Raw genomic sequence first — 101,679 nt, 5'->3', positions numbered from 1 at the left:
CAAGCCATGCTGAGGTGGCGTCCCACACAGCACAATCAGAAGGACCTACAATTTGAATATAAAACTATGTACTTGGGGACTTTGAGGAGAAGAAGAAGAAGAAGAAGAAACACTCTGGGTATGGCCCACAAACTCTGCATGATTTCTATCCTTTTTTTTTTTTTTATGAGGAAGATTAGCCCTGAGCTAACTAATGCCAGTCCTCCTCTTTTTTGCTGAGGAAGCCTGGCCCTGAGCTAACATCCGTGCCCATCTTCCCCTACTTTATATGTGGGACGCCAACCACAGCATGGCGTGCCAAGTGGTGCCACGTCTGCACCTGGGATCCAAACTGGCAAACACCTGGCTGCTGAGAAGTGGAACATGCACACTTAACCGCTACGCCACGGGGCCGGCCCCTGACTTGTACCCTTGTTCCCCTCCTGCCTAGTAATGTGGACACCAGGTCAGGCTTAATAATTTGCCATGCTCCTCCTTACACACACACACACCCCTGCTAAGACAATATCCTTTAATGTTCATCAAATATTTATGTGACGGAAGCAGTGAGAACTTTCTTTTAGAAACAGATTCATTTACCAGTTCACTTACTTTAGCCAAAGCATAGTCACAGTTCTGAAATAATCTGGTAAAATATTTCTCACTTCTCTATGATTCTTATTCTATTCTCAGTAATGAGGGTGCATGAGAGAGAGATTTTCTTACAACAGAGAAACACTGAGAAGCATATGAAAAGGTTTTCAAATAACAAAATAAAGTACTTATTCCCGAAAACTATATTTACGCCATGTACTATCCCTTGAAATTTTTCAGAATTTCAACTGACTAGAACTGCATGCCTTGTAACCCAAATATTGTACTACCGAGGAGCGTTATTTCCTCTGGCAGCTTTAGTCCTTTTTGGCAGGAGTGGGAGTACATTTTAACCTGAGTTAACTGACATAATTTCTGATGTACTTTTGTGTCCCATAGAGATTTATGTTCTGGACAACTCCTTAATCTAGCTCTGCTCCAGCCTCATCCCCTGCTATTCTCTTTGTTCTCTGTTATCTGACAACCCTATTCTCATCCTCAGACTTACACAAAATATCAGGTTCCTACCTGCCTCCAGGCCTTTGCACACGCTGTACACTCAGCCCGGTCAGCTCATTCTCCTCTTCCCTTCAATCTCACCCAAGAAATACCTACACTCTTTGGTCCTCAGCTCAAAAGTCCCTTTCTCAGCAGAGCTCAGTTTCCATACCTTTCTTTCTTGACATTTCTTGGAGTGTGCACACACACACACACAAACATTTGTGTAAATATTTGATTAATATTTGTGTGACCCACTAGATTACACGCTCCGTTAAATTAGGGCCTATCATTTTTTAAATCACTGCCTACGGTAAATGTTCATAAAACGATTTCAAGCAACAGCTAACGTGTAAACACAAGAGTAATTTTAAACAGTGGGGTAGGGAACAAGAACTTTCTACTGTGCACTTTTTAAAATATCTATTGTGATTTTGAACTATTAGAATGTATGACCTAATCAAAATATTAAAGGTTTGCAAGACGTAAAATATACTAAACAATAATAGCGATTATCCCAGAAGAGCGGGACAAAGACTTTTTCTACTTTGCTACGTTCATTACATTTTCTACAGTGAATATGACTGACTTTCATGATCAGGAAAAGGATGTACTTTTTTTTTAGAAAAGATCTTTGGCGACCTCCAGGGACAGCTTTCGTGGAGTTGGAAGAGAGAGGAGCCGGGATGCGAAGGCTCCTGCTATAAAGGTGAGGGGATGGGTTTCTGCTTCCAGATGGGAGAGACCTGAGCACAGCACGCTTGTGCATGGCGGGGAAAGAACCACGAGAAGGGAGAAGTTAAAACTGCGAGCAGAGGATGGGGCGAAGGGGTGCCCGGCCCCAGCAACGTCACTCCCGTGGGACTGTCCGCGGGCCGGGGACCTCCCGCTCGGCCTGCATTGCCTCGGAAGTACGAGGGGAAAGAAGGAAAGGGGAGTGGCGGTCTACTGCGGCTGCCATGGAGCAAAAAAATCACGAACAGATGGACACGACATCCACAAAAGACCGGAACTCACCGCCACCGAAAGGAGCTGCCTCAGGCGGAGGGACGGCTTTTTCCCGGGCCCCTCCCCTCGTCCGGGCGGGGCCGCGGGAGGTGCACAGGAAGGGGCGGGGCTATGAGCACCGAGCTCGCGCGCCAACGTCGCGAAAGCCGTGTAGGGCGGAAGCAGAGTCGGGGCAGGATGAGGTTCCCGGTTGTGTTGCTGCTGCTGAGCCTCGCAGTGTTGGGTAAGACCCCCCCCCCCCACCCTCCCTTGCTGATCCCACTCTCGCCCCCAGGCCCGCCGTCGTCACCGTGCCCGGTCGCCATCTGAGCTTCCTTCTTCCCTGCCCTCTCCACCCCTCCGCTCGCCATCACCCTTCCTCCGCCGTTTGCCCGTTGCCGCGGCCTCTCCTCGCTCTGCAGGTTACCTCTCGCGGCCTGCCTCTCTTCAGGACCGCTGGGTTCTCTGTTTCAGGACCCGTGCCGTCCACTGTGTCACTCGACGAAAACCTGGCGCACTCTCAGGAGGAAGATCATGCTGTTGCAAGAGGAGACTCCAGTCAACCCGGCTCTGGCCCGGCGGGTCAGCCCGAGAACGCCGGCTCTGGCACGGCGGGTCAGCCCGAGAACGCCGGCTCTGGCACGGCGGGTCAGCCCGGGAACGCCGGCTCTGGCCCGGCGGGTCAGCCCGGGAACGCCGGCTCTGGCACGGCGGGTCAGCCCGGGAACGCCGGCTCTGGCCCGGCGGGTCAGCCCGGGAACGCCGGCTCTGGCACGGCGGGTCAGTCCGGGAACGCCGGCTCTGGCACGGCGGGTCAGCCTTCAAATGGCACGGCGGGTCCCCCTGCGAATGGCACGGCTGATGAGCCCGGGAACGCCGGCTCTGGCACGGCGGGTCAGCCTACGAATGGCACGGCGGGTCAGCCGCAGAACGCCAGCTCTGTCACGGCGGGTCAGCCCGGGAACACCGGCCCTGGCACGGCGGGTGAGGCGGGGCAGTCCACAAATGACCCCTCCAAAAAGCTGACCTCTGGCCCTTCCTCTGGTAACAAGGAGCCCCCCCAACCTGATTTAAACACGGTAGCTGAAGGAGAGACCTCACATGCTTCCAAAACTGAACCTGGGGATGGAGTGTTACTGGACCCTCACTCCACTTATCTCCAGCAGGAGGGAGTAGGTAAGCCTCCCGAGCCTGCTGAAGATATGGAGCCCAAGGAGGCTGAGGAAGGTGATACGGAGCCTGAAGAAGATTCGCCACTCAAAGAAGAGAAAGAAATGCCTGGCCTTGCCTCCAGTGAGAACGGTGAAGGGATGCTTTTGGATTCCATGAGTAGGGAGAAGGATGACCTTTCTAAGAACAGTCTTGGCAGTGCCACTGCAGAGAGCAGCCACTTCTTTGCGTATCTGGTGACTGCAGCCATTCTTGTTGCTGTGCTCTATGTTGCCTATCACAACAAGCGGAAGGTAAGTCACCTGCCTTACAAGGGGAATGGGACTTCCTCCACCCTGAAGGCTTGGTGTGTGGGTGCATCCATTACTCAGGTGCCTCTGAGCACTGGGGATTTTAAGACAAAGTTCAGTTTTCTCTCAGACCTAGCTAGGGCTCAGCACTCTTGTTTTATGATTCGTTTATTTTCAGGTCTGTTTCCTCTAAGTGCCCTCTGCTGCTGCTTTAGGTGTCAAGTTAGGACATTATTATGATGGGACCTGAATTGCGATCTCCTCCTAAAACCTTTAACTTAGATCCTTCACAGCCTCAGGACCTGAGTACCTGACAGTTTGGAAGTTGTTAGAGCACTTATCTTCCTGTTTCAACTCTTAAGGTGGTGCTTCGTTTTTAGCTTCCTTTCCCAAGCTTTTATCTTCCATTTGCAGCAACAGAAAGAACGGTTTCACTTACGTAGTCTTCGACATCAACAGCCAAGAGCCCAGGGACTCTCTTCTGCAGTCACTCGAGTTTCCGATTAGAAGAAAGGCCAGAAATTGCACAGATACACTCATCTTTTACTTCTTTAGCAGGGTTTGGTGTGAAGTAATACCTGTGTCTTTTAGCAACCACTCTAATGACAAAATGATAACATTTCCTGTTGAACCCTAAGAATTTAGTAGCTTCTGTAGCCTAGTTAAAATTGGAGAGTTCAATTCATGATGGCTGTCAGGCTTATGGCTGCAAGGAATGAAGGAAGACATTTAGTAAAAATGGTGCGTTCCTTATTCTACGTCCAGAGTTGATCACAGAGAGTAACTTTAGATGTGAACTGAGAGGGTGAGGTTAAGGTGAAGCAAAGTGTGGGGTGAAAGAGTACATTTGCAGCTAACGAATAATTATTGCTTCTGATTGAAAAAAAACCAAATTCTTAGCTTGGAGCTCTCTGGGAAGGGAGTGGCAGACCTTTGATTGAGTGCTCTGGAGGAAATCACACAGACTCCAAAAGCTAGAGCTCAGAACAGTCTTCCTCCATCTGTCATTGCCTCGTTGGCAGTATAAAGAATGCTGATATAACTAGGCCCTGCCCTCCTTAAAATTGTTGTGATTTAACTAGGTCTCTTGTGGGTGTACTGCTCTCTTTACTGTCAGAGTCATTAACAAATGCACTACCAGGTGACTACCTCTGATTTCAGACGCTGAAATATGTCATTATAGAGCCACTTGTTAATCATTTTCTTTTTCCTTTCCCCAGATTATTGCTTTTGTCCTAGAAGGAAAAAGATCCAAAGTCACTCGCCGGCCAAAGGCCAGTGACTACCAGCGTTTGGACCAGAAGGTAAGGAAGGAAAACCCGGGTCCATGGGAGGGAAATGCAATCTCAGATGGGCCCAGCAGTGGGCTTGGCATGGTGGTGGCAGTTAAGTCTGCTGCTGCTGCCGCCATTGCCCCTGCCCATTTCAGACACAAAGGAGAAGCATCTATATATACATGTCTATAGCATTAGAACTAGAAGAAACCTTCAGGGACTCTACAACAGCTCCCACCCTGAAAAGGAAACTCAGGCCCAGAAACAAGTGTGAACTAAGTTCCCGCTGCAAGTTTGTGGCAAAATCAAGACCTGAAGGCACCTCCCTAGGCTCCCGTCCTGTGCTTTTTCCACTACCCCAGTGCTTCACAAATTTTAATAGGCATATGAATCACCCTAGGGGAATTGTGATAAAAGCAAAATCTGATTCACTAGGTATGAGGTGGAGCCTGTGCTTTTACATTTCTAGGAAGTTCCCAGGTGATGCTAAATGCTGCTGGAACCACACTTTAGGTAGCAAAACACTAGACTACACTCCCTGAAAACAGACGAGTCTAGAAACATTTAGGTCTCCTGCTCCCCAGATGAGCCCTGCTAAGCACTGTGGACTAGATTTCCTAAGTGCAGCCAATCCATTCCTCTGCCAGAAAGCAGAGCCCTCCTTCCACCCACAGCAGCAGGAGCTGAGTAGAGTTCTCCCCAAAGGCAGCCTGTCTAAGTGGGACACTGCACTCCTCCTGCCTTGCTGCCAGCACGCACCGTTGCTTTCCCTTTCTGTGTAGCAACAGGGAGGGCATTGGTAAAAAGTAGTCGGTGGCCTGACTGCGAGTTCTCCCTAGACTTCTTATGGGGAACACCATTCACATGTACAGCTCCTACCAGGTCCAGAATAAGCCACTCAGCTCAGGATATCTTTGCTAACTAGCCCAGTAGGTCTGTTTTGTAATTTAGCTCTGGTGTAGTAGCTTCCCAGGGAGTTGACTTTAAGGATTTTCCCCCCCACTTCATTATAATATTTTTTGTGATTAAAAAAAATGCACATGTTTGGGGCTGGCCCCGTGGCCGAGTGGTTAAGTTCGTGCGCTCCACTGCAGGCGGCCCACTGTTTCGTTCGTTCGAATCCTGGGCGCGGACATGGCACCGCTCATCAAACCACGCCGAGGCAACATCCCACATGCCACAACTAGAAGGACCCACAACGAAGAATATACAACTATGTACTGGGGGGCTTTGGGGAGAAAAAGGAAAAAAATAAAATCTTTAAACGAAACAAAACAAAACAAAAAATGCACATGTAAACAATTCAAAACAATACAAAATGGTACAAAGCAGAAGTCAAGATTCCCATATTCCCTCCACCAAGTGTGTATCTTTCTAGTGTATGTTTTATTTCAAACTGACTTTTAAAATACTGTGTGCTGTTATCAATTGCTGTTTGTGTGGTGGAGGGTCAGTTTGTCTTATTTCTGAATTTTTTCTCTGAACTACAACTTTTATAAGATTTTTTCTTTTTACAAAAATCATAGCAATAAGGTATATTCCTCTGGAAAAAGGTGAATGTTACCAATGGATTGCGTTGCTCTCGTTTCAGATTTGATTTTTCTGTTCTTGAGAACCTGTCCTCCCTGCTGATTTGTGTCTAAATCAAGAGAAATGAAGAGGAAAGTACTGTGAGCTAAGGGACACCTCCTCCTCTAGGCTCTGGTGACGAGTCCGGGCTGGCAGAGGCAGGGGGTTTGCTTTGGGTTTTGCACCTGCACTTTGGTGAGCTTGTACTCCTGTGTTCCTTTTATTTATGCTGGTGTCTTCCATGCTTTCCCCCCTGAATGTGAGTAGAGGGAGCGTGTGGGAACCCAGCTATGACCAAAGGGAGACCCAGCCCTGGGCAGGCTATTGCTGCTCACCGCCCTCCCTTGGGCCTTGGCTCTGTAGTAAAGTTACCCCTTGAAAATAGCCTTGCACTCGCCACGATTTATGTTCACAGACCCACGAGAAAACTTTGCAGGTTGAGGTGCTTTTCTACCAAGCCCTCTTACTTTGGGGGGATGTGCCCTACAAAAGATGGAGAAGATGGTGACTGCTGAACGGCAGAGGGCTAGTTTGAACCCAGAATCCTCTTCAAAGGCTGCAGCAGCAAACCAAAACAGCAGCTTAAAAAAAGTGCTTTATTGCCTGCAAGTCCAACCTGTCTAGTATGAGTTCTTCATGTTTTTCTGATATTTTCATATTACTTAAGACAAAGTGAATCAACTTCCATTTGGTTGACCTGAGCATACAGCTGAACTTGGGAATTCGGGGAGTAAAGCTGTAAAGCCACTGATCCTGTTGCAGATTTTTAAAAATATAGTTACAATCAGTGAAACACTGTGTTCTTCCTTACTCACAATTGTAATAGGAACTCTTTGAAGTAGGGTAAGTTCATGCTTCGTGCAAGAAAACATCTAGGAGGATTTTGGTTTGGGTCTGCATTTTTTTCAAAGGGCTTTTATGAAACAAGTTTCCTATAAACTCTGTTTTGCCTTTGTTGCCTAAAATAGACTAAATAGACATATTTAGAAACTAACTGTACCCTGTTTTACCTTAATCTAGTTAATGGTCCTCTCATCTGATATAAAATGCCAAAAGTAATTAGTAAAAATTCGCCTTTCATCCCACGTCAGGGATTGTTAAAATTTAAGAAATTCAGAGAGTTGCCCTGGGGCAACAGAGGGTAGTGTCTTGGATCATGCTGTTTGAAATTTTATGTAAATCTGTTCTAGTCATGCTACCCTATTATAGAGGGCCTAAAGAGAGTTTCCTGCAACAAAAAAACTGAAATCAAATAGCTCATCTCAGGGAAATACAAAGAATGTGGGAAGTGAGGGGAATGTGATGACCTCTGTGCTGCTGAAGAAGTAAGTCTGAAGAAGGGACTGTCCTGTTTGTCATATTATTTTCCACTTTGCTTAAAACAGCCCATGGCTTTGAATTGAGATTTTCATTCTTTGTAGGTAAGCTATTTGTGGAGATAAGGAATGAATGAATACTCTTCTTGGCCTCATTCTTTCTACCTGTGTACCAGTCTTAGAATACTTTCTTCCAACCTGAGGAATGTTCTCTCAGGTTCTCATAGCATTCCCTAAGACGGGGGTGATTTCACTCCCTTTTCTGTCTCCCTTTCCCTACCTTCCCCCTCCTCTCTAATGTCTTCTATTTGTGCCTGTCTACACTAGCACCTTTCCTTCTTCCTTCCTGCATGCCCAGACTTCCCCTGCTCCTATCCATCCTATTTGGTATTCATTCTGTGTTCAACGTCTCCAGTAAGTGTCGCTTCCATTACCTTGCTATTCATTTTCTTTATAACCTTTACAAACTCACTTTGGTCCCTGTCTTTCTATTGATAGTGTTTTTCCAGAGGTTCAGATCACTAGATCCATTGGCTTGTTCTCAGAGCTTAGTCTTGTCCTTGATAGAATTGGACACTATTGACCATCCAAATTGCAATTCCTCTCTTTTGAGTTCTCTGACAAACTGTTCTGGCTTCTAAGAACTCCTTTGCCTTATCCTGTGCTGGTGGAGAGGGCCCTCAACTTAATCTCCTCAGAAATTCACCCATTCTTCATCCTCTGAGGGAGTGACGCCTAAGTCTTTAACCTTGGCCTAGTTCCCAGAGAACCCAGTCCTGCCGTGTGCTGAATATCTCAGCTGGGTTGTCCTGTTGTCCCTAAAACTGAATTTCTCTCTTCTACCCGTTAAGCTGCCCCTTTCAATTGCCCACTATAATCATCTCAACTCCACACTGCAAACTTTCACCATTTTTGTCTTGTCACAAACGTCCTATCCATTTTTTTAATATCTCCAGGTACAATCTTTCCATTTTCCTTGCTTCCCTGTACCCACCCACCCACCATTTCACCTCTCTCCCAGATTTTTTTTTCAGGAGCCACATTAATTGGTCCTCCTGTCCATCTTCTCTTATGTGCATAAAGAGACCGGATCGGTCTTTCCTAAATATGTGCCCTGATCTGAAACTTCTGTCTGTACCCCTCATGGCTTAGAGAACCAAGTCTCTAGGCTCTTAGTATTCAGGACTCTGCAGATTGGCCCTTTCCTGCCTGTTTGTTTCTACATCTTAGCCAAGCCAAACGCTCCTCATTGGGTGCCCATCTAGTCCTCTGCGCCTCTGTTCTCAGTGCCTCCTCCATTCCCTGGCTTCCTATGGTTGCTCTCTGGTTAGGGTGCTCTCCCTTCTTTCTCTTGTCTTCCCAAAAATCTGTTTCTTCAGGGCCCTGCTCAAGTTTTCCCATGTACCTCCCTAACTTCCCCACCATACATGATTGGCTCTTTCCATTCTACTCTAATAGCTCTTAATAATGCCAATCACAAGTTTTGGAACTTCAGCAAAACCAAGCAGTCAGGATCTGACATCTCTGGCCTCCCCAAGAAACCTACTTGTGGGAGTGCCCTTGGCACCATCTCCGTATCTGCATAGCAGAGTGACGTCCCTACGTACCTCAGGAGTCAATTTTTTCTTGCAAAGGAGACATTTTCTTCAGGACATCTGGATGTGACTTAACTGAGGTCTCACATGGCTCTTTGTGGCGTGTGTTTGCTGTCCCTTATTGATGGATTTTGGTTGTAAAGAGAGCAGAAAGGTTGGTTTCAGGAACCAAGAGGGTTGGCACCAAGTGGACACATAAGTATTGTGGAGACCACACAGCTCCACTCTCTGAGCCTCTGAGAAGTATCATTTCCTGTGGTGAAAGAATACAACAGAATTTGTTTCGCTTTAGAAATTGCACTGAAGGAAATCTCACACCAAAGGAAAACTTGTTTTCTGGGTAGTTGCCTTTTTGAAAATAGATTATTTGAAGCTGGCTGAGGCATCGCTTAAGCTGGGGGTGGGGCGCGGGCAAAGCAGCACAGGGAGCCAGGAGAGGCATCCCTATCCAGACGGCTGTGTGCTTCCTTTCCTGCCACTGGCTGTTGGTTGAAGGGTGATTTCTGTTAGGAGTCTGTGCTTCAGTCACGGCAGGTAGTAGAAGGGCTTGTTCTCCTGCTACAGGTTACTGAGTAGAATTATTTCAAAAGTCTGGTGGAGTGGGGGCCAGTCTATCTGGAAAGGCTAAGAACAACTCAGAAAGGCCTGACAACTAGCTATATATACTCTGGCATTTCTTTTCCCATGATGGCTTTTAATGAAATATTTGGTGATCGAATCCTAAACCTCTAAAATTCCCCTGATAGTGATTCTCATTTTCTTCTCCATTTCATGTCATTTAAATCAAAAAAGGAAGCCTGCCCCTTACTTTTACAGGGTAACTTGATACATAATGCTGCACGTGTGATGAAAGCTAGCACGCTTTGCACATGTTCTGAATCATTGGAACAGGGAGGAGAGTCTGCTCTACACCAGACCCTGCAGTTCTGCCACCTGTTTTCTGAAAACTGTTGCTGGGAACGTTGCGTTTGGTCTTGCCCTGCTTACGTAAGAATCCTGGGAAGAGATTTTCAGGTTTAATTTAACGGTAGATCCAGAGCCAAGCCTGAATCCCACCTCAGCTAGTTCCACAAGTCGCATGTGAATTTCCTAAATGTCCCAACTTAGAAACTCCTCTGTAAAGCTGCCGGGGCTGTGTAGTGTCCCACACTGTTAGCAAAGCCAGCCTCCTCACACTCTTGGAAGATATTCCCTTAATTCAGAAGTCTGTTGTGTTAAATAAATGATTGATTGTTGAAATTGTTTCCCTTCTTTTTTGTTTACCCAATTAGTAGATTGCTGCTGTTTTGCAATGTTTTATATTTTCAGCTTTTTGTAATTTAACTACTTAATTTTTCTTAAAGCTTCTTTGGTCTAATAAGTATTTTTCAGTACGTAATGTTTTACTGAGCTTCTGTGAATGCCATCTCAATGAAGTTTTGTATCACTGCACAGAAACCAAAATAAATTTCAAATATTAAAGCCACAAAATCATTAAATTTATTAACATTGCATTAAAATTAACTGAAATAAGCCCTAACATAAGTGAAAGGTCTTTTTTTTTTTTTTTTACCTTTTGGCCTTCATTCACCTTCCCATGCAGTCCCCATATAAGTACCAATAAACTGGAAATGCCATTCCCGGACTTTGCACATGTTCTTTCATTGTTCCAATCCCGCTCCTCCTCCCTACCGGGCACCATATTCTAGGTCTAGGAGGTAGCTGGGCCCTTTGTCATGATACATTGCTCTCAGTGCTTGTCCTCTGCTGTAGGCTTGACCTGGAATGCTTTCAGCCTGCGTCAACCCCAGTGAACTCATCTTTCCTGTCCTGTCCCCTAACTACTAACGTCACCCTTCACTGTATATTTTTGGACAATAAGCCTTCAGGCTCAGGCACTGAGCTCCATGAGAGTATCTTGATGCTGGCACGATGAGAACCCAATGTCACCCCAATCATAAGGAAGATGAACCTAGGGGCCTGGCTGCATACAAACTGGATACGATTTTCTAACATACACCTCACTAACTAATATGTCTTGTCGTTACCCCCAGCCCCCATGACCACACTGAACCTATCACAGGTGTTTCCCCACTCTCTGAAAGAGCCATTGGAATCAGCAAAAATGGGATCTGGAGGCCTCTAAACCTGTGGAACTGCAACCAACACCTTGCCCAGGTGTTGACTAAAAACCTCATTAGGCACCCTCTTCCCTCAACGGTGTAGAACGCCTGCAGCGCAGTATTAAGAGTGACTGAGAGGAGAAGCCTTGGGACAGCTGGACCAACCTGCTTCAGCTGACCAACACTTTCAGGGCTTCTAACCACCTGACCAAAAGAACCTTCAGTTTGATTGTTCAGAGTTAGGAGGTATGGGTGTGGGGTGCAGAGCACTGCTCAATGAAACATTATGGCTGTCTAAATCATAGCCCACATGGGCCTTTCAGTAAGAATAATATGTTATAAAGGGTATGAAAGATCATCACCTGCTTCAGCTGAAAGAGCTACAGTTTAAGAACTGATCTATGCTAGACTTGTGTGTCAGACCTGTATTCGCAAATCAAAAACAAATTAAGAGCGCTTCACGTGAGCAAGGAACTAATGCAGAAAGACATTATCACTGGGTAAGTCGGGCTATGCCACAGCCCTGGCAAAATTCCTCTGACTCATCCCTGACCAAGCTAATTCTTCTTCTTCTGTGCCTGGATCCTTGAGCCAAGCTTCTTAAGGTCTGAGTACAGGTTCCGCTTCAGGATGGCGCTGCTGCACAGCAGGGCCCCTTGCAGGGTCCCCATCAACCCACAGGTGAAGATATCCTGGCCTAGGAGACAAGAGCAGAGGCCCATGAGCATCCCCCAAGTTGGGGAGAGGGGAGAGCAAGGGTTCTTGTGTTCATTCCTCCAAGCTAGGGCCACCTGGAGATGGCTTCAGATCAGGACGAGGGTCCACAGCCTGCTGAGGCAACCCAGCTCAGGGTGTGGGAGGCTGCAAGGGAAAGCAGGACCTAAGGACAGGAACAGAGGACTTTGGGTGACAGGGAGGCCCAGGGTCTCAGGTCCTGGAAAAATGGGGCAGTCAGTGTACCTGTCAGGTAGAGGTTGGGGATGGGGCTTTGGGCCCTCAGGGAGGCCATCACGTGAGGTTGCAGGCGAGCCAGGTCATGGGCAGCCCCATAGCAGGCACCCTGGGGAGCAGCCAGATAGAACTGAGTGGTCAGTGGGGATCCTCCAGTCACCTTGTCCACCTGAGGAGGCAAAAAAGGCAGTGGGACCTAGTGAAAGCCTCGTCTCTTCCTTTTCTTTTTCTTTTTTTTTTTTTGGTGAGGAATACTGGCCCTCAGCTAATATCTGTTACCAATCTTCCTCTTGCTTGCTTGGGGAAGATTGTCGCTAAGCTGACATCTGTGGCAATCTTCCTCTATTTTTTTTTTCAAAAGATTTTTTTATTTTTTATTTTTTCTCCCCAAAGCCCCCCAGTACATAGTTGTATATTCTTCGTTGTGGGTCCTTCTAGTTGTGGCATGTGGGACGCTGCCTCAGCATGGTTTCACGAGCAGTGCCATGTCCGCGCCCAGGATTCGAACGAACGAAACACTGGGCCACCTGCAGCGGAGCACGCGAACTTAACCTCGGCCATGGGGCCAGCCCCTTCCTCTACTTTTTGTATGTGGGATGCTGCCACAGCATGGCTTGATGAGCGGTGTGCAGGTCTACCCTGAGGATCCAAACCAGCGAACCCTGGGCCACTGAAGTGGAACACATGAACTTAACGACTATGCCACTGGGCCAGCCCCTCGTCTCGTCCTTTTCTGTTCTCCTTGAATGAGCTAACGGCCTGGGACAAGGGTTCCCTGTCCTTCTCTGGAGCTCAGTTATCTCAGGCCTTTGTCCCTGTGCCCCAAAGAAAGGGTATAAATGGCACCAAGAGGTCTGTCACCACAACCACATAGGAGGTCTACCCTCCTACCTTTCCCTCCAGCTGTGGGAACAGCTTCATGACAACTGACAGAGAGGCTTCCACAAAGGAATTTTTGAGGGTCTCATAGTCACTGCTCCGCTTCCCCTTTGGCTCCTCCCGCCACTCCTCAAACCACGCATAGGAGCTGGGTATCAACACGATCATTGTGGACCGGTCTGGGGATGCAGAGCCGGCGTTACTACTGCCCGGCCGCTTCCCCACCCTAACCACACCCACCTCCCCCCCCTCCCCCAGAACTTAACCCCACCTGGGAATCGGTCCTCCCAAGTCGAGTCCTTGGCTGATGAGGAAGAAATGAAGAGAAAGGGCAAGTGTGCTGCGGCCTTTTCCCTGGGCAGAGAGTAATAGTGCTCCATCCTGGGGGTGAGAGGAGTATGGCTGTCAATCTCCAGGCCACCAGCACCACCCCAAGGACATTATATCCCCAGGGAGCCCTCACAGGGATGAAGCTGAAGCACAGCCTAGGTGTGAAAAAGCCCTTCCAGGAGAGAATTCCTGTCCACTTCCTCCCAGTCCACATCCTGCTGCTTATTCCCCAGCATCAAGGGAGGAGGAAAGGGCCCTGTGAGCTCATGCTGACACCCTCTCCCCCGACATGCACACACATCCCTTACGCCTTGTCCATGTCTGTGTCAAAATAAACATAGTAGTTGGTGGTCTGCAGACCCAAGTCCTTCTTGGTGCCTCGTAGGCAGATGAAAACAGAGATCATGCTCAAGCTGGGCCGCACCATCTCCAGCTGCTGCTTCACACCTGCCAAAGAGAGTTGGTGAGGGTTTGTGAACTGCGGCCAGAGATGGCCACTCCCTGCCCCATGCCTGCTCACTCTGGGCCCCAGCCTAGCGCCCTGGGCCATTTTACAACCCTTATTCAACGCTGACTTGGCAGAGGCCTGCTCTTCTGTCTCCTGCCTGTGAAGGACACAACGGATTCCTGGTCTTCCACCTCCACCCACTGCTGCTCTAGGCACCTTTAGAAGCAGGTGACGCCCAGCCTCCCTAAGCTGGCTCACGGCGCCTGCAGGACAGTCGCAGGCTAACTACTTCCAATCTTCTCCTTAATGTCTTTCTGTTACGAGCAGATGACTGGGCTCCACACTACAAAGACCACACATGTGAACAGTAGTTTGCTATAAGCCTTGATTTCAGTATTAACTTCAGTACAAGTCATCTATTGAATGAATATGCATAATTCCTAATGTGCTGTACAGTCAGTACAAGGCCTGGAAATGGTAAGCAGTGCGGATGAACAAATGTGAACAGCATTACTGGCGCCTGGCAGCTAGGGGAGGAGGCAAGAACAGCACCAGGGAGGAAGGCAACAGCCACCGTGAGGGCTCTAATGTCCCCCAGACCTATGCAGCTGGGTGTCCCCACCTCTCAACAGATGACCTCAGACCAGTTTTCCAGAAATTTTGCTCTTACAAATCCTTATCCTTTGTTCCCATTCCCAGGACCACCTCCAGCACCTGCTTGAGGGATAACTCAGCCACTGGCTGCTCTACTTCCTTCGTTTAACAAATCTTTGTTGAGGACTGAACAGGTACGGAGCCCTCTGCTGGACCCTGGGAATACTACAAGGAATCACGGATGACGCCTGCCTACTGGAGAAGAGGCTTTCCTGACAGAAGCCGGCTGTCCTCATGGAAGCTGCAAAGAATGGAGCGCTCTGGCAGGGTGACCATAGAATCTATCATCCAAAACAGGCCACTTTTGAGAGTGAAAGAGGGCGTTATCACAACCACAGGAGGACAACAGGCGTAAGATTTACAGACACCCAGCTACAGGAGCACACTGAGGAGGGAAGGGGAATGTGGAGTTCCCCAGTTGCAATAAGGAGCAGTGGACTACCCTGAGTTGCAGGAGCACCTTATCACCTGCTCCTGGAATCCAGGGGCAATCACACTGCTGGCACTCCCTCTCCGGTGGGGTAGGGATGGAGAGAACCAGGGGCCCGGGAGTAAATCCCCCTCGGTCTTCAGAGGCCCCTTAGAACAACTACCTTCACCCAGCCCCTCCTTTCCCTTTCCCCAGCTAGAAGGAAGGGGTCCAGGAACAGTATAATTGGCAGAAAAATATAACCTTGGGTCCCGAACAAGACACCCAACAATTATGTCAACTTTTCTTCTCCGTGCCAGCCTTAGCTTCCCTTACTGATATTGTCAGACCAGTCTTCCCCACTCATACAACTTCCTCTCCAAACCATCCCCAGTAACCTCTTTAAGGCTCAGCAGTGGAATTGAGAAAGGCGCTCCTATTCACAAAGGCTCCCTCTGCCTGACCACCGTACCTCCACCCTCAAGCCCAACTGGCACTGCCTGTCTCAGAGGCCACCAGATATCTGGTTCCCATCTCTGAGAGGTAGAGAGACCTATGAGAATCTCTACCCCAGACAGCTGGAAACAAAGGAGTCCCAGCACCTGGGGTCTCTGAGCTACGCAGCATCGCTGCCACTGCCTGGAATGTTCTCAAACTCGGATTCATCTGGGGCAACATCCAACTCCCCACCCCAGGGGGCAATCGTCCTTCAGCCAGGTGGGGGCTGCTGCCATTAGACTGTTTTCAGAGCTAAGATACATAAGAGCAGTGAAAGCTATAACTGGACAGTGAAGGGAGGACAATCTAAACAGGTAACTCTGTAGCATGGCTGCCTGGAGAGAAGGCAGGCCTGGGTGGGACACTGGGACCTGTCAGAGGACAGTGTCAAGGTTCAGAGGTCCTGAGAGACAGGGAGGCAGGAAGTATAAAAGGCAAAGTCTGTTGGCCCGCCCAGCCCTGCCCTACTGCCCTGTCATGCAGCTGTCTCTGCCTCACCCTACTCTGCTCACCCAGCCTGAGAGCGGAGGCCTCAGCCGGCAGCACACGCTGGCTGGGGCCCAGCTAAGTGAGGCAAAGGAATGAGAAGGCTGGTTTTTGGCAATACACATCTTATACCTTAGAGACAATCACAGCGGCCACCCTACCCTCTCCCCAACAAGGAAATCTAAGACCTCACTTTTCCACCAAACCCACTCTGCTGCCCACCTTCCCCTGCTCCTCAAAGAGCAGCCCCAGGGTCACCCTCTGAGGTGGAGAGCTCCTTCCCACTGCTCTCTGGGCTCCTCCACCGCACACCCCTGAAGTCCATGGTCTCCATCCCAACCACATCTTGAGCCGCTCCCTTCTCTCCACCTCCCACCCCAGCCAGAGGCCTCTATCTCGACCCCTCTCTCTCACCCTCCTGGATTATTGGTCCCCTCTCAGCCAGCCAGCCTCTTTTCCTCACATCACACCAGTAGCTTCTGGTTACATGATATTCTAAAGTCTATTTCAAAACGGTAACCTCTCACCTAACTTTGGCTCAGCCATTTTGTTCTTTGTGGGCTGACCTGCTCTCCTGCCCCTAAAACTTTTAGTGAGGCCTTTTCTCTGGAAGCCTCACACTTCTCAGCCCCAAGCACGCTGAGAGCCCAGGCTTCTGAGTCAGACGCACCAGTGTTCTCATCTCAGCTTTGCCACTTTCAGCTCGGTGGCCTTGGGAAGTTACTTGCCCTCTACGGGCTTCAGCTTCCCCAGCCATAAACATTAGGATGGCGGGCTCTCTCTCCCAGGCAGCTCTGAGGATCAAGTGCAATGACAGAAGTAAAGCCTCTCAAACAGACTCACCAAGGACACACCATAAACATGCCTACCTCCCCTCTTCACAAAACCAGGCTTTTATGGTTGGACACAGCCTATTAGGGGAGAGGACTGGATTGAGGTTTATTCCTGTGTAGGTCCCAGATTTTGAGCACAGGGCTCAAGGAACAGAAGAAAGTCAGAAAAGTACCCCTGTAGCCTCAGCCCCAGTAAGGAGTCGCTTTCTGAAAGAGGCAGAAAATAGGACCTTGGGTCCCAAATAGGGCACACGACAATTACATCAAGTTTTTCTTCTCCACACCAGCCTTTAGCTTCCCTTACCGAAAATGTCAGACCAGTCTGCCCCACTCAAAACAAGTGAGAAAGTAAGGCCAGAAGCAGGATTCATACCACAAACAGTGAAAATCCAAGAAATCTTCCTTTAGGACTCTACCCACCGTCATTAACTATGAAAAAAATGATCTAAGATCTAAGGAAACTGGAAATGGCAACTGGAATGGAGACTTAAAAGAGGCAAGGGAAGAGTGATTGAGGTTACAAGGGGAAAGGGATAAAGAGGCCAAGAACGAAACGAGAGAGAAGGACCAAAGGGCGGGGATGACGTGATACAAAGGAAGTTGTTTCTCAACCCCTAAACACAGAGGCTTTGCCGGGAATGGATGTTAGAGACTGGACGGTCAAAGGGCAGCCACGGCCCTGGGGAAAGCAGGCAGCCTGGCTCCAGAGGGGCGGTGCTGGGGAAGAGGGCGATGCAGCCCAGTCTCACCTGGCAGACAGCGGGCCTTCTCCGGCAACAAGTACTTATAGGTATTGAACAGTCCTGCGCTGGAGACGACGATGGGGCAGCAGATGTTCACCAGCTCCCGATTCGTCTTCACGCTGACACCTGCAGGCGCAAGAGTGCGGCTGAGGTTCTGTGCACTCCAGGAGGAAGAGAAAGGCCCATATCCTGCACAGATCTCTCCCAGCATACCCTTTGTTTTCTCAGACCTGGCCATCCAGCCCACATGGGGCCAGGCATGCAGCCTCCCAGAAAACTGCAAAGTCAGTGAAGCATCCTTAGGCCCTCTCAGCTTTTCCCCCAGTTGCTCGGCGCTCACCCTCCCTCGCTCTCTCCCCACCCTGTGTGGGCACTCTTTTCTTTAGCCAGACCCAACCACCTCCACACTAACCTGGACAAAGCTCATAAGCTGAAGCCCATTGGAATCAAAGGCTTCTTCACTGCCACTAGAGTTCTATTTCCAAAATACTCCCTTTAAAACCTTCCCGTGTCACCTCAACCTCTAGAAGAGAAACTCCAAAGTCTTGTGTCAGCCTTCCACGATTTGATCCCGTCTGTGCGTCCAGCCTCATCTCTGGCCACTCTCACTAAACTATTAGGTAGAACCATATGAAACAGCTGCTATTCAACCATTTTTGACTTATAAAAATGTCAGTTTCTTATGGTTCAACCTAGCATTTTCAGAGGCCTAAAAATACTCGGCTTTTTCAAACCTCAATGCATTTTTACATTCTGTTTCCCCCACCTAGCTTCTTCTCCCCCTTTATGACATGGCTCAAGCACCTCTGCCCTCCCTTGAGGCCTCCCCTGTTCCACCATCCCCTACATCACCTCCCATCCTTAGTATGTGCCTCTATGTGGCACTTACATTATATCCCAGTGATCTTCCCTATAAGACTAGAAACTTCTTAAGTTAAGAGATTGGGACTAACTTATCCTTTTATCTCCATCTTTCATTGCCTAGCACATGAAAAACACAAATCAATATATTCTGAATTGAATTTAATCGAACTGATAAATCCACCTGGCTTCATGTACCCCTTTGGGCTGGAAGGAGAACTTGCTCATGGACATCAGAGAAAACTCACACAACTGACAGCCACCTTTCTCTTACCACCCAGCAACTTCCTAGTCTCTTCTGCAAACGTGTACTCAGAGATGGCTGATGACCTATTTTCCATTGTTTTTTGGGGGGCAGTGGGCCACCCACTCAACACCTCCTCCTTGAAAGCTTCCTTTGGTGAACTCACCATCATACCAGCCCTGTTTTCCTCAGGCCTCTCTCTGTCCCTTCCTCTGATGCTTCTTTAAGCACCCCCTAGTCATGGATGGCCTGTTCTACATACCAGAATCCTTCCTTGCATAGACCTCTCCTCATAGAGTCCATCCATAATGGGATTCTGACTCTCTGTGCAGATAACAGCAAAGACCTGAGCTTGGATAAAGAGATTCTAGGCCCCACTCTGCCGTTTACAGATTGAGGGCAGGGCATCCTGCTGGCCTCCACACTGCCCTATGGAGTGCCCGGGTTACTCATTCATTCCATCAGTCACTGAACAAACATTCACTGAGCCTATTATGTGCAAAGATCTATAGACATAAACATCAAAAAGACACAGCCCCTTCACTCAAGGAGGGCACGGATTACTGGATAACTATTTTTATCTATTGAATAAGTGATTAAATACTGTTCTTTGGGTACCGCACAATCCTTTACCCTTCCTGCGTCTTTTGTACCTCCAGACTAATCTCTCTTCCTTGGGCCCCTTCTCTGGGGCAGAGTCCAGCCTTTAACCCCAAGAAGAGGGCAGTTCTTCTACACTTCTCCCTTGGTGCTTTCTTTTCTCTGTTCCCCAGGTCTCACCTTCACCCAAGCCTAGGGACCAGGGAGCATGATGCAGGGCTCTCACCACAGGCTTTCCCAGCTGAGTCCAGCAACACACTCTGCACAGGGGCCCTCGTCAGGACGGCGCCCCCGGCCCGCTGAATCACAGGGATGGTGTGGAAGGCGATTTCACTGGAACCCCCTCGGGGATAAAATGCCCCTTCTATGTAGTGCTCAACCAGCAGAGCATGCATGGAAAAGGTGCTGTGGCTGGGGGTCACACCTACAGAAGACAGGAAGCGCTGATGAGGCAAGAGCAGGCAGGAACACCATTCAGAAACGAACATGGATTCCTCTCAGATGATACGCAGCCTGAGTCCATCCATCCCAGGATCCAGATGATCCTCAGGGCTCAGGGGAGCCAGAGGGCCTGCTTCCATCTGAACATGGGGTACCTTGCAAATCTTGGGGCCAGTAGAATGTCTTCCCTGCAAACTGCCATGCTGCCAAGACCAGGAAGGGCAGTGTTGGTTGAAAAGAAAAATCATCCAGGGTGTGGATGAAGGGAATTTCTACCAGGGAGTCCAGCAGATAGGTGGACCAACTTCTCATCCACAAGCTCCAGAAGGCCTGGTGTTTATACTTCTCCATTTCAATCAGCCAAGCAGGTTCAAGAAGAAAGGCAGAGAGCCAGGAGGGCAGCACCTCCACCTCCAGGAGCCGCCCACGGCCCAAGGCCAGTACCCACCGTAAGTGGGGAAGATGTAGCTGAGCACTGCCTGGAGCTCCGGGGAGGCCGGCAGCTGCCGCAGGACCTCAGCCAGGCTCTGCGTGGATGCGCGAAGGAACGGAGAGAAACGGGTGAGCAGCCCACATTTGTTGAGGAACTGAGCCACAGGCAAAGGGATGATCTTCAACAAGACGGCATGAATGGCTCCTCTGGACACCATCTGGGGAAGAAAACAAGCAGGGAGGAACAGGTTTCATCTCTAGAACGCTGCGACAGAATCACCATTCCAATAGGCTGCACCAGCCTGAGAGCCCAGCAACACTTATCCCTGAACTTTGCTGAATTTGGATTTTTTAAAAATCTGTACTCTGTGAATTTTTCCCATTCTACATTCAGATGAGTCCCTTTTTTTGCTTTTCAGTTTCCTGCCCAAATTCCTTTTGAAAAATCCCCATCTGGTCTCAGATGAAGCAAAAAAAGGGTAGTGATCTGATTACAGGGAAGCCAGCCTAGTCAGGGAGAACAGCAGGGCGCCCCCAGAGGCCAGAGTGAGAGTGGCAGCTGCTGAGCCCAGGCTCCAGAGACACAGGGCCCAGCTGGGCAGAGGCCAACGCAGGTGGGGCCTGAGTTCAGGACAGACATGACCAGTCCTCCCTTCCTGCCTCCCCGACCAGCCACTCCACTAATGAAGGTCAGCCTTGTCGAAAACAAAAAGAGGGTCCTCAGCATGTCCATGTTACCTGAACCAGCTTCATATACTTGTTAATGGCAGCTTCTTCCTGGGGAAACTTCTCCTTGAGGCCCTGAATGTAGGCTTTCTTCCCCTTGTACATGGGGAACTCCTTTTGGCCACTGGGCCCTTCTAGTACCATGATGTCAAAGGGAGAGGACAAGGGAGCCCAGTCCAGCTGCCCCTCAGTGATCTGGTCAAGTATAAAACGGTCAGGGCTGCCCTCCTCCATGCACCCAACATAATGGATTCCTGTCGGGAGACAGAAAAACAAGGTGTCATAGGGACAAGGGGATTCAGACCTGGGAAGGTGGACCAGGAAGCAAGGTAGAAAATGTTGTCCTGCAAGGCGGAGTCCACGCCCAGAGGGGGCCGCCCACCCTTTCTGTAGGGAGGCGTTTCAGCAGAAACCACCAAATCCTTGCCCAGTGCAGCTTCCAGCGGGTATGGCTGTCAGACAAGGAAAACAGTGTCCAGAGAGAAGGTGGGGCCTCCAAAACAACAGAAGTGCCCAGGATCATCCCACAACGGCTGCTCTAAGCCTCCTGAAGATACAGCCATGCTCCCACCCCTTCTCCGGAAAAGCCTTACCTGTGTCAAATTCAAGGCCATCCTGTCCAAAGGTATGACAACAGCCCCCTGCCTTGGTATGTTGTTCCAGCACCAGAACTCGCTTGCCAGCTTTGGCCAGAATTGCAGCTGCAGCCAGGCCCCCAAAGCCACTGCCAATCACCACCACATCCAGTTTCTCTGGCACTCGGCTGGCTGAGAAAGCTGCAGCAGACAGAAGAGATGGAGGGTGGGCTTCTCAGGCAGGGGCAGCAAAAGAGCAAAGATATGGAAACCAAGGAAGACTTCTCTAGTCTTCCTACAATGTAAGAAAAGTCTAGAGCAGTTTGGAGCTCCTGACTAATCTATCTCAAACATTTTACCGGGAAATACTCAGGAATAGCCAGGCAGATCAAAGTGGTCTGGTTTGATCTGAATGGATTTAGCCAAAGCCACTATGTTCCTAGGGATTTTCCATATTTTCAAAGAAAGCAGGAATCAGTAAACTACTATAGGAACAAAAACAGAAAGCTGACAACAGTACAGGCTGAGAAACCTAAGCAGCGAGAGCGAGAGCCAGAGAGAGAGATAGGGAAGAAAGAAAACAAGGAGGTGGGGGATGGAGGAGAGTGTCATGGGTCAGGCTGCTGGCTCAGGGAACTGTCCATTAATAAGCCAGTTATCTTTGGAAAATGCAGGGTCTGTAGGCGCCAGTGGAGCAGCCTGGTCATATGACTGGTTCTTCAAGATCCTGATGCAGAGGCTTGGGTAGGACAGAGCTGAGAAATCACAGCACCATCCCCTCACATTGCAAAAGTCTGGAGGCAGGGCTAAGGGGGCAGCATCTACACAAGACAATCTAGACAGCACATGCTGCTATACAGGTACTTCCAACACAAAATCTGTTCTTTCAAGATCACTCCCGAAGAACTGAGATTTGGAATTTTTCAAGCTGCAAGAGAACTTGGTAAACTTAACTTTTCAATTGTTTTTAGAAAGCCCGACAGTGAAAAATACATTTTACATCAGAATATATGTAAATATATAACATAAATACTTGAAACAGAAGTTTCACAATACTTACCAAAACTATGTATGATGCACTCTGATATTTTCTATTCTACTGCATTCTATTCTAACTGCAACCCACGAAATTGATTTCATGACCCACTCACTAATAGATCGTAACCTGGTTTGAAATACAGTGGAACTAGTCATCTCATTTTTAGACCAACTCAGATAAGTGGAGTGACTTGCCAATGGCTATGCAATAAATTAATGTCAGAGTGCAAGCTAAAACTTTGATCTCAGAAGTTCAGACTAATGCTCCTTTCACTTAGAATAGTATCGTCTCGAACTGTGTAGCAAGAAATGTCACACAGAATTCTAAAATTTATAAGTGAGAGGGACCCTGGAGATCCAACAGGGGATGCAATTTTTTTTTTTCAAAGCAGGAGAACTCTTTCTTTAAAACCTTAGAAGAGGGGCCCGCCAAGTGGTGTAGCAGTTAAGTTCGCGGTTCCCCTTCAGTGGCCGGGGTTCACCAGTTCAGATCCCAGGTGCAGTTCAGATCCCAGGTGCAGACACGGCACCGCTTATCAAGCTATGCTGTGGTAGGTGTCCCACATACAAAGTAGAGGAAGATGGCACGGATGTTAGCTCAGGGCCAGCCCTCCTCAGCAAAAAGAGGAGGATTGGCAGCAGATGTTAGCTCAGGGCTGATCTTCCTCAAAAAAAAAAACACCTTAGAAGGAACCCCAAAATAAGTTTTAAAGATGACAGTGCAAGAGCGACTCTCAGCCTGAGGCACCCTGTTGAGCCCCTCCCAAAGTTTTAGAACCAAGGTTCAACCGTATGAGTTGGGACCAGGCATAAACAGTCAAATCACTTGATGGGCAAAATGCAATTTCCTCCACACGTTGGAAGACATTTCTGTGCAGCCTCTCTGAACCCTGAACGCAGTGGGGAGGGTAAGTGAAAAAGTTAAGGTCCTAGAGCCAACTGAGGGAAAGGTCTCTTCTTATCTATCCTGTGGGCCACACCCATAATAAGTGGCAGAGCCTGGACTCGGCTTTGCCAAGACCTTGGCATGAGGAGGACGGGGCCAGCACTTGTGAAGCCAGAATTTCCCAGGTCTGCCCAGGCGAAGGCTTTCTCCTGCCGCTGCCGGCCGCAGACACTAAGGCAGAGCGCCTCCATGTGCAAGGAGGTCCTCCCAGCACTCTGTTGTTAGTGCCCTGGAGTCAATCCTAACTCCTAGAGCCCTGAGCCCTGCTGGGTCCTTGTGTGCCATCCTCTCACCTTCCGACGCTGTATCAGACAGTGTTCTGCTCAATTCATAGGGTTTTCATGGCCATTTTTCGGAAGTGGGTGGCCAGGGCCTATCTTCCTTCCTAGTCCGTCTAGTCTGGAAGCTCTGCTGAATGAAACCTGTCCATCATAGGTGATCCTGCTGGTATTTGAAATACCAGAGGAACAGCTTTCAGCATCACGGCAACACTTAGCCACCACAGTATGACAACCGACAGACGGATGATGTGGTTCCCTGACTGGGAGCCGAACCCAAGCCACGGCGGGGAGAGCGCCGAATCGTAAACACTAGACCACCAGGGCTGGCACCAACCCTTTACATATGGGGAAACTGAGGCTCAAGTCGGCAGGGGCTCGCCCTGCCGGACTGGGAACGCAAACCCGCGAGGATGTCCCAGCGCAGCCTCGGACGCCAGGGTCCCTTCCCGCTTACTTTGCTTGAGAACCTTCTTCCTGGCCTCCCTGTCGGTCACCAGGGGCGCGGGTGGCCGCCTGACGTCCTCAGAGAAGGGGTTCGGGGAGCTGCGCGCGAAGAGCCCCAGGTAAACTTTGAAGAGGACCGCCAGCAGCAGCGCGGCCAGCAGCAGCAGCGAAAGCCCCATGGCGCCGGCCGGAGCGGCGGATAGAGAAGCGGATCCGCTCCGACTGCGCCCAGCCTCCGAGGCCGCTGTCAATTTGTACTGCCCAGCCCAGGGGCAGAGCCAGCTGCCGCTGCCCAGTAGCCACAGTCTTTTTGGCCAGAAGCCAAGACTCCGGCGCAGATTGACCCTCTCTGCTCGCCGTATTTCGGCGGCAGTGTGAAGTTTCCATTGCCTGCGGGGAGGGGTAGTTCTCTCGGCCGGTGGGAGGCTGCGCGGGCTGCGCTGTGCGCATGCGCGGAGGTGGTCCGGCAGGGAGCGGGACGTGGGTCCGGGAAGCGGTAGTAACCCTGGGAACGCGTCCGGCGTCGCCTGGGCGCTGAGGAAGAGGCATGTGGGGAGGAAATGGTCGCCCTGGGGCGAGACAAGGCTGAGCGTTGCAGGACAGAGAGAGAATCCCGACTGGGAGATAGGAGGGCCGGGTTCTGCTCCGCGCTCTGCGTGGACTCGCGGAATGACATGAGGCAAGTTGCTTTCCTCGGTTTCCCCCAGCAGGCAGTGAGAGAGCTTCTTTCCGAATCCCCACCCAGCCCCTGGCTGGCTGGGTGTCGGGATGGAGATCTCTACTGAGACCTGCGCGTCACAGCCGGCGAGCGCCCGGCCCCATGCCCCCGAAATTGCCAGTAGTTTTGTCCGCGGCGCCCCCCTGCGTATGCCGTTGCCTGGGGCGGGGGCCTGGTTGCCACTGGCTGGGTTCCCATGGCAACACCCCCCGCCCCCGCGCCTGAGGGCGCTGTGAGAGGACCGGGAGCCGCCCAGCCACGGGCTTGATCAAAGGATCAGAGAAGGACCGTTATACCTATGTGCACCTTTGTATTTATTGACCCGGTTTCTAAATTAAATACCTGTTCAGAGAGTTTAAGCTCCAGCAAACTGTTGGAAAATCATACCCCTTAATGTAGCTCCTTGCCTAAAGTGGTTGCACCCTAAAGGCTGGATTTGGAAAGGATCCGTCTTTATAGGAAGGCTGTTTTGTCAGGCCCAACTACAAGAAACTTGCCTAGTATTGGTAGGAGTTATGAAGTAACTTCGAGTACTTGCCTGCTTGACGGAGTTTTTGCTCTGTTCTTTCTCTGACTCAGGTAGTAACTGTGCCTGTTGAAGCCCCCAGCAGTGCTCCACCCAGAACGGAGGCACTAGCAGGTGTGTAAGGGAGTCATACTTCTACCCTGCTTGATTCATTTCATGCACAGTAACAGAAGAGCCCTCCTGAGATTGCTGTTCTTATCCCAGCCTGTCATCTTCCCAAGGTTGGGTCATGTGGGAGTGTTTTGTCACAGGCTGTCATGGAGGTCAAAGAGGAGGGAACGAAAGCAGAAGTAGATGCTGAGGCCCCAGATGACATGAGGAGGTATGGGCTTGTCTAGCCCTTTCCCTGAAGTGGACAACTTGAGATGAAAGACTTCGAGGTAGCCAAACTGTCTAGGTAACTGCCCCGTGTACAATATTGGTGATAACTGAGGAAGAGTAGGCATTGTGTTGCTTTTGAGTTTCTACCATCATAGGCCCAAGTCTAGTATTAGAAGCGCCCCCATACCCAACCTGTGTCAGAGACCTAAGCAAAGCCTAAGCACTTCAGCCAAGACCACCAGCCAAGGTGCCACCCCTTTCATGAGCTGCCCCAGATCCCAGTAACTTCATTATCAGAAATGGACCCCACCCCCTACAGTAGTACTCCTGCCTTCTGGACACTGAGAACCCAGCCCCCAGACTCCTGAAGCGTCCCTTCTTTCCATCCAATGGCATGAGTAGTAAGAGGTAGGCATTTGCTTAAGCTACTTATTTATTAAGAATAAATTTACAGCTGCTTAAAGATTTTTTTTTAAGATTTTATTTCTCCTTTTTCTCCCCAAAGCCCCCGGTACACAGTTGTATATTTTTAATTGTCGGCCCTTCTAGTTGTGGCATGTGGGATGCCACCTCAACATGGCCTGATGAGCAGTGCCATGTCTGTGCCCAGGATCCAAACGGGCGAAACCCTGGGCCACCAAAGCAGAGCGCACGAACTTAACCACTCGGCCACGGGGAAGGCCCCTGCTTAAAGATTTTTAAAGACAATTTTTCTCAACAGAGGCATAACTGAATGATGAAACCAGTTTTTGTTTTGTTTTGTTTTTTTTGCAGGGCTGAGGCTTCAGAGACCTCAGGGACTTCTTTCAGTACTCGCAGAAACCTCCTACATGCTGGTGATGGCACAAAGGGACTGTTTTCTTGCCCTTAGTCTGAATGACTACCAAGAAGGAAGGCAAAGGTAGAGCAGTCGGATCTCTGGCTCCCCCCGTAGCTTCTAACCTCAGACTTTATTTTTAAACGCCTTTCTGAGCCCAAGGTCAAAGCTCACTGGAACAAATGATTTTGAGTCATGAATGAAAAATCTTGCTCTTTCCATAATGAAAAAGAATTAAGAGACGGACAGGTAAGCAAGCACTTCTATTTGGGAAAGAAGATGTTGGTTTGGGATATATCATTAATAAAAAAAATAGTAATAACAATTCCTATTATTGGCAAGAGATAGTTGCCAGATATCGGCAATAGATAGTTGGCAAGAGAATGTGAGGCTTTAGAAATGTTTAGGAAAATGCTCATTATTGTTCTCTTGCTTCTAGTAGAAGAATCTTCTCTTCATCTCTGGGTCAATTGGCTTTCCAAGTGGGTCGTAGAACTTTGGTTTGGATTTGCTCGAGTGGGAGGGGGATGTCAATGAAGATTCTGGCAAGAGATTTGTGTTTCGTCAATTGAGTTGTTTAGCTTACTGACCTTTTCTCTGTCAAATACATGCTTTGCTTTGACCTGATTGTCCTCAGGGCTCTATGTTTAATGAGATGTGTCTTTGTGTGAGCCTGGGAACTGACTCTGCATTCCTTACCTGTCTCACTACCTTGCTCAGAAAGGGTCTTGAGTGGAGCCTGTGGGTTCCAGTGCCCAGAACTGGGACAAAGCCTTTGCTTTGGGAATCCAGGAAGGTTTTGTTCAGTATACTAAGACAGGCGAACTGTTCTTCCAGAGGGAGGTCTTTGGATGCTGGAAGGGTCTGAACTGGAGAGGGAAAGGCACGATGAAATGAGTCCTGAGTACACAGACTGCTGCAGGGAGTTGGTCAGCATGGCTAATCACCATAGGAACGTATGAGAACATCATGAGAAAAGATGAGGACAGATTTTGTGCCTAGTACTAATGGGTGTGGGAAATTGAAAAGAAGTGTAAGAGAAGATTCCTGGCTCAAAGCAGCAGAGTCTGAGTGGGGAGATAGGCGTTTTGCAGAGGAACTTGTACTGCATACAGAAGGGCTATAGGACTTACAGAGGCGAGAGACCATTGTAGCCCAGTTGGTAAGGTAGGCCACCTTAAGGAGATGGAACTGATCTCAAAGGGGCCAGAGGACACAGAGCAGGTGGAGGTGGTGTATTCTGAAGGAAAACCACACGGCCCAAGGGATGGAGGCGAGAGGAACTGAAGCCAGTGTGAGAAATAATAGTGCTTAGACATCGTGAGGCCAGTTATGGAGGAGTGAGCTCAGCTGTGGTGTGTTTAGGGATCCATTCTTGCATCCAGGGCATAAAGAAATCAAAGCTGTGTTTAAGAAGTGTTTGTCAGTTGGCAAAAATATGTAGGAGGGATTAGAGTAACGGAATAATCTAGCATTCCAGGGCCTTGACATAAGCGATGATTCCTTTATAGTTATTTTCTTTTAATTGTTATTTTTTCTTTTATTTATTTTAGAGAAAACAGCACATTCACATGGTTGAACCTCCAAAAAGTACAGAGGGTGTACATATGGTGGAAAAAACTGCCTCTCACCCTTGTCCCCCAGCCACCCAGTTTTCCTGCTGGAGGCAAAGTTACTATTTCTTTGGGTATAATTCTGGAAATAGTCTCTGCAGAGACAAGCAAATAGGTTTATGTATTTTTTAAAAATCAAATGTTAAAATAGTGTATACACTATTATATATATATGATATACATAAAATAGTGTATAGTTTGCCCTTTGCTTTTTCACTTAATGTATCATGAAGATTGTTCCATGTTGTCCATAAAGCACTTTCTTAATCTTCTTTATGGCTATATAGCAGCTCATTAAGTGGGTATGCTTTAATTTGTTTAATTAGTCCTTTAGTGGACATTTAGGGTCTTTCTAGCCTTTTGTTATTATAAACAGTGCTTCTGTGAATGACACTGTGTGTCATTTTGTGCATGAATGCAATTGCAGGCTGGTCCACCACATGCCCATCTGGGGGAGTAGTGTGGGATAGGTTGCCGAGAGACCAAAGAAAAGACCCAGAGACAGCGAACGAGACATATGGGTTTAATGGGAGTTACTTACAGGGAAGGTCCAGTGGTGGCCGACTGGACAGAAATGGACACCGCTACGGCTCCCTGAGAGAAGCTTGCTTGAGTAGGCAGAGGAACAAAAGCTGTGTGCTTGCCAAGGGGGGTCATCCCTGTATGACCTGCGTTCCAAGGACCAGAGCCCCCCCTAGAGGGCATCTGTGTTCTCTCAGACTGCGAGGGTCTTTGTGCTAACTCTTCCATGAGAAAACAGCTGGGTTGGCCAAGCCCAGGGCTGTTATCATTGTGAGTGCTGGCATGTAGCTCAGACAAGGAGCCTTAAGGACACATGGTTTAAAGGACACATAGGCTAGTGCTGCTACCCAGGCCCAAAATGTGCAAAGCACGTGTGAGTTTATCAGGTATTGTCAAGCTCTAGAAGCGGTTACCATTTATTCTCCAGGGTGTTCTAACACTTGGCACTTGAGCCAACACAGAGTGTTATCATACTTTTTGATCTTTGATAATATGATAAGTGAAAACATTCTCAGACATTTATTTGGCATTTCTCTTATTATGAGTAAGGTTGAACACTTTTTCATATGTTTAAGAATGATTTATATTTCCTTTTGTGTAAGGTGTCCATATCCATGCCAATTTTTCTACTAGGTTGGGGTTTTTTTCCCTTACTGATGCATAGGATTTTTTTTTAACATATTAGGAAAATTAGTCCTGTGTTGATGATATGAGTTGCAAAAAGTTGGTCAAGTGGTTTTGTGAAGCTCTAATAAGGGGAAAATTTGGCTGAGCAGAAAGTCCCGAAGTGAGGAAACCGCCGGCGCTGAACTCTGCTTCCTCAGAGCCCTGAGACCTTTAGCAGAGCCAAGACATCTGTATAAGGTTTTTGAGATAACATTAACTAAACTTTTTGAGGTTTTTCTTAAGACTAGATGAAACAGAAGTTTTCCCTTATAGTATTCCTTGTAGGTGACTTGTGAGGAGTTCATTTTTTGTGTGTGGTATTGGGAGAAGGTGCAACATTTAAGCTGTCATCTTTGAGTGACTGATTTGTGCCTGGGAGGTTGACCCTGGTTTGTCTTACAGGTTGAAAGCGTGTGTGCTGGGTGCTCTCCACCATATGACGCAGACAACAGTGCTCCTCTGGCTTTCAGAGGACTTCCTGTACGTATCACCCACACCCCAGTACCTCCTGCCTTACAAACATTTCTTGAATGCTCCTATGTGGTTCCAGGCCCCCGGGATACATGATGGCATAGACCCTGCCCTCCAGGAGCTCATACTCGGGGGAAGGAGGCGTGGGGCGCAGACATGGAAAACAACCTCTATCTAATGAGATAATTCCTATAATGAAGCAGAATGTAAAGTCTAGTGGGAATGCCAAAGGCACACCACAGTCTCAACTGAGCTGTGTGAATTTTTGTTTATTTTTCAAGGAGGGCATATACTTGTCCCCATATCATCCAGCTTCTACATCATAGTTGGAGTTTTCCATCTGCCTCTCTTTATGATTGACTTTAATCGACCTACTGAGAAAGACTAGATCCTTCTGGCCTCCCTTTCAAGGACATTCAGTACAGCGGGTGGGACGTGCTGGTGTGGATGGGGGGATGTGCATTCTGCCATTACGCTAAAGGTCAGCTGCCCCTACAGATCTCAGAGTTGAAGAACCACAGCATCCTCCGGGCCCTGACAGCGGAAGCTGATGGATGGGAGCCAGGCGGTAAGGTCCCCATCAGGGCCCTTGGAGCCTGGGTGGGACCCAACTCAGAGCTCCCCATGAATCTACTTTTCACCAGTTGACTTTCTCTCACTACTTGTCCTACAGTTTTATAGATTTAGCATTCTTCAAGGAAAATTAGAAACTACCCTGAGTCAGGAGTTGAAAGACCTGAGTTCTGATCTATCCCTGCTAGCCCTCCTAGTGGCTTACCGTGTGCCTTTGGGCAAATCATGAAATCTCTGTGTCTGCAGCGGAAATATTAATACCTCCTTTATCCTCAGAGAGATATAATGATAATGAAACAAGACAGTGTATATGAAAAGACTGAAAACATATCTTATTTTATCTACTTTACCTGGTTCTTTCCTATACTATGTTTAAAGCTCATTCCACTTCCTTATTTGTTACACAGAAAGGCACATTCACTAATTAGGAAACACCAGTTCTGGAGTCAGGTATCTCTGGTTTAAACCTTGGCTCTCTTACCCACCACTACATGACCTTGAGCACATTCCTTAACCTTTCCAGCTCTCACTTTCCTCATCTATAAAAGAGGGATTGGGGGCCGGCCCCGTGGCCGAGTGGTTAAGTTCGCGCACTCTGCTTCGGCAGCCCAGGGTTTTTCCAGTTTGGATCCTGGGCACAGACATGGCACCGCTCATCAAGCCATGCTGAGGCAGCGTCACACATAGCACAACGAAGAAGGACTTACAAGTATAATGTACAACTATGTACTGGGGGGCTTTGGAGAGAAGAAGGAAAAAAAAAGAAGATTGGCAACAGATGTTAGCTCAGGTGCCAATCTTAAAAAAAATTAAAAAATGAAACAGGAATTGTATCAGAACCTGTATCATGGGGATTTTATAAGGATTAAATGAGATAGTGTGAAGTGCTTAGCTCACAGAATGTAAGTCATAGTGAGTTCTCGTTGGTATATATTGTTAACTTTAAATTTTGCAAACTGAAAATGTAATTTCCAGAAATTTGGGGCTTGTTAAAAATATTCTAACAGAAAAATTCTTTGGAGGTTTATGAAGTTTCCTTTCATGGACTTTTGTCTTTACCGTGTCATGACAAACTTAACATTTATTCGTGCCAAAATATTTTATATTTCAGTACAACTGGCATTTATGTGCCAGATGTTTTTAATCATATTAAATAATTACAATTTTTTTCAGATTGCTCTCAGCTAATTTAAATTAATAGGCTGACTAAGGCAGCAATGCTGTTTACTCTCTGAATAAGTGGAAGAGAACCTAAATAAGGGAGGCAGTTGAAAAAAGAAAAAAAAAGAACTGTACTGATGTGAGCTGTGTTTATTATCCTGAAGATCTGTGTTATGCCTCCATTTTCTTCTCTTGGTCAAGGGGAAAATAGTATTTATGTCAGGATCATCTTCAGATGCAGGAGGAGTCTGCCTGGTTCCAAGAGGAAAGGAAAGAGATGCTCTTACGTGGATTGCACGTTTGTCTCCAGTTTTTAGGCACCAGACTGCAATTGCTAGTTGAGACCTTGTGCTTTCTGTTGACTTTCCCTCCGGTCATAGCAAATTCCCAGGCCCTTGCTGGTGAGGTTTCTGCCCCCACTCACAACATTTCATCAATTTGTATGAGGCTGAGGGTGTGTGGGTGAGATTGACAAGTTGCATGTAATGAGGATCTGAAGGGTGAAGAGTCAAGAAAGCTGGGCATAGGTGAGGCGAGGAGCTCCTCTTCAGTGTCATGATGAGCAGTCACTGTGCTGTCCACTCCACTCCTTTTGTTCAGCCGCTTTGTCCCTCCTTTTAATCTCCCAAGGGTCCAGCATGCTGGAAGTAAGTTTTGTTTTCTTCGCCATTCAAGGTCGAATATTCTGTATTCTGTTGAAGTTATCCAGCTTGGAAGTCCTGAGGCTCAGTGTCTGCTACCCCAGACTGGGCTGGCAAGATTGAGTTTCCTAGAGGTCCAGACATTCAGGACCCTGGATGCATCTCACCTGCTACCACTATCCACTGCCCCACTAGACCCAAACCCACCACTGTGTCAGTAATACCAGCTAACATGTATTGAGCACTTACCTTTGGGCCATGTACTCCCCTAAGCAGTTAAGGAGATAGATCATTCTCACAACAGTCCCATGAGTGATTACAGATGGTTAAGGAACTTGGCCAAAAAAATACAGCTGGTAAGCGGTGGAGAGGAAATATTCCAGCAACGTGGCTCTAGAGGTGGCCTTTCAGCAGCTATCGTCTACTGCTTCCCAGCAACTTGCTCATTCTCTTTATCTGTTAGTGTTTTGAGGTTTTGGTAGCACTTTATTTAATTTGCAAGTGTACTTTCACGACAGTTAATTGTCATGTGATATCCTCAGCTAAGACTGCAAGGCGGAGAGGAGCAGTCCTAAGCTACTTTTACTACCGGGGCTGCGGGGGATCATGGCTTGGGTATTGAACTGCAGTCTCTCCATCCTTCTCATTATTTGTGAATGTTCTCTGGCAAAGAGGAAAGCCAACGACAGGACATGCCACTCGCAATTCAGACTAGAGAGTGAACAGCTGTGGTTTGGAGAAAAGGGCTGTGTGGTGGCAATAGAGAACCTATCTTGCTGCTTTTCTTCTGCTTTTTTCCCCTTTTATTGTGCTTTCATTCATTCATCAGATGTTTGTTGAGCACCTTTCATGTGTCAGGCACTGAGCTAGGTTCTGGATTACTTGCCCTCACGTAGCTATCAGTGCAGTGGGAGAGACCGTGACAACATTGTGGGAAGTACTGGGTGTCCGGGTCTCCCAGAGAAGTGGCTCCAAATCCAAACTAGTGAGGTCAAAGAAGGCATCCAGGTGAGACCGATATCAGAGTCAACTGAAGGATGAGAAGGAGCTACCCCAGCAGGGGTTGGAGGTGAAGGGGAGAGGACCAGGGTGCTGACTGTCGGCAGAGGGAGAGCAGTCTGTGCAAAGGCACCAAAGACTCGGGGCGCTGAGAAACTGCAGGTAGTTCTCTGTGCCCTGGGGCAGAGCTGGAGAGGTAGGAAGGATCCAGATTGTGAAGGTACTAGACACTGGGCTGAAGTGTTTGGGTTTTCTCTTGAGAGTTACGGAGAATCTCTGGAGGGTTTTGAGCAGGGGAGTGATATCAGATCTGCCTTTTTGAAAGCTCCCTCTGGCAGCCGTGTGAAGAGGGGATCTGAGGTGACAAGACCCAAGGCAGTCAGGTAGGGTGAGGGCCGTGACAGTGATCCAGACATGCCTAGATCTCAGAGGGTCTCCTTTTCTCACTATTGCAGTTGTGAGTGCAGAGGTGCTCAGAGCCCAAGAAGAATGGGAAGCTGTGGACAACATCCAGCCAGAGACAGGTAACAGCAGGAACGGTGCTGACTCCACAGCCCAGCCACCAGTACAGCACCGTCCACACGTGTGGCTAATGTTTCTGTGACCCTGGGATTAGGAGGCAGAATCCCTGGTTGTTCTTATTTTAGCTACGTGATATAGAGTGAAATATCTTTTCCAAATCCAAAGATGATGACATTCTGCCTCTGGAGGAAGTGGGAATGAACGCCATGGGAAAGGGCTGCCATCTACCAAGCCCTCAGAGAAGACAGGGAGACCTTGGTCAGGGTCAGCTTCTGCAGGGTGATGAGGCTGAGCAGATGGGTGGAGGAGGCAGCCAGGGCACCTGCGTAAGGTTGAATAGGTTGTTCACTGCACAAGGAAGTCCCTGGAGATGGGGCTGAAACCATCTGCTGGAAGGCTCTGAGGGCTGTGTAAAAATTGGCTCACGTCCATTTCTGAGAGGTTTGGAAGGAGCTATAGGAGGATAGAACTAGGACCCAAATCTACTGAGCCCCACTTAAGCTCCTAGAGAGATGTTATGGTGGACTGTGTCAGTCATCACCTATATTGCTACCTGCTAAGTTAATTCTCAGTGAACCATAACAAAGGATGGAGAGGGGGTCATTCCTATACAGGGTGTGAGAAAGGGGCAAAGTAGAAATTAGGAAAGGCCCCTGTACTAACCTTGGCACCCTCCTACATGGGAACCTACTCTAGTCAGTGGCCTGCCCCCTCACAGAGGAGTGAAATTTAGGGAGCCCCGTGCCGGGCAGATCTGTCCCTGCTCACTGCAGAGGTTAGCAGAGCAAGCCTCTGAACAGCCCAGTCTAAAAAGGGTGTTGGCCCAGCAGATAATGTGAGCTCCTTGAAGGAGGACTGGTTGGAGCCATAGGTGTCTGATGTTTGCAGCTGGAAGTCAGTGCTTGGCTTAGAGGTGACAACCAGCAGGCCCTTGAAACATTTGCTGACAGAATGACTACCTGGAGTGTCTTTCCTTTTTCCACAGGGAGCCAGGCCAGCTCAGACCAGCCCGGGCAGCTAATCTCCTTCAGTGAGGCCCTGCAGCATTTCCAGACCGTGGACCTCTCCTCCTTCAAGGTATGCCAGGAGGGAGGTTTGGGGTTGCAAGCAGAGCACCTTCTTTCCAGGAGCCAGGTTTCTCTCCCACCAGGTTAGGGCACTGGGCAAGCAAGATGGAAGCTTCCAGTTGAGGGCCCTGTCTCACCTAAGAAATCTTGGGACACGGGATCCTGGGTATCCAAATACTGTTGTTTTGTGCAGGGCCCCGGTGGCCTTTCTGGGACTGTGCCCCCAGAGCTCTTATGGCCCTGTCATCCAGGGGTCCGTGTAGCTGCTCCGTGCTCTCCCCCTTAGGGAGGGGGAGGTCTGGAATCAAATGCCAGGTAGTTCCTTGGGGAAGCAAGGCAACCCGACCAGAGAGCTGAGTAATTCACGACCAGTGTAGGAAGATCTCCCGCTCCCTCAAGGAACTGGAAGTTATTTGGGAATTTTAAAAAATATGGGATTGGAAAAAGAAGGAACGCTGAGGAAAATAAAAGCTGGCGGGCTTTCTGGGGCATCTTGAGTGGCCATGAGTAAGTTTAGAGGAATGCGATTTCAGATCTTCAACCTAAAACCTGGTTCAAAAGAGAGAGGCTGCAAAGACGGGAATTGAGTTGGTTTATAGGAGCCAGAAAGCCAGAAGCTACCACAGTCAGACTGTCTAAGACCTGAGCAGTGAGAAGTCGGCGTGACGTGCTTTAGGAGGGGCTGGATGTGGAAGGGACGGAAGGCTTCAGCTACCCCTCGGAAGTATCTAGTTCCTAAAGGTGGCCCCTGAACTCCGCTCCCCGCTGGCTCTCTCATCCTGGAAGCTGAGAGGACGGCATAATTTATGTCCTTTATGGAGCGAGACAGAGACAGACATAGAAAGGGTAGAAGCGGCCCTGCTGGGAAACCGTGGGTTTCTGTCAGACCACATGGGGCAGTCCCCACCGCGAGCCGCCTCCAGCCTTCTTGGCAGTCAGTGGAATAGGTACTTCTGGAAAAGCTTAAAGGACCAAATGCAGACAACTGGCTGATAACGGCTATGTTTAGGAACGTCTCTTTCTGCTTACAAAGAACCTGGGAGCTGGAGGAGCCTGTCTCCAGAGAGTCAGCAGGTGCTTCTCAGCTTCCGCCCGTTCCGCTGGCCCAGCCAGTGAGTGGGAGGGAGCTACTTTCTGCAAGAACGGCCCCTGTACTGAGCCTGACGGTAAGTTCGTTAAAGCAGGTGAACCCAGCACTCTGCCTATTGCCTGCAACTTCTTCCCCAGAAAAGAATCCAGCCAACTATTCGAAGGACTGGGCTTGCTGCCCTCCGGCACTGCCTCTTCGGGCCTCCAAAGCTCCACCAGGGCCTCCGTGAAGAGAGGGACTTGGTCCTGACCATTGCTCAGTGTGAGTACACAGGTGCGGCCGCAAGGCACGCCCTGCGCATATGGTCACGCAGAGAGCACTGTTTGCCCACCCTGTTGCTGAGGCTAAGCCAGGGGTCTTGCATATACCACACTGTGGGGGAGCGTGAGAGCTGAAGGGTAAAAATGTGGGAGAACAGGGTGTCTTGAGCACAGTCCAGATCTATCTTGGCTGAACTATTCTCTGAGAAGCACTCAGTCCTCCCCTGAGGGGCAATCTGACAGAGAATGGGGGTGTGTTTGGGGGCAGGTGGCCTGGATAGCCAAGACCCAGTGCATGGCAGAGTCCTCCAGACCATCTACAAGAAGCTGACCGGCTCCAGGTTTGACTGTGCCCTCCACGGAGACCACTGGGAAGATCTGGGCTTTCAGGGTAAGAGAGAGGAATGGTTCATCTTCCTTTCCTTGATCCTTGATTCCAGGACTAGAGTGAGAGCCCAGAGTCCTCTTCCTGTCAAGCCAGCGCCATGAGACAGGATATCTGGGGGAAAGCATTCCAGGAAGAGGGTACAGCAAATACAAAGGCCCTGAGGTGGAGCTTGCTTACTCTGTTTGAGAAATAGCAAGGAGTATGGCTGAAGTGGAAAGACAGTGACAGGCCAAAAGTTCACTTGTGGCCTTGCAGGTCCTCGTAAGACATTTGCTCTAAGTGAGATGGAAACCATTGGAGTGATATGATTTGGAGTCTAGTTTTTTCTTTTTCCTCTTTTCTTTTAATATTGATGAAAATTTTGTTTTGTGTTATTTTATTTTTTGAAACAAAATGATTTCACCTGTTTTTGGATTGTGCTACTGTTTTTTCCAAAATCGTATCAAATTACATTTGTATAGAATAGGAAAAGGGGCCGGCTCTGTGGCCAAGTGGTTAAGTTCGCGCGCTCCACTGCGGCGGCCCAGGGTTCGGATCCTGGGCGCGGACATGGCACTGCTCGTCAGGTCACGTTGAGGTGGCATCCCACATCCTACAACTAGAAGGATCTGCAACTAAAATATACAACTGTGTACGGCGGGGGGGGTTGGGAAATAAAGCAGAAAAAAAAAAAGAATAGGAAAATATCTTAATTTAAAAAGGAAACTTCAGAGCCAGTTTAGGGATTAAAGTTCAGCACTCTTCCCACTTGGGGGTGGTTCTGGCTTGGGTTCAGTTCCTGGTCGTGGAACCACACCACTCATCTGTCAGTAGCCATGCTGTGGTGGCAGCTCACATGGAAGAACTAGAGGGACTTACAGCTGTGATATACAACTGTGCACTGGGGCTTTGGGGACAAAAAGATTGGTAACAGATCTTAGCTCAAAGAGCAAATCTTTCCCTGCAAAAAGAAAAAAAATTGTTTCAAAGTCTTAAATTAGTTCCATTAAAAAAAACCCAGAAACTTTATGAACCCATGATTAATTGGTAGTCTCTTGGTATAGACAAGTTTAAGTCCCTTTACTATCTATAATGTATATTGTTTATCTCATGTATAATATTATTGTCTTAAATCTCTCCTCATTGTACACTGAGAGTCACATCAGTGTTACGGTTTTTTTTTCAGCCATCAAACAATTTAAAAAGCTCAAGAGGAGACACAAAGTCTGTTGTGTTTACCCATATATTTGCTCTTTCCATTGTTCTTTGTTCCTTTCTGATATTCCAGGGTTAGATTCCTTGTCTTAGCATTTCCTTTCTGTTTCAAGAACTTCCTTTAGCCGCTTTCTAAGGCAGGCCTGCTGGTGATAGAAGGTCTTGATTTCCTCTTCACTCCTGGAGGATAATCTCTCTGGATATAGAATTCCAGGTTGACGGTTCTTCTCTTTCAGCACTTGGAAAATGTGCTCCTTCCTTCTGGGCTGCACAGTTTCTCACGAGAAATTTGCTGTCATTTGAATAATTTCTCCCTGATAAGCAAGGAGTTGTTTTTCTGTCTCTGCTTTTAAGATCTTTTTGTTGTTGTTGTCGTTAGTTTGCAGGAGTTTGACTATGATGTGTCTTAGAGTGGATTTCTCTGGGCTTAGCCTATGTGGGGTTTGCACAGCTTCTTGAATCTGTAGGTTTATGTCTTTTGCCAAATTTGGTGAATTTTCAGCCATTATTACTTCAAGTGCTTTTTTCAGCCTCACACTTTCTCCTCTCTTGTGGATTCTGATGACGCAAATGCTGGATCTTTTGTTACTGTTCCACAGGTCCCAGAGGCTCTTTTCCCTTTTTTGGATCTCTGATATAGCTCAGGGATCTCCAAGGTTCTGTTTATTTTGTCTTGTTTTGTTTTTTCCTGTCATTCAACAGATTGGATAATTTCTATTTTTCCATGTTTAAGTTTACTGATTCTTTCCTCTCTTGTCTCTATTCTGCTGTTGAGCCCACCCAGCAAGTTTTTAATTTTAGTTATTTTGTTTTCGGTTCTGAATTTTCTATTTGGCGCTGCCTTATTATGTCTGATATTTCTTTATGGACACATTCTATTTTTTCAAAGTGTATTTGTAATTGCTTATCAAAGGCATTTTTATGATAGCTGCTATAGTAATTTTCTATTGTTGCTGCAATGAATTACCACAGATTTAGTGGCTTAAAACAGCACAAATTTTTTTTACTTTTTGCTGAGAGAGTCGGCACTGAGCTAACATCTGTGCCAGTCTTCTTCTATGTTGTATGTGGGATGCCACCACCACATGGCTTGATGAGTGGCGTATAGGTCCACACCCAGGATCCAAACCCACCAACCATGGGCTGCCAAAGTGGAGCGCACAAACTTAACCCCTAGGCCACCGGCCCAGCCCCACAACATGAATTTATTATCTTCTAGTTCTGTGGTTCAGAAGTCTGTCAGGTCTCACTGGGGTGGGATTAGGGTGGCAGCAGCGCCATGTTCCTGTTTGGAGACTCTGGGGAGAATCCATTTCCTTGCCTTTTCCCCCTTCTAGAGGCCACTTGCATTCCTCCTTCTTCAAAGCCAGAAACATAGCATCTCTCTGAGCCTGATTCTGTCCTCACATCTCTTTCTCTGACTCTGTGCTTCCATTTCCCTCTTTCACATTTAAGGACCGTTCTGATACCTTGGGCCACACAGCTAACCCAGGATAATCTCCCTATCTGCTGATTAGCAACCTTAACTCTGCTTACACTCTTAATTCCCCCTGCCATGCAGTGTAACATATTCATAGGTTCTGGGGATTAGGACGAGGACCTTTGGGGGGCCATGATTCTGCCTACAACGGCTGCTTTAAAATCCTTGTCCGAGAATTCCAACATCTAAGTTGTCTCACTGTTACTGTCTATTGATTGTCTTCTCAGTCAAACAAGATTTTCCTGGTTCTTGGTGTAACAAATGATTTTTTATTGAATCCTGGACATTTGGGATATTACATAATGACACTCTGGATCTTCTTTAAATCTTCAATTTTATTTTATTTAATTAATTTATTTTTTTAAAGATTGGCACCTGAGCTAACAACTGTTGCCAATCTTCTTTTTTTTTTCCTGCGTTTTCTCCCCAAATCTCCCCAGTCGTAGTTGTATATTTTAGTTGTGGGTCCTTCTAGTTGTGGCATGTGGAACGCCACCTCAGCATGGCCTGATGAGCGGTACCATGTCCACGTCCAGGATTCGAACCAGTGAAACCCTGGGCCGCCGAAACAGAGCGCACAAACTTAACCACTCGACCACAGGGCCGGCCCCATAAATCTTCTACTTTAGCAGGTATCCTCTGACACCAAACCAGTGGTGGAAGGGGGATGTCACCTGATTACTGCTGGCTGGGGGTGGAAATCCAGGTACCCCATTTGGCCTCCACTGATACCACTGGCTGGAAGAGGTGGAGGTGCCTTATTACTCTTTCCATGTAGCCTCCACTGACATCTCAGAGGGGGTGGGGGCCTCCGTAGCACTAGAGAGAAATAAAAGTTCCAGCTCCCCACTTCTCTGACCCACCCTGGTGGAGCTAAGGACACCTCGTTACAGTCAGGCAGAGGTGGAAGTCCAGTCTCCCCACTCGGCCTGTAATGAAGGGAACCATGTCTTTGAAGCTCACAGGAGCAGGGACTCCGTGAAGCATTGCTCACCGTCACCCTCAATTTCCCCATGGTTTCTATTATAGGAGCAAATCCAGCCACAGATCTGAGGGGAGCAGGCTTCCTTGCCCTCCTCCATCTGCTGTACCTGGTGATGGACTCAAAGACCTTGCTGATGGCCCAGGAGATTTTCCGCCTGTCTCGTCACCATATCCAGGTGGGGCTTTGGTGGAAAGCCAGAGGAGAGGGCAGTCGAGCTAGGACCTGGGCGCAGGGCTCTCCTGGGCAGCCAGAAGGGCCTCACGGGTAGATATCTCCAGTTGCTGAGGCCTCCCAGGACAACTGAGGTAAACCAAGAATGGGCTTCCCCTCTCAGCCTGACTTGCACTGGAGTCTGAGATCCACCACTCGGTAGAGTGTGTCTCAAACAAGTGCCTCAACTCCTCAGAGTCTTGTTTCCTTCATCTGTAGAAGAGCAATCATGGAAACTTCAGCTAGATAGTTGGGAAAATTAAATGAGATAATGTACAAAAGCACCAGGCACAACCGTGGTGTCAGCGTTTCAGCACACTGCCCTCCCTGAGGAAGTCCTTGCACACTATCGGTGGGCTCTCCTGATCCTAAAGGATGGGGTTAGCCTGTATGTGCCCCAGAGGAGGAGGTTTGCCTCCGAGGGTCAGATGACACGTGGACTGACTGACAGGCCAGGAGTGGCTTCCGCAGCCCTTGGTCCCTGTCCAGGCCTGCTGTCCGGGTTTGGGTTTAAGGGTTTTTCCCAGGTAGTAAAAGGTGGTAGTCCTGCCAGTTTAAAAACAAGTGTGACCTGTGTCCTGCCATTCATCTATCCCAGATTCACAGGACCTGGAATTTATTCACTAAACAAATATTTACTCAGCATTCCTTGTGCTGGTTATTGTTCTTGGTGCTTGGGATACTCAGTGAGCAAAATAGACAGAGATCCTTGTAGCAGAGAAGGCAAGACAGTAAACCTAATGCATCCGTAAATGGGAGAACATGTGAGTGGTGGTGAGTGCTAAGGACAAAGAACAATAGGGTGAGGTTAGGAGAATGAGGGCAGGGGTTACAGTACTTATGGGATGGTCAGAGGAGCTCTCACAAGAAGGTGAGACTTCATGGGGGCTGGCCCCGTGGCCCAGCGGTTAAGTGCACACTTTCCTCTTTGATGGCCCGGGGTTTGCTGGTTCGGATCCCAGGTATGGACATGGCACTGCTTGGCAAGCCATGCTGTGGTAGGCGTCCCACATATAAAGTAGAGGAAGATGGGCACAGATGTTAGCTCAGGGCCAATCTTCCTCAGCACAAAGAGGCGGCAGATGTTAGCTCAGGGCTAATCTTCCTCAAAAAAAAAAAAAAGGGGGGGAAGGTGAGACGTCAGCCAAGCCTTGAAGGAGGTGAGGATGTCAGCCAAGCTGGAATCTGGGGAATGAACAGCCCATGCAAGGGAGCATCTAGAGCAAAGATCCTGAGGAAGGAGTATGTGGCAAGTAAGAGAATAGCAGGGATACCAACTGGCGGAAGGAGCATGGGAGAGCTGTAGGAAAGGAGATCATGGGGTAATGGGGACCAGATGGCGTTGGGCTGGTGGACTCTGATATGGACTTTTGCTTTTACTCCGAGTAAAATGAGGGTGTCAGCAGCCTGGAGTGACGTGATCCAACTAAGCATTTTTAAATGGAGCCTACCAGCTGCTAGGTTGAGAACAGTCTGTAGTGATGGCTTTTCTAATCAAGTTAGAGATGATGGTGGTTGGACCAGGGTATTTTCAGAGGAGGTGGTATGAAGTGGTCCGATTCTGAATGTAGAATCTCGAGCATATGGGCTTAAGAGAGTAGAGCCAGCATGTTTTTCTGATGGATTGGATATGGGTATAAGAACAGCAGAGGAATCAATGATGGTTTTTAGTCTGAGCAACTGGAAAGACAGAGTGGCCATCAATTGAAATGGAAAAGAAAGAGGAAGTTTGGGGGGTTCAGACTGGCTTAAAAATTTTAAGAACTTTGTCAGACTTCCAAGTGGAAATGTTGGGTAAGCAAGTGGATGTATGAGTATGGTATTAGGGAGAAAGGTCTGGCTAGAGATTAGAATCTGGGAATTGTCAGCATTGACCAGTGGCTCTAAACATGCTGTTCCCAGGCCAGCAGCATCAGCATCACCTGAGAACTTGTTAGAAATGTGAATTCTGGGACCCCACTGCAGACCTCATGAATCAGAAACCACAGATGGCACCGGGAAATCTGTTTTAACAAGCCCTCCAGGGGGTTCTGGTATAGGTCATATTTTAAAGTCATGAAACGGGAAGGAGATTTTTCAATTGGATGAGTGTAGACAGAAGAGAAGACCAAAGACTGAGCCCTGAGCCACTCTAACATTCATTAAGGGGATAGGAGTAAGGGGGGGCGGAAAGTCGAGGAACCGGGAGAGCACAGAGTTCTGGAAGCTGTGTGAAGAGCAGGGCATGACCAACTGAGTTAGACTGCGCTGCCAGAGGACTAAGAATTACGATTCTGTCTGGAGGACCTTGATGAGAACATTGTCAGTGGGATGTTAGAAACAAAAGCCCCTGGTTTAGACTGGGTTTTTAGAGGGAACAGGAGGGTGGAATTAGACGCCGTAACAGCCTTTTCCAGAAATTTTGTTACAAAGGGGAACAAAAGAAGGGGGTGGTAGATGATGGGGGAAGGATATTTTTTGATACTTTTTATTTTTGTATAATTTCGAATGTACAGAAAATTTGCAAGTGAGTGATGTAACCTGAACGTGAAACTCGAAGCTGGGGGCTTGTAGGGAAGAGGGGGCCGAATGGTCTGAAAGTAGCAAAGAATCTCTTCTCCACCTCCAAGGCCGGTGAAGGGAGGAAGAACCACCAGCACTTGACAGAGCTGCAGGCAACATGTCATCCTCTGCAGAGAGCCAGGTTTTAGCATAGGTTGAATATTTATGGGGAAATTTGCTGGTAATGGCGTCAGTATCAGCGTGGCAGGGGCCCTGCGCCCTGATCATTATCATCGTGCTGGGACACAGTGGCCGCGTTTTGGGAATTGGGAGGGATGAAAGATGGCACAGACTAGGAGCCTTGTGGGCCCTGGAGTTAGGGAGCCAGCATGACTTGGGAGTCTGGGGGCGGGGTTTGTAGTAACCGCCATAAAAAGATGTAAAGGGCAAAATGAGATTAGCCCCGATACATTCAAGATGAATGGTGGGGGCGATGAAGCCGAGCATTGGGATAAAGGAAGGGGTGGGTGCTTCAGACCCCCACCTTCACCCCTAGCTATTCAGGCAGAGCGTCTTGGACAGGCATAGTCTTTGCCCAGTGTGCTGGGCGACTTTTTTAACTTTTTTTTTTTTTTCCTTTTTCTCCCCAAACCCCCTGGTACATAGCTGTGTATTCTTTGTTGTGGGTCCTTCTAGTTGTGGCATGTGGGACGCTGCCTCAGCGTGGTCTGATGAGCAATGCCATGTCCGCGCCCAGGATTCGAACCAACGAAACACTGGGCTGCCTGCAGCAGAGCGTGCAAACTTAACCACTCAGCCACAGGGCCAGCCCCTTAACTTTTTATTTTGAAATAATTTGAGATATACAGCAAAGTTGCAAAAGTAGTACAGAGTCCCATATACCCTTTACTCAGTTTCTCCTAATGTTAACTTCTTGCATAACCATGACGCAATGATCAAAACTAAGAAACAGATGTTGGTACCATACTATTAAGTAAACTACAGCCTTTATTCAGATTTCATCACTTTTTCCACTAATGTTCTGTTCCTGTCCCTGGTTACCATGTTGCGTTTAGTTGTCATGTCTCTTTAGTCTCTTCCAACATGTAAACAGGTCCTCAGTGTTTTCTTGTCTTTCATGACCTTGACATGTTTGAAGAAGACTCATTAGTTGTTTCATAGATCATCCCTTAATAAGGGTTTGTCTGGTATTTTCTCATGATTAGATTGAGGTTTGGCACTTTTGGCAAGAACACGACAGGAGCATGTCAACATCTCTTGCTACTGGTGAGGTTAACCTTGATCACGTGGTTAAGGTGATCTCTGCTGGGTTTCTCCACTGTAAAGTTGCTACTTTTTCCTTTGTAATTAAAACCTGTCTTGGGGAAGGTATTTTGAGACTATGTAGATATCCTGTATCTCTCAAACTTCGTTCTTGTTTTTGTTTTTGAGGAGGATTAGCCCTGAGCTAACATCCGTCACCAATCCTCCTCTTTTTTGCTGAGGAAGACTGGCCCTGAGCTAACATCCATGCCTATCTTCCTCTACTTTATATGTGGGATGCCTGCAGCAGCATGGCCTGACCAGTGGTACGTAGTCCGCACCCTGAATCTGAACTGGTGAACCCGGGGCCACCAAAGTGGAACGTGCGAAATTAACTGCTGCACCATTGGGCCGGCCCTTCAAACTTTGTTCTAATGGTGGTTTTCTGTTTCCCTTGTTCCTCCTACATTTATTAATTGGAATTCTTCTGTAAGAAAGAATTGTTTCTGCTCTTCCATTTATTTATTTGGTTACCTTTTATATCAGTGTGGACTCATGGATATTTATTTTATGGGTTATAACCCAACACTATTGTTATTTATTTTGTTGCTCAAGTTTTCTCAGCTTTGGCCATTTTAGGAACTCTTTCAGGTTGGCACCTGTGCTCTTTCAACAGGCCCTATCTTTTTTTCAGCACTTTTTTACTTTCTGGACACCAAAAGGTACTCTGGGCTCATCTTGTATTTTCCCTTTATGATTCCCAGCCCTGGAATCAACCACTTCTCTACAGAGTTCTTGTTCCTTTCACTGGAAAATGAGGTTTAGAAACCAAGCTCTGAGCACCAGGTGTTCTCACTGCTATTAAGATCTCACTGCTGGGGCCGGCCCAGTGGCTCAGTGATTAAGTGCACACATTCCGGTTCGGCGGTCTGGGGTTCGCCAGTTCAGATTCCGGGTGCGGACATGGCACCGCTTGTCAAGCCATGCTGTGGTAGGCATGCCACATATAAAGTAGAGGAAGATGGACATGGATGTTAGCTCAGGGCCAGTCTTCCTCAGCAAAAAGAGGAGAATTGGCAGCAGATGTTAGCTCAGGGCTAATCTTCCTCAAAAAACAAAAAAGATCTCACTGCTTCTCAGCCCTCTCCATGGACAGAACTCTGAACATATGTTTGTGTCACTGGGTCTCTCCTGACTCTGATAGGAGGGGTCTTCCATGGTGACAGGCCCACCCCAGTCCCCAGTAGCACTTCACAGAAATGGGGCTGTGCTTTGATGCTGCCTGGGGGAAAGGAGCCCAAGAATGCGTGGCTAGAGGTCAGACCTGCAGCATTTTAATCTGATCATCTTACCTTAGAGGGCTGGAGTCGGGCCAGCCTGAGATGCAAACACAAACTGTTGTAATCACAGTGTTCTTGGCCATGTTACTTAATTCTCAGAGCCTTAGCTCTTCCTTTATAACATGAGAAAATAATTCCAACCATAGAGTTATTCTAAGTTGGAGATAAACTATGTAAAGTGCCAAGCACGTTAGTCATTTGGTGACTGTTAGTATCAAAGGAACTTAGGATTTCCATGAGTACAAATACATTTTATACATCTTACATATATTACATGCATACATAAATACATCTTATGGTTTTTATTTATTTATTTAAAAAATTTTTTAATTAATTTTGTGTGTGTGTGAGGAAGATTGGCCCTGTGCTAACATCTGTTTCCAATCCTCCTGTTTGTGCTTGAGGAAGATTGTTGCTGAGCCAGCATCTGTGCCAACCTTCCTCTATTTTATACGGGATGTCGCCACAGAGTGACTTGATGAGCCGTGCTAGGTCCACACCTGGCATCCAAACCTGTGAACCCTGGGCCACCAAAGCAGAGCGCACAAACTTAACCACCATACCACTGGGCCAGCCCCACATCTTATGTTTTTTAAATCAGTTGAGTACATACCTGCGCTTGCGTGCACACAGAGACACACACAAAACCATGAGTAAGGTAGATCCGTTTTTGAATCCAAAACTTCTTGAATACAGAACAAATGATCATACAGTTCCTGCCACCTGGGCAGTTTTTCATTTCTAACCTTTACTGGATATTTGTATCTTTTTGGAAAAAACACCCATTAAACCTTAAGGGTTCACATATGCCTATCTATTCCAGGAAACACTGGAGGAGGCAAGAGTGGGACTTGGTGAGTAACTGGTCTTGAGATATATCAGGACCCCTCAAGTTGAGAACATGGGCATATTCTGTGGTCTCTTTTTTTTTTTTTTTTTGAGGAGGCTCAGCCCTGAGCTAACATCTGCCAATCCTCTTTTTTTTTTTTTTTCTGCTGAGGAAGACTGGCCCTGAGCTAACGTCCGTGCCCATCTTCCTCTACTTTATATGTGGGACGCCTGCCACAGCATGGCTTGATGAGCTGTGCCATGTCCGCTCCCAGGATCCGAACCAGCGAAACCCTGGGCCGCCAAAGCAGAATGTGTGCACTTAACCATTACGCCACCAGGCCAGCCCCTATTCTGTGGTCTTCATGATGCAGGGAGCTAATGTCCAGGTCAAGTCTGAAAACTGTACCAGTTAGCTTATGAAACAGTGCAATCTCTTGCAGAGATGCCACTTCATTCTAACAGACTCCCAGAGGTCGAGGAGTATCTTAGCAATCACTGGTCCAGCCCCTCATTTTAGAGTTAGGGAAATGGAGACCCAGAGGCGGGAAATGGTCCTACAGCTAATGATTTCCTATAAGTCATCTCTGACCTGAGTGTCTCCTGTCTTGTAATTTATGAAGGCTCTCTTGTAAGACCTTCCTGCAGAAATATGGAAGCCAGGGTAGAGGCTTATTGCCAACTCAGAATCTTCATTTATTTTCAAGGACAGGCTTGAATGAGGTGAGGGAGCAAACCATGCAGATGTCTGGGGGCGGAGCATCCCAGGCAGAGGGAACAGCTAGATGAGAGAGGGAGTCCTGGGGGCTTGATCGTCACACACCCAGACTGACCGCTGTGACCAGTCTGTTTCAGTCCTCTCACCTACAGGCCTTTGTGTAGTTTACTGGGGATATATATTTACTCCACAATATGCTTGTCAGACAATAAGGAATAGCAGCTTAATATAATAAAATAAGAGGGCTGGTGCTGTGAGTGTCAGGAAGCTAGATTCTAGTTCCATCTACAGTGTTATTTAGTTATCATTCGAGGAAATTCACTGAACCTCTCTGGGCTTAAGTTTGCTCTTCTATGAAATAAAGGGTTTGGACTAAATGATTCTAAAGTCTCTGCCAGCTTTATTTTATAATTCCTTGAACTCTAAATAATTCTAGGGCTTTAAAGTAAAACTTGACCGTGAGCCCTTAGGAATCTTGAAAACACAGAGTTTTCCAGGAGGCGTGTATAAAATCAGAAAAACAATTGGGGATACAGCCCTACCAGCAGCCAATTGTGTTCTCTCCAGGAGAGAGCTAAAGTTCCAGGTACCTGTGGTACATCCTGCTGAAGAGGAATTGGCCAAAATCCACAAATGCTGGGGGAACGCCAGGACTCCACGAATCCCGGCGGTGTGGAAGCGCGTAGCCAACACTGTCCTGAGAAGGACCCACACTGAGAGAGAGAGGGCGTGTTGAGCTAATTGCTGGCAAGCAAGGAAGCACCTTATAAATGCTTACTCGTGTACAATTCGTATAGCCATCCATGCAGTTTCCATCTGTTATTTCATTCCATCAAAGATGGATCCTTATAAATCTTCATTTTCCAGCAAAGGAATTTGAGGATCAGAGAGGTAAGGTGTTTCTGTGCAAAGCTAGGTAGCTAGTAAGTGGTGAAGCTGGGCCTACAAAACCACATCTCCTGGCAACTGGACTGCCGCTGGGCAGCTTACGGCAGCGCTTCTCAGCCAGCAACACGCTCGAGAGTCACCAGGGGGATGCCGATGCCCAGGCCCCTCCCCAGAACTCCTGAATTGGAATCTCCAGGGCTGGGGCCACATCAGCAGCAGCCCAAAAGATAATTTGGTCTTCCTGCTTCAGTGTCCAAAGGTGTCTAAGTCCAAATGTGAGGCACATAGGTCTGACTTGCTCTGCTGTCTTTTAGTCAGTTCCCTAAACACAGCCTCAGTGTAGCAGTTTAGCTGAAAGCAGCACTTTTCAGGTGCAAGGGCACTGCTGAAGGAAAGAAGACACTTAGATCTGAATTCTAACTTGTCACTGCTTTTTAATAAGTGGGCCTTATGAGAATGTCCCCAAGAGTGAATGAACCCTAGGTTTAGAGCCTCTGTTAATTATGTTCCTACCATATTCTTGTTCCCATATTTATTTATCTTTTTTTTTAATTGAGGTAACATGGGTTTATAACGATGTAAGTTTCAGGTGCACATCATTATATTTTGATTTCTGTGTAGATTACATTATGTCCAACACCTAAAGACTAATTACCATCCATCACCACACACATGTGCCCAGTCACCCCTTTCGCCCTCTGCCCTCCCCCTCCCCTCTGGTAACCACCAGTTCAATCTCTGTCTCTATGTGGGGTTTTTTGTTGTTTTTATCTTCTATTTATGACTGAGATCATATGGTATTTGACTTTCTCCCTCTGACTTCTTTCATATTTTTAGACTGAAAAAAATTAAGGGAAGGGGAACTGTCACACACGTAGATTTGGTAATTAAATAGGCAATCCACAAAGGTGTAACTGCCTTGCTGCCGCCCAGCTACACACATTGAGGCAAGATGACAACTGTGGACGTTCATTAGCACCTCCTTAGGCCAGCACTGTGCTTAGTACTTTGCACATGGGATCCAGATTACTCCTCAGAGCAACTCTGAGCTAGGTGGTGGGATAACAGAAAATGTAAACTGTAGATAATGAAACCCATCTCGTAGAGATTTGTAATGATTAGTGACCTACCCAGCGCAGCACTTGTGCCGGGGTCCCCAGGCCCACCCCCAGGTTCGCTGATTCACTGGGAGGACTCATAGCTCTGATTTAGTGCAGCAAAAGCAAAATCAGCAACAGGAAGAAGTGCATGGGACGGAGTCCAGAGGAAACCAGGAGAGAGCTTCCAAGAGTCCTCTCCCGGCAGAATCACACGGGGCACACTTAATTCCTCCAGCATCGAATAGTGCAACATGTGAAATATGGCCAACCAGAGGAGTTCAGTAGAGATTCAGTACCCATGGCTTTTACTGGGGGCTGGTCCTGCACGCACCATCTGTCTAGCACAAACCAAAATTCCCGAATCACAGAAGGAAAGCAGGTGTTCAGCATAAACCATATTGTTTGCACAGTTTAGCCACAGTGAGTCATCCTGAGGGAATGGCGGGAACCCTCCTGAAATCCAAGTTTCCAGATGCCAGGCAAGGGCCAGCCCTGTAAGCAGGACTTTCTAAGGACAGCAGGTCTGCTGTGTTAACTCTTTTCTGCACAGCACCCAAAGTTTATTTCCTTTTATATTTGGAGAGATGGGAAAGCTGAGTCTCAATAGAGTTTGGATGGCCTTCCTAAGGACACACAGCTAGCCGGTGGCCAAGCCAAGATCTGGAGTCCAGGTGTCATGGAAGACCCTGAGAAAAATCTCTGTGGAGCCAGAAGACCCTCTAGAGTTCTGTGCTGTCGAATAGAACTTTCTGCAGTGATGGAAATGTTCTGTGTCTGCACTGTCCAGTACAGTAGCTTCCAAGCACATGTGGCTACTGAGCACTTGGAATGTGTCTAGGATGACTAAGGAGTTAAATTTTTAATTTTATTTAATTTTTAATTAATTAAATAGCCACATGTGGTTAGTTGCTACCATACGGGGCAGCACAATTCTACATCACAATGGAATGGATTTTTCTTTTCCGGGGAAGCAGATGGGATCGATAGACTTTGGCTCTTGATGCAAACTACGGAATGTGCTGATCTGTGTGTCCCTCTCCATGGATGTCCTCGTCTGTGCGCAAGAGCAGAAACTAACGTGTAATATTTGCAATTCCCTGGGAGAAAAGCCCTTTCCATTTGCTCGGTTTTTTGTTATTAAAGAATAGGAAGGAATGTGCCCCTCCAAAAATAAAGCATTAAATCGGACCCCACTAGGGATTGAGGCCCATCCTGGTGAAGCACCCTGCTGGACCCCATGCTGCCGCCCCCTCTCGAGAGTTCAACCTGCGCAGCTGGTTGTCAGGCCTCTGTGTTATTAAGAGATGTGGGTGCCAGCAAGTGAAGGCTGACTTTCTGCCCACTTGCACTTTGCACTTTTTCTGTCTGCTTTTGGACGAAGTGCTTACGAGCAGTCAAAAAACCAGAAGCCTAGAGAAGGGGAGAAGAGATTTTAAGAACCTATAGAGTTAGTTAGATAACCGAGCCTCACTACTTTTGTGTTCATCCTGAGCCCAGGAGGTGGTATGGTCCGTGAGCAGCACACAGCGGGGTTGGGTTGGGATGTTGAAGAGGACGGAGAAGCACAGCTTTGGAGCGGATTAACCTCAATGGGAATCCTGGGTCCAATGCCTTAGGAAAGTTATTTAAGGTCACTGAACCTCAGTTTCCTCAACTGTAAAATGGGAAGATTACTGTGAAAATTAAGTGTAAGCATCAGTAAATCAGCTGCTCCCTCTGGGCCATGATTCCTCTTACTGCCTGCGGGCCATCCTAGGTTGTGGGTGATCAGAAACACAGAGGGCAGGAGCCTGGGTTGCCATTGACCTGGTCCCCCCTCCATTCCAGCAATTCCCCTTCTGCTTGATGTCCATCAACATCACCCGCATCGCAATCCAGGCCTTAAGGGAGGAGTGTCTCTCCAGGTGAGTCCCCAGACTGCTCACCCCGGCCACCCGTTTCCTTCCCACCCCTGCCTCATTCTCCCCAGCACTCTTCCTCTCCTGCTCCTGGGGGTTCCGGAAAGTCCCCATGCACCAGTCTTCCAGCTCCTCTCTCCTCCCCAACCCTGACCTCAGACGGAAGGCTGCCTGGGGAACGGCTCCCCTGGGGAGGAGGGCTGGAGGGCACCCGGGTGTCAGCCTTTGTCCACTGCTGAGCGGATCACCTCCCTCATCGTGCAGGGAGTGTAATCGGCAGCAGAAGGTGATCCCAGTGGTGAACAGCTTCTACGCCGCCACTTTCCTTCGCCTCGCGCACATCTGGAGGACGCAGCAGAAGACCATCTCGGACTCAGGCTTTGTCCTCAAAGGTATGCTCCTCCTTCCGGGAGGCCGAGCTCCTGAACTCCTAGTGTCCCCAGGTTCAGGGACCCAGAGTGGTTTTGGCTGCAGCTCCCTTCCCCTAACCCCCATTCACACATTCTCAAGTTCCAGCTTCCCAAAGTCTCCATCAGCCCTCCCTCTGGATCTGCCAGCTCTCCTTTCTCTGCCACCTTGCTCCTGCCTTTCTGGCCTTATACCTCTGGTGATCATGTCTTCTGAATCAAAAGCTGGGTCCAACAGTTGGACTAACCATTCAGAGTTGAGATTGTCCTGGACAAGGCAGAGTGTGTGGTCCCTGTGGCTCTATCTGGTTCCTTGATGACCTCTCCATCTTAGAAGACTCCTTCACCCCTGTCTCCATAGGATCTGGGCTGGGGGTGCTCCGTAGAGCTGCTGGGCCCTGACTGTTGTGCAGTCCAAAACCCCCTCAAGCTTTATGTTCCCCAATGCTCTCTGTTCCAGACTTGGAAGTGTTGGCCAAGAAAAGCCCGAGGCGGCTGCTCAAGACCCTGGAGATCTACTTGGCCAGAGTGTCAAAGGGACAGGCCTCCTTCTTGGGAGCACAGAAGTGCTCTGGGCCACAAGCCCCTCACTCCAAGGATCTCACTTTCACAGGCGTGTGTGACCTGCTCCCACACTCATCTGAAGGCACATGGCTGATCTGACCAAGCCCAGAGGCTGCTGGATAGAGGGACTTAAAGGCTGGGCCCCAGGGTCTTCTGGAGGGCGCATGGCAAACCACGGCAGGCGCACCCTGGCTGGGCCAAGCCCCTTCCCATCTTAGCAGAAGGGAGGTAGGAAGCTCCTGGGCCTGGCTGGGGAGCCAAGGACCCTCACCCATGTGAAACATTGGGGCAGTTAGACTTGACCCGCGCTCCACAGAGCTGCCTTCAGAGCAAGGAGAACTTTGCCGTAACCTTAGCTGGGCTACAGTTTGCAGAGCTGGGTTCCATGGAATCTCACTGAGAGTGAATGGGGCCTGAGGTGGGAGAGCCCCATCTGGATGGTCCACATTTCCCTACATTGAAGGATATTCCCCGTAGAGGCGTCAGGATTCAGACTCCCTGGGCAGCAAGGCTTTCGGGCCCTGAGGGTCCCTAGGACAGGAACTGTGTAGTTAGAATTTGAAGGGAGAGGGAAGCAGTGGCAGCAGCCAACAGGGGGCAGCATGACCCAGAGCAAGCTGCCCAAGACCTCAGCTGGGCTACCCTTCCTCTCCTCCACCAGGCCAGTATCAGGGGTTTCTGGCCTTGCACTGTCCCACTCTCTTCTCTCCCCATCCCTCCTCCTCGCTGTTAATGATACAGAACCGGGCACTCGGCTAGGTGTCTCCATTGCTGCCCATCCTAACCGCCCAGCAGCTGGGCTTCCACCATGGAGGCTGTTCAGGTCCCATCAGGGATGGTTTTCTAGCCTGGTTGAGGGAAGGAGGAAAGTCACACACCAGCAGTTTTTGAATAAAAGAATTGTTCCGGGTTAAGTGTCCCAAGTATTTTCCTCCAAGACAAGCCTTGCGCCTTCCTGTGGTCCTCTTGTTCAAAGGCCCAGTTAGTGCCAGGGAAAAGCATGGTGGGCTTCGGCACTGGTCATGGGCGCCAGGAGAGAGGGTCGCGCTGCCCTGACCCAGCTCCCACTGAGTTCCTATGCTGTCCAGCCTACACTTACAGGCTCCACCCAGTGGGTGAGGTGGCCCTGGCTCTTAAGATTGACTGGTTTGAGACATCCACACAGGGTTTTTCCTATATTTGCCTCTGTTGCTCCATTTGCAAAAGGGCCTCCAGGCCAAGGTATCCTGAGCTGGGGGGTTGGGGGAGCAGGCGAGAGCCCCACTATGCTGCTCCTCTGTGCCCTGTACTCCCTCAAGTAGAGTCAGGGAGGCCATCGTTCAGCCCTTGCAGGCCTCTCCAAGTCTGACCGGCTGGAGGTCAGGCCCATTACAGAGGTGGGGGCAACAGGTGGCCACCCAAGTATGGAAGGGAACTCCCCACTGCTGTCAGCAGGATGCCTCAAGTGGGGACTGGTAACAGACCCTGCCATTTGTCTTGTGTCATCTTTGCCCGACCTGAACTAATCCTTTGTCCGCCTCACTTCCTCCAGTCTGGGTGCTTAGCTGACAGCAGAAATGGCAGGGAGATCCCTGGGCCTGGTGGCGTTGGAATACAGAGAGAGAGGCTGCGGCTCAGCCTCCACTTGGGAGTGTCAGGTTCAGTGGTTCCTTTCCTGCAGATTCCTTTCGCTTGCTCTGAGACCAGAAGGCTAACTCGGCAGACCTGACCATGAACGCTCCCCCAACAGCACAGCCCGGGCCCAGTCCACATGGGCCTCCAGCTGGAAGGGAGGCCAGTGGCCCCCGCAGGAGCCCTTTCTTCCCCCATCACTCCCTGTGTAAACCTCTCAGCATGCTCACCACTTCAGACCTGGAGCCCATTAGCAATCTGGGGGTTAAGTTGTGGTTCTGTTGATGGACTGGTTGTGGGGGTGTCCAAACCCTCTGAAGGTAGTGGATGGAAAAATCTTAATCTGTGCGTTTTTCTTGGGAAAGGCCTAGGCCTTTCATAAGAGACTTAAAATGCTTCAGAACACTAAAAATGTCAGCACCACGGACGTGGTGCCACCCTGCTCTCTCCCCCTTTTTTTTTTTTTTTAAGATTTTATTTTTCCTTTTTCTCCCCAAAGCGCCCCTGGTACATAGTTGTATATTTTAGTCGGGAGTCCTAGTTGTGGCATGTGGGACGCCACCTCAGCATGGCCTGATGAGTGGTGCCATGTCGGCGCCCAGGATTTGAACTGGTGAAACTCTGGGCCACTGAAGCAGAGCGCATGAACCCAACCACTCGGCCACGGGGCCAGCCCCCTCTCTCCCCTTTTGAAACTCCTCCCTGGCACGTGCTCTTTGTGTGGCTGTCAGGTGGACGACTGGACAGCTCTGTGCAGAGAGAAGGGCTGGGGGGTACACAGGGGAGCTTATAGAATGAATTGGATTAGAATTTCTGTTTGGGATGGAAGAATCCAGCATGTCAGAGCTCAGAAGCCACCTAGCCCTTAGGGCCCACGGGTGAGGGGGGTCAGGACAGCTGCAGTCCTGCCAGGCCTTGTGGAATCTGGTCCAGGCTTACACAGCCCCGCCTTGCTCTTGCCCCCGTGGGTCACGCCCTCCAGCACGGGACCACTTTGGGGCTATTCCATTCTCCCCCCAAGTTAACTATCTAACCTCTTTGATATTCCAGCCACCACCCCATTATACAAGAGAATGAACTAAGGCCTGGACAGGGAAAGCAACTTGCCCAGGATGAAACAGAGGCAGGGTGAGAACCAGAACACATGACTCGACACTAGTCCCGTGCTTCTCCCACGGCCCCACAGTGGCTCTGTGCGCATCAGCCTAACACACATGCAGTGTCCCTATGAAGTGACAAGCCAGACCTCTGCACTCTAGTGAAAGCTGTCCTCTCACTTGGCGAGCATACATCATTGGGAGGCTGCCTAGTGATGGTTTATTAGGGCATGTGAGGAAGTCCTGGTTTGAACGGAGATGCATCCCAAGCCGGTTGCCACAACGTTCTCCCCGTGGGAATGTGAGACTGAACTGAAACCCTGGTGAAAGTGATCCTGAGGCCTGGCACTGTGCCACCTCCCTGTTGGATTCACAGCAGCACTGCCAGGCCTGCTGGGGCTCCTGGCCCCTCTGCCTCTACATGCGAAGCCAGCTCTGGCCCCTTGGAGAAGGGAATTGTCACCGGGTCCTCCTCCACCCCAGCCTGGGGATGAGCCGGGGGGAATAGCGGGGCAGTGAGGATTAGCTCAGCGCAGGCAGTGCAGGCAGAGAGCGGGGAAGCACTTGTCTCCTTTATTGAACATCCGCGGGTGCTCCTTGGCACTGACCAGGCAGCCGGAGGAGGAGCAAGCAGGTTAGGCAGACGACACCCACCCTCATTTCCAGTTCTTGAAGAATTGCTTGAAGATGGGACTCTCGCGGCCCTGGGGCAGAATCTCCACCTGTGGGGACAGCAGGGGAGAAGTCTGGTTCACAAGGATGCCACCTCTGCCTCCGCCAGGGAAGGCCAGGGCTATGGAGGAGGGTGCTGGGCACCAGGCCTGAGTCCGCACTCCATCCAGGCCGGGGCTGCTCCTCCAGATAAGCCAAGAGACAAGAAGGAAGATAACAGGGACACGGGCTGAGAAGACAGACTGCTTCAAGGACCTGGGTGCACAGTTTGACAGACGCCCCAATTCTAGATGAGCCTTATCAGCTGCTTTGGAATAACTTGTGGAGTCACCATGCGGGGTGAGGAGGGGTGGTACAAGCTAGGGACAGTGGGCCAGAGGAGGAGCACATGCTGTCAAAAGGGAGTCCTGGCTCCCGGGGGAGTGCTGCCCAACATCCTCTTAGAAACTAACATGTACTTTTCAGTGGTGAAGGATTGTGAAGGGCCTTCCCACTGGATGGGTCTGGTAGGGAAGCCTGACTATTCCTGACTGTGCCCGGGGCCTTCCTGCTCTTCTTGTCCCATATGAGGAGCAGGAGGCCCCAGGAGGAGAGTCTGGGCCCAGGGCATCTCCTCACCTGAGTGTTTGGGGCGTACTGCATGCGGGAGATGAAGTCCTCAGCCACGTGGAGGGCCGCCTGCCGCTCCTTCTCATTAGCTTTTCGCCCTGGATCACAGGAAGGAGATTTTTTAAAAGAACAGGGACCCTCTCTGGCTCGCATCCCATTTTTCTCAAAGAAATTTAAGGGGCTCCACAGACTAGCTGGCAGCTTCGGAGATAAATGGCCCAGGAGGTGCTAAGAATGCTGAGGAGCTCTCTGGAGGTGTGGAGTCAGCCCCTGGAGACTTCTCCCCACCTGGCAGCTCCAGGGCAGATGGAGACTGCTTTTCTGCTGCTCTCATTACCAAAACCTCTGCTCGGACGAGGACCCCAGGGATCCTCAGGGAAAGCGAGTGTTGCGGCATCAGACACTAAAGCCATGACCCCAGCCCAGGACCCCTGGCCTCTGGAGTCTGTCAGCTGCACTGTCATCAAGCCTTTTGTGTAAAACTAAATAGGACAAAAGGGTGTGATTTACCAGGGTATTACTCGTCTAAGGCCACATAGCCAACATTGGCCTGATGGGTATGCCGACGAAGAGTTTATGAAAAGGAAGACCACCAGTCATCCATTCCCCTCTGCAGGCCGTCCCTCTAATGCAAAGTGTGCTCCAGCTTAAGGCATTTTTCCAAGGAAACAATGTTGTGAATTGTGGCTGGCTCTCCAGCCAGGCTATGACAGTCCAGTTGCTACAATGTATCCGGAATGAATGTGCTGTATCCTTCCTCTCTGATCTGACCAGCTTCGGACCAGCTCCCAGGTTTCCTGTTTTTGCTCCCCTGGTTTCTCTTTCCAAAATGGTTCCATTCTTTGCTTCAGGCTAAATACACTTTCATGGGCGTCTGGGGACTTCCCTATGCTTGGAATTGGTTCCATGGAAAAGGCTCCCTGTGGCAGGAGGGGAAGGGGAGCTCCAGCAGCACAGTCCTCCGCCCCCCCCCCCACACACACCACACACACACCACACACACACACACACACACCACATACATACACCATGCAAACACACACCACACTCTCTCACTCTTAGAAACCTGCCATGCTGCTTGCTGCTCCAGGCCCTTCCCCAGGGCAAGAGTATTTATTGTCCAGGAGCAGCTATGGTTAGAACACCTACTACTTCTCTCTCTTCCTGACTAGCCTGGGGCTGGGGCCTTGGTTGACCCCACAGATAGTCATTGAGCAAATACTATTTCGTCAAGACACTACAGACGATATGGTTGCTGCTTTCAAGAGGTTTATGAGCTGGTCAGGGAGATGAGCCAGGCTCAAGAAAAGGCAAGCATGGTGGCGTCAATGGCTCCCAGTATCACTCAGAGGCTCTGAGCTCTGTTTCACCATTTTCAGAGTCAAACCAAGCAAACAGGCTTCTGCACAACAGTGTTTCTATTCCCAGCCAATGAAACCTCTTGGAAAAACTAGTTCTACCAGTTGACTACCCACTGCATAAAGTGAGATTTAATTTAGCTAAAATCTCTCTCTCTCACACCTCGAGGCAGAATGGCAGGATCAGGGGGCCAGCAGCCCTGGAGGCTCAGGAGCGCTCTAGGACAGATCCTCAAAAGGCCTGGGAACCAGTTAGATATGCAAATTCTTGGGCTCCACCCCAGACCTAGTGAATCAGAATCTCGGTCCAGCTATCTGTTTGAACAGGCCCTCTGGTGATTCTGTGGCATGCTGAAGTTTCAGAACCTTTGCCTAGAATTAGGGGGTGGGAACAGCAAAGAGAAAACCCTCAGCCTCAAGGTCCGGAGCATGCAGGCTCCCTGAGGCTGTCTTTTGAAAGCAGCCAGGCAGGCTGGCCCTCCAATGGGAAGCCTGCCTGGGTCGGAGCAGCCAGAGGGGTCTCAGGCCGGAGTGGAGAAGCCAAACATACCCTTCCAGATGTAGATCTTGCCACAGAGCCCGTTGTCCAGCACAAAGCAGTCGTCAGACAGCAGCAGCTCCACGGCAAAGGGGCTGGAGTCGGCCACCTTGGTCAGGTGCATCTGTCCAGTGGCATCAGAGACCTGGGGAGGACAGGCAGTGCCAGATCCCACCCTCCTCCCCCAACACCAGCCCTAACTTCTGCCCAAGGAGCAGGCCGCCTCCCTGCGCCACGGCCCCCACCCAGCACCCCAGGCCCAAGGAGCAGACGGGACAAGGAGGAAGAATTGACCGGCAAATCCCAGGCAGCCCCCACTCACCGCCCCACCCTCAATCATGGCAGCTTGCAGAGGCCGTGAATCCATTTGGAAATTAAGTGGATTGCGAATTACAAACAAATGCAAAGAATTCAAAAGGTAAAGCTCAGCATTGGCTTCAAATCTCCTTTTCCAAGAATGGGCCGGAAGTAAAGTGGCATTTATTTCCTCAGAAGGGCCTAACATCAGTCCACTTCCCATCCTCCTCTCACTCCAAGCCAGGGATAAACCACCCTGGTGCCCAGCCCAACCTTCCCACTGCTTTCTCCTCTCCCTTCAGGCCCCACCCCATGCACCAGGCTCCCACCCCTGCCTGGTCCCAGAGCGGGCCCTGAGTGCCCACCTTATACAGGGCCGCGGCCTGGGCATTTGTCTTGTCAGCTGTGAGGTCTTCCTCGGGGTTGCCCTCCTTCAGAGCAGGCTTGGGGCCCAGGACCTGCAGGGGCCAGGGCAGGCCAGGTTTCCATGGATTCCTGGGCACCTACCCTGGACCTTCCCAACCCATCATAACCAGGGCCACCGCCTCTGGTGAGGCAAATTGTGTCCTGCACAAGGGCACCGCACAGAGGGGAGTGAGGCTGGGTCCAGCCCACCCCACCTGCCAGGCCACTGGTCCACCCACCCAGAGGGGTACACAATGCTGAATCACACCATGGCACCCTGCGAGCTAGTCACAGCCCTGAGCAGCGCCCCAGATGCCCCCACCCCCACCATCCTCCACTGACCACCCTCATGACCCCAGCTTCTCCAGCTTCTCTCAGGACTTTCAAGCAGAGGCTCCTGGCCACCCACCCCAATGTCCCATCAACCTGGATCATCTCGGCAGGCTCCTCTCCATCAGTGACGATCTCCACCTGGGCCTTGCCCTGCCGCTCACTGTCCCGGATGGCCAGGGCCAGGTCCCGCGCCTTGTTGCGCTCCAGGATGTTGGACTTTCCACCACACCAGGCGAAGATGTTCTGCATGGAAGTAGGGAGGCTCAGGTTAGGGCCAGCTGCCTCATCCTGCCCCTTGGCTGTATGTGTGTATCTGTGTGTGTGTGTGTGTCTGTGTTGGGTGGGGGGGGGGGTCTGAAGAACTGTCCCCTGAAGCAAGACAGGAGGAGGTGCAGAGGCCTCTCTGAGAATGACAACTCTTTGCAAGAGTGTTTCTCTGCCCAGCCCCCCATCTCCCTCCTGCTTTATTTTTCTCCGCATCATTTATCAGCACATATTTAAAGATCTTCATCTTGATTATAATCTATCTTCCTGGCCTAGAAAGTAAGCTCCATTAGGGCATGAATGCTGTGTTTTGTTTTACTTCGCTTCATTCACTGCTGTATGCCCAGTGCTGAAACAGAGACTGGCACATATTTAGGCACAAAATCAACATTTATTCAATGAATGAAATGGGTGAACGGCATCCTTGAGCCGGTACCTCGCACTCCCTGCTGCATCCCTGTCAGGCACGGCCCTCACCACCTCTCCCCCCGGCTGGCCCCCACCTCCATCCCACTGCTTCTAGTCCTCCTTCCCAGGAGCTCCTTGGTGGATGTTCCTGCCTGAAATCTCTGGCACCACAAATGCGGTCCAGACTCCTCAGGCGATCAGTCAATCTCCTCATGACCTCGGCCTCACCTTCCTTAACAATTTTCACTCTCACTGCTCCTGTCCCCACCCTGGGTGCCAGTCAACCGTCTCCAGACCCTTCCCTGCTATCACCATGCTTCCACCGCCGAGGACCTCAGCTCACCTGTTCCTTTGCCTGGAATGGTGTTTCCCCTCCATGAAGGTCTAGTCAAATGGCACCTACCTGGGACAATGGCTTCGGCTCAGCCTAGGGGGCCCCTCCCTGCCCCAAGCTCCCCCAGCACATGCTGCTGCCTCTCTTAGAGCCCTCATCACATCCTGCTGTGGATGACGGCAAGTGACAGGCCCTTCTTGGCTGCCTCCCCGCGGCAAGCAATTCGTAGTCTCCGTGCTGGCCCAGAGCAGGCATCATAGATTCACTGAGTGAATGGATGAGTTAATTAACCAATGGGCTGGCAGGCAGCTAGCTCAGAGCACAAAGGCTCCAAGAGGACAGAGTAGGCTCCAGTGTTAGAGACCAAAGCTAGACGGCAAAGGGAGGTTTCGAAGATAAGCATGTTTTCTAATGGCTGGAGCATCCCACTTGGAACGGGCCTCTCAGCTTCTCTCCCTTTCCCCTGGCCTCCTGGTCCCTGCCCTTTTATAACACGGTGCCAACACAGCGTGCTCAGACCAGTCCTGTCCGCCCACCTGGCCAAGGTCCAAGATGAAGCAGTCTCCGGTGTTGAAGCTGTCCCAGCTCAGCGCCTGCTCGGTGGCACGGATGTTCTTCTTCCCCTTCACTTGGTAGAGTTTCTTGATGGCAGCTGGGGTGGCCCCTGGGGAGGTCTTATGAAAGGCTGACTCCACTCCACCTTCCTGCAGCCCAGACAACCAGCCTGAGTGGGCTGATGGCAGGCCGGGACCCCTCCATACCCCAGCCCACTGGGAGATGGGAAGAAAGGTGGGGAGGACCCAGTCCCGAGGGCGTCTGGGCCTTTTGCAGGGTAAGAAGCAGCTGGAAGGGCAGCTGGCTCTGCAAGAATTCACAGCGTCGGGGTGCCAAGAGGTGGGTTCTGACCTGGTACTTGAGGCCACGTGGGAAGTAGCTCATGAAGAGGTCGGACTCATTGCCCTGCACCTCGCGGTGCTGCACAGGCCTCTCCCCAAGCAGGGTGTTTAGGTGCACAGCCAGCACAGCGCAGGCCCCCTGCTCATCCCGGGATGACTGCTGGCCTGGGGCAGGTGGGAGGTGGCAGGGCAAGGCCTGTGAGACCCATCCCAGCCCTGGCCCCTGCCTGAGCCAGGACCCCAACAGTTCCCCCAGCTCCCTTACCGATCCACAGGTGCAGGTGGGAGAGCTCCTCCGGGCCATTGTGCAGCACCAGGTAGGAGTCACCAGAGAAGAAGATGCCCTGGTTCTCTCGTGCTACTGGTACTGGCTTCAGCTTCTCCACCCGCCATACGTGCAGGCCGGGATCCTGCACTGAGGCTGGGAATGGAGAGCCGCTGTGGGAGGGGAGAGGGTTGGCAGTGGCCAGGGCCCTTGAGGAGTGGACCCAAGCACAGAGACCTGGGCAGGCCTGGGGCGGGGGGAAGGGGATGGGGTGCATAGCCTACCTCTTGGGGATGGGTGTGTACATGCTGTTTCCAGATCTGGAAAGACAGAAGAAGCCATTGTTATTACAAATGTCATGACAATCACCCTTCACACTGGTCTGGGGAGGCCATTCCAGGTGGCCAAGTACTTGCGTATTCATCAACTACTTCATCTTCAAGAGCCCAAGAGGAGATTATCCTTGGCTCCATCACACAAGCAACGAAAGTGAGGCTCAGAGAGTCTAAGTCCAAAGTCACACAGCTAGTGAGAGGCCAGTGAAAACCAGGTCTCTGGCTCCTGGGCCAGTGTCTTCCCCTTGCTGTGACCTCTCAGCCACACTTGTCTCCTGCTTCCAGACCTCTAACTCTGGGTATTGCAGGAGGCTAGGATACAGTTCTTTAAGCAATAACGACTTATATTAGAAAAGTCTAAAATCAGCAACATCAGTTTCCACCATAAAAACAAAATCAGAAAAGGAAAAGTAAATTAAACCCAAAATAATCAGAAGAAAATAAACACAAATAAGAGTAGAAATAGAAAACAAAAAAATAATGGGCCAGCCCAGTGGCACAGCAGTTAAGTTCACCCATTCCACTTCGGCAGCCTGGGGTTCGCCAGTTTGGATCCCGGGTGCAGACATGGCACTGCTTGGCAAGCCATGCTGTGGTAGGCATCCCACATATAAAGTAGAGGAAGATGGGCATGGATGTTAGCTCAGGGCCAGTCTTCCTCAGCAAATAGAGGAGGATTGGCAGTAGATGTTAGCTCAGGGCTAATCTTCCTTGGAAAAAAAAATTAAAAAAAAGAAATAGAAAACAAAAAAATAAAATCAATAAAGCTGGTTTTCAAAAAAAAATCAATAAAATTGATGAATGAACCTTTCGTCAAACTGATTAGGAAAAAGAAAAGGCACAGATTTCCAATACAGAAACAATTGAGAGATGACATCACCACAGATCCTACAGATATTCAAAGGGTAAAGTGAATATTACAAAAGCTTTATGCCAATATATTCAACAAATTATATGAAATGGGCAAGTTCCTTGAAGGATACAAATTATGAAAGTTCACTCAAGAAGAACTAGATTACCTGAATCCTTCTAATAGCTATTAAAGAAATTGAGTTTGTACTTAAAAACTTCTCCCCCAAAAAAGATTCCAAGTCCAGATAAATTCTACCAAAAATTTAAGGAAGACATAATACCAATTCTACACAAACTCTTCCAGAAAATAGGAGAGAACATCTCAACTCACCCTATGCTGCCAGCATTATCTTGACAGAACAAAACCAGACAAATATATTATAGAAAAGAAAATTAAAAAATTAGATCAATATCCCTCATGAACATAGACACAGAAAACATTAATAAAATTTTAGCATTTGGAATTCAGTGATATATAAAAAGGATAGAATATTATGACTAAACGGGGTTTATCTAAGGAATGCAAAGTTGGTTTTAACATATGAAAATTAATCAATGTGACCCACCCTATTAACAAACTAAATAATGACAAATAAAAATGGCAAGCAATAGGATATATTGGAGTACATGAGGAAGCCATTTGGTATAAACCTAATTCGGCCTGACCTTGTTTTTCCAAAAGGGCGTGACTGTGGCTGTTGAGCATTGCATATCTGCTTTAAAACATTTCCTATGGCAAAAACAAAGGCCCCTGAGATAAAGGTGCAACTTTCCCCCACATTGGCATTTCCTTAAGGATAAGCTTCTTTCCTTAGGCTAGGAACTGATTGCCTGTGACCACCCAGCTTGGGACAACAGACCTGCCACCCTGCTGTGTTCACCGAGATGGCAGACCTACCTACTGTTTCCATCAATCCACTGTGCCGACTCTCGTAAAAGGGACATTTCAATCATATGTGAAACACCCTGTTTGGGGGTATATAACCACTCTGTGCACCCCACTTCTTCAGTGCCCTTTCTTCCTTCGGGGAAGAAAGGCCCCAGGCCATGGTCCTCAGATTTTAACTCAGAATAAACTCTCCCAAATTTTCACTTATAGATTGGTTATGGATTATTTTTGTTGACAATAAATATATATATTTATATACACTTGTCTCAATAGATGCAGAGAAAGCATTTAGCAGAATTCTACATCCATTCCTGATTTTAAAAAAAAAAAAACACTTTCAGCAAACTAGAAATAGAAGGGAATTTGCTTAACCTGATAAAAGGCATCTACCAAAAACAAACAAACAAAAGGAAAAAAAAGCCTACAGCTAACATTAGACTTAGCGCTTTCTTTAATTCTAAACTCCCTCCCTGGGGAATCTCACCCATTCCCAGGCATCAGCTATCACGCTTGTATGCCCAGCTCCCCTCAAATGCTAGGATGATGAACATCACCTTTATTCTGTAGGTCAGTGGGAGCAACCTTTTTTGGACAAAAGTTAATTCAGGGGGAAAAAAAAGCTAAAGGCAAGCATTTAAAAAAAAAATTACCTTTTTCAGCAAATGCAGAAGTTACAGCTTCACTCACTGTCTCTTTCACATGTTCCCATTACTAGAGGGTTTCTTCTTTTGGCTTAAAACGCTGAGACCACACCAACTTTAGTAATGTGAGTCCCAGGGACACAGGCTAAAAGGGCCTGGGGAATTTCAGGGTGAAGAGGCAAAGTGGCACCACTAGGAGATTCTTGGGGGCTGGGGAAGCAGGGAAATCTTTGGGGGATGGGTGGGTGGATGTTGACTGAGCAAGAAACAGAGGGAGACACGAGCAGCGGTAATGGATGTAAATTACCACATGAATTATGACTTTCATTTTCCATGCCTAAATTACAACACAGCTGAAGGCACTTTTTGGAACCACACTTCCCGCAAAGCAGGGAGGCAGGGAGGGGGAGGTTTGGGGGAGGGAAACTTTCAAGTTTCTCCATCCTACAGAGAGTCAGTCACATGCTGTGCCCACATCCCCTGCACCAGGCAGCTGAGCCTGTGACTCAGGTCTGAAGTGGGGAGGCGGCCGCCCAAAGCCCAAGTCAGTGGGGAGAGCTCGGAAACGGAGATGGTGTGACTAAGAGGGTCAATTGTCAGCTTTCCTATTTTTCTGTGTTACTGATGTAAGAGCTCTGGCCGTAACTCAAACGCAAGCAGCCCACATGCCGGGGCCCCTCTGAGAGCCACTGCAGGGTTTGATGAACGGGGTTTGGCTGCCTGCTCCCTCATCACTCCGGCTCTCCACTCTGGCTGCCTGTTAGAAGTACCTCAGGATCTTATAAAAACAGAGGTGCCAAGCCCCAGGCCTGGAGAGTCTGAGCCCACAGGTGTGGGGTGTGCCCTGTGCATCCTCATTTTGAACATATGTTCCAGGTGATTCTGACGCTGCCAGTTAACTCTGTCCAGAACAGCAACTCACACTTGCCTGCACATTAGAATCACTGGGGGGCTTTAAAAAAGGCCCAATGCAGGGCCGGCCTGGTGGTGCAGCGGTTAAGTGTACATGTTCCGCTTCTCGGCGACCTAGGGTTCGCCGGTTCGGATCCCGGATGCAGACATGGCACCGCTTGGCAAAAGCCATGTTGTGGTAGGCATCCCACATATAAAGTAGAAGAAGATGGGCACGGATGTTAGCTCAGGGTCAGTCTTCCTCAGCAAAAAAAGAGGAGGATTGGCAGTAGTTAGCACAGGGCTAATCTTCCTAAAAAAAAAAAAAAAAAAAAAAAAAAAGCCAATGCCCAGGGCACATACCAGATTAGTGAAAATCAGACTCTGGGGTGGAGCTGGTATCAGTGTTGGAGACGTTCCAGGTGACTCTAAGGCAGGGTCAGGCTGCTGCCTGCTCAGAGTCCTGCCTCCAGCCTTCTGCTCCAGGCTCTCACCAGTGACTGTCCCCTCCTGACCCCGGGCCTCTCCTTCTCTCCTCTCCCCCCAGCCCAAGCCCACAGCCCACAGCTCCCTGAGCGTCCTCTGTGCACACCTCCACCGTCATGTCCATCCTAGCCCCACCGCCCCTCCAGGCCTTTCAAGCCCCAGCTGTCTGAGGAGCCTGCCAGGACATTTGGTGGCCTTGGCCTCCTCTGGGAGCTCTACTAGCCCTCTCACCTGGGAGCACTTACTTCAGTCCCTGCCTGCAGGCTGTCTTACAGCAGGACCTGACAGCTTCATGTCTCAACCAGAGCGGGGGACACGCCTGACACCCTGCGTTCCTCAAGCAGCCCTGGGCAGGGTCTACTCAATTCCATTTGAGGTCTATGCTGGGAGCTTGGTACTGGGCAGGATGCGGGGGTGGGGGAGGGATGACACAGAAATGAAGAACAACCCGTGTCTCGCTCAAGTGGGTAGTGAAGTTGAGAGCCATCACACCCACTGGGACAGCAGACAAACTTCCCCTATGTGGGGAATGTCACGCAGTCACAGATATCAGCATTAGAAGGAGCCTTAATGTTTATCTCATCCTGCTCTGCATCCACCTCCCAACACATACCCACTGCACAGAAACCCCTTCTATAGCACCCCTCACCATCCTCTTCTTGAACACTTCTGGTGATGGGGAACTCACCACCTCACGAGGCAGCCACTTCTATACCTTTACATTAAAGCCTTTGTTTTTCCCCACTCTGTGATTAATGCAGTGAGCTACGGGTCTGCCCATCTCCCCTACTGGACCGAAGGGGCCTTTGGGGCAGGCACTGTATTTTGCCTCTCTCCATCTAGCTGGAACCTCACACTGAGCCTGGCACCCTGCAGGTGCTCAGAGAATGCATTTAATTAACTGGACTTGCTGGGTTCCAATTATTAGACCAGAGGGAGCCTGACAGCTAGTGCAGGATGTCAACAGACGGACGGGGCAGGCTGGAGCAGACTCGGAGGCAGAAAGCAGAGGCTCCCGTTGGACTGCCACGGGGCTAGGGGTGGGGCGAGGATGTGTGCCCTGCTGGCTGTCCCATGGCACTGACTTAGGAAGGAGCCTGGCGGTTGAGGACACACTGGGGGACCCTGCGGTGGGGTGGGGGTGTCGCTGTTACGCATACCTTGAAGGCAGCGCTTGACAGCTGCCAGAATGACAAAAAGTCCTCCGGGCTACCTTTGCCCTCCTCAGACCGATTCCGTTGGTCCCCAACAGGTCCCTTCACCTCTCTGTCCCATTTGCCCTTAGTTGTGAAATGAAACAGCCCCTGCCCCTCTCCTCAAGAAAGGGTGGAGGGAAGCGTGTCAGCACTGGAAACGACACGGGGTCCTCCTAGCCTGGATGTGGGCATGCTCAGGAGCTAGGTCCAGAGGCCTTGTCCAGGCACTCTTGGGCCAGTGCTCCTTCACTGACAACAAGTAGGAGTCCCACCCTTTGCCCTCCTCCACCTTCACATCCCTCCTCCTCCCGCCCCCCACCCCCACCCCAGGCAGCTGGCCAGACCCTTGGCTGGAGTCTTGCTAAATTTGCAAAATAATTCAGATACTGTGCCCCTTGTATTTGAATTCAAATGCCAGGCCTGCTGGGGGCAGGGGGGGGAGCCCTCTTCAACAGCCCCCCCACCCCCAGCCCACCTAACTACAGTCACAGCACAGTCCTGCCCCAGGGACAAGTATCGCCAAATCGGAATGCAGCTCCCGGCTGGCTGAGGGCCTTCAGGAGTCCGGTCACTTGGTGCGGTGGCCTCTGTCAGGAGGTCAGGCACCAACTCTCATACAAGCCAGGACAAGCCCTGACCCCGGAGCTCCTCATCAATGTCCTGAGCACAGCACAGCCGTCCCCCAGGGCAGCTTCGAGGCTTCAGTCAGATAAAATACCTGGGTCCTGGCGTAAAGCTGCCAGGACCGCAGGCTCGGGGACACCAGTCCTGGACAAAGCAGTTTCCAGAAATGTGAGTCTCTGTTTCCAGACCCCGACAGCCAGGCCTCACTTGCCCACTTGAGAGGGTCCGGATCAGCCCAGGCCCGGGGGCCACTCTCCCTCAGCCACCCTCCCACTTCACCTTTCTGCAGCTCTTCCTCCTCCTCCTTCAGCTTTTCAAGCTCTGCTTCCTCCCAGCCTGCCCCACCCCAGCTTCTCACATCTCTCTGACTCCTCCTGGGCTGGCCCTCTCCTGCCCCACCCCTGGCTCCTTCCCCAGCCCATCCTCCGACAGGAGGGGGCGGACAGAGCTGGGAGGCTGGCAGCCTTGGCGGGAAGAGCAGCACTGAGGGCGAGCGGTGGGTGCTGCCAGGCTGGCTCCTCAGAGGCACCCGCGGGCAGGCTGGAGGTCCACCCCAGCTTGGGGCCTCCCCGCAGTGGTCTCCGCAGGCTGCAGGCCAGGGTCAGCATCTCTAAGGCTGGACCTGCAAGGAGAGCCACAGGAGAGCCACAACTGGCCACGTCCCCTACTCACCAGCCTTGGGCAGGCACATCTGCCCAGCCCCTGCCTCCACCGGGTTAGTCACACTTCCTGGGTGGGGTCACTGCCTCTGCAATGACTTTTCCTTCCTCCCCTGACTTGTCTTTCTCCTTCCCCTGAATGCACACATTTGATTTTTTTGAAGCTCCATTCTGAGGGAGTGGCTGAGGCCTGTGAACCATTCTTGGCTGTGCCTGCATGCCAAATGCCTCTCAAGTCTACCCTTGATCAGCATCTCATTCACCTGATGTCCACTGTCACGCAGTCTCAGCACTGCGCCCTCTAAGGGACAGCAATACGAGTAACAGCGGTTCTGGCTTGACCCATGGCAGCCTGCCTACATCACATCATAGGACCCCAGAGCTAGTCTGGTCCAAGTCACTTGCTCCCTTTCTAGAGGAGGATACTGACGCCTGAGTGACTCACCCACAGTCACCCAGGGAGTGGGAGGCAGAGCAAGGGAGCCTTCCATTCTTTTCTGAATCCATGAGGAAGGATGAAGCACAGTCTGGGCGTGCTCCAGAGGAAGTGAGCACCCAGTTATGCAGTCATGCACAGCTCCCGGGCCCGGGACTCTGGCCCAGGGCTGGTCAACAGGGTAGTCAGAGATAAGGCTCAGCCTCAGGGTCAAGGTCCCACCCATGGGGCAGCAGTGCAGGCAGCGGCACTAAATCAATCCATGTGTTAAAATTTCTGGACCAGAGCAAGATGGGAAGTTAAATGTTCTTTTCAAGGATACAAACTGTAGGCGGCATCTGAGTGTCTCCATGGCCAAACTGCTGGCCTTAAAAATAGGCTAATTGGGGGACCGGCCCCGTGGCCAAGTGGTGAAGTTCGCAAGCTCTGCTTCGGCGGCCCAGGGTTCACCAGTTGGGATCCTGGGCGCGGACATGGCACCGCTCGTCAGGCCATGCTGAGGCAGCATCCCACATGCCACAACTAGAAGGACCCACAACAAAAAATACACAACTATGTACTGGGGTGGGGGGGGGGGGCTTTAAGGGAGAAAAAGGAAAAATAAAATGTAGGAAAAAAAATAGGCTAATCTGAGTTGAAGTCCCAGCGGGCCCTGTCCCCGTGAGGACCAGAGGCTGGCCAGATAACCTGGCAGAGTGGAAAGAATTGAACAGTTTAGCTACTTACTGGCTGCGCTCCCTCCAGCAAGTGACTGAACCTCCTTGAGCTTCCCCGTGCCCAATCTGTAAAATGGGCATAAACATCAATGCGAAGATTAAATGAGATCGTAAAATTAACCAGCAAATGATAGATGCTCAATGAACCTAGACTTCTTTCTCTTCCCAACGATGAGAATTTACTAGGGGACCTCAGTATATGTGCCCAGCACCTCGGTAAGTAATGTCCCTGCCGCACCACCCCCGCCCCCGGCCCTGTGTAGCCACAGGGGGATGGAAAGTTAAACAACAGATTACTCCTCCCTGCCCCAGCCTCCACCCTAGGAAGGTTCATCGACTCTGGTGACTCCGTTCTACACAGGTGCAGAACCAGGGTAGCTCTGAAGTTCCGGACTCTGTGCACCGACCAAGGGGCACAAGGACAATGGGAGTCACTGTTCTCCAAATCTGAAGCTCACCTGGCTAAAGGTGGCCCCAATCGCCACAGAAATAAAAAGAGATGTGCAAATTAACAGCGAAACAAAAGAGCAGGTCACTCAACCCAGGAATCTTAAGCGCCTTGGAACTCAAAGAACGCACACGCTAAGGACATTATCTGGTAACCAGATTCTCACACTTGTTTTTTTACCAGATTCACGTTTTCCCTCCCGCTCCGGTCTCCCGGTCTCCCTCGGCAGGAACGCTCAGAGTTTGGCCCAAATGGAGTAAAATACAGCATTTCTGTAGCACGGACCCGCCCTCTCGCGCCCCTCCCTGCAGGAAGCGAGGCGATGCGATTAGATACGCGGGTGCACCCCTTAGAGGAGAGGGGCGGAGGGGCCCCCGAGGAGGAGGCCGCCGGTCCGAGGGAGGGGCCTGGCCGGCCTGAGGCCGCCCTCGCTGTCCTCCCTCCCGGGGAGACTGGGGCGGGTACCCGGGAAGCTACGGACAACCTCGCTATGAGGAAACTTCGCGAGAGGATGGCAGGGGTCACAGCCCCTCCAACTGATAGATCCTTGGCCTCAGTCGAGCTGCAACAGCCACTGTTCCTTCAGTGCCTACTATGTTCTGGGGACTTTAAACGTGATCTCGTTCAGTCTTCATACCTACCATCATTATTCTGGCTAATAGATGAAGAAGTCTCAGGGAGGCTCAGAGAGGGTAAGTGACTTGTCCAAGGTCACATTGCCGGTTCAGTAGCAGAACCAGGATTCTAATCCAGGATGGTCTGGCTTCAAGCCGTGCTAGACCGGCAACATCTCACCCTTCTCCTCTTTATTCGGAAGCAAGCAGGCCAGCCAGCGTCTGCACCAGGAGGCCAGGCGCTCTGGAAGTGAGTTGGCCAGAAAATGGGCTGCACTTCTCCTTGGCTTCTGAGTGGAGAGAGCCATGAGCAGCAGGCAAACCCCGAAAGACGTTTGCTGACAGAAGGCATCAGGACCAGGACATGGCCCTGACGCCCTAAGACAGTGGTTAGAGGACTTTTTCCTTTCTTGGGAAGCAGCTTCCAAAATCCCAACCAGCATGAGTTTCTGTGAGGCCCACTGATGGGGCCTGGGGTAAGGCAGGCAATTCCAAGTCAGGTTCTTTCCCTTTCCATCTGGGCAACACTGGCAACCACACTTCACTGAGGAATGCTCAGAAACCAACCTTCCTCCACTTGTCCACCCTCCTCTGACCAACTGCTCACCTGCAGACCCAGCTTAAATATCCGTCCTCCAATGGGTAGTGATTCCTGACTCCCTCCTCCTTGCTCCCCAGGTGCCCCGCGCATCAAGGCCGCTGGGAAGAACCTATCAGACACACCCCACTAGCAAAGTTGGAATTGTGTGCATGGGCAACCTGGTGGGCCCCCAGCCTGCTTCAGGACAGCTGGGCCCTGCCCAGGCCCTGCTAGGCATCGTCCTCCCAGAGCATGCCCATTTTCTGCATTTTTTAGGTAAAATTTACAGTGAAATGCACAAATCATAAGTGTAGAGTTCGATGAGTTTTGACATATGCAAACACCCATGTAAGCTGCATCCCTACCAAGACATAAAACCCTTCCACACCCCCAGAAAGTTCCCTCACCACCACTTTTTTCAATCATCTGCTCCCTGTGTGCCTTCCCCACCACACTGTTAACTCCTCCAGCCCAGGGACCATGTCAGGTCATCCTTGTGACCCCAGCACCCAGCAGAGCACCCAGCAGGTAAGAGACACTCAAAAGTTTATTTACTGAATGTATTAACAGATTAGAGGGCAAAATCCCCACATTCTAGTACTGCCCCAGCCTCTGTCGCCTTGGGAAAGTCACTTAAACCTGAGCCACGGGTTCCTCGCCTGTGAAGCAAGGACAGTAACCCAGCCCTCCTGCCTTGCGGGGTTGTGGGGATCCCATGCGACAACCTATGGGAGGCTCATTGAAAAGAATAAAGGCCTGGATGCATGCGAGGTGCCATTACCATTATTATTAATAAACTCCTGCTTTTAGGACAAACATCTGGCTGAAAGAAACCAGGAAAAGGAGGCATCAGACACTGACTTCCGGGCTTGGCTGCCTGGGCTCTGGCCAAGGGTCTGGGGCTTCCCAGGACAGCCAGCTTTCTGCTTCTGTGTCGGTGGACCCAGGTATGGACTGATTTCCAGGGCTAAGAATTTTCTGAAATTGCAAAGGATCCTTCCTGAGTGAGTTCCCAACCTGGCTTCTACCTCCCCTGCCCTATGGCCCTCTCTTCACCTGTTTCCCGTCTGTAAAATGCAGCCACTCGCCGAGGAGAGTCCTTTCTGGCTCCTCTGACTCCAGTCCAGAGGGGCAGCTCAGACGAGGAAATCCAACAGCTGTTGCATTTCCTAAGCCTCGGGGGCTGATGGGGATCTGATGCAATACCTAAAAATTCCAACATCAAATTCCCCAAAATATTCCTCTGAAGGCATTGACTCGGATGCTTCTAGCCTTTAATCTGCAGTGAATTTTTCTAGACCATTTCAACTAGCTCTGAGGAACGGCCAGGAGTCTGGAAGGCCATATTTTCTGAATAAAGCTCAAGATTCGAAAGTCTTTTGTTTGCTGTTTTTTTTTTTTAGTCACTGCTGGGTGCTCGCAGGCATCCTGGACAGTGGCACCCTGGAATTCCTCAGGGACCTCTTGGGAAAGTGGGACTGTCCAGTACAGCATGAATGAGCGGGCCAGCAGGAGATCAGGTGGAGCACTGTGGTGGTGGGGAGGGCACTGAGTGACCGGGGCAGGAGGGGCTGGTCCCCAGGAAGGACACAAGAGGACAGGTTTACCCACTCAAGGCCAGGGTCACACTGGGTCCTCATCATCTCATCACTGTAAGGTCATGATAAGAGCTAACACTACTGAGTGCTGGTCTTTATATGACTTTCTCACTTAATCCCCCATTTACCCTCTAAAGTAGATCCTCTTATTATCCTCATTTTACAGATGAAGAAATGGAGGCAAAGTGAGGTCAAAATAACTTGCTCCAGGACCTCCTTAGTAAGTGGCAGAGGATGGGCTGGAAGCCAGGTGGTGGGACTTGATGCCTGCCCTCCCAACCCTCACTGCACACAGCCTCCCCAGGTGGTGCTGGGCTGAGATGGGCCCCTGCCTCCCTTCCAGGCTCTGCTCTGCCTCCTCCTCTCCCAAGGCCCACCCTGTTCTCTGCATTGAATTCTCTTGCCAGCTCTGAGTCCTTTCACATGTAAGGAGCTAATTCTGCTCATCCTCTAGACATCTTGCTTTAAAAAAATAAAAAGTTCTGGGGCTGGCCGCATGGCCTAGTGGTTAAGTTCGGTGCACTCTACTTCAGTGGCACAGGTTCATGGGTTTGGATCCCAGGCATGGACCTACACCACTTGAAGCCATGCTGCAGTGGCATCCCACGTATAAAGCAGAGGAGGATTGGCACAGATGTTAACTCAAGGCTAATCTTCCTCAGCAAAAAAGGAAAAAAAAGGTTTTATTTCAAAAAATATAGACTCACAAAAAGTGGCAAAAATATTACAGAGTGCTGATACTACACATGCTACAAACTGGATGAATTTTTTAAATATCATGCTAAGTGAAAGAAGCCAATCACAAAAGACCACACATTACATGATCTCATGAAAAGTCCAGAATAGGCAAATCTACAGAAATAAAAAGTAGGTTAGCAGTTGCTAGGGCTGGAGGGGATGGGGAGTATGAGGGGATGACTGCTAAGGGGTACAGGTTTCTTTTTGGGGTGATGAAAATGTTATAAAATTAGGTTGTGGTGATGGTTGTGTAACTCTGCAGATAAAACAGTGAATTGTACAATAAAGCTGTCAACGAACTAAACAAATGGGCTTTGTAACCTTTGAGTGGTGACTCCATCCTTGACCCGTTTCACCACACTTTAAAAAAAAAAATAGATTCCATGTTTCTACACTCAGGTAACACTCAGCTACACTCAGGTAACACACATAAGGGTACCTTCCTCTTTAGAACGGGGCTCCTGAAGGCCCAGAGCCTTTTCTCCAGTGCTCCCAGTTCAGATCCTGACGATGATAATACCTCACCTACGCCCTTGGCTTTACGGTTTCAAAACACTGCCACTCCCCACCCACACACCACGCACAAACCCGGTTTATTTGACCCTCGAAGTAAACCTGTGGGCTCGAGTCGCCCCATTTCTTGGTTTTCTTGGTCATGAGAGCCTTCCTCCCTCCTTGGGCTCCCTCTGTAGGGTTGCCAAATTTGGCAAATAAAAATTTTATCTGTCAACCCTGTAAGGTAATCAGCTGTAATGCACCCAGGCAATCCTGAGTGAGTCTGTGATCATTTTGAGACACCACTGATCGCAGTCTCGAAAGAGCTGAGAGGCGCCACCAGGCCTGGGCTGGGCCTCCCAGGCCACGTCCTCACTCCGGCCTTTTTCTCCGGCCTTTCCACTCGGGCCTGGCTCCGCCGACACCAGGACGGACCCGGCCAGAGCGCGGGCCTCTTCATGCCTCAGTTTGCCCCTCGAGCGGCTGGGTCCTGCAGGCGCCGCTGATGCACTGCGGGGGCGGGGGGCCGGCGGGAAGGGCCAGAGGGCCCGGCGCCAGGCCTACTGTGCAGATCCAGGGACCGCAGGAAGAACGAGGAACCAGGACGGCACACAGGCGAGCTCGGGTGGGACCCCATCTCCCCCCGCCCCCAGGCCCGAGCCCCAGCCGAACTACAAATCCCAGCAGGAATGGACAGCGGGGCGGGGCCTCGGGAGCAGTGGTCTGCGTTCCCCGTGCCAAGCCCAGGTTCAGGGTACCCTCAGGGGCGAGGTCAGGAGGATGAGGAGGCCACAGAAGACCTCGGAACACACTGACTGACACACACACCCACACACCCACACACACACGCCGCGCCTGCCATACTGGCCCCGTCCCCCGTGGACTACAAATCCCAGCAGGCAGTGGGCTGCGGGGCGGGGCTCCGGGGAGGGGGGCGCTCCGACCGGAAGAGCGATTCCGGCGTGGTGGGATCCCCATCGACCGGTGGGGGTTACCGTGTTAGGGGGAAGGAGGTCTCCTCCCCGCAAGCCCGGCCCCCAGCCCCAGCACACTCTGCTCCATCGTGGGGTCGTTGGCTTGAGCCCTTCTCCGCAGACCTGAGCCCCGGCCCGCCCTCCCACCGAGGCGGGCGATGCAGGGGAAAGGGCTGGTGCGTGGGGGCTTGGGCCAGCCGCCTTGGAGGGACGCAGAGTGCGCCTCCCCGACCTCTCCTCCATCGTCTGGAACGAACTCTCTTTTCCTGGAGGGAGGAGCAGCCCGGACCCTGAGGCAGGACTAAGCCGGTTAGGGTCCCTGTATGGCCTGCAGGTCTCCTGGCGAAGCCCAGGGAGGGCCTGGGTCCTCCGTGTCCTGGGATGTAGGTCCCGATGTTCGGGCCACGGTATCTGACCGCTCTCAACGCCCTGCGCCCTCGTGTCAGCTTTACATGGCAGAGCCAGGTAAGGCTGAGGGGCTGCCAGGAAGTAATAACCAGGGCACAATCATTCGGTATGCTCCTTTAAAGTGCTCTGTTCACACTTCAGGGTCAAGCGGCAGAACTCTTGTCGTAACTTCCCAGGTTGCACAAGGATCCTTTGAGGCGCTACAGAAGGGACTTACCCAAACCCTTCAGTGCAAGTCAGGAATTCAGGGGTCCCGCCTGCTCGGTGGATGAACTGTGCTGAGGCCCCACTGCCTCCACCCTCCGGGACCAGGGCAGTCTTTCTCCCGAAGCCTCTTCTCAGCTGATTTCTGGCTTCCAAGTGGGGATTCAGGTTACACCTGTATCGGGAGCAGTGACACCACAGTGGCCAGCAACACATTGAACTTTCTGCCTCCAACCCCATTTTCAGCTTTTACACTTTCTGATCTGGTCATGTACTCCTGTGTCCCTGATCATCAAGGTAGGTAGGAAAACAGCCACTCTGGGAGGGTATAGCCGTGACCCTGTAATGTCAGTGAGATCTCTTTCTTCTATAGTTAGACGGAGACCAGCTACTTCCTAGAAATATTCCATTTAATCTTGGAGCAATTAAAAACAACTCCAGAAAGGATATTCAAAGTAGATCACCCAGAATCCCTTGGTAGCAGGAGTGGGGTTCACACCGACTGGTCAGGTGGTCTTTAAGCATGCTCATTTCTACCTGGCAAGTTGTCAAAGGCTGTTTTTCCAAGTATTTCTGTTAAGACAAGCAGCCTTTTGTTGAGTAGCTCCTCTGCCCCTAGAGACGAGAGATAGGTACCATAGAAACTTGGAGAGGGCTGTTGCCCCAGTTCCTGGACTCTTTAATAAGCTCCTATTCTCTCCTGCAACAGCCAGCTTCTGCGTTCCAGGCTTCGCACCAGATTTTTGAATCAGTAAGAGCCTGTGTGACTTGCCTGCAATGTGCCTAAACCGTTCCATGCCTAACCCTGTTTCCTGAAGGTCCAGCTGGCAGGGTGCAGTTAAAGTCACAGGGCAGTATTATTAGGCCATTATAGGGGAAGTGGCTAAGGGTAAGGTGCACCAAAAGTTGAGTTCTTTCCTCTTCAGGGCCTTGGGAGCAACGCAGGAGCATACATATTCTATACAGGGACATGTCTGACTCTATACCGGTTACGCATCCTGATGCAATGGCGAGATTCCCATTTTAGCAGAGAGATCCTTAGCATGTGAATGTTTTCAATAAAAGTTTGTTAAGACTGGCGTTTAAAATTTATAAACAGAAATTCCTTGTTTTCAAAATATCTTCCACCTTTGATGGAATTACGGTTGACTTTTTATCTTTGCCTTTTAATATTGTTTGTACATATTTTTAAAATCTTGCATTTATATTGGACTTCACAGATTTCTGCCGATTTTCAAACCAAGGTCCTTGCAACAATAACAGGTGATAATAAAAGCCGGTGTCGTTGGCCCTGCAGGCCACGCCCCTTCCTCTGTCAGTCCTGGGAATGAGGGACAGGCCGCCAGGCTTTACCTCACCACCAGGCGTCGCCCTTTCCCGTGAAAAAACTGCTCCGGTCCCGACAGCGGCCGGGGCGGGGGTGAGGGGACTGAGGGTTTTCGTCCTGTGTACGTAATTAGATGGCCTTGGCTCAAGGCCCAGCATCCATCTCCGCTTTAGTCTCAGCTTTTCTGTGGGTAAAGGTGGGGACAGTGATCTCAGGGCCCTCCACATCCGTAGGAAAGGATGTGGGGATGGAGCCGCAGTGCCCCGTCTTTCCGAAGGGGGAGGTAGAAGGCCAGGCCGGTTTTCCATAGCGTCTCGGCTCACCAGTCCTAGGAGAAAAGAACAAGGAAGCGGCAGGAACACGAGATGCCTGGCTCCCGGGCTCAGAGCTGAAGAAGGAAGCCTAAAAGAGGAGTTGGGGGGTTGAGTAATGGGGGGATGGAGCTCCGGGCGGGGGGTGGGGGGAAGAGGAATAGATGCCCCCTCCCCCACTCAAGAAGGTAAATAAAGGAAAGGACCCGGTAGAGTGAGGGCAAGGTCGGTCAAAGGTACTCAGAGAAGAATCCATGGTACTCCATCTGCATCTAGACAAGGGGGTTGTTGCAGATAAACAGGAAAGGGCCTCAGGACAATGTGCTCAGCCTGGGTCTGGTGGTTGATGTCCACTGGGCAGGAAAGGAGCAAGCCATGGGCCTTTTCAGAGGAGAGAGACCAAGGATGTTTGCAGAGAGCTGGGGGGCTTTGAGCCGGCGGTGAAGAATGAGTAAGAGTTGCATATGCAGCTACAACAAATATTTTTTGAGAGGCTGCAATGTGCCAAGTGTGGGCCGGGCACTTGGAATTTGGCCGTGAACTGAACAGACACCCTCGCTGCCCATTTAGAGCGCCTACAGTCGAGTGGGAGTCTACAATCTAGATCTGAAATAAACCTGTAGATTGAATTATGGTGCGAGTCCTGAGAGTGGCCCGGGATAGGGGGGACAGACTGCCCTGGTTTGGGGCCCCTGCTGAGGTTCACTTAAGCTGTGACCTGAAGGAAGAGAGAGGAAAGAGACCAGGGTGTTCCAGAAGAAGAATGGCCAGTCCACAGCCCCAGATAAGAAGGAGCCTGTGTGTGACTAGAAAGGGATGAAAGAAGCCACGTAACATTGTAAGTGTCGGCAACCCCCTCCCTGGCCAACCTTACTCAGGTTCCCACATCCCAGGAAACCTCCTGGGCTCTTTCTGGGTGGAATCTGGACGGTGGGCTAATGGATCAAGTTTAAAGACAGCTAAAGAACTATGGAGATCTGCACAATAAGGAGCTGAGGTGGACGGGAGGGGTGTGGTCAGGGGCAGGACAGTGTGCTCACACCGTCTGGGAAGAGGGCATTGCCAGTTGCAGAGATGAGGAAAGTGGATTTTGGGAGAGTTGGTAAAACAAATTTATTTTTTTTAAATATACTTATAGGAGAGTCCTTTTTTCCTTTTTTTTTTTTGTTTTACTATACATTAAAAGTGCCGTCCCTCTTTGTTGTATTGTCTGAGGACTAAATTTCTTCCAACTGAAATTTCCCTGAGTCAGCAGGGTGCCGAATGGGCCACCTGGGGCCCCAGTCATGTTGGAACCACAGAGAGAAGCTGAGTGTGGGTGAGTCTGTGGGAAAATGGAGGGGCCGGGCTGGGGAAGTAGGTAAGGGACTGATCCTACACGGCAGCAAGAAGTGTTTGGTCTCCATGCAAGGAGCCACGGGGCGTCGCTCAAGGGTTTTAGGCAGAGCTGTGACATGACCAAATCTGTGGTGAGCAGTTTGCAAAAAAGGGCAGGGTGTGGGGGACAGAGGCCCATCGCCCTGGCGGGGGCAGAGGGAAGCAGGCTGGTGCCGGCTTGTGCACTTTACCCTGGAGGCCAGAGAAGGCCAACCTCAGCTTTCAGGCCCTGACCCTGAGCCTTGGAGAATCTGATGAAAGCAGAAAAAGGAAAACACAGAGACAAACTCCACAGCAAGCTCAGTATCCACTTTCAGGGGACGTAGAGGGAGGGTCTGTCACAAACCTCTCAAGCTACAGCAATAAATGATCATGCACCAGGGAGGCACAGGGGCTGGAGACTCTCTTTGGAAGCGTGTCTGTCCCTTCGCCCCTCTGTCTGTCAGCCCATCACAGCTGCCACCAGAGTCAGCTGAATCAGCAGGCCTGGGAGGCGCAGGGGCCTCTGCCAGCTTGTGCCAAACCAGCCCCAACATCCCCTTCATTCATCAGCCTAGGAGGGTCCCTTCCCTCCCTCCTGCCAACCACCTGCCTTCAAGATTGTCCCTGACATTCACTTTAACCCAACCAGAGACAGTGTTCAGTTGGCCCCAGCCCCCTTCTCTAGGAACTTCTTGGGCCTGTAATTTGACCACCTGCTCGGGTACAAATATCCTGAGGACTCGTTCTTCCTTACCCTCACGGGACCTTATTCTCCAGTCCCAGCTCTCCCCTCCCCGTCCCCTCGGGTTCAGGCCTGGCCCCATGCCACCACTTGGCCCTAACCTCAAGTTCAGAAAGTTCTCCTGGGGCTGGCCCGGTGGTGTAGTGGTTAAGTTCGTGTGCTCCACTTTGATGGCTGGGGTACACGGGTTCAGATCCCAGGGGCAGACTTGCACACCACTCATCAAGCCATGCTGCAGTGACATCCCGCATACAAAATAGAGGAAGATTGGTACAGATGTTAGCTCAGTGACAATCTTCCTCAAGCAAAAAGAGGAAGATTGGCAACAGATGTTAGCACAGTGACAATCTTCCTCACCAAAAAAAACCAAGTTCTCCTTTCCCTCTTTCTACCCCACCCTAGGCCCCTATAGATTCCCATTCCCCTGGAAGAGGAATCCTTGTATTATCAGCACCCTTTTGTCTTTCCCCACCTTTCCCCCTGCTTCCCTGGTGGAGGGAAACCTGGCTGTCCTGCGGTGGCCCCACACCACCCCCTCCCCTGGCCCCGCCTCCCACTCCCAGGGCCCCGCCCTCCCCTAGGACATCCTTCTCCCAGTGCTTCCTCATATTTGAGATCCAGGTCACCCCCCCCTTCCCTCTTCTTTTTTCTTTCTATCTATATTGACTAACTTTTTAAATTATAAAAATAGCTAATGCTTGTCATAAAAATGTCCCAAGAGTATAGACGTATAAAGCTATGGCACTTATTTCTACCTGGTCTCCCCTTCCCAGGAGACACCTATGGATGACCTCACGGTTTGGGCTTCTTGGCATCTGTGTGGTGATCCAAATGATGCTGCGATTTCATCTCTGAATTAGAGTTCTTGACTGGAACTCAGAGAAACTGACCCAGCTAGTTTAGGCTGAAAAACAATTTATAAAAATATTCTGTAGCTCCTTGCATCTCCAGGAGGGCCAGAGAACCAGGCGGGAACAAAATCCCAAAAGTCACGCCAAGCTGGCCTAATGGAGGCACGTCTGGGTACAGACACCACCGTTTGCCAACACGGCTGATCCGGGCCCTGGGTGGTGCCATAAGGGTCTCAGCCCCCTTGGCCTCTGGAAACAGGATATAACTGTCACCACCTCCCCAGGGTGGATGGCTCTTGGTGCCTGCTTCAGACTCAGTCTAGCGTGCGGGCATCTGACTGGCAGAATGCCTGTACCCCAGCTGCAAGGGAAGCTGGGAAGGCCTCATCTGGCTTCTGTGAATGGAAGCCAGGATTCATAAGGTAGAGAATGCCCCAAATGCAGAAAGTGCTCCACAGCCAGAAAGAATGGCAAATGTCCCCTCCTGTTCCCTAAGGAGTCGGGCCACCCACATCTCAGCATATGCCACACTCTCCCACCTCTGAGACCTCTGGCCACAGCCTGCTTATCTGTCCTCCTTCAGGTCCTCAGACCTTCCTCCTCACAATGCTTCCCACTTCCTTCTCACCAGGGATCCCAGCTAGACTTGCCCACCTTCTCTGTCTGCTGGCAACAACCACATCAACCACGGCACCACCACTTCAGGAAGAGCTGATGATTATCGTGCACACACACGCTATGTTTCATGTGTCGTCTTCTCAATCAACCCTCAGGAGCCCCCCACCAGGAGGAATGCCTTATTCATATCCCCGTTTACACGAGAGGAAACTGAAACCCAGAGAAACTGAACATCTCCTTGGGTTTGTCCTCTCCATCTCTCGTACTGGCCCCTTGAGGGCAGGGTCTGTGTCACCTTCCTTCTCTGCTGGGTCCCCTGTGTTCCCAACAAGCTAAAGGCTGTATGTGATTCTAAAAATGTCCTAGGAGTCATATCTTCTCAGCATGTTTCCTATAGAGCAGAGTTTCTCAAACTTGACTGATCATAAGATCCATCTAGGATGCTTGTTAATAATATAGATTCCCAGTTCCTTTCTGGAACATTCAATTCTTTTTTATTTTTATTTTTTGCTGAGGAAGATTAGCCCTAAGCTAACATCCATACCAATCTTCCTCCACTTTATATGTGGGGTGCCACCACGACATGGCTAATGAGTGGTGTAGGTCCACTCCTGAGATCCGAACCCACAAACCCGGGCTACTGAAGTGGAGCATGCAGAACTTAACCACTATGCCAGGGGGCGGGCCCCTGGAACATCCAATTCTTTAAAATCTCAGCAAAGGTCTGGGAATCTAAGACTTCTAACAAGTTCTCCAGTGAGTCTTATGATCACCAAATGGGGGAATGCCCCCCATTTGTTTGTTTTCTTAGGGCGGGTTTAGACAACCTTGGGCCTGTGACTTATGAGCTATTCTCATTGGAGATCAGTGGCTGAGATCTGGAAAATGTGGGGAGCCACTGTGTGCTGTGGCAGGACCTTGAAATAGGCACTCAGGTTCTGCCAGACAATGGGGCATTGAAACCTTCAAAATGGGAGTTTCCAGCAATTCTACTTCTAGGAATTCATCCCGAGGGAATTGCTATGGTTGTGCACAAAGCAATCCTGTGCCAAAGATGGAGAAAGAGGTTGTCCAAATCTGCCTGTGCAATTAGCAAGAAGCACAGTCCTGCAGGGCCAGCAGGGGTGAGACAAAGCCAGGAGGTGGCCTCCTTCCTTCCCCTTCTCCCTGACCTGTCCAGGCCACTGCCCGCACCCAGATGGCACAGATTCCATCCTCTGCCTGGGGCCCTTTCGCTCAGCCAGGCCCTGGCATTTGCCTATGCAAAACCCTGAACAGAGGAAGGAGTGGCTGAGATGAGTGTGGTATGGACTGGGAAACCCGCTCGGTTTGGGGTTTGCAGAGGAGTGGTGCCTGGAGCCTCCTGCTGACTTTGACCTGCTGACTCGGGTGCATAGGAGGTCCCCTTGGGTGAGGGAGGTTTCCCCCTGCCTTATGGTCCAAACGTGGAACAAAGGTCAGCTGGGGAGTGGAGGTCAAGGAGGAGACCCAGGTCCCTGACTTCAGGCCCAGACCGTATCTTTGTTTTTATTTGCCAGTTTGCCCCACTGCCCCAAATGCACTCCCTTTAAGCCACTCAATGACTTTTTGTAGCTTCTTCAGTGCCCTTGTGCCTCCAGGTCCCAGGATTCATCTCGTCTCCCTCTCTGAAGACTGTGGCCGACTCTAGCCATGGGGCTCTCTCCCCAGTGCCCCCAGCCCCATGGCCTCCAAAGCTGCAAGCCACAGCCTTCATTTCTTCAGTGAACGTCTTCAACAACCAGGACATCACCAAAGTAATAAACACAGGAAGTTATGGTGCCCTGGGAAGGTCTTACTTTCATGATTCTCGTCTGTGTCTCCTCCTTCCCTGGTTTAGAGTCAGACACCAGACACTGGCCCCTCTTTTTACCCCAGTGCTTCTCAGAAGTCAAAGTTCCAGAATTCACTTGGGGAACAGAGCATCTGGCAGTCGTGGGCTTCTTAAGGAAGCCCACGATTACTGATGTGCCTAACTCCATCACAGGAAAGGAGGGTCAGGACCCAATTCTAGATGAGGTACAGGATTACCCAGTGGTTAGTGCACAGGCTCGGGTTGGGCAAACCTTCAGTTGAATCCCACCTCCAACACTCACTAATTGCATGACCTTGGGAAAGCCACTCAATTTCTCAGAGCCTCAGTGCTATGGACTGAATTGTGTCCCCCCAAATGTTGAAGCCCTAACCCCTAATGTGACTGTATGTGGAGACAGGACCTTTAGGGGTGTAATTGAGGTTAAATGAGGTCATAAGGGTGGGGCCCTGATTCAGTATGACTGCTGTCCTTATAAGGGATCAGAGAGCTCTCTCTCCAGAAACCTCTCTCCCCATGCATGCACAGAGGGAAGGGCATGCGAGGACACAGCAAGAAGCAGACTGTCTGCACGCCAGGAACAGAGCTCTCCCCAGAAACCAACCCTGATGGCACCTTGATCTTGGACTTCTAGCCTCCAGAACTGTGAGGAAGTAAATTTCTGCTGTATAAGCCACGAGTCTGTGGTATTCTGTGATGGCAGCCCAAGCTGAAGGATGCACTCAGTTCCCTCATCTGAAAAGCAGAGCTAAAACTAGTACTTGCATTATGAGGCCATTATGAGCATCCATTGAGGAAATGTATGCATAAAGCCTGCCTGGTTAGTTTTCCCACAGCATCTTCAGCCCCTGGAACAGTGCCTGGCGTATAGTGGATGTTCAGTAAATACCTACTGAATGAATAAATACATCCATCAAGAAACGAAATACAGGGGCCGGTCCCGTGGCCGAGAGGTTAAGTTCGTGCACTCTGCTTTGGCGGCTCAGGGTTTTGCCGGTTCGGTTCGGATCCTGGGCGTGGACATGGCACCGCTCATCAGGCCACAGTGAGGCGGTGTCCCACATGCCACAACTAGAAGGACCCACAACTGGAATGTACAGCTATGTACTGGGGGGATCTGGGGAGTAAAAAAGCAGAAAAAAAAAAAAAGAAACGAAATACGAACGCATGTTTCTGAGCTTTTGTCTAACTTCCATCTCCTTGGTTATTGATCTCCACTCACCAGCAGACAGCAGGCATAAAGGGTTCAAGAAAAGTGTCTGCAAGGACAGCCTCCTGTTTTTAATTGGATCTGCCCAATAATGTCATGTCTTTGGTGAATCGGGAAAGAGCTTGGTCTGGCTGATTCAGAGGCGAGTTTGAGCCTCTGGGAGGAGGGGACATTGATAGGAGAGCTGAAGGAAGCCTTGAGCCTTGGTCCAGCTTTGCAGGCCTGGATGTGGAGGGAGAGCTCTTCCTCCTGTGGGGCAGAGGGGCTGGAGACTGCAGCTGTGGGAGGCAATGTGGGGGAAGCTGGGGGGAGTTGGGGCTGGGCCCTGGGAGTGGCATGGGTGAAGTCTGTCTGGGGCTGGAGGCCACAGCAGGCCCACCTTCCTGGTGCGAGATGCAAATGATGGGAACAATAGGGCCCCTGTCCCCAGGCCATTTGTGGCAGAGCCTTTGCTCCAGGGAGCCATAGTTCCTTCACCTCAGCCATGGTGAGACTTAGTTCTGGGGCACCCCAGGTGCACAGACCCAGGACTCTGGGCAAGGAGAGGCCTCTCAGCTGCACTGACACCCCTTTACTCTCCTCCCTGACTCTTTCCAGGACAAGCTCAGTGGGAGCAAGCCCCGGTGAGTACGCAGGCTCCTCTCTTTCCTTCTGCCCTCCTCTCTAGTCTCTACCTCACTGCCCCTTTCCTGGGCACAGCCATCCTTGGAGCTGTGCTGGCTGTCCCTGGGCCCTCCCCACCCACCCAGTGAGACAATTCATGTACCTCCACCCTGCTGTGTGCACTAGGGCTCCCCCACTACTGCCTTCCTGGGATACCCACTCATCCAGCTGTGCACCCACGGGCCCCAGCTCTGACCCCAGACTCTTCCACCTGCTGCCCTGGTCCCAGGCTGCTGTAACACAACTCCAGGGGGCACCACTCACATTGTCATGGATGCGAATGTCCTGGAGTTGTACAGTGTCTGGCTGACACAAACTCAAGGACCCCTTGGGCAGAGTTAACTAGAGTCTAATTGCAGGTTGGGGCCACCCCTTCCACCCCCTAGAGGTGTAGGTAAGTGACACAGTGGGCAAGAGGGGCCCAGCAGAATGGGGTCTCTCGCAACTTGAGTCTCCCCTGAGTGGCTCTGGACACTTCCTGCCCGTCACAGTCCAGCACTGCTAAGTCACTGGGGCCTAGCTGTTCTACCTGTGTTGGTCAGAATTGGGGGTGCCTGGCGTGGGGAGTGCATGGGGTGGGTGACTGGCAGAGGTAGAACAGGCAGCTAGTTGGGAGGCCCCCTTGTTTCCAAAATGCCTACCTCACTGGCCCTGCTGCAGGGTTGGAAAGGCCTGTCATGAATAGTTCCTTTGAGTCGAATGAAGCTTTGAGGCCCACAGTAAAAGTGCAGATGGTTTATTACACTGGGGAGAAAGAGTAAGTCATTGTGTTAGAGAAGGGGTGGGATGGGAGGAAATGAGGCCAGTCTCATCAGTCTTCTGTCCAGACTCCCCAGCTTGGAGAAAGGATGCCCCCCACTCATGTCCTCTGCCTGGCCCAGGGACCTGGAGATGCAACGTAAGTCCAACTGCTGAGCCTGGGGTCGGGGGAGGGGGGAAGCAGTGGCTACCACTGGTCCTGTATCTCTTCCATCCTCCGTATGCTCAGCATCCCTTCTGGAAAGCCCAAGAAGAGGAGGAAGAGGAGGAGGATAAATATGAGTTGCCCCCCTGTGAGGCTCTGCCCCTCAGTCTGGCCCCTGCCCACCTTCCTGGTGTGGAAGAGGACTCTTTGTACTTGGGTGAGGGCTGGGAAGTTGAGGCTGGGAGGTTGGCTGGTCGGGCAGGACAGGAGGGTACCCACAAGGGAAGAGGGCGCAGGCCTTGCCTCTTCTCCCTTGGTCTGCACTGGGGCCGTGAGGGGAGGCCTCAGCTGGCAGTCGCTGAGGCCTCTTGGCTGGGCAGAGAGAGAGGGATGGAGGAAAGGAGGGAGGGAGGAGGGAGAAAGGAAGAAGAGTGGGAAGGGGAGAGGAGCCTGGAGGGGCAGTGTAACCACGGCAACAGCAGTGAAAGCAGGAGGCCCAACACGGTCCCTGGGGCCTGGTGTTCTCCCTCTGAGATCCCAGCACAGCTCCAAGCAAGGGTGGGGGTGCTGGGAGAGCCCCGGCTGCCGCTGGCATCCCACCCCCACGGCTCCCAACTCGGCCAGGTGGGGGCAGGGAAGCTGGCCGCCTCCAGTTGCCATGGAGACAGGGCAGTCGGGAAGCCTGTGAGTGGGGAGGAGAGGGAGGGAGGGAAGGAGGGAGAGGAAGCAGAGGCTAGGTGGGGGGGGCGGGAGGAAAATGGAAACCTAGGTTGGAGGAACCCACGGACCCACAATGTTTGGGGTCTTTTCCAGATCACCCCCTGAGCCCATCCAAGTCACCACCACCGCAGCCTGAGCCCGAGATGGTGAACAGCCTCCCCATAAGTCCCCCCTCCCCCACCCGCCCCATGCCAGGCTCCCATTCCCCAATGAGTAAATCTGAGAGGCATCTCATTTGCAAGATTCCCCCACATCTGCATTCAAGAGGCCCCTGAAAAATTAGATGCGTCAGAAGCTGGAGCCCTGTTAACAGTCGCTCCTCCCACCTGCCTGGCCTGGTCCTTTCACCCTCTCCCCATCAGCATCACCCAGGACTTGCCATTCTCGCCTGAGCTGGGGGGCCGGGGAGGGGACAGGCTCGGCTGCCCCTCCCTGGACCCTGGGGCCTGAGGACCCCTCCCTGCCTAGACAGTGAAGAAAACCCTCATTCAGTTGCCAATCGCTGCCAGCTCTCATTGACGCCATGACCCGGTTTATGGGCTTTGAAATGTACCACTTTCATCATATATTTTATTGGAATAAAAAGAAACACAGGAGAGATTCACCACAAGGAGAGAGCCACAGAATGGAGGCAAAGAGACGAGTCGCCTCCTTTGTACATTAACTCTGCATTGTAGTGTTTTTTAAGCTGCCCACATGTACATACCCCATCACGTCCCACTCCACCATCCTTGCCATCCAATGCCTCCACTCCCCCTCCACACCCCGGCCCCACGCCGGTCTCCCTCACTGCCGATTGTGCCCACAGCTGAAGGCAGCACTGAGCCTGCAGGAGGCCGTGAAGCAGGGCTGGCCCGTGGGGAGGAGAGGTAACACCGGGATGTCCTATCTCTTTCCCAGGGCCCCCCACTCCCCACCCTGAGAAAGGGAGTCCTGGCCCCCACGGGGTAGACCAAGCTGCCTTACATTGGGCTCTCTGCCTGGTCACTGCACTCGCCCAGCTCTTCCTCACTTTTGCCTGCCGGTCCCCCCAAGGCAGGGACTGAGGCCTAGAGACATGAAATGCTTTGCCTGAGGTAACAGAGAAGCAGAGTCCCCAACCCCAGGGCCCGTCCTGCTCCTGCTGGGCTCTCTGGGTCAGGGGAGGGACACCCCAGGATGAAGAGGTCTGAAAGGCAGCCTACTCTGCCTGGAAGACCCTCCCTACTGAGACACATTTGAGTGTCATCCCTCATCCATGGGGCCCTTTGGCCACCAGTCTCTGATTCCATCCATGTCCTTATTGCCACCACTGTCCAGAGACTTTCCCCTATGGTAAGTGCCAGGGGGCCTGCGACCTTGGAACCCTGGAATGTTGGGACAGGGAGGGACCTCAGCCAGCACGTTTTCTGTCTGAAAGTGGCCCCAGGAGGGGCAGCCTCCTCTTGCCCAAGGTCAAACAGCTGACCTGAGGCACATTCATTTTTACTGTGCTCAGTGGCTGGTAAAACTTCGTGACCTTGAGGGCAGTTTTGATTTTGGGAACAGCCCAAGGTCATTTGGAGCCAAGCCTGGCAAATCAGTTGGGAGGTCAAGCCAGGCAACATCACGGGGGTTGTGAAGAAAGGTGATCGGGGGTGAGGTGGCTTCCTCCTGGGGCTTCAAAGGTGGCTCTGAGGGTCTCCTCAGGTAAGCCCGAGGATACTCCACTCTTCCCGCCTAAGTTTCACTGAATTCCTTTCTCCCTGCACTCATGGCTGGTGCTTCTCTCCTTTGCCTTCCAGAGCTGGGCGCACCGGCCAGAGTGGTGAGTGGCCCCTCAATTCCCACCTCAGACTCTAGGGTTCTGGCTAGGAGGCTGGCAGGGTTGGGGTGGGGCCGCCAAGGAGGGCCAGAAAATATTTCTGAAACCAAGGAAAAAGGCACAGAGCAGAGTCCCTCCCGTGTGCCACAGGCTCCTGGCAGGGGGTGAGACAGCTGTCCTGAGGATGTTGCCCAGGGCTACAGGGGAGGGCCCTGCTGGGATCTCCTCTTGGATGCCCACATTCTCTGAGAGCTGGGGCCTATGGGCACCTCTAAAGGGGAAGGTACTGATGCGGTGCTCCCTTCCAGGCAAAGGGGCAATTTTAATCATTCCAGAAAGGGGCTCCCAGAAAGAGGTCCACCTTGTGAGGGGGGAGTGAGGTGCCAATAGCCCCCTAGGTGATGGCTTCGCTCTCCCTCCCACTCACTGGTCAAACCCTTGGTCCCTTACACCCCTCCTTACCTTAGGTGCCAGGCCCTCCAAAGAAACCTGATGAGGACGTCTACCTGGAGTGTGAGCCCAATGCAGGTGAACGCCTCCCTCTGCCCCAGATCCATGCTGCCCTGAGGCCCATAGCTGCCCCAACGCCACATATTCTCCTGGCTCCATCTTCCTCCTTTGTCTTCTCTCGCCACCCCCACCAACACACATGTGCCTTCAGACCCCGCATGGACACCCATGCTTCCGCCTTTGGTCCAGGTTGACCCCCACTGAGCCTACAAGGAACAAGGGCTGTGTGGGTCTTCCCAGCTGTGTGGCCAGAAAGCACTGCCCCTGGTCTGAAGGACTCCCAGACAGCCTAGGCTGCAGAGAAGCGCGGGCCCTACAGCTGTCCTCAGCCCCTCCCTGGCCGGCATGGATTTCCTTGCCTGGTTCCCAGCCCAGCCCAGACTGCCCTCTCTGTTTTAGTCTCAGCCTTGACTCAGACTCTGAGCTCCCAAGTCCTGACGCCCCCAGTCCCTCTACCTAGGACATCAGTGGTGCCCAGGTGAGTACCCCACCAGTTGTGTACGTGTTTGTGTGTGTGTGAGAGAGAAATGGCTAACTCAGGCTTCCCCAGCCCTGGCTCAGCATCACCGGGTTCCCTGGGTTCTTTCTCTTGAAGGAGGTAAAGACCCTGAGCTCTGTTCCCCAATTTGCTCCCCACAGGCCCACTCCAGCCCCCCAGGAAGCTCGGAATGTAAGAGACTGGTGGTCAAGGGAGAAGGGAGCTGGGAGGGGAGGGTGGGGTTCAGGGGGGCAGGCCTGTAGGGCCAAGTTTCTCCTGACCAGACCTCCTTTGTCCCAGGGAGCAGCGAATGCCGCCTCTAAAGGTGAGTACAGGCAACTTCAGCATGAACCTCGGCAGTCTTGCCAGTGCCCCCCCACCCCACCCCCCAGCCACCGCCGCAGCCCTGCAAGTCCCCCTCCTAGCCTCTCTTGCCCCACTTTTCTGAGGGGTCCCTGCAGCTCTGACTCCAGCAGGCCTGAGGGGACCCCGGTGGGCATTTTCCAGGCTCTGCAGCAAAGCAGGAAACTCCCAGCCTGTACCTGGAGATCATCCCTCATTCAGAGGTCACGTGTGGCCTAGCTGGTGGGTCCTCTTGGAGCCCAAGACCTGGAGAGGAGGGGTGAAGCACTGGGTGCCCTGCTTTGGGCTTCAGGCCTAGGCACACCCCCGTGCAACCTCCCCCACCCCTGCAGCTGGGCCCCAAGCCTCCTTTGCTTAATCCCCTCCTGGCCCCAGCTCTGTAATCCACTTCTTCCAGCAGGAAGGAGAGCCTCTCTTTCCTCTGTAGCCCCCACCTGGAGCACCTCAGCTGCTGAGGTGAGGAGGGCTGGGAGAGGACTGGGGGACGAGGCCTTCTGGGAACTCTCTTAGGCTGGTGTCCACCCCTGCAAGGGACACGTGGTGAACGTGTGTGTGCCACCCCGTGCTGGGCACAGGCATGGACACATCTTCGCTCTGCTTGCACAGACTCAGTCTGGGGAAGGCGGACATGAACACAGATCACTGCAACCGGGGTTGTGTGCTCCCAGCCCCCCGCCATGCCCTGGCACATCTCCGAGCAGCTGTGGGGTATTCCAGGACGGCAGCCTGCTGGGTCAGCCTTGGTACTCGGGGAACTGTGACCGTCATGCTGTTGAGAGTGCCCTGCTCCGATTCCAAAAGGTGGGCAACCACAGACCCCCTGGGCCTTCTCAGAAACCCTTTCTGCTCCTGGGCTGTGGCTGGCAGAGCAGGCGGGGGCAGGAGAGCAAGGAGGGGGTCTGGCATCATGGGTCAGGGCTGCAGGTGGACAGCTGGAAGATGAAGCTGATGGATGGGGTCTCCTCCACAGGACGGGGCCTACACCGTGCGCCCCAGCTCAGGGCCTCATGGCTCCCAGCCCTTCACCCTGGCAGTGCTTCTCCACGGTCGGGTCTTCAACATTCCCATCCGGCAGCTGGATGGTGGGCGCCACTATGCCCTGGGCCGGGAGGGCAAGAACCACGAGGAGGTGCGTGCTGGAGGAGATACCTGGCCCCAGTCAGGAGCATGTGCCTGGGGAAAACCCACATTTATATTTTTCTGGAGTGGGTGGAAATGACAGTGGCCAGTGACCTGAATTCTTTCCCAGAGGTCCGCCTTCCTCTGGGGGAGGCACCTCCTCCTGCACAGCTCAGTCTGCACAGGGCCCAGGTCGGGGCATTCGTACCTATAGTGAACCCAGCTAGGAGGAGGGCAGGGCCCAGGTAGTCCAGACTCCTGTCTGTGCCAAGGACTCAACTTTGTACCCAGCATTTGCTGGGCTGCCAACTAGAGACAGTGACCCAGCACTTGGTTCCCCATGTTGGAGGACTGCGGCAGACACGTCCCCACAGTTCTTTCCATCCAGCCTTGGAAATATGAGTCTGGCCAATAACATGCCCACAGGTGCAGTCACAGGAAGGCTGCCTGAGGCCTGGAACTGGGCAGCAGAATGGCAGTGGAGCTTCGTGGGGCAAACAGGAAGGGAAATATTTAGGAAAATGTCAACGAGCCCCCTCGCCGAGCCCACAGTTCCCTCAGGAAGCTTCTCCGGGCACGAGGCTCAAGGGACTCACTGACGCCCTGCCTCCCTGTCCAGCTCTTCTCCTCTGTGGCCGCCATTATCCAGCACTACATGCAGCAGCCCCTGCCCCTCGTGGACAGACACAGCGGCAGCCGGCAGCTCACCTGCCTGCTCTTCCCCACCAAGCCCTGACACCACAGCGGAAGTACACACCCACCTCTGGCCCCATAGTTTGCTCCTTGTCCCGTTTACCTTGGGCTGTCTCCCAGGTCTCCACCCCTCCAGGCCCTCCCTGTCCCTTGCCCCAGTCCCTGCAGGCCCTGATGAGAGGCATCGGGAAAGGTTGCCCAGAAACAGAAAGGGCCTCGGAGATCCCACCCCATGTTCACCCCGAGCCTGGCAGTGCCACTCGCTGCTGCATCTCCAAGGCTGGGGAGCAGGGGTCAGGCAGGGCCCCCATTCCCAGCCCCCAGGAATGGCTGTGTCTGCCCATTTACTAGGGCCTCCCAAGCTGCTCTGGATGAAGTCCTCTTCCGGGAAGCTGAGCCTCAGGGGAACAGCACAGGCACTGCTTGGACACAAAGAGAATCCTCTCGCATCCTCTTGGTAGCATAACACACAGCTAGCATCTGGGAAGGACTTGGTCGCCCTGCACAAAGTTCGCTTTCAATAAATATTTGTTGACTGAATTCTTGAATCTGCTGAGCAAAGCAGAAATGGCCTCCATGAGGCTCCAAGGCGCTCAAGTGTCTCAGGGCACAGACTGGGCCTGGGAGTGATGGAGCCGTGGTGGCCAGGCCAGGCCAGGCAGGGCCAGCCCCATTTCTGCCCAGTGACTGGGTTTTTTGCCCTTAGATGGTGGAGGTCAGCCCCGGGGGGGCCGGTTTTTGTTTTGTTTTGTTTTGTTTTGTTTGGGAGGGTGGGGGGGTCGGAGAGGCTCAGGCTGTCTCTGCCATCCCATTAAATGATGACAATGGAACGAAGGATTTGTCACCCCCCGTTTACCGTCCAGTGCTCCCCCAGTGAGGCAGAGCCTGAGTTTGCTCACTTGGTGTCGTCTAGCGTACACGAGACAGGCAGACCCCGGGAAACAACTAGGTATTGGCCGCGCCAGTGCGAGGATCAGAAGCTGTGGAAACCTCAGCAGGAGAGGACTAGAGGCCATCGGAGCAGCGCGGCCTGACAGGGCGTGGCCCAGGAGGCCCAGCCGAGGCGGGCGGGTCCTAGATCGACGCGCGGCCTGCGGCCTGCGGGGGGGCGGGGCCAGGCCGAGGGGCGGGGGCGTCCCCGGGCCCTGGCGCGGCGCCTGGAGCTCCTGCTGCTGGAAGCGCCATGTGACCGTGACTCTGCACAAGCCGGGAACGCGGAGAAACAAAGGGCGGCTCAGCGGCCACCGGGCGCTCAGGCTGGCACGGAGGGCCCGGCCCCAACCCCAACCGGGGCCCCGCACTCTTGTCCCTACGGACCCTCGGTGCCCAGGGCGAGCAGGGAGGCGCCGGATCCTGCTGAGGCCCGGGGCGGGGAGCGCGGCCTCCCAGGGAGCTGGGGAGGGAGGGCAGGCCTGAGGACGCTGAAATGCAAGTGCGAGGCGGGGTGGGCGATGTCGGGTCCGGGCTGGGCCGTGGAGTGTTGCAGGTTCCTTCCTCACGGCTGGCTCTGGCAAATGACCCTCCCTGAACCTCTGTTTCTGTAATAGAGGTGAAGATAATCGTCCCCACGCAATTATCCTAGGGTTAGGAGGCTTAAGGGAGGCGTCCCATGTAGAGCGGTGAGGACAGCACAGGGTTGTCGGGCCGCATTCTAGCTCCTCTCCCACATAAACATGCACAGGATTTCGGGTCACTGAGCTGCCACTTTCCAGTCACAGCAGGGATGTAGTTCCGGCCAGAGCACCAGGAAGAGGAGCAGGATGGGGCAGCTGGCACAGGGCGGAGCCAGGGTGGGCACCGCTGCGTATATGGAGAGGGGATTAGCACTGGGGCTCTAGCAGAAGCGGGGAGATAGGAAATCCCAAGACAGCCTGGTTATCCGGCCCTGGCTCTCTCCCGGCCCTGGATGGGAGTGGCTTGTCTCCTAGTCACTTTCCCCAGCCCAGGGGGAACAAAGGGGCTGGAGAGGGTGGGGGCCCACCTTGGAGTGGGCCTCAGGGTACATTGAGACTCCTGCCTCCGCACCAGATTTGCAGGTTTGACTTCTCCTGAGGAAGCCTCCACCCTATGGCCACAAGGCCCTAGGGCCTGTATTTACAGAGTTCTGAATTTACCTGGCCCTAAAACCACGTGGCCTGTGCATGCATAATAGAGGCCACAGCACAGAGCTCTTGAGGTAGTGGCCCAGTGGGGACTCTGGGCTTGGTCCCAGCTGGGGGACTGACGTTAAGGATCTAGCCTCCGTTCCTTCCCTGCCTGGGGAAAAAGAGAAGAGGAGCAGTCCAGGCACTGGCGACAGCCTGTAATAAGAGGCCCTGAGTGCCACCAAGAGCATGGTTGGAGAGTGACTCAGCCTCGTTGGTGCCTCCTCAGCATGCAGGTCTGTGTTCAGATGTCCCCTTTTCCAGGAAGCCTGCTCTCTCCCCCAGCCCGGCCTCCTCAGTCACTTAGGACACCACCTAGCGATTGCCTTTCCACCCTCAGGACAGGACCAACTGCTGCTACTGCCCACTATTGTGTATCCAGGACCTGGAATACGGTAGGTGCCAAGTATTTGTTGAAAGAGTCATTGAATAGGTTGAGTTCGCCCTGGATTCCTCTAAAGCTGATAACAGTCCTTGATCAGGGCTTCCTTTGTAAGAGAACAGTCCAACCCAGTGCTGTCCAATAGAACTTTCTGTGATGATAGGAACATTCTTTTTTTTTTTCTTCTTTTTTTTTGAGGAAGATTAGCCCTAGCTAATCACCAACTGGGGGATCAAGTGCTGGAGAAATGCCATTTGGTGAAGAAGCCCATGGATTGCCAAGAGTGGTTTGCCTGTCTCCAATGGCCCGGAAGGACCTATAGGGTGAAGTGTGAGGTGGGGAAGGGCGTGAATGTCGTGGCTACCCCCAGACAAGACCCCACCCGCCGGGGCTCTGAGTGTGCTCGATGCAACCGTCCAGCAAGCTTTCTGCTTTGGTTTCTAAAGAGTTAGGCTGACTGCCACAAAAACATGGGCTCTGGAGTCCCAAGGACCCAGGTTTGAATCTGGCTCCGTCACTCACTACCTGTGTGGCCCTAACCGTGGTCTCTTTACTTTTAAAATGGAGCTAATGATACCTGCTTCTTAGAGTTGTTGTGAGAATGAGAAATTGTATATGTACGTGACATGTACTTAGCCTAACACAGAGCCTGGCATATAGTAGAGCCGAATGATTGGTTCCTAATGACAGTCCTGACTGTGGAGAGGCAGAGCCTGGTGCTGGCCCTCCCTGCAGGCTCCATTCTCAGGGGCTCCCTCTGATCTGGGCTTCTCCAGCACCCCTCTGCCACGTGACCTTCAGGCATTGTAGGCACCGTCATTATTTTCTCTGCCCACCTGGGTTTCCCATCCCCCTCCTCCTGGTAACACAGCCCACTTTCCCCACCATGGGACCAGGTGTGTGAACTAGGTCTGGCTGGGACCACAACAGGCCCACTCAAAGCCTTCTCTGAGATGGATATGTTGATGTGGAGAGAGAGAAGCCCTCTTTTCAAATCTTTGCCAATGGCCACGTGCCCCACCACGGCGACAGAGCCTGCGTACAGAGGTCAGGCAAAGACAAGGAGAAAAACCATCCTGGCTTTCCCCATAGTGCCTCTCTCAGCTGCGTGAGCTAGAAATTTCCTTTTTGGTGTAAGCTAGTGGCAATATGGCTTCTGATATTTGTAAAGAAGACTCCTGCTTGGTACAGGCACTTGTGTCCTTGGAATTTGGGGACATAAGGAATTTGTCTGAAGTACAGAGCAGTTAGTGGTAGAACCAGAATTCAGGCTTGTTTGGCTGGCTGTCTATTCACCATAAACTATACCACACCTTCCACACATCATTCACAAGTTCTTTATCGAGTGCATGCTATGTGCCAGACGCCAAACTCACCTCCCACTCCTCCTTCCACAGCTACTGAAGTCCCCATGCCCTCATTCACTCCCAGTCTTTAAGGACCCTAAGTCAGGAGACATAAAAAACTGCCCTTCTCCACCAGGATAGGGCCCAGCACACTCACTGTCTTCCCAGAATCGGTACTTCAAGAATCCTCCTCAAATACGAAGGATGTGAGAGGAGCCAGCCGCTACCTGCCTACCGCAGTCTGCTCAGCGTGGAGTAAGTCCAGCCCCGGCCCCTGGAGGAGTTCCTGCCTGTGTCCCACTCTGAGTGACTGCGATCCTGTGGCCCTTGTGGCTGCAGTGACGATTTATGGGGATACTGAGGTCATCTTCAAAGTGCTTTTGATCTAAATTCTCCCAGATGTACCCTTTCTTTACCTTGCAAATCTGGTTGAGGAGAGAGAGGGCGTTGGGAGCAGAAGGACTTCGGGACAGTGATTTCCAAATCTGGTCCTCAGAATACCGATGGACCATGATGATGACGTCACCAGTCGGTGACAAAAAAGGAGAAAAGCACAAACTGTGGACTGAGCTTTTCCTGAAGCAAAATTATTTCATTTAAAGGACCATCCTTTAAAGGGAAATCAAGTTCTTCCTCCTTTTTTGGTATTAAACTATACTTTCTTTCAGGTCACTTGATTTTGCTGGGCCTCACCTATAAAATGGGGTGAGAGGGGCAGGGGATTGGCCTAGATAATTTACAAGGGCTTTTCAACTCCAGTATTCCAAGATCCTTGGGGCTCTGGGGCCAGTATCCCCGCCCGGGATTGTGTCTCTCACACCCTCTACCTCCCCCGCATATACCCACCCGACCCTCCCTGCTCAGCCACATAACGTTTGCGCTCTCCGCTGAGCTCGCCTATGTGCTCCCTGGGGAGAGGCGCCCCCTCCACAGTGGACTCTGGATTAAACGATAATCCAGGAGATACAGTTTAGAAAAGGCAGGCGTGGGTTTCGAATAGCAGAATGTTTGTCCCCAGATAATGAGTGGATCAAGCTCAGCCTCCCTGCGGGCCTGGAAGTTAGAAGGACAGAAAGTCATAGACCGGGAGCAAAACCCAGAGAACAGATATCCAGGGGGGGCTGGGTCGGGGGAGAGCCTGGAAAGAGATGGAAGTTCTGGCTGAAGAAGGATATCCTGGACTCCTACAACACCTGGGCTGGGGAGGCCCAGGCCATCTGGTCCTGTCTTTTCATGTCATAGATAAGGACATGAAGGCTCAGGGAGGCAGAGGGGTCTGTGACTGGGGGATGGGGTATACATTTTTTTTTTAAGATTTTATTTTTCTTTTTCTCCCCGAAGCCCCCCGGTACGTAGTTGTGTATTTTTCGTAGTGAGTCCTTTCAATTGTGGCATGTGGGATGCCGCTTCAGCATGGCTTGACGAGTGGTGCCATGTCCGCTCCCAGGATTCAAACCGGCAAAACCCTGGGCCCCCCAAGCAGAGCGTTCGAAGTTAACCACTCGGCCACAGGGCCAGCCCCTGGGGTATACATCTTTTTCACTAGCACCCTGGAAAGGGTCTAGCCTGGAGGTGGAAAGGGATTAAGGGAGAGAGACTTGGAAACTGAGTCCAGGAGAGGCCAGAGCACTAAGTGAGGGCTGCCCCAGGCCCCTCATGAGCCTTGTAGCCCTGCTGCCCAGCCTGCTTGCTCTGCTCTGGCCCCTTCTCCGGTCGCCTTTCCTTTGCCCTCAGCTCAGCTCTCAGGACATCAGAGACAGCCGGCCTGATGGGATTGGAGCAGGAAGCTGGCAAGAGAGCCAGAGAGGGAGGAGGGTTGGGGGGGTGCCCTGCTGAGCACCCCTCAACTCCACATGCCCTTGTTGAGAAGCTCCAGGAAGAGGGGAGAGGAAGGGGAGCTGTCATTGCACGAACACGTAGACCAGACTCCTCTCCCCCACGCACACACTTCTGCGCTCCAAGCGGATCCAGGGACCGGGAGGTGCAGGCGGCTCTCACGGATGCTCTTAATCCTAAACACGGGGGCTGGGCCCTGTGGAGAACGGCAGGGTCAGGAGGCCCTCTGTGAACCTCCTGTCACCTTCAACGCTGAGTCAAATCGTTAATAAATCAAGCATGAGGTGAAAGGCCACATCAGAAGTCTCCCTAATACACTTGCTGCCCGCGCCTGTAGCTGCAGCTGTTGGTGGAAGGTCGTTTTTATTTATTTATTTATTTATTTTTAAAGATTTTATTTTTTTCCTTTTTCTCCCCAAAGACCCCCGGTACATAGTTGCATATTCTTCATTGTGGGTCCTTCTAGTTGTGGCGTGTGGGATGCTGCCTCAGCGTGGTTTGATGAGCAGTGCCATGTCCGTGCCCAGGATTCGAACTAACGAAACACTGGGCCGCCTGCAGCGGAACGCGCGAACTTAACCACTCGGCCACGGGGCCAGCCCCATGGAAGGTCATTTTTAAAGCAACGATGTCAGGGGCCAGAGAGGAACCCAGCCCAAAGTCCCCAAATCTACCTGGTAGATGCCACCAACTTCAGGAAGGCTTCCGGCAAGGAGACCTTGGGCAGGCTGGGTGATGCCCCAGTGCCCTCGGCTGTGCCTGCCCTTGATCACCAGGCTGTTCACTGCCTGGGAAGCTGGGAGCTGGGGCACCTGGATGGTCTGGAAATGGAGGGCCTGTGGAGCCCCATGCTTGCCTGCTCCTCCCTGCCACCCTCTCCCTGAGAGCAAGAGGCAAGGCCAGGAGGCTCCTGGGAGCCTAATTCCCAGGGCCTGGCAGCCAGCTCTGTAGCTGATGCAAGGCCAGGGACGGGTGAGCTCAGTCTGTCTCCGGCACGTGGAGCTTCTTGCATCCTAGAAAACATACCCATTCATTCCTGTCTGCTTCAGCCCTCCTAGGTCTCTGGCTCCATTCTTCTGGAAGCAGAGCAGGGCCGCGTAAGGCTCTGGGAGCAAGCCTTGCTTGGTGCTAGGGCAGCACTGAGCATTTTGGAGTCAACCCCACTCCCCTGCACAGGCAGCCTTTGAACAGTACTGGGACTCGGAGCCCTGCCTCCAGGGGGCCTGTCCAGTGGAAATGGAGAACCTGGGTACCCCTTGGCCCTCAGGCTCTATCCATGCCAGCCCACTTCTCCTTCAGGGAGAGGTCAGACAGCCCTGGCAAGTCTCTTATCCCATTAGAAGGATGGACTTTCTTCCACCTGCCTCCACCTCTTAGTCTTGATGCCCACGCCCCAGGTAGGAATGCCAGGGCCCTACCACCCTCTCAAGGACCCTCGAGGCATCATCAGCTCAGGATGAGGATTCATTCGGCAGCTATTTACTAAGAGCTCGGTAATAATCACATAACATGTAATAGCACAACGCGGATAACGTGTGTGCCTCAAAATGCTTTCATGATTAATTAGTGCTTCAAGGGATCCTAGTCACAGTGCTGTGACGTAGGGAGGCCCTCGATGAAGAAGCTAAGGCCCAGAGAGTTTAAGTGGCAGAACCGGAAGTCCTGCCCGCAGGGTCTTCTTGCCGGCAAGCGCCTGAGTGGGAAGCAGGCTTCGAGAGGCAGGCTTGCTTGTCACTGGAGACCCATTTAGACAGAGGAACTTTTCTCCTGGGGAAGGAGGAGCAGGTGGAGGAGGCTGGGAGAAGAGGACTTGTGGATTTGGGGTAGAGGCATGCTGGGGGCCAGGCCTGTCTGGGAAGGCCTGGAGAGGTTCTGGGGGCACTGAGATCCGGAAGGGAGGGTACTCAGAGCACTGGAGTTGCAGCTCCTGCCCTTCAGCTGCTCACTCAGACAAAGGCTCATTGGTCACGCCAACCTCAGGCTAGTTCCCGCTGGGTTGTGGCTGCTGCCTGGGGGCTGAGGCAGGCTTCAGGACTGGCCTCTCCAATTCTGGCCCGGGACCAGTGGCAGTGGCCATTACTGGCGTCCCTGTTGATACCAGCATTGAATGAAGCCGTCTTTGTCACCTGCCCCATCTACCTTGGGTCTACCCTTCCCCCTCGGCCGTGCTTGACCCTCTCTGGGTGGCTGTCTGCACATCTTCATGACCTTCGCCCACTCTCTCAGCAGTTCTTGTTGCTGACGCAACTTCTGAGGCTGGTGAGCTGAGGCTGCCCAGGCTCGCAGGCAGGTGAGCACACAGTGCCCTGTTCTGGAGGGTACAGCCTGTGCCAACCACACCCGCCCCTCCCTGACTCGGGCTCTCAGGCCTGGCGGGGAGATCTGTGATGGAGCTGGAGGTGAAGAGGGAGCAGCTGTGCCCTTCTCATTGGAAGGACTCAGAGATGAGACACACAGCTCCGGGGGCCACACGAGGCCCAGCCTGCACGGTGCTCTGAGCCCTCTTGTCTCCTCTCCTCTCCTTCACCGACCCCTCACGGTCAGAGAAGAGGAATCTGGAGGAGAAAACCCAATGCAAAGCCAGCTCCTGGCTCTGCCCCAACCCTGAACCAATCCCTGGAACCACTAGCATCCCTCCTGTGTTTATTTATCTTTTATTAGATATTACAATCACATGAGATTAAATTAAAAATGTATAAAAGAGTTTAATGCAGAGAAAACAAACACCCCTCCCACGCCTTTCACTCAATTGCCCGGCTCTCCTCCCCAGGGAAAAGCAGTGTTACCAGTTTCTTGTGTTTCTTTACAGAGATAGGCTAGACTAACCATTGGATTTTTGATTATCAAATCTCACATAGCAAGGTCACATCTTGCTTAACTTTTCAGCTTGGGATGAGGAGGGATAAAGTCCCCTGCTCTGAGCATTCCTTAAGAAGGGACAGGAAGTGGGCAGAGAGAAACCTCCCACGGCAGGCCCACGTTCCAGTTCTCTCTCCTCTGCAGGACCCTCCACCTGTCACTTCATTCACCACGCAAGGCCTAAATGAAAAAGGACAGATGGCATTGACCTCATTTCTTAGACAGGGAAGCTGAGGAGCCAAGATGTTAAGGAGACTCAAGGTCACACAGCAGGCTGGGGCACCTCAGTTTTTCTATACCCTCACCCCACCTCCCTAATATCTTCTCTTCATCTTCTAAATGGCCTCGAGTTCTTAAATATATTATTGTCACAATTAGACTATGGACATCTCAAGGGCAGTGTCAAGGACTCTCTTCTTTGTCACCCCTCTGAGCTGGACTCTGAGCTGGGCCCCATGCAGCCTCTTGGCGGTGGTCAACGACGTCGCCTGAATCAAGTAAGAAAAGCAGAGGGTGTGTTGTTCTTCTAGAGGCACCCACCCCAAGGCCCTGAAGTTTGCTACCGGGACACACACACATCCCTCACCACCCAGCTCACCGACCTCCAGGCCCTGCACCTCATTAGTTCTTTTCCTGCACATTTGGCTCAGTTAATGCCCCTGCTCAGAAGGCCATGGCCGTGGGTTGGCTCCACAGGGGCGGAATCATCCTTGGGCGAAACATTCTGTTCCTTGCCTGTGAACTGTACAGAGTGTTGCAAATTACAACTGGGTGACAAAAGAGACTGCCCCTCTGTGAAATACAAAGCACACAGTTCCCTGGCTGAAGGGGGTGACTTCCTCTGCGATCCCCTGCTCCTCCTAATTCCTCCCCATCCCCACCTCTGTGAGCCCTGGTCCATCCTCCTGTTTTGTCTTTGATGTAAAGGCTCCCTTCGGTAAAGCAGGTCTCTCTCTAAAGCTCACAGAGTACCCAGGATGATTAGGTTCTCAGACAGCAGGGTAATAAGAAGGGACAGTGGCTTCAGAAGGCACGAGCTGTGCCTGTTTAGTGATGCAGCAGGAACAAGGAGGAGACTTGATTTATTTCAGAGAACAGAAAGTGTCTGCGGTGGCTGTTTGGCGATTTCAGGTTCAGTTCTAGAGTGGGTGTGAAGCTGTCGGTGGGGTGAGGGGCCCTGGGGAGGGCAGGGCTGGCAGGGAGGCCTGTGAACCGGAGGGGCTGCTGACTTGAGAGGACTGGAAAGCCATGCTGCTGCGGGGAGAACAGGTGGAACAGGCTGGAATCAGAGAGGGGATTCCTGTGCAAGGAGAAGGGTGAGGGGTTGGCGAACCTAAGGTGAGGCAGCTCAGGGGCCACAGAGAAGGAATCTGGATGCTCCACCTAAAGATCAGTGTACTCACAAGAGAACTCGTCTGCTCCAACAGCTGGCTCCACTTCCTGCTTCCTCATTCTGCTCAAGGTGTCACCATGCTTACGGTCGAGGACACCGATCTGGGCCCGGGATCTCACCTGACTCTCTCCAGGCTCCCCAAGGACCAAAGCTCTATTGTGGGATCAAGGCCCCATCTGCCTTCCTGGAGTTCCAACCATGGCCTGCTGCCAAGTCCTGCTCCCCACCACCCTCCATTGCCTTGTTCCCCCTGGATTTCCACCACAGGTAACGGTGTGAAGTCAGGGTGAACTTAATTGGGGTGAAGGATGACTGCTGCATTAAATTGGATGGAACTGGTCTGTTCAACCACTGCCCATTAAAAATGGTGGCCTTTCTTTAACATAGCCATAATGAGACCATCCCTCCAGAGAAAAGTGCTAATAGAATCACCCGCCTTGAATGCTTAACTCTTACTCAATGCCTTGACCTGGACGTCTGATAGACATGGCCCACATACTATCTAAAATCAAACCTTTTCTTCCCCCCAAACCTGCTCATTCCACAGCGTTCCCTAGCTCAGTAAAAGACTACATGGCACCTTCGTTCTTTCAGTGCTCAGACCAAAACCAGTTTAAGGTCTCCTTTGATGTGTTTCCTTTACTCACACTCTACAGTAAATATATCAGTAAATCCTTCATTGGCTCTACCTTCAAAATATATCCACCACTTCCCCTGCTGCCACTGTTCCTAGCCACTGAAGTCTTGACCATGACCTCCCAGGCTCCATGTCATCTGGCCCACTGCCACCTCCCTGGTCTCATCTCCTGCCACTCTGCCTACTTTGCTCCTGCTGCACTGGCCTTCTTGCTGGTCCTCAGGCACCACAGCCCACTCTTGCCTCGAGGCCTTTGCCCTGCTGTCCTCTCACTTGGAATTTTCTCCCCGGGCACTCACAATGCTGGCTTTCTCATTTTCTTGTGGTCCCTGCCCAGATGTCACTTCCTCAGTGAGACCTCCAGACCACCCTATTTAAGGTAAACCCTCCCACATTCAATACTCCCACACGCTAGATCCCTCTTTGCGTTTTTTTTGTTGTTGTACTTATCACGACTTGGCATATCATCTGTGTACACATATAAAAATAAAATATTACATATTTCTTGGTTGTTTATTATCTGCCTCTCCCCTCTGGAGTATATAACTCCATGAAGGTGGAGCATTTGAATTGTGTACTGTTAGACTCCAGCATCTAGAACAGTGCCTGGAACGTTGCTCTATAGTTACTAAAGTTGTTGAATCAATCAGGCCTAGAGAGGCCCGCTTGTTCCCCAAGGCCACACAACTAGCAAACATAGAAACTCAGAGGGTTAGCTAACTTGCCCAAGGTCACAGAGTGAAGGGCAAAGCTGAGTTTCAAGCCCAGGTCTGGACTAACCCTAACCACTGCTCTTTCCAGCTCTGGATCCTCCCAAAGTCAACC

The 101,679-nt window shown here is 51.2% G+C and overlaps 5 protein-coding genes and 2 long non-coding RNA genes across 51 annotated transcripts; 4 read left to right on the top strand and 3 right to left on the bottom strand.

The window, feature by feature from the left end:
* Positions 1-2,070: 2,070 nt before the first annotated feature.
* On the top strand, positions 2,071-10,742 carry TGOLN2 (trans-golgi network protein 2). Its single transcript, XM_023618809.2, has 4 exons — positions 2,071-2,302; positions 2,533-3,521; positions 4,739-4,822; positions 6,384-10,742. The coding sequence occupies exons 1-4, from the start codon at positions 2,191-2,193 to the stop codon at positions 6,387-6,389; spliced, it is 1,191 nt and encodes a 396-aa protein (XP_023474577.2). The 5' UTR covers positions 2,071-2,190; the 3' UTR covers positions 6,390-10,742.
* Positions 10,729-24,608, bottom strand: RETSAT (retinol saturase). The gene is made up of 11 exons (XM_001497450.6): positions 24,204-24,608; positions 21,503-21,685; positions 20,922-21,163; positions 20,200-20,401; positions 19,537-19,734; positions 17,612-17,731; positions 13,843-13,981; positions 13,476-13,585; positions 13,217-13,383; positions 12,335-12,494; positions 10,729-12,071 (listed from the first exon to the last, which is right to left on the bottom strand). The coding sequence occupies exons 1-11, from the start codon at positions 24,370-24,372 to the stop codon at positions 11,932-11,934; spliced, it is 1,830 nt and encodes a 609-aa protein (XP_001497500.2). The 5' UTR covers positions 24,373-24,608; the 3' UTR covers positions 10,729-11,931.
* Positions 24,598-52,818, top strand: ELMOD3 (ELMO domain containing 3). Of its 3 annotated transcripts, XM_070235236.1 has the most exons (14): positions 24,624-24,872; positions 25,491-25,551; positions 26,078-26,166; positions 26,533-26,824; positions 29,779-29,856; positions 30,346-30,415; positions 33,677-33,745; positions 34,729-34,820; positions 36,038-36,161; positions 36,429-36,551; positions 40,252-40,382; positions 50,863-50,939; positions 51,198-51,325; positions 51,801-52,818. In XM_070235236.1, the coding sequence occupies exons 4-14, from the start codon at positions 26,771-26,773 to the stop codon at positions 52,001-52,003; spliced, it is 1,149 nt and encodes a 382-aa protein (XP_070091337.1). In that variant the 5' UTR covers positions 24,624-24,872; positions 25,491-25,551; positions 26,078-26,166; positions 26,533-26,770; the 3' UTR covers positions 52,004-52,818. The 3 variants fall into 3 exon arrangements, with proteins under 3 accessions (XP_014586550.1, XP_070091337.1, XP_070091336.1); XM_014731064.3 differs by lacking the exon at positions 26,078-26,166 and having other exon boundaries at positions 24,598-24,872; XM_070235235.1 differs by lacking the exons at positions 25,491-25,551; positions 26,078-26,166.
* A 2,346-nt stretch (positions 52,819-55,164) lies between these two features.
* Positions 55,165-74,928, bottom strand: CAPG (capping actin protein, gelsolin like). 10 transcript variants are annotated; one of them, XM_023618807.2, is made up of 11 exons: positions 74,789-74,899; positions 68,727-68,782; positions 61,276-61,311; positions 60,992-61,164; positions 60,737-60,891; positions 60,367-60,534; positions 58,918-59,067; positions 58,452-58,544; positions 57,802-57,934; positions 55,903-55,991; positions 55,165-55,334 (listed from the first exon to the last, which is right to left on the bottom strand). In XM_023618807.2, exons 3-11 carry the CDS (start codon positions 61,296-61,298, stop codon positions 55,269-55,271), a joined length of 1,050 nt encoding a protein of 349 aa, XP_023474575.2. In that variant the 5' UTR covers positions 61,299-61,311; positions 68,727-68,782; positions 74,789-74,899; the 3' UTR covers positions 55,165-55,268. The 10 variants fall into 10 exon arrangements, with proteins under 10 accessions (XP_023474575.2, XP_023474574.2, XP_005599922.3 ...); XM_023618806.2 differs by lacking the exon at positions 74,789-74,899 and adding an exon at positions 71,415-71,481; XM_005599865.4 differs by lacking the exon at positions 74,789-74,899 and adding an exon at positions 69,345-69,621.
* Positions 74,929-77,049: 2,121 nt separating this feature from the next.
* LOC138917649 (uncharacterized) lies at positions 77,050-82,967 on the top strand. The gene is made up of 3 exons (XR_011425955.1): positions 77,050-77,251; positions 77,666-77,731; positions 79,997-82,967. It is a non-coding gene; the product is annotated as an uncharacterized lncRNA (long non-coding RNA).
* Positions 82,968-83,157: 190 nt separating this feature from the next.
* SH2D6 (SH2 domain containing 6) lies at positions 83,158-100,476 on the top strand. Of its 34 annotated transcripts, none has more exons than XM_070235222.1 (17): positions 83,158-83,511; positions 83,622-83,647; positions 84,047-84,081; positions 84,515-84,585; positions 84,676-84,808; positions 85,405-85,457; positions 86,120-86,180; positions 87,075-87,097; positions 87,562-87,622; positions 88,004-88,082; positions 88,244-88,274; positions 88,383-88,407; positions 88,846-88,901; positions 89,052-89,246; positions 89,416-89,574; positions 90,184-90,313; positions 90,609-90,797. In XM_070235222.1, exons 1-16 carry the CDS (start codon positions 83,509-83,511, stop codon positions 90,298-90,300), a joined length of 1,128 nt encoding a protein of 375 aa, XP_070091323.1. In that variant the 5' UTR covers positions 83,158-83,508; the 3' UTR covers positions 90,301-90,313; positions 90,609-90,797. The 34 variants fall into 34 exon arrangements, with proteins under 34 accessions (XP_070091323.1, XP_070091327.1, XP_070091315.1 ...); XM_070235214.1 differs by lacking the exons at positions 84,047-84,081; positions 90,184-90,313; positions 90,609-90,797 and adding exons at positions 88,590-88,667; positions 92,742-92,796; positions 92,982-93,118; positions 94,298-94,796 and having other exon boundaries at positions 83,380-83,647; positions 88,843-88,901; XM_070235201.1 differs by adding an exon at positions 88,590-88,667 and having other exon boundaries at positions 83,445-83,511; positions 88,843-88,901; positions 89,991-90,797.
* On the bottom strand, positions 98,651-100,339 carry LOC138917648 (uncharacterized). Its single transcript, XR_011425954.1, has 3 exons — positions 100,228-100,339; positions 99,442-99,566; positions 98,651-99,312 (listed from the first exon to the last, which is right to left on the bottom strand). It is a non-coding gene; the product is annotated as an uncharacterized lncRNA (long non-coding RNA).
* Positions 100,477-101,679: the final 1,203 nt, after the last annotated feature.

The sequence above is a fragment of the Equus caballus genome, chromosome 15 (genome assembly GCF_041296265.1).
Source record: "Equus caballus isolate H_3958 breed thoroughbred chromosome 15, TB-T2T, whole genome shotgun sequence".
NCBI classification, from domain to species: Eukaryota; Metazoa; Chordata; class Mammalia; order Perissodactyla; family Equidae; genus Equus; species Equus caballus.
The sequence above is the reverse complement of the archived record's forward strand: the minus strand, read 5'-3'. Positions and strand labels throughout refer to the sequence as shown.

What these genes read in the sequence shown, in the direction of transcription:
- ELMOD3 (XM_014731064.3), top strand. Translation starts at nt 26,771, where the DNA reads ATGAATGAAAAATCTTGCTCTTTCCATAATGAAAAAGAATTAAGAGAC. An exon ending in CAACATCCAGCCAGAGACAG is followed by an intron (nt 33,746 to 34,728) that starts GTAACAGCAGGA and finishes CTTTTTCCACAG; the next exon opens with GGAGCCAGGCCAGCTCAGAC. An exon ending in AGGGAGGAGTGTCTCTCCAG is followed by an intron (nt 50,940 to 51,197) that starts GTGAGTCCCCAG and finishes CTCATCGTGCAG; the next exon opens with GGAGTGTAATCGGCAGCAGA.
- TGOLN2 (XM_023618809.2), top strand. Translation starts at nt 2,191, where the DNA reads ATGAGCACCGAGCTCGCGCGCCAACGTCGCGAAAGCCGTGTAGGGCGG. An exon ending in GCTGAGCCTCGCAGTGTTGG is followed by an intron (nt 2,303 to 2,532) that starts GTAAGACCCCCC and finishes TCTCTGTTTCAG; the next exon opens with GACCCGTGCCGTCCACTGTG. An exon ending in CCTATCACAACAAGCGGAAG is followed by an intron (nt 3,522 to 4,738) that starts GTAAGTCACCTG and finishes TCCTTTCCCCAG; the next exon opens with ATTATTGCTTTTGTCCTAGA.
- SH2D6 (XM_070235199.1), top strand. Translation starts at nt 83,509, where the DNA reads ATGGTGAGACTTAGTTCTGGGGCACCCCAGGTGCACAGACCCAGGACT. An exon ending in CTGGCCCGTGGGGAGGAGAG is followed by an intron (nt 86,181 to 87,074) that starts GTAACACCGGGA and finishes TTTGCCTTCCAG; the next exon opens with AGCTGGGCGCACCGGCCAGA. An exon ending in GGAGTGTGAGCCCAATGCAG is followed by an intron (nt 87,623 to 88,003) that starts GTGAACGCCTCC and finishes TCTCTGTTTTAG; the next exon opens with TCTCAGCCTTGACTCAGACT.
- CAPG (XM_005599865.4), bottom strand. Translation starts at nt 69,434, where the DNA reads ATGCTGTATTTTACTCCATTTGGGCCAAACTCTGAGCGTTCCTGCCGA. An exon ending in TACACACCCATCCCCAAGAG is followed by an intron (nt 61,165 to 61,275) that starts GTAGGCTATGCA and finishes CCCCTCCCACAG; the next exon opens with CGGCTCTCCATTCCCAGCCT. An exon ending in AGCCTGCCGAGATGATCCAG is followed by an intron (nt 58,545 to 58,917) that starts GTTGATGGGACA and finishes TGGCCCCTGCAG; the next exon opens with GTCCTGGGCCCCAAGCCTGC.
- RETSAT (XM_001497450.6), bottom strand. Translation starts at nt 24,372, where the DNA reads ATGGGGCTTTCGCTGCTGCTGCTGGCCGCGCTGCTGCTGGCGGTCCTC. An exon ending in CTCAGCTGGGAAAGCCTGTG is followed by an intron (nt 17,732 to 19,536) that starts GTGAGAGCCCTG and finishes TTGCGCCTGCAG; the next exon opens with GTGTCAGCGTGAAGACGAAT. An exon ending in CCCCAACCTCTACCTGACAG is followed by an intron (nt 12,072 to 12,334) that starts GTACACTGACTG and finishes CTTGTCTCCTAG; the next exon opens with GCCAGGATATCTTCACCTGT.